Source organism: Bufo gargarizans, chromosome 10, assembly GCF_014858855.1.
Source record: "Bufo gargarizans isolate SCDJY-AF-19 chromosome 10, ASM1485885v1, whole genome shotgun sequence".
Lineage (NCBI taxonomy): Eukaryota > Metazoa > Chordata > Amphibia > Anura > Bufonidae > Bufo > Bufo gargarizans.
In genome coordinates this window covers 9,848,378-9,992,556 of record NC_058089.1, presented here as the reverse complement: position 1 = coordinate 9,992,556, position 144,179 = coordinate 9,848,378, and the positions used below count along the sequence as shown (strand labels likewise).

At 45.6% G+C, this 144,179-nt stretch overlaps 4 protein-coding genes across 6 annotated transcripts in view; 2 read left to right on the top strand and 2 right to left on the bottom strand.

Moving 5' to 3' along the window:
- Nucleotides 1–3,089, bottom strand: part of LOC122920868 (small VCP interacting protein) — a 7,618-nt gene extending 4,529 nt beyond the window's left edge. Inside the window, exons 1-2 of the mRNA XM_044270650.1 lie at nucleotides 2,934–3,089; nucleotides 1,519–1,569 (exon numbers count right to left, since the gene is read on the bottom strand). Coding sequence (XP_044126585.1) covers nucleotides 1,519–1,569; nucleotides 2,934–2,996 — 114 coding nt within the window. The 5' untranslated portion in view covers nucleotides 2,997–3,089. The remainder of the gene's footprint in view (nucleotides 1–1,518; nucleotides 1,570–2,933) is intronic.
- Nucleotides 3,090–8,725: 5,636 nt separating this feature from the next.
- On the bottom strand, nucleotides 8,726–12,529 carry NDUFB7 (NADH:ubiquinone oxidoreductase subunit B7). The gene is made up of 3 exons (XM_044270646.1): nucleotides 12,371–12,529; nucleotides 10,681–10,849; nucleotides 8,726–8,883 (listed from the first exon to the last, which is right to left on the bottom strand). The coding sequence occupies exons 1-3, from the start codon at nucleotides 12,459–12,461 to the stop codon at nucleotides 8,799–8,801; spliced, it is 345 nt and encodes a 114-aa protein (XP_044126581.1). The 5' UTR covers nucleotides 12,462–12,529; the 3' UTR covers nucleotides 8,726–8,798.
- A 4,612-nt stretch (nucleotides 12,530–17,141) lies between these two features.
- On the top strand, nucleotides 17,142–40,471 carry LOC122920377 (natural cytotoxicity triggering receptor 3 ligand 1-like). The gene is made up of 7 exons (XM_044269825.1): nucleotides 17,142–17,235; nucleotides 21,124–21,459; nucleotides 25,849–26,187; nucleotides 30,264–30,365; nucleotides 34,360–34,737; nucleotides 36,944–37,242; nucleotides 39,242–40,471. The coding sequence occupies exons 1-7, from the start codon at nucleotides 17,151–17,153 to the stop codon at nucleotides 39,254–39,256; spliced, it is 1,554 nt and encodes a 517-aa protein (XP_044125760.1). The 5' UTR covers nucleotides 17,142–17,150; the 3' UTR covers nucleotides 39,257–40,471.
- A 12,005-nt stretch (nucleotides 40,472–52,476) lies between these two features.
- Nucleotides 52,477–138,038, top strand: PTPN5 (protein tyrosine phosphatase non-receptor type 5). 3 transcript variants are annotated; one of them, XM_044270995.1, is made up of 13 exons: nucleotides 93,460–93,581; nucleotides 98,569–98,611; nucleotides 116,870–117,058; nucleotides 123,097–123,201; nucleotides 127,217–127,443; nucleotides 128,676–128,862; nucleotides 130,989–131,073; nucleotides 131,347–131,429; nucleotides 132,040–132,177; nucleotides 133,604–133,714; nucleotides 134,221–134,378; nucleotides 134,687–134,800; nucleotides 137,549–138,038. In XM_044270995.1, exons 3-13 carry the CDS (start codon nucleotides 116,900–116,902, stop codon nucleotides 137,640–137,642), a joined length of 1,461 nt encoding a protein of 486 aa, XP_044126930.1. In that variant the 5' UTR covers nucleotides 93,460–93,581; nucleotides 98,569–98,611; nucleotides 116,870–116,899; the 3' UTR covers nucleotides 137,643–138,038. The 3 variants fall into 3 exon arrangements, with proteins under 3 accessions (XP_044126931.1, XP_044126930.1, XP_044126929.1); XM_044270996.1 differs by lacking the exons at nucleotides 93,460–93,581; nucleotides 98,569–98,611 and adding an exon at nucleotides 52,477–52,872; XM_044270994.1 differs by lacking the exon at nucleotides 98,569–98,611 and having other exon boundaries at nucleotides 93,483–93,581.
- The last annotated feature ends 6,141 nt before the right edge of the window (nucleotides 138,039–144,179 follow it).

Sequence of the window (144,179 nt, the reverse complement as noted above, 5' to 3'; positions counted from 1 at the left end):
GGGATGACGGAAGTAGCCGAGCCAGCGCTTGCTTATTTTCGGCACCCCCATAGAAATTAATAGAGGGCAGCCACGCATACGTGGTCCACTCTCCTTCACTTTGTGGGCTCCATTCTACAGATAGGTGCAGGTCCCACCTAGGATATGCATTGGGGGCATATCTTAGCAATGTATGAGATGGGCCAATCCCTTTAATTCTAGTAAACGTCCCTTTAATAAAGACTTTACAGTAGGGGTGCACCGAAATTTCGGCGGCCGAAAATATCGGCCGAGAATGCACCTAATCTGTTTCTGCCGATATTTTTACATATCGGCCGGAAATAGCGGGGAGGGACTGGGAGGAGGAGCCGGGGGCCGGTGCGTTCACTGTGCTCCGGCCCCAGCTCCAGTAGTTATAAAATGTTGTACAATTAATAAGCATTCTATTCATTTGGCCCCCCTCTGCAGTATTACATTCAATACAGCCACATCCTACTCACAGGGCTGTGCTGGCCGGCCGGGCAGACGAGCGGCAGCGTCACGACTGACGTCACATGCCTGCGCCGCCTCCTTCATTCAGAAAGTAGGCCGGGCACATGACGTCAGTTGTGACGCTGCCGCTCCTCTGCCCGGCCGGCCAGCATTAAGATGACAGCCCTGTGAGTATGATGTGGCTGTATTGAATGTAATACTGCAGAATAGAATGCTTATTAATTGTACAACATTTTATAACTACTGGAGCTGGGGGCGGAGCACAGTGAACGCACCGGCCCCCGGCTCCTCCTCCCAGTCCCTCCCCGCTATTTTGAAATATTTTCTATTAATCTATTAATTGTACAATGGGGGCTGTGGATGGCACTGTTATGGGGTGGGGGTCTGTGGATGGCACTGTTATGGGGTGGGTGGGGGTCTGTGGATGGCACTGTTATGGGGTGGGTGGGGGTCTGTGGATGGCACTGTTATGAGGTGGGGGGGGGTCTGTGGATGGCACTGTTATGAGGTGGGGGGGTCTGTGGATGGCACTGTTATGGGCTGGGGGGTCTTTTAAAAGTATTTGGGCAAAAAGCCATTTTCGGTTTCGGTTTCGGTCAAGGGGTATCCTGAATTTTCGGTTTCGGACCAGAATTTTCATTTCGGTGCACCCCTACTTTACAGCATTGCCGGGGTCCGGGGTCCTGCTGGGATTTCTCACACAAGATTTATCAGAACTGCTGCCTAGAGCCAATCAGAATGGTGCTTTCATTTTCAGAGCTCCTCTGGAAAATGTAAGGATCGCTCTGATTGGTTGCTATGGGCGACAGCCTATTTTCCTTTACACCAGTTTTGATAAATCCCCCCCCCCCCCAGAATATACATTGTGAGGACCTCTGAGTGATGGCAGCCGCTGTACGACGCCACAGAATATGTTGGCGCTACGTTAATGAATAAAATAAAGCTGCAGTCTGATCTCCCCCGGCCATTTTGTATATGGGGACCCAGACGGCGCGATCAGTCCCCCTCTTGAAAAGCGAGCGGATAGATACGTCAGGGTGGCCATACTTCCATCTGTCTCTTCTCTGCGGCCTCCGCCAGTTGTCGTCTCTTCAGATCCTGTAGAAACAAGAAAAAATAAATAAGATCATCCCGTGGACGATTATACGGAGAACACACAGCGGGTACCGCAGGACGCGGCTCGCCCCCGTGGACGGTTATACGGAGAACACACAGCGGGTACCGCAGGACGTGGCTCGCCCCCGTGGACGGTTATACGGAGAACACACAGCGGGTACCGCAGGACGCGGCTCGCCCCCGTGGACGGTTATACGGAGAACACACAGCGGGTACCGCAGGACGCGGCTCGCCCCCGTGGACGGTTATACGGAGAACACACAGCGGGTACCGCAGGACGTGGCTCGCCCCCGTGGACGGTTATACGGAGAACACACAGCGGGTACCGCAGGACGCGGCTCGCCCCCGTGGACGGTTATACGGAGAACACACAGCGGGTAATGCAGGACGCGGCTCGCCCCCGTGGACGGTTATACGGAGAACACACAGCGGGTACCGCAGGACGTGGCTCGCCCCCGTGGACGGTTATACGGAGAACACACAGCGGGTACCGCAGGACGCAGCTTGCGCATTGGGAGGCGCTCTGTACACCTCGTTACGGGTGACAGCTCTACATTTATAAGCTTCTGCCCCAGCGACATCCGTAGAGATGAACGGCAGTATCGGAAACAGGCGCCCTCCCAGTCACCTCTATGGAGGAGTTACGCCGGGGGGCATCTCCGTCAAGAGAGGAGTTACACCGGGGGGCATCTCCATGAAGAGAGGAGTCACACCGGGGGGCAATGCTGGTCCCCGTGTAACATACGTGTAACACACAACAATCCTCATACATAATGGATCAGCTACAGGACGGAGCTCTGGCAGCCATACTCTGCATGTAACTAGGCAACAAGAACTGAACCCCTGCCCTGTCCGCTGACACACAGGCGAGGGCCACAGCCCCCATATCCGCTGTGCCCGGACCTTTACACCTTTACAGAGGGCGGTGCACAGACACGAGCGGGGGGTCACATGACCGGCACCTATACGCCATTTCCACTGACAGTAATCTCCGGGAAAAGCCTTGTTCTGGCGTAATATAGAGGCGGTAAGTGACCCCGTCATCCTGGACAGTGCGCCTCATGGCGACACGATAAAGTCTTCGAGACAGTTTACCGGATCTACAGTGAAAAAATAACCATTGACGTTAACATCTTCACAGCAGTAATAACTGATAATTTACCCCATGAGACCAACAAAAATAATTTTTTTGCGGAAAAAAAATGTAATTCCTACATTTTGTGAGAAAACTATTTAAAAAAATGTAAAATTTGCAGGATTTCCTATAGTTTCCCTTCAGCAGATAAATCTGCCATTTGCTGTCACCTGTGCCCCGCCCCCACACCCAGGGAGGGTCCCCTACTCACAGGATCAGGGGTCTCCACCACATCGTCAGCAGCTCCCCCCAGACACGGCAGACACAGCCCCATCCCTGGCAGCTCCCAGTCCTCAGCTCTCCTGCAGGGACAAGGGGTGGGGAACAGGGAAAATCCACAACAACAACGAGCGGCAGCTGCTGTGGTGGTGACTAGAGGACAGGGCGCAGCCCCGGAAGCGCGCTCCGTGTGTCCGCGGCTCAGCAGCTGGCGGCCGCCATTTTGCCGGAGTCCTCGGCTGACTAAGATCTGCTGGGCGCACACATCATGGCGCTGTGTGAGCGCTGCGACGTTTCTAGTACATAGTAGAGACCAGCGCAGCAGTCTGTCCGGATGCTGTGGAACAACTACTCCCTGCATATCCAGCATGAGTTATAATAGCTATGGCTATGCTGGGTGACATGCTAATATTTTGAATTTTTCTGGATGGATTGAGAGTAGTTTATGGCTGCTGGGAGTTGTAGTCTTCCTCCTCCTTAGACCTGTTCGGTACAATGGCGCTGCCGATATCAGCTATTCATGTGCTGCAGAGTGGCCCCACAAACATTTCCTGAGTACTCCCATAAATACTGTCAGTCACCCCAGCAATATTTCCAGAGTACTCCCATAAATACGGGCAGTCACCCCAGCAATATTTCCAGAGTACCCCAATAAATCCTGTTAGAGTGGCCCCACAAACATTTCTAGAGTCCACATAGTGGCCTCCTAAATAGTGGCTCCTTAACCATTTCCAGAGTGCCTCCATAAAGTGCTAGTGTCCCATCCACACGGCCGTTGTCGTTCTTTGTGGATCCGCAAAACACGGATACCAGCGGTGCGCATTCAGCATGTTGCAGATCGTGCGTCCTGCCATCTATAGGATAGTCCTGTCCTTGTCCATACAACAGACAAGAATAGGACATGTTCTATTTTTGTGCGGGGCCACAGAACAGACATACGGATGCGGACAGCACGCGTGTTACAGCATCTTTTGTGACCCCATTTAAGCAAATGGGACCGCATCCGAACTGCAAAAAAATGCAGACTGGATGCGGAAAAAAAAACCAACACGGGCGTGTGCATGAGCCCTGAGGTTGGCAGATTATGTGGCAGAAAATTCTGCAACTGAAAATCAGTTCCATTCATTTGAATGGTGTGAAGCCGCCCTCAGCGTGTGCCCTTTAAGGCCTCTTGCACACGAACGTAAGGGCTCCGTGCCCATGCTATGGACCGAAGATTGCGGTCCGCAATGCACGGGCACCGACCGTGGGGCAGCCAGCCGCATGCGGATCGCAGGCCCATTCACTTGAATGGGTTCCGCAAAAAGATAGAACAAGTTCCATCTTCTTGCAGAACAGTAGCACAGAACCCCACGAAAGCACTCAGTTTTGTGCTTCCGTTCCGTACCACATCTCCGGATTGCGGACCCATTCAAGTGCTGGTGACCCGTGTATTGCGGAACCGTCATATGCGGTCCACAGCACGGGCACGGAGCCCTTACGTTCATGTGCAGGAGGCCTAACAGACCGATCATGTCCATATCAGCAGCGCCTATTAGCAGTCAGAGGCCCCAAAAAATTGTGCCCCCTTAATAACCGGCTGTCTTCAGTTTCTGCCCCTCCAGGTTTAGGGTCCATTCAGACGTCCGGAATTATGCGGAACGGGTGCGGACGCATTAATTTTCAATGGGGACAGCACACAGTGTGCTGTCCGCATCCGCATTTCTGGTCCGCGGCTCGGAAAAAAAAATAGAGCACGTCCTATTCTTGTCCGCAGCTGCGGACAAGAATAGGAATCCTCTATATAGTGCCGGCGATGAGCGGTGTCACTTTTTTTATTTTCTAACTGACACTGGTATACAAGGACTGGTTTTATAAGAGAAATGGCATTTTTTGGTGCTGTTTGAGGGTACGTATACCTTACATAATCACTTCTATATATTTTTTCTGCGTTGCAGATATAGAAAAGCATTTTTTTTAGCTTTTTTACTTTGTTTATTGTACAAATTTTACACTGTTAAATGAGTTTTTCAGGTTCTTTCAGTCAGGTGGACACCTAATAGGTCTCTATTTTCTGCTTTCACGGAAAGTATGCGCAATAAAAGGTATTTATGAAAAGTACCGTATTTTTCACTCTATAAAAACGCACCTAAGTTTAGAGGAAAATAAGAAATAAATATTTGTTAGGGCTCATGCACACGACCGCATGTATTTTGCAGTCCACAAAAAATACGGATGACATCCGTCTGCATTCCACATTTTGCAGAACGGAACAGCTGGCCACTAATAGTCTTATCCTTGTCTGTTATGTAGACAATAATAGGACGCATTCTATATTTTTTTTTTGCAGAACGGACATACCGACACAGAATGCACATGGAGTAGTTTCTGTTTTTTTCAGGCCACCAAAAAAATAAACTAAATACGTTTGGGTGCATGAGCCCTTAATTAGACCTCAGCTCAGAGCCCCAATCAACCCCCAATGTTAATAAGACCCACATTCAGTGTTCGCCCAATAAAACTAACTGACATTTTTCCTCCACTTTAGAGGAGGAAAAATATGGTAACCACTTTTTTTTTATGTAACATTTTTTAGAATCCCACTAAGAAATTTACGGTCTTACAAAGTAATTTTCTAATGTGTCCTCACATGCTCCTGTACACTACACATCGTGCTCTGTGTCTCAGGCTGCGGTTAGGACACTAGTGCGCTCTAATAGCAGGATTAGGCCTTGTTCACTTTTCTGTTTTTCACTGACGTCTGCTGTTCGCATTTGCTGCGGACAGCACACCTACCCATTGATTTTAATGTATCAGTAGTTTTTTACTGGCCATGGGTCAGTGGAAAAAAATCACGGAGAAAGGCACTACTCTGGCCCGTAATGTGGACCAAACATTCCCATTATAGTCCTTAAAAAAAAAAAAACACGGACACAACACAGATGGCATCTGTGTGCGATTTGTTTTTCACTGAAAACTGACAGGAGATGCTCTGGAAATTAATTTTTAGCTGAGCACTGTCTGTGGAATACAGATGGGACCCACTGCTCCATTCATTTCTGGGGGAGTGGTAGGAGTACCCCTACCGATCAAGTAGTTACTCCCTAACCTGTGGAATACCCTATAGGGTACATTCACACGACCGTGTAATTTTAATGCAGTGCCATTCATTTCTATGGGTGAATAAAATGTGCGGACAACGTTCAGTATGTTGTCCGCATCCGTGTTTTCACATTTCTAGTCCGCAAAAATATGAAGCTTGTCCTACTATTGTCCACACAGATCGTTCCGCAGCCCCATTCAAGTCAATAGATCCACAAATTGCGGATGACACACTGAATGGTTTCCGTTTGTCATCCATTTTTTGCGGATCCATTTCCGAATTTTTGAAGTCATAAATAATAACAAAAATTCTCTCTTTCTTTTTCCTTCTATTTTTTGCAGACCGTAAAAAAACAGAAGACATACGGAACACAAACAGAAGTCACTTGTCCGCAAAATGCAGACACACGGTTACGTTATTTGCGGACCGCAAAACGGAAAGGATTACACACGGTCAGTGTAAATGTACCTTTAACCTTACAGATATAATGAAGTCATAGCAGAGAGGAGGATAAACAGCAATGGACATGGTTCTACTGGGAGGTGTAGTTCGTCAAGGTAACAATTTTGAGATATTTCTTGGATGGTCAAGCAGTTGATCCTATTAGAGCATATGGATGTCATGTCGACAGGCCTGCCCTCATTAGACAAACCTCTTTAGCCCCATTCAGTCTTATTTTTTAACATTTAACCCCTTGGCGACATGTGCAGTACATTTATGACACTGGTGCTGTGCAGTTGTCATCATCTAACTGGTCAGACTCTCTCTGTCATCCCATCCTCACCCCCCCCTAGGCGACGATGTTCCATGTCAGCCGGGACATGTCAACTAAGCGTTGCCACAGGAAGACATAATATCCTGCAATACAGAAGTGATCATATGGTTAAAAGAAGGAATAAAGTTGATAAAATATTTAAAAAATTTTACAAAATGCTTTTCTGCAAAAAAATAAAAATAGAAATTAACAGTACACATATTTGGTATCACGGGAACCGCAATGAACTGCACTATAAAAGTAATGCATTACATACTATAATAGAAAAATAATGCTAGAAGTAATGTTTTTGTTCATCCCGCCTCACAAAAAAAATGGAATTAAAATTGATCAAAATAGCCAACGTACTCCAAAAGGTCACCAATGAAAATACACAAAAATAGAGCCTTCGCCGAGCTCCATCAAAAAAAACAAAAAAAACACTATCGCGAGAAAAGTCACCGAAGAATACGGCAACACTAAAACAATTTTCTGATTTTTTTTTATTGTGAAAAAGCAGCAAAACCGAATAAAAAAAATAAAAATTCTATGAATATGGTATTGCCATAATCACACTGACCATGAGAATAACATGATCATGTCAATTGTACCGCACGGTGGACACCCGAAAAACAAAACTCGCTAAAATCTGCTGAATGAAAAAAAAACATGAACATAACCAACATTACATGTAATCCAAAGGTGGCATTAAAAATACAACTCGTGCTGAAAAAAAACAAGCCCTACTATAACGGAAACAGCCATGGCTCTCGAAACGCAGGACTGAAAAATGTCCTTGTCCGATTACGACTAGTGATGAGCGAATTTCATATTTTGAAATTCGTTCACGCTTCATTTGGTGGCAAAAGCAGAATTGCGTTATGGATTCCGTTACCACGGACCATAACACAATTCTATGACGGAATGCCTTTAGAGCCATTCCGTTATTTATTCCGTCATAATAGAAGTCTATGGCCTGCAAACGAACGGGACGGACTACTATTATGACGGAATGAATAACAGAATGCCTCTAAAGGCATTCAGTCATAGAATTGTGTTATGGTCCGTGGTAACGGCACCCTGAGGGTTAACTGCCGCGGATCACAGCGCCCTGTCAGAGGCTGGAAGCCAGCAATGTGTTTCTGCCGCCGCCTGTAGTGGTATATTAAACGTTAATTATCCCCCCCCCCCTCCACAGTATTAAAAACATGGGTATAGCAGTGCACCCTCCCCCCGTTCTCAGTATTAAAATTATTGGTGGCAGTGGCCACAGAGTCCCCTCACCTCCTCTCATTGGTGGCAGTGGCACCTTCTGATCGGAGCCCCGGCAGTGTAATGCTGGGGCTCTGATCGGTTACCATGGCAGCCAGGACGCTACTGAAGCCCTGGCTGCCATGGTAACATCCCTGCTGCCCTGTGCACAAAGCACAGGGCAGCAGGGAGAGTGTAAAGCTTATTCCCCCTGATCGAGATCTATTAGGGTGAATAGGACAAGGGATGAAAAGATCCAGGTTCTGGCCCATAAGGGGGAAAATCGTTAATAAATAAATTTAAAATTTAAAAAACACATCCAAGTATAAATCACCCCCTTTCCCAATTTTACATATAAAATATATAAACAATAAATAATAAATAAATAATATCTCCTATGCGGTGAATGCCGCAAAAGAAAAAAAAAAAAAAAAGACTGCGCGATTCGCCATTTTTTTTGTCACCTTGTCCCCCTAAAAAAATAGGATAGGACTGTTCTAATATGGGCCGGACGTTCCATAAAATGTGGAATGCACACAGATTTTTTGGGGCATTTTCTTTTATTCGCGTGGTATGGAGTATCGCAATACTTTTTTATGGTATCGAAACCGAATCCAAATTTTGGTATTGAAACAACCCTACTCCTGACGCGCAGCGCGCGCGCGCTCTGCAGGATTCACACGCAGGATTTCCGTCATCGAGTTTTCACAGATATCTTTATTTTAAAGAATTTACAATGAATAATCTTCCCCCCGAAGATAAGATGGACGTCACGCCGCCTCCGACTCCTGCCGACGCTTCTGTCTTTCAAATAGTCGACGTTCTCGTTCATACTGCTTCATCCGCTGGACGTAACTAGGAGAAAAGAGAAGAAATGCGTCAGCGCTGGGGTCACACATGGGGGGTTTTCTGGCATTTTTGAGGGCCTTTGCTGTGTTTTGGTGCCTTGTTTTAGGCAAAACACATCAGTTCCAACTGTAGCAAGGAAGTCTACGGGAAATATTAAATGCCGGACAAACAGATATTTTGTTTTTTTGTGTGTTTTTTTAGGTCAATGGTGTGTTTTTTTCCTGTAGACCTCCACAGTTTTTTTTCTGTCTTGATTTATACATATCTTCTCCCTGCCAATCAGTCCTCGCTCTGTGGCCTTTAGGCTGCCATCATTCCACGTCCAGTCCCCGCTTGTAAACTTCCTGCACAGACAGGTTTACGTACGCTGCTGCAGCCAATGACTGGCCTCAGCAGCGAGTTGTCTCCAAGCAGGACGTCTACGCTGGACCTCATTGGCTGCAGCGAGATGTGTTCATGCAAGTTAACATGTGGGGACTGGAGGTGCAATGAAGAACAGCCACAGAGCAGGCATCGATCTCTTCACAGGAACCACTTGGGAGGGGATTTGAAAAAATATATATATATATATTAAAATCATGCATAACCTCTTTAAAATAACGAATGCACATGTGTGTCCGACACGCGGTTCTTCTGGTCCATTATGGAGTCGTACGCTGGACACCAACAGACCCCACTGACTATAGCTGGGTCAGTCAGGCTCCATTATGGTGGTGCGTCTGATCCTGCAGCAGGATGTGGCAGTCTGTCCACCAGATGTGAACGAAGGCCACCAACACTACCATCTACAAAGGATTTATGGCCATGGACATCATGTCACAGGTGGACGCAGCTCAATCACTGCACAATAAATCCCACCGCAATTTTAGGATAGATTTTGTGTTTTAATTATTCTCCAGTTTCAAGAGCTCTGCTTGCTCTTAGTGGGTAAACCATTTGTGAGAACCTCTAGAGCAGGGATGCCCAACCTGCGGCCCTCCAGCTGTTGAAAAACTACAACTCCCAGCATTCCAAGACAGCCTACAGCAGGGCATGATGGGATTGGAGTTTTACAACTAGCTGGAGGGCCGCAGGTTGGGCATCCCTGCTCTAGAGGCTGAAAACCTGTACAGGCCTAACACTTCTCACAGCTGAGGGTCCGTTTCAGTTGTATCTATGTGCACAGTCCTCTGTGAGCTAAACACATCCGCAGCACAAACCTCCGTCTTGTCCTGTTACAATGTGTCAGTGCAGGTAAAACGTATCCGATTTTTTTCAGTTACGGAAGTTCCTCTAGACTGAATACAATTGTAGCAAACCCTCAGCTGTGAGAAGTATTAGATCTGTACAGGTTTTCCGCTTCTGTATATTTCCCTTCTCTGACAACAAGCAAAGGTCTTGAAAACAGTAAAAAAAAATATATAAAACACAAAAAGCCCACTTTCACTAATGTGAGAGTTAGATTTTGGTGTAAATTAATCCAAAATGTGGTGCAATTTGGCACGTCTAGGTTTAGAAAAGTGATATGTGCCTAGCCTGACGTGAGGGCATGGCTTAACTCGAGGGGCGTGGCTTTGTTGGGAAGGGGCGTGGTCTAAGATGCAGTATTTTGTGCCAACACTGAGCCAGTGCTCAGCTTGCAGCGGAGGGGCAGCCGCACATGCTCAGTCTGCTCTCTGTTCACTTCAGGGCCCCCGAGATAGGACCTGCAGCTATTGCACATTTAAGACGTATCCTTTTAATATTTGTCATAAACATCCCTGATGGGAATAACCCTTTAAGCATCAAACCCCAATTAATTTGATGGGGGGACTATATACTCACTCTTCGTGCTGGCAGTATTCCCAGTCGTGGCGCTCATGACTACAGCCAAACAGGTTTGGCCACATGTCTCTCTTACACTTTAGGAATTTGATGAGATGATGGGCGCAGTAGTCCCTCTGCTTCAAGGGCAGCTGTGCAAGGTTCATCTGTTCCTGGGTAGCCACCATCTCTAAATGACAGAAAAGAAGCAATGAAATCTCCTGAACACAGAAACCCTGCGGCTCCGAGGACAAACCCTGCGACACATGCACAGCGAGAAGGAGAGAGTATGCACTGGACAATCGCAGAACTAGCAACTCCCCAATATATCATCCTGCAAATGCTTGCACCGGGCTGATAGTAGCCTACAGGTGAATATGAGCTGCTGCACACACAGGAGTCTGGGAGGAGAGGAAGACGCGTCTCTCCTCTAATATCACAGGGTTGCCACACGCACAGGTAGTATACGGAAGACAGAGGTATACTTGTGACTACTACGTGAACTGCAATATAGACAGAGCATGATGAGAGTTGTCATTTTCCCAACTTGAGTGCCAGAGGCTGAGAACCACTTTGTATTATACGGCCACCCACGGTACGACCTTCGGGCCAGCTTTATTTCAGGCCCTTTAAAGGGGTATTCCAGGCAGCATGCATGACCTATCCACTGGATCGGTGGGTGGGGGTCTTAAAGGGGTTGTCTCACTTCAGCAAGTGGCATTTATCATGTAGAGAAAGTTAATACAAGACACTTACTAATGTATTGTGATTCTCCATATTGCTTTCTTTGCTGGCTGGAATCATTTTCCCATCACATTATACGTTGGTAGTTTCCATGGTTACGACCACCCTGCAATCTGTCAGTGGTGGTCGTGCTTGCACACTATAGGAAAAAGCGTCAGGCTCTCTGGTGGCCGGGACCATGGGAGCTCACATAGGCTGGTGCTTTTCCCCCATAGTGTGCGAGCACGACCACTGCTTCTGGATTGCAGGGTGGTCGTAACCATGGAAACAAGCCGTATATAATGTGATGAAAAAAATGATTCAAACCAGCAAAGGAGGCAATATGGAGAATCACAATACATTAGTAAGTGCCTGGTATTAATGTCTCTACATGATAAGCGCTATTTGCTGAAGTGAGAGGACCCCTTTAACACTGGGACCCCTCTGATCTCCTGAATAGACCGAAGTCTGCCGTTCACCTCAGCGCTGGACCGCGGTTGGGCCGCAGTTCTGCCGCTCCAGTCAAAACCTTTGGCGCAGGCAGATTCCTACTGGTCACAGTAGTGCGCTGGAGAAAAAGGGAGACTGAGGTGGAGAGGTGATCAAGATAAGTTTAGATATAGGGGAGCTCTACACGAGTCCGTCACAGCGATGCGGCTGACGTTCCGCGTTGGCACAGCTGCGCGTTTTTTTTATGGGTTATTATAGGCGTCGAGAAGCACAAATGTCATAATCACGTGATTACGGACAGCGGTTGGTCGCTGCCATCCTGAGACCCTCACAAGATACGACGCACAATAAAACACAAAGTAATCGCAAAAATGGTGCAAGACGCGACCGACGCAAAAAATAACGCAAAAGGCAACACTGTCACAACAACATGCATCAAATGCCCTGTCCAGTGCACAGTGAGGAGGTTATTGCTCTGCACAGGGGCTGTGTACACTGTGTGAGAGGACATCATTCCTGCCCTGTGCACTCCACCTACCCCTTTCCTGGAACTGTTCCCCTAAAGGGCTGGCCGGCATTGTCTTGGGGTCCGGGTCGCCCCGAAAGCTCCTAGTCAGATTACCACCCATCTTTGCAGCCACCAGAGGGTCACCTCCGCAGCTGCCAGATATGACACTAAGCGTCGTTTTTTTTTTTTTTTTTTCCCCCACGTCCTTTTGTACAAAGACATTTTGGGGACCGGTCGAGGAATCATTTTGGAGAAGACGGCGACATAGAAAGCAATGGTATTTTGTCTTCGGAAACATGGCCGCCGCTGTAAAAACCGATGCACTGTACTGCGGACACCTAAGTGAGAAGACGCCGAGACATTCGTCATCGCGTCGTTCTCGGCTATGGTTTGATCATAGAGTTCTCCATCATGGGTAGAGCGGTGCTGTACAGACGCTAGCTGTAGATAAAGACGCTACAGCGACACAGCTGCGTGGCGGTTGAACAATGTTTTTCATGGCGCCATTTTGTGTTTGCTGGCGTTCCATTCTTGTTTCCTCAGGGATTGTGGAGCGCCATTCTGTATTGTCGCACAGAGTTATTTTTTTTTATTCTTTTGATCTGTGACCTGTTTTTTTTTTTTTTTTAGTCTGCTGTGGGGTTCCCTTTTTAATTGTTTGGTAACATTCAGAAATCTCAGCATCTTCTTTAATTTAAAGGGACTCTGTCACCACTTTCTAACCCCCACTTTTTTAACTATCGTTTTATTCATGGTGCCCTTCTGATTACAGTTGTCATCTTATATGTTAGATCTGCGGTGCCGTTTAGGTAAAAAATCGATTTATATCACCTGTCAATCAGCTAGATAAGGTGCCCAGGGCGTTCCTCTCCTCTTGAATCTGCCGCCTGCCGCCGCCGCCGTTGGTGCCCAGCTCCTCCCCCGGTCTCGTCAGCGCTGCTTCAAACAACACAGATCCGCCTCCGGCTCTCCCTCAATGCCCCCTCCTTTTTTTCGGAAATCTCGCCCGTGCGTACGCATCCTTTCGGCATCATCGCTCTAAGTTCGCGTTATGCGCATGCGCGAGAAAAGGATGCGTACGCACGGGCGCAGGCCTGTGCGCACACGCGAGATTTCCGAAAAAAAGGAGGGGGCATTGAGGGAGAGCCGGAGGCGGATCTGTGTTGTTTGAAGCAGCGCTGACGAGACCGGGGGAGGAGCTGGGCACCAACGGCGGCGGCGGCAGGCGGCAGATTCAAGAGGAGAGGAACGCCCTGGGCACCTTATCTAGCTGATTGACAGGTGATATAAATCGATTTTTTACCTAAACGGCACCGCAGATCTAACATATAAGATGACAACTGTAATCAGAAGGGCACCATGAATAAAACGATAGTTAAAAAAGTGGGGGTTAGAAAGTGGTGACAGAGTCCCTTTAAGGTTATGACCTCATGATGTCGCTGTGGGTCTGTATTGTTAATGGCCGGGTGGTCGTGGGGCGTTTGGGACACGGCCAGTTAGACGGGTGCTGTCTTGTTAACCCGTTCCTGACTGCCTTACGAATATGTATGTCAGCAGAACTTTAACCACTTCCTGACCAGGCCTAATTCAGCGAATCTGACATGCGTCACTTTATGTGGTAATAACTTAGGAACGCTTTTACTTTTCCAAGCCATTCTGAGATTGCTTTTTTTGTGACACATTAAATTTGAGTCAAAAAAAGTTCAAAATTTACTGAAAATTCAGAAAAGGTACTATTTTCCAAATTCGATTCTGTGCTTTAAAGGCAGTGATACCTTATAAAATACTTATTAATTAACATTCACCATGTGTCTACCTTATGTTAACATCATTTTGGTAATGTCATTTTATATTTTTTTTAGGACGTTAGAAGGTTTAGAATTTTAGAAGCAATTTTTGAAATTTTCAAGAAAATTTCCAAAATTGTATTTTATTTTTTATGGACCAATTCAATCCTGAAGTCACTTTGAGGAGCTGACATAATAGGAACCACCTATAAATGGGGATTTTTCACCAAGTAGCTGAGTGGCGTTATACAGGATAAGTGGGTAGAAGGTGAGGCGCAGCTAGGGTGCTAATGTTGGCACAATGGCCCTGGGTGAACACGTAGAGCGCCACCATAAAGCGGCCTGGAAAACCGTGCCACTCGTGTAGTGTTGCAGCCTCTCCCACCGGCCCGCACCACTTGTTAAGCAGTCAGGGCTCCTCGCCCTCAGCAGAAAGAAGCTCCTCGCCATTTGTTTCGACAGCAAGCGATTACAAAAAGACAGCAGTATGCGTGCACTCATCTGACGGTGCAGAAGCTGAACGTGCTCCTGGCCGAGTTGACTATGGAAGTAGTATGTCGTGCAGTATGGAAATCATTCTTTTTTTTTTAGGCACCCCTTGGGGGGGCAGGTCTTAATGATGACTATCCTCATCTTTTGCGGCTTTACTTCTTCCAAATCATCCTTTGTGGTCTCCATGTCTGAGAAAAGTCAGCAAGATTCAGAGAGAGGAGGATGACACCATGTTCCTGATGACATATTCCCATCGATATTAGATGATGTGGAAAAGGAGGAAAAGCAGATGGCAGAAGAAGGGCTCCAGGTGTAGGGTAGGAGAAATGGGGGGCCTCATGACCGTTATTCTCTCCTCTTTTATCAGTTTGTTGGATCCAACTGTCGGTCACCTGCTGCCCCACGAGGTACTCTTCATATATAGTTTCAGGATGCAAGGGTTAACTTTAAGTGTGTATGTAATTATTAGATAGAAGGTATATAGTAGTCAACCATTGGCCCCATTATGTAATTCTCATACAAAGGTGCATTTTCAGGAGATAATTTGCGTATTGTGCCACGCACCTAACCAGCAGCAGCCCCTGTTTGGACACCATATTATATGGCAGCTACTCGTTTTCAGGCTCCTGACCCTTATGGCAATAATCCTGCGGCCGTGTTTGATCCGTCCACCATGCGGCCCATCATAGTATATATTTGTATAGTTTTCGGTCTGCAAAAAGAACAGAAGTTACTCCGTGTGCATTCCGTTTCCGTATGTCCGTATTTTCGTTCTGCAAAAAAATAGAACATGTTCTATTATTGTCCGCATTGCGGACAAGGATAGTACTGTTTTATTAGGGGCCAGCAAAATACGGAATGCACACGGACGTCATCCGTATTTTTTGCGGACCGCAAAATAAATACGGTTGTTTGCATGAGGCCTTAAAAGAAAAAAATTCTGTTCTTTCAGTAATTTTCCTTTTGACAGAACAGAAACATTTACAATGTGGACATTTTTATATTCTCAGGTCCAAGTTGTTTTCAGAGCATTGGTTTTGCATTTTATTTTATTTTTTCCTCCAAATGTTCCAATAGCCACAACTTTTTTTTTTTCCCCCCATTCATATAACTATACCAGGGCTATTTTATCAGGGCTATTTTGTGGGGAAAGCTTGTACAATTTAAGGGCGCCATTTAATTTACCCCTTTAAGTGAATACAGCTTAGCTGCAATACCGGATACAACCAATTTACAAGAGTGGCACTGTTTCTGGAAGAAATAATCAATGCTTCTTTTTTTCCTGATCTGAGATATTTGCGGGAATGTATTAACTTCGTGTGACAAAAGTTGAATTTTTTCGGACAAGTTCCACTGCCATGTTAAGTGGGAGGAGCACTGATGGGAGGAGGAGCAAAATGGGCGGGGCTTCCACAACTGGTGCACATTTACCAAAAATCTGCGCCAGCTCCCTTGCTGGTATAGATTTATTTTGCTGGACAACCCCTTTAAGTGAATATATATGATGTGGGTAGAGGGGTGCTGGCAGAAGTGTCTCCCTTGTGCTGGAGAGAAAACGCAAATGTTCTGACGCTGGGTTCAGACCTGAGCGTTCTGAAAGGAGCGCTCTGTATGCGATATTATACCGGCGTTTGCAATCGCGCATACAGAGACAAGCGAACGCCCATTGTCGCGCGTTCCCGAAAGTCTATATACGGGAACGCGCGACAAGATGCCCCAAAGAAGCTCATGTACTTCTTGGGGCGTCGGGCGTTTTACAGCGCGATCGTACGCGCTGTAAAACGTCCAGGTGAGAACCATGCCGATAGGGAAGCATTGGTTTCCCCTTGTTGAGCGTTTTACAGCGCGTAGGAACGCGCTGTAAAACGCTCAGGTGTGAACCCAGCCTGAGACTTCTAACTTTTTTACACCAAAATACTGGCAATGCCTTGATAGATTCCGCAGTGAGTCAAAAATGAGAAATCGTCCCCTATTATAGCATGCGCCAAATTTGTAATTAGAGAGATTAATGCCCACCTCAATGGTTTTGAAAAATGGGTGGAGCCACTTCATTGCCAACCGTATGCATTTTGGGGTACGCAAAACACGGATCTGCAAAAAACTCGGATGACGTCTGTGTGCATTCCGTATTTTGCGGAACAGAACAGCTGGCCCTTCATAGTACAGTACTATCCTGCGGACAATAATAGGACATGTCGGAACGGACATACGGAAACTGAATGCACATTAAGTAACTTTTTTTTTTTTAATTATATTTATTTATCATTTTCTTCTTCTCATTAAAACAAGACAAAGATAGGGGATAGACATTACAATTACATTAAGTAACTTTCATTTTTTTTTTTGCGGACCCGTTGAAATGAATGGTTCCGCATACGGTCTGCAAAAAAGAACGGAACAGACACGGAAAGAAAATACGTTCATGTGCTTGAGCCCTTATTATGGTGTTTAGGCCAGACCACAGGAATTTTAAATCTCTCTGTGATAAAGGAAAGTGAAAGTAAATAAGAGCAAACACAGGAGATGAGAACATGGAGCACGTACAGCCCGGCAGGGCCTGGGACCGCACGGTGACGATTGTGATTGTGATCTTCAGCGTCGTCCACGCAGGAGCTGGTACGTCTTGTCGCTATTCGTCCGTAGGCGGCAATGATATTGAACGTAGTGTGTGGCTCTCTGGGTTCAGCTCGTGTGCAGCCCGATGGCAGGGTGGGCGGTGGTCCTCTGTGTCTCCATGTAGAGGGGCTTTTGTCTACTTAACCCTTTACGTGCAGATATGCAGAGCTAGGACCCATACAACTTGTCCCTTGTATTTGTGCATGTATTAGATGCAAATGCTGCGGACTTCTCCACTGACAGTACAAGAAAAGTGGATGTGATCTTAGAAATGTCATCCGAATGCTGCCGAGGACTCCAGCAGCGTACGCTGAGTTACTGTGCTGGCTCTCAATCCGTTTCTGTGGTTTTATCTGCGTCGTAAAACGCCATTACAGCGCAAGGTTGAAAGCACAATCCCAAGGAGCAATGGCGCTGTAAAACTAGCCTGTTTCAGCAAGTGTTAGACCAGCACGCTACAAACTGCAGCAAAATCACTACCTACGAATGAATAAAGGTCCTTCTACACAAGCTGATGTTTCAGGCAAATATTGGGAATGAACCAAACGTTCCCAATAATTGCCTGATTGAGGGCTGCATTTACATTCAGCAATCATCTCCTCTGTATCGGGACAAGTGATCACTTGTCCCCATAGAAAATAACTGGGGCACATTTACTAAAGTGTCTCCGCCTGTCATGACTAAAGCCCGTTTATGACTGTCTTATCTTGTAAGTCTCACTTACCAACTGTTTTGGAGGCATTTTCGTCAATTGTGCCTATTTTATATTTTAAGACAAATTCTGATTTCCGTGCCACCCCCGGGCTTGGCTACTTTTCTGTCTTTGTTTTGAGTAGTGAGTTGCGCCACAATTTGGCTACTTCCATGGAGACGTGCTACACACTTTCATGCGCATACTATTTAGGCCAGTTTCACGCTGGCGGTAAGATTTTTCGGCAGGGATCCGTACTGCCGTTTGCACACGTGTGCTGCTGGAAGTCCGCCCGGCCCCATTCACTATAATGGGGAGTGGCAGAGATCTGGCCGCAGCACGGGAAATAAGCCGAGCTGCGGGAATTGGTTTTTGTCCGGCCGCCTCTCAGCATACTTGCCGTGCTCCAACCATTCAAAAGTTATTACCACATAAAGTGACGCATGTCAGATTTAGCAAAAATAGGCTCTGTCAGGAAGGGGTTAAAGTAATGCAGAGCTCACCGTTCGGTTGGTCTGTTTTGTCAATGGTTGCTGGATGTTGGAGGCGCAGTACAGACCCACTGAGCGGTCACGATTAGTGTAATCAGAGTCCACAACGGTCCTTTCAAACATGCGATACAACCATGACTTAACCAGCGCCGTGTGGATGTACCTTTAGGCGCTGTGTAACAGAGGGGGTCTTCTATTAACTTATATACGCCACTTTTGTGGCGTAAATCAGATGCAGATCCTTGTGGCACGACCATTTTGCGTCAAAATCTGCGACTTTTCCCCGTCCATGCCAATTTTCTGAAGTGGTGAGAAAAAGGGGCATGGCGAGGAGGGGGGGGGGGGGCGGTAGGCCCTTCTCATTTATACATTTTCCACAACAGTTTTTACCATGGAAAATGGCTTAAATGTACACCAGGGGCGTTGCTAGGGTCTGAAAACATCCAGGGGCACAAGCTCACTGTGTTGAAATTGGGGTTAGGCCCTTTAATATTGATGGGAGTGGACCCGGGGCAACCCCACAGATCATCTCCCCATCCCCTTTGTACTTGTTCCGCTGATCCGCTACATGAGTTCAGTCACTTCACTGCTCAATCCTGTCCTGCGGCACGTGATCCCGTGACCTCCCGTGGCGGGTCACGCACCGCAGGACGGGATTGCGCACTGAAGTGACTGAACTCATGTAGCGGATCAGCGGAACAAGTACAAGGGGGGTGGGGGGGATGATCTGGGGGGTTGCCCAGGTCCAATCAATATTAAAGGGCCCTGGAATAGCCAAATAAATAAAAATAATGCTACCAGGCAGCATAACATTCGGGGCACTGGACGAAACATCCGGGGCTAAAGCCCCGAATGTTTTGACGTAACGACGCCCCTGATGTACGCCAGCAAGGGAGCCGGTGCTGCACGGCCTGCTGAAGAAAGCACCATGTCGAGGCCTGCATCGCAACACAAACATAAGACGTGGAAAACCCTGACCTTCATAATTGACCCCCAGAGTTTCTCAGCTGTGAGCGGTGGGATTTGTAACTTGTTTTCTGGGGGTTTCCAGGTTTCCTGGCGGCAATGTTCAGAGGTTACTGCTACAGCTCACGGCAGATGAGAGGCATCTACTAAACAGAAAGTACTTGCTTTAACCCTGTTCTAACCGATTCCTGTGCGTTTGTAACACCGTAAAGGGTTTTCCCGTTTTTTTTTAATAGTTTTTTTACTAATGGTCTGTCCTCTGGAAAGCTTATCGGTATCCGATCGGTGGGGGTCCGACACCTGGGACCCCCACCATTCAGCTGTTTTGAGAACGCCTTGACACTACTGGGGGCTGAGATGATCCTAGGCCACATGGACGTGTCATCACTGGCCTAGGGAAAGCAGAGAGAAGGCCGCGGCACTTGCAGGAGAGCCACTGCCTGCCCAAACAGCTGATCGGCTGGGATTCCGGGCGTCGGACCCCCCACCGATCAGATACTGATGACCTGTCGTGAGGATAGGTCACGAGTAAGAAAACCCCTTTACCTACTTTGATATTAGGCTTAGGGCTCTTTCACACCTGCGTTCTTTTCTTCCAGCATAGAGTTCCGTCGTCGGGGCTCTATGCCGGAAGAATCCTGATCAGGATTATCCTAATGCATTCTGAATGGAGTGAAATCCATTCAGGATGCATCAGGATGTCTTCAGTTCCGGAACGGAACGTTTTTTGGCCGGAGAAAATACTGCAGCATGCTGCGCTTTTTGCTCCGGCCAAAAATCCTGAAGACTTGCCGCAAGGCCGGATCCGGAATTAATGCCCATTGAAAGGCATTGATCCGGATCCGGCCTTAAGCATACTTACCGTCCGTGCGGCTCCCGGGGGGCTCCAGAGTGACGTCAGGGCGCCCCACACACATGGATGACGTGCTCGCATGGCACGTCATCCATGCGCATGGGGCGCTCTGACGTCACTCTGGAGTGTCCCGGGAGCCGCACGGACGGTAAGTATACCGCTCCCCGCTCCTACTATGGCAACCAGGACTTTAATAGCGTCCTGGCTGCCATAGTAACACTGAAAGCATTTTGAAGACGGATCAGTCTTCAAATGCTTTCAGTACACTTGTGTTTTTCCGGATCCGGCGTGTAATTCCGGCAAATGGAGTACACGCCGGATCCGGACAACGCAAGTGTGAAAGAGGCCTTAAAGGGGCTATCCAGTTTCAGGAAGAAAAGTGAACACAAGGGATCCGCCTGCTGTAAAGTGGGGATCATTACTTACCCGGAGTATCCCATGCTGACACTCTGGTTTCAGGGATCGGTTTACCCAGGTGCAGCAGTGACATCGCTGCTGCAGCCAGTCACTGGCCTCTTCCTTACTAAAGTTAGTGATTACCTAGAGGAGTCGTGTGTTGCCGTCGTGACCTCACGGCAGGAGAAACAGGTACCAGCCAGGAGAATTTTTTGTCTTCATGATCCCATGGGCACTGTCAGGAGGAGCTGTGCTATCTATGTGTGCTGATCAGCCATGGTCGCCGCACTGTACAAGGGAGACCGTCCAGAGCCCGACAAGGGGAAAATACATCCTATATAGGGGATACTTATTTTATTGCATCCTCTTACTTCTGAGACAACCCCTCAAAATGTAACCTATGAAATATTCTGATGGCGCTTATAACCCAAATCTGAAGAAGATTCGGACAGGTTTAGGATGTCACTAAATGACCATTTTCTACCTTCCAGGTAAATTGGAAATCCGCAGGACTGATTCCCCTATAGAGGCACTGCTGGGGCATAACACAACCATCCCCTGCCACATCTCCGGCTATAAGGCTTCATCTTTGGATACTTCCATGGTTTATGTGCGCTGGACCAGAGCGGACGAGCTCGTCTATTTATTTATTGGTGGACGTCATACTCAATATAGATCTGGGTCATATATATCAGAACATGGAATTGCGGGAGGGGATGCCAGTCTGTATATGCCGGACATTCGGTTCAGTGATGAAGGAGAATACACCTGTTTTGTCACCGTCACTCCCGATGACGCGATTAGTACAGTCACTGTACGGCTGTCAGGTGAGTGCTGCGGTCAGAGACGGTCACAGAGTATATCTACCACAATATAATACATCCATATATGTATGGCGTGCCCCCTACGAGTAGGCCTTTCCCATACGGGCAGCTATGCTTAGTGGGGCCTCAACAGAGGAAAGAATGATCGCAGTAAAAAAGGAACAGGACGCCAGTTTATCAAGACTCCAGTCTTAATCTCCTGTGCGATGGCGTGGTCCATGCATCAGGATCTGAACGCTATGCCAGCTGGGGGCTGGAGTAGGCGTCAGGCCTTAATTTCTTAGGCCCCGATCACTTTTAGCAAAAAGTCACATATTTTTGCACAAACAGAGCTTGAGCAAAATCGGTGATTTTCCAATGCCACAATTCAGGCACAGGGGGTATGATAAATCTCCCCCGCCCTCCCCCCATGTTTTTACCATCATTTTCAGTCGCCATGTAGCCCTAGACATTATGAAGCAGATATACAAAGAGTGGTTCAGAGAGTTATTCTGATTGGGTGTCGTAGTACTGTCAGTGTCGGGAAAGCATTTTTTCATCTTACTATGTTATACATTAAAGGGGTTAGGGTGGGTTCACATCGCGTTTTATGCGTCCGTTTGACATTTACGTTAGGGAAAAAAAAAAAAAGATATGAAAAACGCAGCACACCACGTTTTCGTATCCTGCAGTGTCTGGTAAAAAAAAGTATTCTTTTTTTGCATTGGAAAACGGATGACTAGGATATGCCATCAATGTCAGGTGTGGGTCCCACCTCTGAGACCAGAACGGGACCCCCGAGGTGAGCAAGGAGCAGCCGTACATGCGCAGCAACCATCTATTCTCTGCTATGGCAGTTCCAAAAATAGCTGATCACTTGCTTAACGCATAAAGGTAAATGGATAGGTGGCTACGCAGTGCACTGTTTACGGACCGCTATGGGACTTCCAATGCTTGTCTATTTTTGGAACGCCCATAGCAATGAATGGAGAGCAGTGGCGACTCTAGGAACAATATATGGGGGGGGGGGGGGCACATAAGATACCAAAAATGGGGGGGCACTAATAATTTTCACCACTTAATCATATTACTGAAAAAAATAAAAAATAAAATAAGTATATATAAATAAGATTACAAAATATGAGAGTATTGCGGTCTGCAGGGATACCTTTTTATTGTGCTAACCTAAAACTTAAAAGACAAGCTTTCAAGAGTTTTCCTTTCTTCCTTGGTTTTGCTTCAGACCTGAGAAAGAGAGAAACACTCTAGAACACTTTTCTTTATAGTTTAAAGCAGTTTCAGCAAACACCAGGGCGGTGTAAATAATCCCATATGTTAAACATGTCACTAAAGACGACCAATGAGCAGACGCACACAGGCTTATTCACAGAAGGGGGAAGAGTTTGGAGAAGGGAACAATCTAGGACAACATAACTGATTAGGAAAGTGAGCTGAATTGGAGAATTTTTTTCAAATCAGCCATGTTGTCCTATATTGTTCACTTCTCCAAACTCTTCACCCTTTTGTAAAATATCCCTGTGGGTGTTGTTGGTGTGTGCAACTTAGGCTACTTTCACACTTGCGTTCAGAACAGATCCGTCTGCATTATATTGTTAAAAAAAATTCTAAGTGTGAAAGTAGCCGCAGACGGATCCGTCCAGACGTTACATTGAAAGTCAATGGGGGACGGATCCGTTTGAAGATTGAGCCATAGTGTGTCATCTTCAAACGGATCCGTCCCCATTGACTTACATTGTAAGTCTGGACGGATCCGCACGGCCAGGCGGACACCCGAACGCTGCAAGCAGCGTTCAGGTGTCCGCCTGCTGAGCGGAGCGGAGGCTGAACGCTGCCAGACTGATGCATTCTGAGCGGATCCGCGTCCACTCAGAATGCATTAGGGCTGGACGGATGCGTTCGGGGCCGCCTGTGAGAGCCTTCAAACGGAGCTCACAAGCGGACACCCGAACTCTAGTGTGAAAGTAGCCTAATACTACTTATTGTGTATGTAACGCAGGGGGGCGCTGGTCAGGGGTGGTTGTAACGCAGGGGGCGCTGGTCAGGGGTGGTTGTAACGCAGGGGGCGCTGGTCAGGGGTGGTTGTAACGCAGGGGGCGCTGGTCAGGGGTGTATCGCAGATAGAAACGGTTCTTACAGTTCTGATGTGCTCTGTCCTCGTGCTTTCTTCCTCTAGGCGTAGTGACAGGTAAAGGGGCACGCAACAATGTTTCCTGATGTTAAATCCCCAAGCCACATTCTTTTCTGCCTCTGCAGGCCCTGCTAGGCTGAAATGCACATGTAACACCCCAGAGTTGTGTTACGAAACTCTTTTACCCCTCTACAACCTATTAAGTGTATTTACCTGGTCATCTAATGTAATTTCATATAATGTTCTCACAAATGTGCATTCAAATCCTTGTTACATATATATATTGCTGTCATTCTTCATGTTCACCAGCAGGTGGCAGCAATGTGTTAGCAGGGACTTAAAGGGAACCTGTCAGCGGGATTTTGTGTATAGAGCTGAGGACATGGGTTGCTAGATCGTCGCTAGCACATCCGCAATACCCAGTCCCCATAGCTCTGTGTGCTTTTATTGTGTAAAAAAAACACGATTTGATACATATGCAAATTAACCTGAGATGAGTCCTGTATGTGAGATGAGTCAGGGACAGGACTCATCTCGGGGTAATTTGTATATGTATCAAATCAGTTTTTTTTTTTACACAATAAAAGCACACAGAGCTATGGGGACTGGGTACTGCGGATGTGCTAGTGGCCATCTAGCAACCCATGTCCTCATCTCTATACCCAAAATCCTGGTGACAGGTTCCCTTTAAGTTAGTTTAGTGTTGCTAGACTGGAATAGTACATTGCAGTTTAGCTCCCCCCTCTGTGAGGAGGTGTGGAATGTTCCTACATCCTGCCTCATGGGGAGAGAAGGAAGTTGAGTTAGTGTGCCAGCCACCCCAGCTAGGGGAAGACTGTGCGTGTAGGAGCTCCCAGCTATAGGGATCCAAAGCCAGGATCTTGTCTCGGCTGAGACAATTGATCATCATCCCCAGCCTGAGCCTTGCAGCCTCAGCTGGAAGAAGCAAGCAGACAAACTCCAGAACTCCAGGAAGAAGCATACCCTGTGAAGATTACTGTGAATACCGTCCAGAGACCCCAGGAGAAGCCATATTCCTCCTCAGCTAGTCAGTCCCCAAGACAGCAGAAGCCAAATTCCTGCCACATTACAGAGCTACAAAAGCTCCAGGCACATGATAGAGCAGAAGATAGATTCCTGCCACACATTGCCAATACCTGCTGGGACTTCAGACTAAGGCCGAATGCCCACGGCCGTGAGCGGACCATGGAACCGCGGCCTGGATTCCTGCTGAGAGCAGGAGCGCACGGCGGCATTGGTTGCTATGACGCCGTGCGCTCCCTGCTGCCGCCGCAATACAGTAATACACTGGTATAGGTCATACCAGTGTATTACTGTATTGCGGCGGCAGCAGGGAGCGCACGGCGTCATAGCAACCAATGACACAGTGCGCTCCTGCTCTCAGCAGGAATCCAGGCCGCGGTTCCACGGTCCGCTCACGGCCGTGGGCATTCGGCCTAATGCTGTATCTCGCTTGGATGAAAGCTGCAACTAGTAAAGACAAGTTTGAACTTTACTCAAAGTCTGGATCTCAATTACTGCTGCAAATTCCTCTATTACTCCTACTAGCACCACACTCATTTTATTGCAAGTGAGCCAGGATCCAGGAGTCTAGCTGTACCCAGGTAGGAGACACCGTTGACACTATGCCCACTACCACACAGACATTACACCACTCTGGCATTCCTAACCTGGTATGTGAGTTACAACATCCTTAAAAGGCCCTGCGACAGTACCCTGCGCACGCTGCAATTGGCGTCACGAACAAAACTATAGACTATTAAACCCATATCCTGACCCACTGCATAATTTGGTGTCCGTGCAACTGTACCACGGTCCTGCTCGTTGCACACAGACAGCCAACGGCAGTGCTGCCTTCTCCCTCGCAGCCAATAGCAGCTGAGGTGGGCGGGGGAAGATTCACTTGGCTGCTGACTGCAGAGGAGCCCGTAGTGAAGCGGGTGGGCAGCATGGGCAGTACTTTCAGTTTGGCAAAACTGACAGATCGCCGCTGTGCTAGCGGTGGCGGCGGCCAGCGTTTTAAAGGGGAATCAGGGGGGGGGGGGGGTCACGGAATAACCTAGGGGGGGGGGGGGCAAGGAGCATGCTGCACATGCGCTGTATGCTTTCATTTCACTCACTTTTCTTTTCCACCTCTGGGGCCCGCCGCTATCAATGTCCTGGATGGGCCAACCCCTTTAAGAAAAATGATATTTTTGCTCCTATTATGACTTCTGCTAATATTTTCACCCTTTTCTCTTCAGCTATGCCATCTTGTAGGCTGAGTGACTCCACACTAGTAATGAATCCTGACACGGAGAGATCTGTCACATGTTATGTGAGCGGCTTCTATCCGGAAAGTGTGAAAATACAATGGCTGAAGTACAGTAAAGCTTCCTCCAACCAATCTGAACTGAATAGCCAGACCTGCACCAGTGTGCCCGTCCAGAACCACGATGGGACCCACAATGTGACCAGTGTCCTGTCTACGAGGCCTGTGAGCACAGATATGGACGGAGACGTGTATTCCTGTGTAGTCTCCCACAGGTCGCTGACAGATGGTCTTAATTGTAATGTATCCTTATCAGTGCATCCTGTACCAGGTACAGTATATACGTTCTGTCCAATCGTCCATATTATAGATGAATGGTACATACTGCCGCTCAGCCTGTAAATTAGTATTAGTCTGGTCATGAGACTGGGGCATAATAGGCAACCAGGAGGTCCCACTCCAACATGACCACCATCGGGAGCAATTCAGATCAGTACAGAGATACACGCAGCGATGCCACAGTGCGGGGAGAATACACGCGGCGATGCCACAGTGCGGGGAGAATACACGCGGCGATGCCACAGTGCGGGGAGAATACACGCGGCGATGCCACAGTGCGGGGAGAATACACGCGGCGATGCCACAGTGCGGGGAGAATACACGCGGCGATGCCACAGTGCGGGGAGAATACACGCGGCGATGCCACAGTGCGGGGAGAATACACGCGGCGATGCCACAGTGCGGGGAGAATACACGCGGCGATGCCACAGTGCGGGGAGAATACACGCGGCGATGCCACAGTGCGGGGAGAATACACGCGGCGATGCCACAGTGCGGGGAGAATACACGCGGCGATGCCACAGTGCGGGGAGAATACACGCGGCGATGCCACAGTGCGGGGAGAATACACGCGGCGATGCCACAGTGCGGGGAGAATACACGCGGCGATGCCACAGTGCGGGGAGAATACACGCGGCGATGCCACAGTGCGGGGAGAATACACGCGGCGATGCCACAGTGCGGGGAGAATACACGCGGCGATGCCACAGTGCGGGGAGAATACACGCGGCGATGCCACAGTGCGGGGAGAATACACGCGGCGATGCCACAGTGCGGGGAGAATACACGCGGCGATGCCACAGTGCGGGGAGAATACACGCTGATATCAGTGATAAATGCAGTGATGTCACAGTACAGGGTGTAAGGGGTTACACTCTCAGGCAGGGCGGCGGTGATTTTCTTGCAGACCACAGGGTTAAAGTCCAAACATTGCTTTATTCTTTTATAACACTCCGGCAATACAGGCAAACCCAGTTATGACTCACTGGGTAAGGTGAAGGTCCAGCACCACAAAATAAACCCCTGTCTGTCTGGGCTCTGGCTAATACAGTGAAGTTCCTAGCTCACCTATTGCACACAGGTCACACAGAGAATTTGGTTTCTCTAGCCAGCAGGGCAGCCATCTTCCCAGACTTTCTCCAGGCCTCACTCTCCCCAGACTGCCAGCCTGGACTATGCTTTATTTCCCCTTGACGATCCCAGCTGCCTTCAGCTGGGGATCCCTCAGGCTAGGGGAAAACCTGCACTGGAATGGGGTGGACTGGGGAGGTCCCTCTACCAAGCCTACCTTCTCTCCAGTCCATAAACTTAACAAAACTGTCTCAGCAACCTACACATTGCTGAGAACATTTTAACCTTCTGGATTTTATTTAGCTCACCCAGTTGAGGAAGCTGGGTGGGATACACACCCCTTCCAGGACTTTACCATACACTTTTCTGTTCACCTTACCACAAGGGATAATACACACAGTGATGTCACAGTACAGGGATAATAAACACAGTGATGTCACAGTACAGGGATAATAAACACAGTGATGTCACAGTACAGGCAGGGCCGTCTTTACCAAGGGGCAAAAGGGGCAGCTGCCCCGGGCCCAGTTGCTCCTGGGGGGCCCAGGGCAGCTGCCTCTTGAGCCCTGCTAGCCACTGCCCCGGGTGTCAGGCTGTCAGCTACACAGGGGGTGCTGCCATGCCATGCCTGCCGGCACTGAGTCCAGGCATCGTAGTACTGTGTTAGAGCTGTGAATGTGATCTAGGACCTTAGATGACATCATCACCATGTGACCAGTAACCTAGCAATATTACTGGTCACATGGCTATGAGGTCATCACAGGTCCTACCAGGAGTGTTGCAGAAGTTAACTGTGGAGCTTTTTTGTGTGAAGATTACATCAGAAAAAGGTGACAGGGGCTGTTATGTTAATATACTGTAAACTACTGTATAGTGGGGGGGCTGTATACTGTGGGGGCCGTATACTGTGTGGTGGGCCTGTATACTGTGTGGGGGGGGGCCTGTATACTGTGGGGGGGGGCTGTATACTGTGGGGGGGCCTGTATAGTGTGGGGGGCTGTATATTGTGGAGTGCTATACTGCTGTACTGTATACTGTGGGGGTCTGTATACTGTATACTGTGGGTGCTATATAGTGTGAGGTGCTATACTGCTGTACTGTATAGTGTGGGGGGCTGTATCGTGTATAGTTTGGGGTGCTGTATACGGTGAGGTGCTATACTGTGGGGTGCTGTATACTGTGGGCTGCTATACTGCTCTACAATATACTGTGGGGTACTGTATAGTGTGGAGTGCTATACTGCATACTGTGTGGTGCTGTATACTATAGGGTGCTATACTGCATACTGTGGTGTGCTGGGGTGCACTGTAACACTAGGGTGAGCCGAGCCCTGGTCTCCTTCCTGCAGAGCGGTGCCCACTTCCAGCCTGAGCCCAGCTGCCCAGAACACTGATCCTGAGCCGCTGGAGTCTTCAGAACTGGAAGTATTTACAGTCATTCACTGGACTCTACCAGATGTGTGGATTTTTTGTGTGTGTGTTGTGGTGGAGGCCGTGATTGCCTGCTAAGGTGTGGGAAGGCGGGATCCAGGGGGCCCATGTAAATTTTTGCCCAGGGTCCAATCAATATTAAAGACGGCCCTGAGTACAGGGATAATACACACAGTGATGTCACAGTACAGGGATAATACACACAGTGATGTCACAGTACAGGGATAATACACACAGTGATGTCACAGTACAGGGAAAATACACACAGTGATGTCACAGTACAGAGATAATACACACAGTGATGTCACAGTACAGGGATAATACACACAGTGATGTCACAGTACAGGGATAATACACACAGTGATGTCACAGTACAGGGATAATACACACAGTGATGTCACAGTACAGGGATAATAGACACAGTGATGTCACAGTACAGGGATAATAGACACAGTGATGTCACAGTACAGGGATAATAGACACAGTGATGTCACAGTACAGGGATAATACACACAGAGTGATGTCACAGTACAGGGATAATACACACAGTGATGTCACAGTACAGGGATAATAGACACAGTGATGTCACAGTACAGGGATAATAGACACAGTGATGTCACAGTACAGGGATAATAGACACAGTGATGTCACAGTACAGGGATAATACACACAGTGATGTCACAGTACAGAGATAATACACACAGTGATGTCACAGTACAGAGATAATACACACAGTGATGTCACAGTACAGGATAATACACACAGTGATGTCACAGTACAGGGATAATACACACAGTGATGTCACAGTACAGAGATAACAAACATAGTGATGTCACAGTACAGGGATAATACACATAGTGATGTCACAGTACAGGGATAATAAACACAAGATGGGTCCCCACGTACAGTGGGAAATCACTGTAGAGGAAAAACCAACCTATAATGATGTCACATCACAAGAGTAATGCAGAGAGGGGACGCCACGATGAGTGGATAACGTAAGAATAACAAGGGGCTGTGCAGTATAACTTATAATGGGGCTGCATTGAATTTTCTCCACCGTCTGCATCATCCACAGCCGTCACTAACTACCTCTTATATGTGAGTGGAGGTGGCCCCTCTTATTTGTTAAGCCCAATATCACTTGCTGTGCCTGATTTCAGCATGCCCAATCATTTTCTTCTCATACAGGCTCAGACGAGCGGCACGTGCACATATATGTTGTGTGTGGGAAGGAGAGGGGTCATGTGAATAGCTGTGAGACTAAGGAGTGTTTGACTGACAGCTATCTACAGTGCATTGCCGGCTGTACTTTGGCCACCAGCAGCGAGTATTAGCTGTAATACAAAACTGACAACCTGCTGCAGCTGGTGACAATTCCCGGCCATTTAACCCCTTAGATGCTTTACCAATAACATCCATGGCATCCTTGGCTCGCAATGGCAGCCTGGGGCCTATATGTGTGCAATCACTGGGGGACTGGGGGGGGGGGGGGGGCAGATGAATGAGGAGCTATCCTGCCATCTATCGGTGTAATGCGCTGATTTATTTTCTTGTATTCTTCTAGAGAACAACACGGCTGTGATATGGTTGGTCGTGTTAGCGATAGTCGCTCTGCTGTCAATGCTTCTGACCCTGGGCCTAATTTACAGATATCGTTTTAAGAAAGGTAAGCACAGTAAGTGAAAGCTATATCCTAGGTAGAGGAACGCAGAGAGGTTTTTCTGGGTTTATCTGCAGAACCACACGTCCGTTAACAGTCAGTGTGAATACTGCGGTAGTATGTGGTAAAGCTGCATGTCGGTGTGATTTACATCCGCATTGCAGCCACACTCTGGCCAGTGTCATGGCCTCACTGTGTATCTCTACTATCCTTATACCCCATTTCTGCCTACTTGTTCTAAGGGTCCATTCAGACGTCCACACAAATGGGTCCACATCTGTTCCGCAGTTTAGCAGAACGGGTGCGGACCCATTAGTTTCAACCGTGTGCTGTCTCCATCCGCACTTCTGTTTCACAGCCCCGCAAAAAAATAGAGCATGTCCTATTCTTGTCTGCAGCCACCAACATGGTTGCTGTCCAAAACAATCTGCAAAACAGTTGCGGACGTGTGAATGGACCCTAAGGCCTCTTGCACAGGAACTTGCCGTGTTTTGCGGTCCACAAATTGCGGATCTGTAAAACACGGATGCCACCCGTGTGCCTTTCGCAATTTGCATTATAGAAATGCCTATTCTTGTCTGCAAAACGGATAAGAATAGGACATGATCTAAATTTTTTGCGGGGCCATGGAACGTAGCACTCCGTGTGCTGTCTGCATCTTTTGCGGCCCCATTGAAGTGAATTGGTCCACACCAGAGCCACAAAAAATCCGGCTCCGATGCGGAGCCAAACCACGTTCTTGTTCAAGAGGCCTAACGCTGGGTTCACACCTGAGCGTTTTAAGGCGCGTTCAAACGCGCTGTAAAACGCTCAACACATGAAAACCAATGCTTCCCTATGGCCGTGGTTCACACTTGAGCGTTTTACAGCGCGTTTGAACGCGCTGAAAAACGCCCTACGCTCAAAAAAGTTCTTGAGCTTCTTTGGGGCGTTTTGTCGCGCGTTCCCGTACATAGACTTTCGGGAACGCGCGACAATGGGCGTTCGCTTGTCTCTGTATGCGCGATTGTAAACGCCAGTACAATCGCGCATACAGAGCGCTCCATCGCGAACGCTCAGGTGTGAACCCAGGGTTAGGCCCCTTGCAGATGAGCATGTCCGGATTAGGTCCAGATGCATTGCGAATGTGTTCAGTGAAAAATGCGTGATTTTGAAAGCAAAGTCATTCAGTTTTGCCTGCGATCGCGTTCAGTTGTTCAGTTTTTATTGCGTGGGTGCAATGCGCATTGATGCGTTTTTCACGCCTTTGATAAAAAACTGAAGGTTTACAAACAATATCTCTTAGCAACTATCTGTGAAAAATACATCACATCCGCACTTGCTTGCGGATGCGATGCGATTTTCACGCAGCTCCATTCTCTTCTATGGGGCCAGAATATAGAACATGCTGCGATTTTCACGCAACGCACAAGTGATGCGTGAAAACCAACGCTCATGTGCACAGCCCCATTGAAATGAATGGGTCCGGATTCCGTGCGGGCGCAATGGGTTCACATCATGCATTGCACCCGCGCGGAAAACTTGCTCGTGTGAAAGGGGCTTAAGTCTGTTAGCTGAGAACACATGGAGAGGGGAGCTTTTTTTTCCTGTGGGGCCAAGTTACCCAGAGCAAAAGGTGCATAACTTGGCAGCAGGGGGCTGTCGATCCCGCTCCCCCTTCTGGTGCTGTGCTGCAGTTGCATTTATTATCCTGCAGTACTGCACCAATCATTAGAGTAGGGACCCACTTAAAGGGGTTGGCCACTTTTTATATGAAAAATTCCTAAAAGCCCATAAACTGTAATGTTTGCCACATACACCTACGACTGGGTCAGTTTTTTACCACAGCACTGTTCTCCACATGCGATATTGTACTTGTCGGAGGTGTTAGGCTAGTTTCACACTAGCGGCATGGACCTACGGCAGGCTGTTCCGTCGGGTGAACAGCCTGTCGGATCCGTCCTGCCGCTAGTGAACGTGTGCCCTCGCTAGTGAACGTGTGCCCCTGGACTGCCGCTCCGTTCCCATTGACTATAATGGGGGCAGGGCGGAGGCACGGCAGCGCACGGCGCGAGAGGCTGCCGGAATTAATGTCAGACATGTTGTAGTTTTATTCCGGCAGCCTCTTGCCGTTCGCTGCCGTGCCTCCGCCGGACTTCCGCCCCCAATATAGTCAATGGGAACAGAGAGGCAGTCCAGGGGCACACGTTCACTAGCGGCAGGACGGATCCGACAGGCTGTTCACCCGACGTAACAGCCTCCCGGAGGTCCGTGCCGCTAGTGTGAAAGTAGCCTTATATTCCCTTTAATGATCAGGCGCACTCTGTGTATGAGTTAGCACACATGGTGGCTGAACAGTCCTAATTTTTTTGTTTGTTGGACTTCCAAAGTAATTTTTGTGATGTTTTTTACTTGATACCTAGGGCTTTTTATTAACATTTTTTAAAGATTTTATTTAGTTTTATTTGGGGAAAACTGCAGACATGTCATTTTTCTCAAACCATAGCTCCTTATTTTTTAAATATGCAAAGTGACACCAAAATAAATGCTTTAGATACCGTAGGTTACCTATGTTGTGTGTGTAATTTTGATTAATGATATGTATAGTTTCTGTTGGCATAGGCATTTTTGCCTTTTTGTATTTTTATTTGTATTTTACTTATTTTTTAAATATATTTTTGCCACCTAATATTTAATAATATCCAGAGGAGCCCCAGATACAGGGTAAAACAGCACCTCTTGTGGGGGCATCTTATACAGGTCCTCTCTGCCAAAGACATCCAGCGATTACGTGATCGCCATTCTCAACAGAGGAAGTGGCTTATACTCACTGCATAGTCTCATTCAGCGCTATGCTCTGAGCACAGAAGAAGACAGAAGCGGGGGACCCGACCTGATCCTGCTGGACTGCACCGTACATGTACTGCTCTCCCAGCACCAGGTCACAATCCATTTCAGAGTTTTCGTTTTTTTACTGCCTGTCTTCCCAGAGCCATATATGTTTTTTGTTTTTTCCGTTCACATAGCTGTATGAGAGCTTTTTTTTTTTTTTTTGTGGGGCAAGCTCTACTTTGTAATGGCATCATTTAATTTTGCATATGATATAGAGGGAAGCTGGAAAAAAAATTCCAAATGGAGTGGAATTCCAGAAAAAAATGCAATTCCACCACAGTTTTATGGGTTTTGTTTATACAGCGTTCCCTATGTGGTAAAACGGATCTGTTCCCTTCATTCTTCAGCGCAGTACAACTACATCGCTTCTGCCATAGACTACAATGATTTACCATTGCCTGTAACAGGCAGAGCTCCATAGGAGCATTCAGAAGGCCTGTGACTTGTATGCCCTATTTTTTAGGGGGTTACCCTATAATATGTCATGCTAAATGCCTAAACAACCCATAGGCTGTTAAGGCTACTTTCACACTAGCGTTTTTCTTTTCCGGTGCTGAGTTCCGTCCTAGGGGCTCAAATCCGGAAAAGAACTGATCAGTTTTATCCTAATGCATTCTGAATGGAGAGTCCGTCCCTCAGGATGCATCAGGATGTCTTCAGTTCAGTCTTTTTGACTGATCAGGCTTTTCAGAAAAACGTAGCATGCTGTATTTTTACCTCCGGCCAAAAATCCTGAACACTTTGACTGAACGCCTGATCAGGCTTTTTTCCCATTGACTTGCATTAACGCCGGATCCGGCGCCGTGAGTGCAGTCAAAACGGATCCGGCTTTTGCATGTTAAACCCGAAAAATAGGAAAAAAAAGTTAAAGTCCATAAATGGCGGATCCATTTTTTCCAATGCATTTTTCCATTGTGATCGAAAGCCTGATCAGGATTCAAATGTAATCAGTTTTCACACATTTTTCCGGATCCGGCGGGCAGTTCCGGTGTCAGAATTGAACGCCGGATTCAAACAACGCTAGTGTGAAAGTAGCCTTATGGGATAAAAATTGAAGTGTCTTTAATATTTATAAGCGTCTGTTTATCTACCATGTGGTAATAGATTGCATATCTTCTGAATTCGGCAGCACCAATTGAGGTTATGGACATCATTGGACCTGAACTGATCCATATGCAGAAGGCAAACCTGGCATGTCCCATAGTAAATTTCAGACCCAAAGGAATTGATCTCTCATTATATATCATTAAAGACAACGAGAAGAGTCTAGTCTCCGAATGGAGTTCCAAAAAGACAAAGAACGAACAAGATGTTCCATTATTAAATCCTTCTCTCCTGACGCTGATGCCTTCCATAATACAGGCTGGCAATGGCTTTTTCAGCTGTATCTGCTCTATAGCTATAACACCTCAGTTTCATGAACATGACGGAGCCACAATTATTTTGCAAGTTGAACATGAAGCTGTGAAAGATCCCATCTGTAAAGAGCTGACGCTGAGGGTGAAAGGTAGGAACGGGTTGTCTTACTGCTGAGCGCTGTCCATATTGGTTTCCTTCTTCTCTTGCGTTTCTTACATGAGTTTGCTTTAAAGCCGATCTCTAAATGCTGTTAACAGCGGCTGATGAAAAATGACTGACCCACATAATCGTGTACAGAAAATAAAATAAAAAAATGTAGGAAAAAAAAATTAAGACCGGTAATCCAATCTACATAACTTCGGCCTATCCAGCGCCAGTCTAAATATAAGCCAGCTTCCTTGCTGTCCTACATTTAGGCCATTTTCTACTCCTAAACTAGGCATAGAATAGGATGAATAAGTCGGGGCCACTGGCCTGTCCCCTTCTTCGCCCCCTTTTTAGACCTGGCGCCAGCGGAGAAGAAGTAGCAGATTCTGCCGCAACATGGTGTGCAACAGAATCTGCGCCAGATATATGCCACAAAAGTGGCATATATATGTTTGTAAATGACCCCCAATATGTAAAAAATAATAATAATCATTTCCTTTAACTAGGGCTGTAATGATCGTAGTCGCAGGGAGTGTGAGAGACCTGGAGGGGTAGGGGGCCCAGGCTGTCGCTATTACGGATGAAGCGCTCCCGCTTGCTGCCCTGGACAGGCCTATTTCTTTCACAGGTTGGGCAGTGTGCCATTGGAAGGGGATTGGCGCAGCAGACTGTGCTTCATATACTGAGCCTCTGCTCTGAGGATGCCACGCTCCTGATACATAAAACCAAATAAACAGAAAAAGGCGCAACATAGGGTGAATAAGTATGAAATAAATAACTAACAAGCTCCCCTTAGAGGGTTGCGCTGGATATGGGCACAACTGTATCGTAGACTTGTCAGCAAGAATCCAATTTCCCAAATGATTGGTATGCAGCCACGGATGTGAATCTTCTCACCGGGGATGATGCCTGGACTCCCAAAGAAGGTTAAATATGACCTGGTAAAATCAGCCTTCGTCGCGAAGAAGCAAACGTAATTTGTACTCCATCGATAAATTGCGTGGGTCTTATTTTGAAGTACTCTTCTGGATTTATTGGCAAGAAAACGACGCGTTTTCAGGGATTTACTTCCCCGAAACGTGTCATTTTTTTGCCAATAAATCCAGAAGAGTACTTCAAATTACGACCCACGCAATTTATTAATGGAATACGAATTACGTTTGGTTCTTTGCGCCAGGGGATGATTTTACCAGGTCACACTCCTAATACAGTTCAATCAAAATTAGATAGCTCACCACGGGAAAGGGTCGTTCCCAATTCCAAAATCAGATAAATCCCAGCAGGCGTGCTTGTTTCTATATTCAAAGTATGCTTTATTTCATCATATAATCCATGTAACAGGACGCGTTTCGGCCTGTCCAGTGCAGTTGAGGAAGGCTGGACGGGCCGAAACACGTCCTGTTATATGGATTATATGATTAAATAAAGCATACTTCGAATATAGAAAAAGCACTCCTGCTGGGATTTATCTGACACTCCTGATAAAGGAGGAGGGAAGCCATGGTGGTCACATACTGGGCATACAAGGACCAGTCCTACTCCTGCCACTGACCTTGCAGAAGATCTGACAGCACCCATGTGATCATCGTGACACTTTTCATGTGGGAACTGATAGCCGCCCATGACGTACATTTTCATCATGGGTCAGTAAGGTGTTAAGTAGACAGTGTTGGGATCACTAGGAATGTGGACAGAAGCCCTTCAAATCTGCTTATTTGGGGTTTCTTGTCTCTCGGTCCTAGCGCCCTCCAGTTGTTGTGTTGTGATATTTATGGCCATTAAGGGCCAGTGTTGAGGGAAAGATTTAGAGAAAGTTAGATAGTGTGAGCTGCGATCTGCTCGTTCTTCTTCGTTTATCTTCATCCATCTGCTTCATTACCTGACTGACATCTCCTTTATCCGTTTTTTGTATCATCATTTGGGTCCTGTCATCTATCGGTGAGTTCACTTCTGAATATTTGTTATCTGCTAGTGTTGATATGTGCTTTATATATTATTTTTGTGATGTATCGGCTGTTATACAATAAGTCCTTGAACTGGGAGACATCGTTAAAACCGGGGAAGGTGACTGCTGTAGGTGACGTCCATTCTTGTTTACAACCGCCATTATTACCTTGGCATTTGTCGCTAACTTTATCATGCATGCCCTTTCACACTGGTTGGCCCACGGTCCCCCAGTCTGACAAGGTTGTTCTCCATATCTGTAGCTCCACCTGTTTTGGATCCAATAAAGACAAACCAAGAATCCTACAACATCGGGGACCATTTGGAGCTAACGTGCAAAATCCACTCCTTTCATCCACAAAAAATAAATGTCACCTGGTGCAAAGGCAAAGAAACTTTACTATCAGAAAATAATGAAGCTGAAAGAGATAGAATCGGGTTATTCTACGTTACCAGCTGTGTACAGGCTACTGTCCAAGAGGAAGACTTCGGGAAAGTATTCAGGTGTAAGGTTGAGCACCAGGGAGTGAGAAATGAAGTCACATGGAAATTACAGAAGCAAGTAAGTAAAGCTGGCTATGTACATGAAAATTGTTCCAAGGGTGCCTAGGAGGCCAATCCATGCCCTTTTTTATGGAGGAAATCACTAGTAGCCCTATGTACCCCGGCAGTTACACACTGTTTACTTATACTCTTAACTATGACCTCCACAGCGCCCTGCCCCCTTAACTGTGACCTTCACAGCGCCCTGCCCCCTTAACTATGACCTCCACAGCGCCCTGCCCCCTTAACTGTGACCTCCACAGCGCCCTGCCCCCTTAACTATGACCTCCACAGCGCCCTGCCCCCTTAACTGTGACCTCCACAGCGCCCTGCCCCCTTAACTGTGACCTCCACAGCGCCCTGCCCCCTTAACTGTGAACTCCACAGCGCCCTGCCCCCTTAACTGTGACCTCCACAGCGCCCTGCCCCCTTAACTGTGACCTCCACAGCGCCCTGCCCCCTTAACTGTGACCTCCACAGCGCCCTGCCCCCTTAACTGTGACCTCCACAGCGCCCTGCCCCCTTAACTGTGACCTTCACAGCGCCCTGCCCCCTTAACTGTGACCTCCACAGCGCCCTGCCCCCTTAACTGTGACCTTCACAGCGCCCTGCCCCTACTGACCTCCACAGCGCCCTGCCCCCTTAACTGTGACCTCCACAGCGCCCTGCCCCCTTAACTGTGACCTCCACAGCGCCCTGCCCCCTTAACTGTGACCTCCACAGCGCCCTGCCCCCTTAACTGTGACCTCCACAGCGCCCTGCCCCCTTAACTGTGACCTCCACAGCGCCCTGCCCCCTTAACTGTGACCTTCACAGCGCCCTACCCCCTTAACTATGACCTCCACAGCGCCCTGCCCCCTTAACTGTGAACTCCACAGCGCCCTGCCCCCTTAACTGTGAACTCCACAGCGCCCTGCCCCCTTAACTGTGAACTCCACAGCGCCCTGCCCCCTTAACTGTGAACTCCACAGCGCCCTGCCCCCTTAACTGTGAACTCCACAGCGCCCTGCCCCCTTAACTGTGATCTCCACAGCGCCCTGCCCCCTTAACTGTGACCTCCACAGCGCCCTGCCCCCTTAACTGTGACCTTCACAGCGCCCTGCCCCCTTAACTGTGACCTTCACAGCGCCCTGCCCCCTTAACTGTGACCTCCACAGCGCCCTGCCCCCTTAACTGTGACCTCCACAGCGCCCTGCCCCAGCGCTATTGGCTAATGTGACCGTGTGTATGTGGGTTAGGATATGAGTGAAGGACCTGTGAGCTTCTATGGTGCCATAGTTTTTGGGGAATATCTCAAGAATGGTACAGCCTTGAGAGTTGAGACCTTTATGGAAACTTCCCAGACACCTGATGTAGCTATGTGCCAATATCTGTCCTCTATAGAGGACAGACAGGCATACATTGATTTTTATAATATACATTAGGACCTTTTACTTAGCACTTTGCTCAGGCAGCGTTTGCAGCTATTACAATCAAAAAGTTGTCTTGGGTATGTTGCCACAATCTTGACATATATGTGTTTGGAGAATTTCTCCCATTCTTTTCTGCAGATCCTCTCAAGCTAAATCAGGTTAGATGGGATGGCATCAACACCCAGCTATTTTCAAGTCTCTCTAAACATATTTGGATTTGTTCCCAGAGGTCTCCTCACACCGCTTTTGCTTTGCTGGGAGTCCTATCTTAGAGCGGTGAGGGATGGTCTAATCTGATAGTTCACAGGAGGTCCTCCACGCAGGAGAGACTGACATCCTGTCTGCCCATGAGAGCAAGCTCTGGACTGGCGGTCAGATTGGTGATCACATGACCCAGCAGCCCACATTGAAAGGGCCCAAAATGAGACCTTTACCCTTGACCCTCTCCACTCAGTCGTATGCTTCCAGATTTGTATAACTCCACATTACATTTCAGTCTGGGTTGGAAACAAGTTCAGATTAGCAGACGGTCTAGATGCCATATCAAAGGAAGTTTTGTTAGTGCCTTAGTTCCTGGTGTTCAAATGTTCATATTCCTTTTTCCAGGTACATGCATCATAATCAGAAGATGGGATTGACTCCTAGCAAGGAGAGCTATAAGATGACATCTTGCCTCCGATCAAATTATGAAAAGGAAAGGTCTTTGAATTTATAAAATGGCTTTGGTCACATCATGCAGCCTCCAAACCTAAACTTAATTTAATCTCTAGGTCCATAATGACGTTGCTGAATATGTTTATAATATGTATTTGTAGAGGCTGCTCCCCTTCATCTATCATATTGAATCAAATGATAACTGTCTCCCTGTCTGCTGTCACCACCAGGGGGAGCTCACAGCCTTATTGTTTTATACAGCTCCCATTGGAGTCAATAATAAATGTGTATGCAGTGTGCTCCCCTAGGTGTCACTGCAGACGGACAGAATCGCATCTCTGTGGCTCTATGAAATAAAACTCATCCCATGCTAATGTTGCACATCTCTTCCTAATTCTACACCCCTTTAATCCTCAATTTATTTTAAGTATTTGATTACCAAATTAATGGCTGTGTAGATATCACAGTGAATATTCTGAGGTGCTGTTCACATACTTATGTGATTGTAAGAGTATGAAATTCTGCGCCTGAATAATACTTACGGCTGCTGGGACAAGTCTGGAACTATTCCCTAAACTGGGAGAGGTGCCATGATGGGGGCCTGGGACTTATAGTCGCTCCTGTCCGCATCTTTACTTGGGGTTTATATAGAAGAAGACACAGATCTGCTGCGCATCCTCCAGGGCTCTTGGGGTATCCCCAGTTTACATCCAGATACATAATGTGAGTTTTATCCAACACTAACACTAAGTTCACTTTAAGGGATATTCCCATCTTGGACGTGTATGGAATATTCACAGGATATGCCATAATCCGATTGATGTGGGTCTCTAGAACGGGGCTCATGGCCGATGTGACTGGAGGGGGGGCTGTGCATGCGCAGCTCTATCTATTCACTTCTATGGAAGTTCTGAAAATAGGCAAGCAAGAGTCCCTGAGGTGGCACCCACATTTATTGGATGGTTATGGAAAACCCTGGGATACCCCTTTAATCTAAGATTTATATATGGTTGCATGCTTTGAATATAAGTAAATGTATGTAAATTAATGTGCATTAATTGTTTATAATGGTGGAATATGTAAAAAAAAATAAGCCATTTTAAATAGCATTGTTAAAGGGGTCTTTCCAGGTAAAAATGCTTTTTGTCGCTTTAAATAAAAACACTGCACTACTTGGTCAGATGTGCTGTTCTGCCATTTTCACATCCATGCAAAGTTCATTGGTAGTCAGTGGTAGTGACCATCTGTCCCCTGACCCAGTGTGCTAGAAAAGTCATTAGTGGTCAGAATGTGACCAAAATCCACCCCCGTCCTGATGTTCTCCTCTGTGCCATCTCCCTGTGTCAGGCGCTTGCGCTGTGCATTCGAGATGCATGAGGGATTCGGCCTGCATTGAGTTGGTGAACAGGAGGAGAAGAAGTTCGAACTGCATGGGCGAGGGGGGTTTAGGAGAAGGAAAAAGAAGCAGTGAAAATGCACCCATCTGTAAGTGCATAGTCCAGAGTTGCTATTTAAAGCCACAGAAACCAATTTGCCCGGAACCCCCCTTTAACGAATACAATTATCAGGACACCTTACTGCATTCTTTTTATGTTATTACAATTGCAGTTTTGCAATTCCCCCTTCTGTGACATCCATATACTGTACCTTATCCCCTTAAGGACCCATGACGTACATGTACGTCACATCTGGCCGTGACTTAAGGACCAGTGACCCCTTGCACCTGCCCGATCAGCGGCAGGGCTCCGGCAGTCACTGATAGCCAAACCCCTGTTGTATGCGCCGGCATCGGTGAAAACACTGATGCCGGCGCATTAACCCTCACACTGCCGCGGTCAGCACTGACCGCGGCACGTGAGGGATCCTGCCGGTTGCAGGGAGGGCCATTGGGCCTCCCCTGCTGTGATAGTGCCAATCAAACCGTCATCTCATCCCGCAAAAATGAGCTCCTACCTAAGACAATCGCCCCAAAAATTAAAAAACTATGGCTCTCAGACTATGGAGACACTAAAACATGTTTTTTTATTTCAAAAATGATATTATTGTGTAAAACTTATATTGCCACATCCGTAAGGACCTGCTCTATAAAAATATCACATTACCTTACCACTCTAAAAATAAAAACGGTGTAAAAAAAGCAATTTTTTGTCACCTTTATATCACATCAATTGTAATCGCAAACGATCAAAAAGTCATATGCACCCCAAAATAGTGCCAATCAAACCGTCATCTTATACCGCAAAAATTATACCCTACCTAAGACAATCACCCAAATAATAAAAAAAACTATGGCTCTCAGAATATGGAGACACTAAAACATGTTTTTTTTTGTTTCAAAAATGCAGTTATTGTGTAAAATGTAAATAAATAAAAAAAAGTACACATATTAGGTATCGCCGCATCCGTAAGAACCTGCTGTAAAAAAAATATCACATGACCTAACCCCTCAGGTGAACACCGTAAAAAAGTGTCTCAAAAAAGGCATTTTTTATCACCTTACATCACAAAAAGTGTATGCACCCTAAAATAGTACCAATCGTCATCTCATACCCCAAAAAATTAGCCCCTACATAAGACAATCGCCCAAAAAAAAAAATATGGCTTTCAGAATGTCACAAAAAAATCTTTTTGTTTCAAAAATGCTTTATTATGTAAAACTGAAACAAACAACAACAAAAATATTTGGTATTGTCGCGTCTGTAACAACCTGCTCTATAAAAATACCACATGATCTAACCTGTCAGATAAACATTGCAAATAACAAAAATTAAAACGGTTGCCAAAACAGCTATTTCTTGTTACCTTGCCTCACAAAAAGTGTAATATAGAGCAACCAAAAATCATATGTACCCTAAAATAGTACCACCAAAACTGCCACCTTATCTCGTAGTTTCCAAAATGGGGTCTTTTTTTTGGAGTTTCTACTCTAGGGGTGCATCAGGGGACCTTCAATGACATGGCAACTTAAAATTATCCCAGTGAAATCTGCCCTCCAAAATCCATATGGCGTTCCTTTCCTTCTGCGCCCTGCCGTTTGCCCGTACAGCAGTTTACGACCACATATGGGGTGTTTCTGTAAACTACAGAATCAGGGCAATAAATATTGAGTTTTGTTTGGCTGTTAACCCTTGCTTTGTTACTGGAAAATATTGATTAAAATGGAAAATCTGCCAAAAAGTTAAATTCTGAAATTTCATCTCCATTTTCCTTAAATTTTTGTGGAGCACTTAAAGGGTTAAAAAGGTTTGTAAAATTAGTTTTGAATACCTTGAGGGGTGTAGTGTCTAAAATGGGACCATTTATGAGTGGTTTCTATTATGTCCACAAAGTGACTTCAGACCTGAACTGGTCCTTAAAAATTGGGTTTTGGAAATTTTATGAAAAATTTCAAGATTTGCTTCTAAACTTCTAAGCCTTGTAACATCCCCAAAAAAGAAAATGTAATTTACAAAATGATCCAAACATGAAGTAGACATATGGGGAATGTAAAGTAATAACTATTTTAGGAGGTATCACTATCTGTTTTAAAAGCCGAGAAATTGAAATTTTGAAAATAATGATTCCCCCCCCCCCCCAATTTTTGGTAAATTTGGTATTTTTTTATAAATAAAAATTTCATATTTTGACTCAAATTTGCCATTGTCAAGAAGTACAATATGTGACGAGAAAACAGTCTCAGAATGGCTTGGATAAGTAAAAGCGTTTTAAAGTTATCACCACATAAAGTGACACTGGTCAGATTTGCAAAAAATGGCCTGGTCCTTAAGGTGAAAAATGGCAGGGTCCTGATGGGGTTATTAGGGCATGCAGGGGTTGTTTTTGTGAGACAGTCTCTTTGAAGAGGTTGGCCCATGACAAAGCCATATACTGCAATGCATGTTCGGTTCTTTTTAGAGCCTGTGACATGAACTCCGCCATTCTCAATGGTCTCTTTGGGCTTGTTGTTTCCGGCAGTGTTATATATTTTGACCACTTGCAGCTGCTGCACGTTCAAAATAAGTCTGGCGGTCTGCAAGGGGTTAAAACTAACTCTACAAAGACGTAGAGTCTGAACCCTTGCTGGGTTTGCAGCTGCGTGAGTGGAGAACTGGTTGTCCGTAACAGCCTGACTTCCGATGGCAGAAACACAATGACGCTTGACGCCACCAGCTCCCGTCGTGGGGATCACCGGGTGGCAGGTAACTGCAGGAGCTGCTGGGTCTCAGCAGTGAGTCTCTGAAGGCTGTTCCCCTGTAACTCAGGGTACACAGCGATCTTGGGTGCGACAATTTTTTTCCTGATCAGGGATCGCTGTGCAGCCACTGATCTGAGTAGGGTCGCAGTGTTGCGACAACTTTCAGCACACGCTTTGACTCCATTCAGTTCAGTGGCTGCAGTGCTACAAAACTCTCCTTGCAGGGACTGTGTGGTGAGGTGTCCAGATATCAAAATTATCGTTAAGAGTAGGCAACCCCTTCCTTTGCATTCCAGGATTGGGTCATACCCTTGTCCATGTTCCCTTCCCCAAAACCAGGTCGGGGCATTCGGAATAAATACCCGAAAAGTTATTTCAATACAAAGAGTTTGAGGCAGACTTGGTTTACAGCAAGTCATCGTAGATGGTCATTACCATACTCCCTGGCCTCCTCTGACATCACAGGCCGGCGGGGGGGGGGGGGTTATGGGGGAATCGACCGACCCTTTTTAACACATGTATGGAGAAAAGCAAACTGTCATTTCTATGGGGATCACTAGCTTGATGGACTGACCAATATTTCTGCTCCCCCACACAACGTCGCGTAACGTATTAAGTTCTGTTTTTATCCCTTTTATTTTCCAAACTGTTATTTTGCACTGTGTTTATATGTCTGTATATTTTATGTTGTATTGTCTATGATAACCCCATTGTTTACACGCACTGACCTTTTTTTATATTAAAACTGCACTTTAATAAGAGCCTTCTTGTGTTCTAACGATTCCATGGCCTTAGAAGAAGCGTCGCCCACAGTGTGGTATTACCCTGTGAATGCTAGCAGTTGCGGAAGGTACTTGGGCGTTATTTAATGCAAGGTGTCTCGTCAGCCTGATATTACCAGTGGTGGCAGCCAAGAGAGTGAGGTCCGGCGTGACCCTGCCGGCTCCCATCCTGAATCCAAGTCTGTAATCTTGACAGGCGGATTGACAATGTATTCCCACCAGGAAAATTCCCGGTGGGCCGACTGTGTTTTCATATGCAGAGGGACGGGGGAACCCAGCCTCGCTGTTTACTTGCAGCACCAATACACTTTCTTGCTGCGCTGCCTCATACCGCCGGTCCTGCTGTGCTAGCCTAGAGACTGACTATGAAGCTCGCGCGTGCAAGATGTCACATTGCAAGCCGCTGGCCTTACCGCCCCTAGACTGACACTTCCATACACTGTGCAGTATGATAATGAAAGTAAGGGGCTGCGGCGTGCTCAACGTCCGCTAAACTGCACATAATAGACATTGCAAGCCGCCGGCCCCACGGTGCTCTCTCATTATCATACACTGTATGGAAGTGTCAGGCTAGCGATGCCAGGGCAGACGGCTTGCGATGGGACCCTGCACACGCCACAAGTCCATACTTGTTATTATACAGTATAAGTGACAGTCAGGCTCGTTCAGGGCTCGCAGTGTGACGGAAGGGAAAAGGAGGGGGTAAAAAATACAGTGAAAAATAAAGTGAAATAAAATATGGCCCCATTCACACGACCATATTTCAGTCCACATCCGATCCACATTTTTCACGGATCAGATCCAGACCCATTCATTTCAATGGGGCCGCAAAAGATGCGGACATTACACTGTGTGCTGTCTGCATCTTTATGTCCATTCCGCGGCCCCCGCAAAGATAGAAAATGCCCCATTCTTGTCCGTTTTGAAGACAAGAATAGGCTTTCTCTAACATAGGGCGATATCTGCGGGACCGCAAAACGGATGTGGTCGTGGGAATGCGTCCAAACTCAATGTGAAAGGATCTATGATTGAAGCCAGTTGTGAAATAAAATGAATAAACAAAAATGACAACTATAATAAAAAGAAAAAAAAACACAAATAAAAAACTAAAATTGATAGGAAAGAAATGGCCAAGAAAAATGCTTCAATTTTAGCACATGTCTCTGCTGCAGCAGCATTATGCATAAGGCAATCTTTAGTTTCTTCACTTACCTCTGTTTTCCTTGAGTTTCCCCCTTAGTTACGGCTGTTTTGAATCCCACATAGAAGGCTTATCAATAAAGTGCAGTCTTTGGGCTCAGACTCCCATATTGTTGAATGGATTAGGCAGTGGCTGAGGGATAGACAACAGAGGGTTGTAGTCACTGGAGTATATTCAGACCAAGGTCTTGTTACCAGTGGGGACCTCAGGGATCTGTTCTGGGACCCATATTGTTTAATATCTTTATCAGCGAAATTGCAGAAGGCCTCAGTGGTAAGGTGTGTCTTTTTGCTGATGACACAAAGATTTGTAACAGGGTTGATGTTCCTGGGGGGATACACCAAATGGAAAAGGACTTAGGAAAACTAGAGGAATGGTCAAAAATCTGGCCACTAAAATGTAATGTTGATAAGTGCAAGATAATGCACCTGGGGCGTAAAAACCCAAGAGCAGAATATACAATCAGTGATACAGTCCTAACCTCAGTATCTGAGGAAAGGGATTTAGGGGTCATTATTTCAGAAGACTTAAAGGTAGGCAGACCATGTCATAGAGCAGCAGGAGATGCTAGCAGAATGCTGGGGTGTATAGGGAGAGGCATTACCAGTAGACAGAGGGAGGCGCTCATGCCGCTCTACAGAGCACTAGTGAGACCTCATCTGGAGTATTGTGCGCAGTACTGGAGACCATATCTCCAGAAGGATACTGATACTTTGGAGAGAGTTCAGAGAAGAGCTACTAAACTGGTCCATGGATTGCAGGATAGAACTTACCAGGAAAGATGAAAGGACCTTAACATGTAGAGCTTGGAAGAAAGACGAGACAGAGGGGATATGAGAGAAACTGCTAAATACATAAAGGGAATCAACAAGGTAAAAGAGGAGAGAAGATTTAAAAGAAGAAAAACTGCTACAAGAGGACAGAGTTTTAAATTAGAGGGGCAAAGGTTTACAAGTAATATCAGGAAGTATTACTTTACTGAGAGAGTAGTGGATGCAGGGAATAGCCTTCCTGCAGAAGTGGTAGCTGCAAATACAGTGGAGGAGTTTAGGCATGCATGGGATAGGCATAAGGCCATCCTCCATATAAGATAGGGCCAGGGGCTATGCATAGTATTCAGTATATTGGGCAGACTAGATGGGCCAAATGGTTCTTATCTGCCGACACTTTCTATGTTTCTACATTATGAGGATCTTCTCAAGATAGCTCCTCTGCCAGTTCTCTGAGGCCAAAACTGCTTTCCCTCAGGTCAGATACACACTTGCTGTATCCAGCAGCTTCCTAACTTCCAATCAGATTGGATTATTGAGAGACACGCCTCCTCACTCTGAAGCCTAATGCAGGCATGCAGTGTGAAGGACCGCCCCTCTCTCTTCTGTTTATACTAAAAGGAAGACAGATGAGCCCTAGCAACGGTCTTTTAAGGGAGCAGTGGAGAGGGACAGGGGACATTAATGAAAGCTGTTATTATAAGGTGGTTACAGATCTTTTGACAATCATTGACAGACTAACTCAGGAATACACGCCGAGCTCTAATAAACTAGCAAATAAAATAAAAATCGACAGTTATCCTTTAACCTCTTCCTGACATGGCGATTTCCCATTTTTGCATATTCTTAATTTATTCTCTGCCTTCCTGGAGCCATAACTTTTTCATTTTTCCGTTCACATAGACGTCATTTTTTTGGGGGGGGGGCAAGTCGTCCTTTCTAATGGCATCATTTAAAGAGGACCTTTCATGTTTTTTTTTTAGTTTAGATAAATACCTTTACTTGCGGGGTAACCCCAGTGCTGATGTTTTTTGGTTGTGACGCTCTCCACTGTATTTGGACAATGACAGGTCCTCTTTAATATTGCATACGATGTAGTAGGAAGCGGGATGGGGAAAATAACACAATTCTGTCAATTTTCTGGGTTTTGTTTTTACAGCGTTCACCATGTGGTAAAACTGACAAAGTGTTTTAATACTGAAAAAAATTAAAAACCTTTAAAAAATGTTTTTCTTTTCATCGCAATATTTTGACCTCCCATAATTTTTTATAGTTCTGTCTACAGAGCTGTTACAAGCAGCTCTGTAGACAGAATTCAAGTGAATGGGTCCACATCCGTGATGCGGTGCACAAACGGCCGATGTCCGTATATGGCAGACCTGCTGTTTGTGGGTCGCAATACAGGCACCAGCCAATAACTGTTGTATGCATGAGCTCTAAAAACGTGAAAAACAGACATTTTTTTCCCCCTTTTTTTACATTTTACCAGGTAGAAAAACAAAAAATTAAAATGAACAAACGTAACGTGTCACCAAAAAAAGTTGCAAAAATTATTTAGGTAAACGAACATAAAAAAGTTATCGTTTCAGAAAAAAAATGTGTCTGGTCTACAAAGGGAGAAAATGGAACGGTCTTGAACTGGTTGAGAAGAGCGATGTTGGCAGGATTAGACAGAAAGAAGATCCTAGTGATATCCCATCATCAGGAGAATAGGCATCAGGATGCAGACATTACTATAGAAACCGCGGTGTGATATGCCGTCACCCAGAGCCGAGGATTCAAATGCAAAGTACCAATTCTCCTGAAGCGCAGAGAATGACGCCGCTGGATAATGGATCCTCAGTAGGTCGTGACGCTTCGTTCCTGCCTCATGTGAGTCTAATGAGAGCTTCAGAAGCCGAGAAGGGACGGGACACACGGCAAACGAGTCACTTGTTTACAACGATGCATTAAAATTCATGGAAACGTTCATAGTGCAGGAGGAAAGTGATGCGGAGGACATGCGAAAACGGTTCAAAGACAGTAATGTACCGGTGTATAATGATGGAGGAAACGTGGCTTCGTGTGGTTGGGTTAAGTTCTGGAGTAAGGAAAATAAACTCTTCAGTTACATCTTGACATGTTACAAAAAATTAGAATTTCTTGCGGGTCCCTGTTCACTAGTTGCGATGCTGCAATCTGCACAACGTGTCAAAACCACGTAGGGACATGAGCCTTCATGGCTTGGTTTCGACATGGCCGGAACCTTCATGTGGGTCAGCCCCAGTGGCGTACATAGAGAAGTTAGAGCCTCATAGCAAGGATCTGACCAGGCCCCCCACACAGGACAGAAGGGTTTCCTCCTAAACCCCTTTCAATGACCCGTGGGCCATTTTTTTGTTGTTTCTTTAGAGGGTAGAGTCCTGACCAAGTTTTCAACCCAAGTAGAAGAGGAGATGATCCCAACTGGGCCCCCCTGCCTCTCTCTATGACAGTTTTCATAAATCTGCTCCATAGTGTCACCTCTAACACCTAGGTCTGGTCAGAGATGGGCAACTGGACCTCTACTCATCCCGGGCTAAAGCTAACCGTACAAATCAGATGAAGGCGGCCAAACCCACCAATTTTACCTGGACAGGGTCAACGCCTAACGTGTATGGTGGTGTCCATCTATCTTCCAATGTCAGGGAAAGGTAGGATTTGGAAATATTGAATTTCAACATGGCCAATCCTTTTGTTTTCAAGGGAGATGTGTGGCAGCAGATTATCCCCCCATTCCCTATTGATCATCAGTATAAAATCAGTGGGGGGTCCCACTCTCGGCACCCCAACTGAGCTGTTGGAAATGGGCTGCAGAGCTTAGGCGAGTACTTCTTTCTCTTCCCCAGCCTGTGATGTCACATCCATTGGTTTCATGATCTTTGTGAATCTGGGTCCAATTCAAGGGAGCAGCATTGAGCTGTAATACCAAGCAGAACCACTATACAATGTACGGCGCTGTGCTTGGTATCCCATGAAGAGGCTATCTTCTAACAGCTGATTGGTGGTGGTGCTGGGAGTCAAACCCCCACCGATCTGATGTTGATCACCAGTCCTGAGGAGGTCACATTGTGGGGGTCAGATCCGAGTCTGAGGTGTGCATCCCTTTGTTCTTGCTACCCTCAAGGAAGCAGTAGAGACTCTTAAAGGGGTTGTTCACCTTTAGTGACACTTTCTACAGACCCACGGTGGGAAGTTATACTGTATTTATCTTTCACCATCACTGCTTGCTGTTACAGATGGCCGCCCCCTTCACCTGGGGTTTTCCTTAGACAGAATTGCAATCTGTGCTTTCTTCCTTTTATTGCATTATCTTTGTGTTCTTCACCGTCGTTCACCTTTTCCCAAATAAACCTGTTGATCAGTTAACTCCTTCCTGGGGTGAGTGTGTACTGAGCTGGGCAGGGGTTTCCCAAGTCGGACCCTAGCAGAAGAGGAAGACTCTCCTGCTATCTTATAGAGCTCCAAGCAAGATTTGGGTGGAGGGAGGCACTGCGCCATAGTGAGGTGAGACCCGCCATACACCCTGCCTACCGAGGGCTGCCCAAAGGTGTGTTACATGTAGGCATTTTGTAGCATTGTTATGCTGGCAGCATAAATCCCTGTTGTATGACTATTGTTCGGTACTATTATGGTACTACTAATGGCACATGATTGGGGGGCATCTATGGTGGCACCTGTTACTGGCACATGATTGGGGGGCATCTATGGTGGCACCTGTTACTGGCACATGATTGGGGGGCATCTATGGGGCACCTCTTACTGGCACATGATTGGGGGCATCTATGGGGGTACGTGTTACTGGCACATGATTGGGGGGCATCTATGGGGGTACGTGTTACTGGCACATGATTGGGGGGCATCTATGGGGGCACTTGTTACTGGCACATGATTGGGGGCATCTATAGGGGCACTTGTTACTGGCACATGATTGGGGGCATCTATGGGGGTACTTGTTACTGGCACATGATTGGGGGGCATCTATGGGGTACTTGTTACTGGCACACTATTGGTGGCACTTTTTACTGGCACATTATTGGGTAGCACTATGGGGGCACTTTTTACTGGCACATTATTGGGGGCACTATGGGGGCATCTACTGAGACCACAAAGAAGAGGTATTTTATATGGGGGGCTCTGTATAGGGCATGACACTGCTATGGGGGCATCTGTGGATGACGCACTGTTATGGGGGTCTGTGGATGACACATATATAGCATCTTATGTGTCATCCACAGATTCCCCCCTTCCATAACAGTGTCCCTGTGTAGTGAATGACCCCCAATACAGGGGGTGCGGGTCGGCATCTGGTTTTGTAATGGCAGCGGGGCCCGGAGCAGTCACTGTATTCTATTACACCGGGCCCCGCTCATTGTAGTAATCATATCTAACTGTAGGCAATGCTAAACTATAGAAATCATGTGCAATCCAGCCTCTAGTACTTACTACAATCTTCCGTAGCAGGCAGGAGGCCGGGCGGGCGGCGGCAGCGTAACTCACTACGTCACGCGCCTGCTCCGCCTGCTTCATTCATAAAGTGGGAGGAGCAGGCGCGTGACGTAGTGAGTTACGCTGCCGCCGCCCGCCTGGCCTCCTGCCTGCTACGGAAGATTGTAGTAAGTACTAGAGGCTGGATTGCACATGATTTCTATAGTTTAACCTAGCCTACAGGTTAGATATGATTACTACAATGAGCGGGGCCCGGTGTAATAGAATACAGTGACTGCACCGGGCCCCGCTGCCATTACAAAACCAGATGCCGGCCCCCAGCCCCTCCTCCCTGGCCACGCTGTGCAGCATCGCCGCGGCGGTGTATCAGTGTCAATTGCAGCATTCGGGGGAAAAGTGCGTCTTAGAAGGCGAAAAATACGGTGCATTACTGCCAAGGAACACCTCTAGTGGCCGCTCATCATTATTAAAGTTTACTACTCTACGAGGTGTGTGGATTTTTTGTGTGTGTGTTGTGGTGGAGGGCGTGATTGCCTGCTAGGGCGTGGGAAGACGGGATCCAGGGGGCCCAAGTAAATTCTTGCCCAGGGTCCAATCAATATTAAAGACGGCCCTGACTGTATGGCAGCATTGTATGGACACTTGTGGGTGCTGGATAGTCATATGTTCAGCATATGGAACTTTTATTTGGTCATCTGGTACCGATACTTGGCAGTAAAGAGTAGCATTGCACAGCAGTATCATGTAGATGCTGTATAATACTAGTTTGTATTCACCACGTCATAAAGTAAAAGAAATGGAATAGCAGGTGGAGCATCCATGTAGTCTAACAGTTTTGTACAGCAGTAAGGGTTAATTAGAATCATTATATATTATATTACTTAGGTTCAAGATAACTGCTTGCTGTTAGTAAATGAAAACATTCTGGTTTGTTACAGTGGATCAGTGGAGGCCATCCTCTCTGGACTTTACTGATAACAATACAATTTACAACTTGGCATTAATCAGCAGTGGGTGCTGTGTACCCTAAGAGGTGTGGACCTCGTTGATTGGTATGGGGCATGATATACAACATTTCTTAAATCTCCCCCATTTTCTCCAGTCATTACCCATATAGACAGTCCTGAAATTTTCAAAAGAGATCCAGCAGAGGGCGCCATTGTCAGTAAAGTTTCATGCACTGAAAAGGAAAGAGAAAAACACTCAGATGAAAGCACCTGCCTAAGGGTCCATTCACACGTCCGTAATTTGGGTCCGCATTCGTTCCGCAATTTGCGGACCCATTCACTTTCAATGGGGCTGGAACGGATGCAAATCCACATTTCCGGGATCCGCATCCGTTTTTTCGGGATCCGCAATTTAGTTCCTGAAAAAAATAGAACATGTCCTATTTCTTGTCCGCAATTGCGGACCAGAAAAGGCATTTTCTATTATAATGTCTGTGATGTGCGTTCCGCAAATTGCGGATCACACATTGCAGGTGTCAGTGTTTTGCGGATCCGCAATTTGTGGATCCGCAAAACACTTACGGACGTGTGAATGGACCCTAATGCTGTGGGACTCCACCAGACCCCTGAGGTGTCCTGTGGAATCTGGCAGCAGATCCTGTAGGTTGATCGGCTCGGCCTCCATGGATCCGACTTGTTTCCAGCACATTCTATAGTTGAGATCGTCACCTTGATCTCTTTGTCATGGACAGTATCTGCAGTGTGGTCAGGGTATTATCCTGCTGAAAGAGGACACTGTCATTAGCAGGCACCGCTGCCATGAGGGGGGTACGTTTCTGTGCAATGGTCAGGTAGGTGGTACGTGTCACATCTACGTGATGCCAAGAACCAAGGTTTCCAACAGAACATCACCCATGGTGCACTTAGTGAGAATTTTCAGACCAGACCACCTTCTTTCATTGCTCTATGGTCCAGTTCTGATGCTCACATGCCACTGGAGACACTTTCAGGGGTAGACAGGGATCATTATTGGCGCTATTACTAATCGGCGGGTACACCGCCACATACACCGCAAGCTGCAATCTCCTGTCTGACACCTTTCTATCCTCTTCTGCAGGAACAGTGTCAGCAATCTGCCCTACAACAGCTCTTCTGTGTGATCAGACCAGACAGGGTGGCTTTCATTCCCCACACACATCAAGGAGCCCAGTTCACAGGTTGTCCTTCCTTGGACCACTTTGGGTAAGTACCAATCACTGCATTCCAGGTACAGTTTGGCCCTTGTTGTAGTTGCTCAGATGCTTTCACTTGCTCATCTGTCCTACTTCCAGCACATCACCTTCAAGCCAGATGGACAGATATGAAATAGATTTTAGAGAGCTATGAGAGCGATAGATATGGGATAGATAAATGTGAGAGCGATAGATATGGGATAGATAAATGTGAGAGCGATAGATATGGGATAGATAGGTGTGAGAGCGATAGATATGGGATAGATAGGTGTGAGAGCGATAGATATGGGATAGATAGGTGTGAGAGTGATAGATATGGGATAGATAGATAGATGTGAGAGCGACAGATATGGGATAGATAGATGTGAGAGCAATAGATATGGGATAGATAGGTGTAAGAGCGATAGATATGGGATAGATAGATAGATGTGAGAGCGACAGATTTGGGATAGATGTGAGAGCGATAGATATGGGATAGATAGATAGATAGATGTGAGAGCGATAGATATGGGATAGATAGATAGATGTGAGAGTGATAGATATGGGATAGGTAGATGTGAGAGCGATAGATATGAGAGATAGATGTGAGAGCGATAGATAGATGTGAGAGCGATAGATATGGGATAGAAAGATAGATGTGAGAGCGATAGATATGGGATAGATAGATGTGAGAGCGATAGATATGAGATAGATAGATGTGAGAGCGATAGATATGGGATAGATAGATGTGAGAGTGACAGATATGGGATAGATAGATGTGAGAGCGATAGATATGGGATAGATAGATGTGAGAGCGATAGATATGGGATAGATAGATGTGAGAGCGATAGATATGGGATAGATAGATGTGAGAGCGATAGATAGGGGATAGATAGATGTGAGAACGATAGATATGGGATAGAAAGATAGATGTGAGAGCGACAGATATGGGATAGATAGATGTGAGAGTGATAGATATGAGAGATAGATGTGAGAGCGATCGATAGATGTGAGAGCGACAGATATGGGATAGATAGATGTGAGAGCGACAGATATGGGATAGAAAGATGTGAGAGCGACAGATATGGGATAGATAGATGTGAGAGCGATAGATATGGGATAGAAAGATAGATGTGAGAGCGATAGATATGAGATAGATAGATGTGAGAGCGACAGATATGAGATAGATGTGAGAGCAATAGATATGGGATAGATAGGTGTGAGAACGATAGATATGGGATAGAAAGATAGATGTGAGAGCGATAGATATGGGCTAGATGTGAGAGCGACAGATATGGGATAGATAGATGTGAGAGCGACAGATATGGGATAGATAGATGTGAGAGCGATAGATATGGGATAGATAGATGTGAGAGCGATAGAGCACAATATATTACTGCCTGCCATGGACTGAGAGGAGCCTGATATACTATGGACTCCTATACCCCCACCCTGGACCTGTCCCCACCCCCAACCCTACCCAATTATTTCCCACTTGCTTTGGCAATGCTAAAATGTATTTAGTCCTGCCAATAAAGCTGATTTGATTTGATTTGATTTGATATGGGATAGATAGATAGATGTGAGAGCGATAGATATGGGATAGATAGATGTGAGAGTAATAGATATGGGATAGATAGGTGTGAGAGCGATAGATATGGGATAGATAGATGTGAGAGCGATAGATATGGGATAGATAGGTGTGAGAGCGATAGATAGGGGATAGATAGGTGTGAGAGCGATAGATATGGGATAGATAGATGTGAGAGCGATAGATATGGGATAGATAGATGTGAGAGCGATAGATATGGGATAGATAGATGTGAGAGCGATAGATATGGGATAGATAGGTGTGAGAGCGATAGATATGGGATAGATAGGTGTGAGAGCGATAGATATGGGATAGATAGGTGTGAGAGCGATAGATATGGGATAGATGTGAGAGCGATAGATATGGGATAGATAGATGTGAGCGCAATAGATATGGGATAGATAGATGTGAGAGCGATAGATATGGGATAGATAGGTGTGAGAGCGATAGATATGGGATAGATAGGTGTGAGAGCGATAGATATGGGATAGATAGGTGTGAGAGCGATAGATATGGGATAGATAGATGTGAGAGCGATAGATATGGGATAGATAGATGTGAGAGCGATAGATATGGGATAGATAGATGTGAGAGCGATAGATATGGGATAGATAGATGTGAGAGCGATAGATATGGGATAGATAGGTGTGAGAGCGATAGATATGGGATAGCTAGATGTGAGAGCGATAGATATGGGCTAGATGTGAGAGCGATAGATATGGGCTAGATGTGAGAGCGATAGATATGGGCTAGATAGGTGTGAGAGCGATAGATATGGGCTAGATGTGAGAGCGATAGATAGGGGATAGATAGGTGTGAGAGCGATAGATATGGGATAGATAGATGTGAGAGCGATAGATATGGGATAGATAGGTGTGAGAGCGATAGATATGGGCTAGATAGGTGTGAGAGCGATAGATATGGGATAGATAGATGTGAGAGCGATAGATATGGGATAGATAGATGTGAGAGCGATAGATATGGGATAGATAGGTGTGAGAGCGATAGATATGGGATAGATAGGTGTGAGAGCGATAGATATGGGATAGATGTGAGAGCGATAGATATGGGATAGATAGATGTGAGAGCGATAGATAGGGGATAGATAGGTGTGAGAGCGATAGATATGGGATAGATAGGTGAGAGAGCGATAGATATGGGATAGATAGGTGTGAGAGCGATAGATATGGGATAGATAGATGTGAGAGCGATAGATATGGGATAGATAGATGTGAGAGCGATAGATATGAGATAGATAGATAGATAGATAGATAGATGTGAGAGCGATAGATATGGGATAGATAGAAGCATTTTGGGGTGTTGAGGGTGGTGATGAATGGCCCCCGTGGCTAAGCCTACTCTTATAATCAGATTTTATGTGACTTTCCTGGCTTGGAGTGACGCTCCGGTTACTTAGGTTCATTACCAGGTGGAGTGACATAACGCGGTGTGACGTCAGCACATAATAGAAGGAGGTGGGTGGTTGTAACTCTGGAGATAGCTGCGCTCACACTGAACGCTATACAATCACGTATAGTGGAAATGCTATAAAAAAAAATGTCTTTTCAGCCCACACCATAACGCGGATCCCTTCCTGCTCCCCCGGTGCCCCGCATTGTGCGCTTCATTTTATACCCAACAATACCTAATTTTACCTAAAACAAAACCCCTTTCTTAATAAAAACCTAATCCTTTCCCCCAGCGTGCGGTGGAAGTGTGCAAGAACAGAGGCTGCCACATCTGGCCGGGGCTGGGACGCTGAATGTGAGAAGTGAATGCATCTACCTCTCCTGTCTTTATGTGTGGCAGGCAGTAATGTATTCTTTTGTCATCAGCCCCATCCGCGTCTCTTTTTTCCTGCCATTCGCCGTGCATCCTGCCTTGTGTTCGTGTCACGCAGCTGTCTTTGTGGGTGGTGATTTACCTTAATGGTTCCTCTTTACAACACAATGCCGGCTGCAAAATATGATTGATCAAATAGAGTCGGACTTCACAATGAATCTATTGTGATTCGCTCCAAACAAGCATCAGGTTAAATGGACCAACCAGGCCGCTCGATTGGAATGGATAGCTAGTCGACAAGATGATGGGAGTCCGGACACCAGAGTGGAGTTTAGACACCTTGGGTCCAACTGGTTCCAAATCACTTGGAGACCTCTTGCTATTGTATTTCTACTAAAAAAAATGCAGTCCCAACATCTGGAGCTGGAGCAAAGTCCATGGATCATGTGGGGTTCTGTACTATTTTTCTTGGAAGGAGCAAAATATAAACAGAATCAGTCTAATAATAGTACCATACTGTGCCCATGTAATACAGCCATACTGTAACCAAATAACAGTACCGTACTCACCATTAGGCATCATGTCGGAGTCCTCCTGACTAGTGATGGACGAACATCGGATGGGACGATTCGCAAATGCGATCAAATGGCCCCATTCACTTTAATGGCAGGGGAACCTAAAAAAACCTTCAGGTCATATTTGCAGCCACCAAATACTTACTAGAAGTGCACAAATTGTCCCACAACATGGACAGTGACATACTAGAGGGGGATCAGTGGCAAAAATTCCAAGAGAAAATATGTATTTTAATCAGGGGCCATTTTTATGTGTCTTAAAGAGAAACTCTCAAAAATGTGCCCTGCCGGAGCCTAGAAATTTTTGATTTTAGGCCACGGGAGTACGGGCCCCAAACATTAGGCATTCACTGGACAGAAAACATCAAGTGATTATGTAGCTGGAGGTATATTAGACGGTCATTGGATATCAATTTTACAGCAGGCCAGTGGAGTACAGGTCCCAAATATTGTGCATTCAGCGTACATAAAAGAACAAGTATGTGGCTGGAGGTAGATTACACGGTCATTGGATATCAATTTTACTGCAGGCCAGTACAAATACATGTCAAATACATATGTTTAAAAGAACTAAAAATATAAAATTGGATTAAAAACATGGCTAACGAAATCCCCCCTCTTGAATAAACCCTAAATGATAATAGTTGAAATTCGATAACACGTGGTTGTCACAGGTGTTGAGTTCCTCCAAGGCCCCAACAATTAGGCATTCGCCGGACAGAAAAGATCAAGTGATTATGTGGCTGGAGGTATATTAGATGGTCAATGGATATCAATATTTACTGCAGGCCAGTGGACTACAGGCCCCAAAAATTATTCATTCACCGTACAGAAAAGACCAAGTGATTATGTGGCTGGAGGTATATTAGGCAGTCGATGGATAGATGGATCTATATAGCTGCGATATCTCAGCAAAACCGCACACAACTGCTGCAGAATACAAATGCACTATATAGGAAGTATATTATAGGTATATCCCCTGCCTCAATCATTTTTTTTAGGGGGCAACTGGTATATCACACCAGTTGCAATGAGTTTTTCCAATAGCGTTTGTCCCTCTGTATCTCAGCAGAACCGCACACACCTGCTGCACAATACAAATGCACTATAATATACTGAATGTAAAATGGCGGCCAGATTGGGTTTATTTATAGGGTAGGGGGTATGTCCATGTTCTGAAACGTCTCAATTGGCTGTCCTGTCCCACCTGATGGATGTTTCATGGGTCAAAGATCGGCGCAATGCAAAAGAATATGGCGCCGGCGGACATCGCCATATGTTTGCATGTTCGGTGAATCGCGAACGAGCAAAGTTTGCCGCGAAATGACCGCCGGGCGAACCGCAAGGCCATCTCTAGTCCATGCCAAGCACTTAATCCATAACTTGTCCTGAGGGGTTCAGTCCTTAGCTCCCCTAAATCAGGATTTTATTAAAGAGGCCATCCATAGTGGGGACGGGTCAGTATAGACCACAGATTTCATACTAAAGGGTCCCATGCAGTAGGAAAGTAATGATGGACATCAAAAGCTGGATGGTAGAAAGATGGACGATCCGACACATGACATCTTTGCACTCCAGGGTCAGACTTTGGAAATACTTAGCAGTTCCAGAGAGGGTGAAGTGACGGCTCAATGCCCGCAGGTGGAGTGAATGAGAATGTGGTCGATTATGAAGGTCTGTGGATGCCGTGTTTGGGTTTGTAGGTACTAAAACCAGATGTTTAGGATAGGAAATAAGATTAGACACGAAGAGGGATTCAGAGCAAAGAACACCATGAAGCCCGAGTAATAACAGATGTGGTTCTGCCCCCTCTTCCCTCACTGCACCTGGAGGGGTAACGAGAAAGATTGTAGAGATAGAAAGAGAAAGAAGTGTTACTGTGGCCGTACACTGGAATACTCATCAGCCAACGGCTACATTTCCAGAACCGCCATACACATGCATACTCAGCAGGGTGTGCATGTATTGTTAGCAGATAGAGAAAGGTAAACCACTCACAGGCTCCTCTGTCCTTCTCCACATCCATGTGTCGTCCTCCATAGCCTGTGTCACTCTTCAGCCTCCTCTGTCCTCTCCGGACTCCACTGTTCTCAAGTCCTACTGTCCACTACAGATACTTCTGTCCTCTTCCAGAGCCTCCGTCCCCTTCAGACACTTCTGTCCCCCTCCAGCCTCCTCTGTCCTCTGCAGACACTGGTGGTGGCGTATATCCCTTCAGAACGAGGAGAAAAAAAAAAATATATTCTGTCTGCCTGCAGTCACCACTAGGGGGAGCACGAGAGCTTACTGCACTCTGTGTTATGAATGAGGTCAACGTAGTTACCAGTTTGCAGTAAGTTCCAGAGCTCCTTGATGCTTATGGAGGGGACTTGGAGGTCCAAAGATAGAATAAGAAATGAATTGCGACACATTTTAGTGCCTGAAAGCAACTAGATCGTAAAAAGAAGGAGATTCACTTTTACCACTAGAAGCACGCAACCACATAATCCAAAATAAGATAGTAATGGAACATGGAAGGTCTGAGAAGAACAGGTTGGTATGTGGGACTGTAAGTCAATAGACATTGACCCATGGATAAACCCAAGAACAGGACATGTTCTTTTTGCACAGAGGCTGTGAGCAGACGCATTTCAGGGGCACTACTGCTCACAATAGATGCTCTTGACAGCAAGTCTTCACGCACAGTAACTAATGGCATTTCAGTAATTTTCCATCTTTTTAATCCAACAATCAACATCTCGCTGGCCGGCTCTTCTTCAAGGTCACTTTACTTCTGTAAAAGCAATGCGGCAGGGTCAAACGTATTCATCATGTAACCATCAAAGAATAAAATATCTATATATAGATGACCGGGTGACCACTATTGCCCATGAGGGGGGGTTTCTCTGCAGAACCGTTGCAGGTTTCAGTTTTGCTAAAGGAGAAGTAGCACTTATGTAACACATGGATAAATCACTCTTTAACCATCAGCCCATAGAACGCAATGTGCAACCATTAATTTAAGGGGTTGTCCACTTTGCAAGGGTCCTCTAACAATAAGCTGATCGCAGAGTGTCCCATTGATCAGATGTAATCTGCTGAGGAACCTAGCAGTGAGTGTTTTATTTCCCTGCAGTGCCCCTGAAGGGGAAATTAGGTATTACACTGTTCACATTGCAATCAGCTGTCAGTGCAATGCATGGACAAGTTGGGTCCTCCAGAGAAAGATACTCATGTTCTTTTGTTTTTGACCCTTTGCTTTCATAGACATACTGGAGCACATTTAGTACTCCTGTCTGCGCCAGATGCACTAGATTTACCACAGTGGCTCATGCTGGATGATAGCGTGCATCTTTAGAAAATTGTGTCTAAATTGACACCACCTATTACTTGTTGGTATACTTTGGTCCCAAATTTTAGCACAATATTGGTCCACATTTTTTCATTTTAAGCCACTCCACTTCTTGCAATGTCACTCCCCTTTTTCCTGCCAGACCTCCTTGTCATTTGAGGCGCAAAAAGTGTCTAAGACACATAATAAATGTGGTGCAAATTGAGCAAATTGCTAATTCAATAGAATTCAGTTTACTAACCACTGTCCATGGTGCTGAAATCCATCATGTAATGGTTTCATCTTGATAAGCAGCCATTTATTACACTCTGCTCCTCAGTGTGATATATGCATTGTAGTTTGCACTGGCGCCCGTTCCCAGCACAGAGGTGGACAGTGTTGTCACTCTCCATTAGTCGGCTCCCTTGGCTTCATTTCTGTCTCCCATAAATCTCTCTGGCGACTAGTGCAGACTCTACATGATATACCAGCAAAGCGCTATACACACAATGTCTGTGTAATATTCATGACGTAATGTAATATACTGTATGTATAAAGGGATCCGGGCTCCTATGTCATAGCCAGGCAATAATTATTAAATTTTACTTGCTTACAGCAGCCACCAGGGGGAGCGCAATGCATATACATTTCTGATGGTCCAATTGAAGTCAAAGTTGACCTGGGCATCACAAAGACTTTCAGTGAAATGCAAGGATTTACTATAACAGCACAGTCAGGAAAGGTGTCGGCTCCTCTATAAATCAAATGGCTCACAGGTGGAGTCTTCCCTGATTGTAGCAATATAACGAAATAATAGCAAAGACAGGTGCACTCTGCGGTCTTACTAAACCCTCAAACTGATTTTTAAATTGAGAGATTAGCCAACATGTCCTACGGTGTAGGACATGTCTGAGCCCGAGCACCGCGCCAAGGTTTCTCAAGTAGCTCGGGGACCTAACACTCACCTACCTGTGCCATGTGGGCAATACCAGGAGCCAGTGGGCAAATTACAGGAGCATGAGGCCGACTCACAAACAACTCAATTTAAATGTGCCTGTTTTCCATCTACAGGCCACATTTAGGTGCACCTGTGAGGCCTGGGCCATATCAGCCAGTCTTGAGTGGGACTCGCAGACTCCTCCCTCCTCCCATTGCAAGCATGGCTACATGCTGGAGGTAACTGGTGAGCTGTTTGTGAGTCGGCCTCATGCTCCTGTAATTTGCCCACTGGCTCCTGGTATTGTCCACACATGGCACAGGTAGGAAAGCGCTAGGTCCCGGGCTACTTGAGTAACCTTGGCGCGGTGCTCGGGCTCAGACATGTCCTACACCGTAGGACATGTTGGCTAATCTCTCAATTTTAAAATCAGTTTGAGGGTTTAGTAAGACCGCAGAGTGCACCTGTCTTTGCTATTATATTGTTATATTGCTATATTGATTATCACATCCACATAATTGCTATCTTGTGTAGGATGTCTATTGTGGTACTTGTGGTTCGCTGCGGGCATCCTCCACTGTATGCATTTTTGCTGGGGATCGTCATTAGCAACGGGCCACAAGTGCAGGATTTGCTCCCCTATATATATATGCACAACTGCATGTGGGTTTGAGCACCTCCTGCTAATACCGCGCCATTCTTTCCAGTTTGTATTCCCTGATTGTAGACATTCTCTTTCCTTTTCTTCGCCATCCAGCCCAGACCATTATGATGACTTCTCAGTTTGCTAATGAGACATCTTTAGCTCCTTGCTACTGTACCGATTCCCAGCCTCTCTAGGGGCACAACTTAATTCAGACCCCTGACCAGACGCCAGAATAAAGTCAGACCCCCAGATGAGGCTCTATAAATAAATACAGACCCCAGACCAAAAGCCATGTGCAATATTCTCCACCTCCCTATACAAATTCATATACCTTAAATCGGGGATCAGCAACCTTTGGCATTCCAGCTGCAGTGAAACTATAACTCCCATCATGCACACTTGGCTGTTCTTGTAGCTCCCATAGAAGTGAAATGTGTATTCTGGGAGTTGTAGTTTCAGAACAGCTGGAGTGCCGGATGTTGCTGATCCCCACCCTAAATAAACAGACCCCTGATCAAAGCCCCTACACAAATACAGTCCCCAGATCTCTAAATACAGAGACCCCAGATCAGAACCCCTAAATGCAGATTCCCAAACATAGTATATACTGACTATATATAAATCCCAGACAAGACCCTTAAACTAATACAGATGCCCTAGATACAGACCCCAGGTTCCATACACTCACACTCTTCTCCTCTTTGGAGCCTCCTTTCTGTTGTCCCCTCTGGCTTTAGGACCTACACGGATTTAATCATGGCTCCGTATATGTGCAGGTCCTTCTACAGTCACAGGACCTGCACACATATGGTCATCTAAACTCATACTGAACCTATTGATATCAGGGATCACTGCAGAACAGTTTTATTGTGGTTTTGTCACCAAATCTTTGGGCAGCTGAGGGCCTCCTGGGAGCCTTGGGTCCTGGGCAGCCCCCCAAACCACCCATCTGTACACAAAGAGAGTGTTCATTCCATATGACTGATGTCATACCTCCCTACCATCCAGTAGAACAGTTCTGTATTTTGGTGACTGTCCCTTGCAATAGTTCAGTTACGGGGGTAATATATCTGTGTAAACGATAGGGTGCACATCCCCCACCCCCGCTATTACTTTGGGCTGAATAATGATATTATCACAGGGACAGACTGGCCGCTGCCTCACTGCAGTCCATATGAACATACCTCTGCTGCACTATACGGTCCAGCCACAATTGCCAGCGCTCATATCTGATGTCTCCCCGTCATGTGAACTTACTGGATAGACCCATGAGCCACTCTGCTGCCCTGAACTCTTGAGTAGCAGCCCCTCAGCTTCCGCAAGTAATATCCCATCAGTATCTGTTTTATGTTATATCCACAGCGGAACCATTAAGGAGTCTTGATCGCCCAGGTCCAGCATCAGGTTACTCACCTCCACTTTCTGGTGGTTACTCAGCATACCATGCATTCACTGTGCAAAAAGTCACCAGGCGTTGCATACTCCCCAAGCACTCCATGTGGTCTCAGCCACACACTCGCCTCCTGCCCTTCAGCTCTTTCTAGAGTCTGTGCTACTACAGTGGCATCTAGTGGCAGCAATTAACATTACAAGCACACATATTGCATACAGATAGTGTATATCAGACTATAGCACAGTGTAATTCAGCATACACATCATACATACCTTGTTTTACTCCTTACATCTGCATGAAGCTTTGGGCTGCTAAGGCAACAGCACCCAAACATGTCATTGGACATGGCTGCCTTTAAGGAGAGGCTGCTATGGACTCCTTGCTTGTTGATTGTGGTCCACCCTCTTTCCTGCCTCTTTCTTTGGACTACTGATCCTGACTCCTTGTTGAACTTGATCTTGACTTCATCCTCCTCCTTGTTTTTTTTTTTATGTTCTTCTGGTTCTGATCTTTGGCTCCATTTCTGACTAATCTCTCCTGGTTATGACCCTTGGCTCTGCTTCTGACTACACTACTACTGCTTCACTAATGCTGCTACCAATCTGGGTCTGTAATGAGGACTGTGACCTGGTAATCTGCCCGCAAAGTCCATATTTAATGTGGGGGTTAATGTGGAGATTTCACTGGTTCTTGTTTCCATCATAGACTGGTAAATGAATGTTACAACTGGAAGCAGAAAACTGGCCAAAGATCAGCGATTCCTTCTAAGATGAGACATGTCTGCCCCTTGACACCCCAGTACTCCATAGCCAAGCCCACTTGCTCTGACAGCTCACCTATAGGGCCAGCTCTGCACCCAGTCATTTTTGGGGGACACATAACGGATGTGATGATACATAAGTATTGGCACGTGTCGGTGACATCCTACATGAGCCGTACTACTGTGGTGGGACAGCATCCAATGCAGATCATGCAAGGCTGCACAACACTATATACACAGATGCAGCAGAGCCAAATGTGTTTGCACTGTGATACCTTGCTGTGAAAAACCTCAGATAATATTGGGCTTTCACAGCACATCACGCCAAACGACATCCTCAGCTCTGCTGCACCTGATGATCTTAGGAGCCCTGCATTAGGATCTCAAATCCCAATCTGACCATTAACTTCGATTTTGATGCCCTGGTGCCAGTGGAGGCCTCCGTCACACTCTCCATTGATAAGCTCCCCCTCCCCCCAGATAACCTCCCCACGGCCTGCGCTGTGTCCTTGTAGGTGGCTGTGATTGACATCTACCTGGAAATAACTCAGTGCATCCAACATTCGCTCCCCTCCCGGCTGCAAAAGAGCATTTCATCAGCAGATTCCCAGCCCTGGCACTGCAGTGGGCACGTATTTACTGCAAGCGTCTCCTATAGTGGGATGCAGGGAAGACCATGGAGCCGGTGGCGGATGGCAGCCCTGTCTGCAGTACGGTTTTCATTCATGCTTCTCTATCTCACCCCCCCATCCTCGCTCTATTCAGTAAAAAAAACATGTGTGGGTGGGCTCTGCAAGCCTTTCCTATCAATCAAGTCAGTGATCTGAGAAGAAGCAGGGGGATAGAAGGGAAGAAACCGAGGGGGAAGATAGCAGAGAGGTGGGTGTGTGATGCTGCTGGTGGTGGGGGGGATGATGATGATGATGGTGGGGAGGGCAGGCAGCAGGAACTCGGAGGGTGTCGTATAGGACTGAGCATCCTTTTTCCTCGCAGAGACTGCAGTCCCCTTTCCTAAAGGATGGAACCTGTTCCTGGCATATGAGGATAGCACGGCAGAAACTTCTCACAAGGTAACGCTGCCATCACACATGCATAAGGCATTCGCCAGGAGGGGGGGGTAACACCTGTCACCTAATATCCCTCCCAGGTGATGCCAGCTGCCCTGCATGGTGACTGATATGTGCACTATTACCTGTGGCACATGCAGCCTAGATGCCGCCTCTGTCATCCCTGGTGGTTATGAGACTGAAGGGGATCATTGATCTGCAGGGATCTTTCCTGGCGGCTCATTGGTCATCATGCAGTCTATAGGTGCAGCTTGTTTATCTGCTCCCCCCGTATAGATCTACAGGCAGCTCATTGAGTATTCCTTCCACAGAGGCACCTCCGCAGTCTTGTCTTCTGCTGGTACACGGAGGTGAGAATATGGTGCAGTTGCTGCTGGCTGGAGGCGATTCGCTCTTTATACTCGTTCTATCCTGATGTCTGTGGAGGTGACCGCTTTGTATATGATACATATCACCTATAGGTTTTAAGGGGCACCTGCTGAGCTGCTTACAGACCCTGATTAGCATACAAGTCTGCATTATGTAGAGTCCCTGTGCTCCCGGTTTCTTCTACTGCTGTCTGTCTGTCAGTCTTTACTGTTAGTCTGGCATTCTATTTGTGAAACAGGAGGCTCGGGATGAAAGGTGTTGTTGCAGAGTGGCCGAGGTAAATGTGGACAGATATGGTGGGATTGATAATCTGTGGTTCATGAGCGCAGCTGCAGGGGGCCTGGAATGTATTTTCAATGCAAGGCTTTGCATGGTGCATAGGATGTAAGGTTGGGGGGTGGATTACTTATGCAATACAGGTAAAGTTTATTACATGTGTCCGGCGTCCTCCAGGACAGTGACGAGGCTATCCTACAGCACAGCGAGCAGCATCTTCTGCAAAAGGGCAGCATCTCCCCTGTCATCATAATGACACATTGCTTTCCTGCGGGGTAATGTGTCCTCCAGATCAGGGGTGCACAACGGCTTCTGCTTGGGGGCCACATTGTCAGACTGAACCAATTTAAAGGGGTAGGAAAAACTAAAATACTGTATTTATGGCATATTGAACACACAGTATATACCATTAATGTCTAGTTCCAGGACCCCCATCTAATGGCAGAAATACATGAAAAATACATGACACAGACTTACATGGCTGTTACCAGATGGTTGGGGGCCGCACAGAATGGTATCAAGGGCAGCTCCAGATGTTGTGCCCACAAGCACTTGGTACAGTGCTGCGTCCAGCCTCGGTACAGTGCTGAGTCCAGCCTCGGTACAGTGCTGAGTCCAGCCTCGGTACAGTGCTAAGTCCAGCCTCGGTACAGTGCTGAGTCCAGCCTCGGTACAGTGCTGAGTCCAGCCTCGGTACAGTGCTGAGTCCAGCCTCGGTACAGTGCTGAGTCCAGCCTCGGTACAGTGCTGAGTCCAGCCTCGGTACAGTGCTCAGTCCAGCCTCGGTACAGTGCTAAGTCCAGCCTCGGTACAGTGCTGAGTCCAGCCTCGGTACAGTGCTGAGTCCAGCCTCGGTACAGTGCTGAGTCCAGCCTCGGTACAGTGCTGAGTCCAGCCTCGGTACAGTGCTGAGTCCAGCCTCGGTACAGTGCTGAGTCCAGCCTCGGTACAGTGCTGAGTCCAGCCTCGGTACAGTGCTGAGTCCAGCCTCGGTACAGTGCTGCGTCCAGCCTCGGTACAGTGCTGAGTACAACCTCGGTACAGTGCTGAGTCCAGCCTCGGTACAGTGCTGCGTCCAGCCTCGGTACAGTGCTGCGTCCAGCCTCGGTACAGTGCTGAGTCCAGCCTCGGTACAGTGCTGAGTCCAGCTCGGTACAGTGCTGAGTCCAGCCTCGGTACAGTGCTGCGTCCAGCCTCGGTACAGTGCTGAGTACAACCTCGGTACAGTGCTGAGTCCAGCCTCGGTACAGTGCTGCGTCCAGCCTCGGTACAGTGCTGAGTCCAGCCTCGGTACAGTGCTGAGTCCAGCCTCGGTACAGTGCTGAGTCCAGCCTCGGTACAGTGCTGAGTCCAGCCTCGGTACAGTGCTGAGTCCAGCCTCGGTACAGTGCTGAGTCCAGCCTCGGTACAGTGCTGAGTCCAGCCTCGGTACAGTGCTGAGTCCAGCCTCGGTACAGTGCTGAGTCCAGCCTCGGTACAGTGCTGAGTCCAGCCTCGGTACAGTGCTGAGTCCAGCCTCGGTACAGTGCTGAGTCCAGCCTCGGTACAGTGCTGAGTCCAGCCTCGGTACAGTGCTGAGTCCAGCCTCGGTACAGTGCTGAGTCCAGCCTCGGTACAGTGCTGAGTCCAGCCTCGGTACAGTGCTGAGTCCAGCCTCGGTACAGTGCTGAGTCCAGCCTCGGTACAGTGCTGAGTCCAGCCTCGGTACAGTGCTGAGTCCAGCCTCGGTACAGTGCTGAGTCCAGCCTCGGTACAGTGCTGAGTCCAGCCTCGGTACAGTGCTGAGTCCAGCCTCGGTACAGTGCTGAGTCCAGCCTCGGTACAGTGCTGAGTCCAGCCTCGGTACAGTGCTGAGTCCAGCCTCGGTACAGTGCTGAGTCCAGCCTCGGTACAGTGCTGAGTCCAGCCTCGGTACAGTGCTGAGTCCAGCCTCGGTACAGTGCTGAGTCCAGCCTCGGTACAGTGCTGAGTCCAGCCTCGGTACAGTGCTGAGTCCAGCCTCGGTACAGTGCTGAGTCCAGCCTCGGTACAGTGCTGAGTCCAGCCTCGGTACAGTGCTGAGTCCAGCCTCGGTACAGTGCTGAGTCCAGCCTCGGTACAGTGCTGAGTCCAGCCTCGGTACAGTGCTGAGTCCAGCCTCGGTACAGTGCTGAGTCCAGCCTCGGTACAGTGCTGAGTCCAGCCTCGGTACAGTGCTGAGTCCAGCCTCGGTACAGTGCTGAGTCCAGCCTCGGTACAGTGCTGAGTCCAGCCTCGGTACAGTGCTGAGTCCAGCCTCGGTACAGTGCTGAGTCCAGCCTCGGTACAGTGCTGAGTCCAGCCTCGGTACAGTGCTGAGTCCAGCCTCGGTACAGTGCTGAGTCCAGCCTCGGTACAGTGCTGAGTCCAGCCTCGGTACAGTGCTGAGTCCAGCCTCGGTACAGTGCTGAGTCCAGCCTCGGTACAGTGCTGAGTCCAGCCTCGGTACAGTGTGCGGTACAGCCTCGGTACAGTGCTGAGTCCAGCCTCGGTACAGTGTGCGGTACAGCCTCGGTACAGTGTGCGGTACAGCCTCGGTACAGTGTGCGGTACAGCCTCGGTACAGTGTGCGGTACAGCCTCGGTACAGTGTGCGGTACAGCCTCGGTACAGTGTGCGGTACAGCCTCGGTACAGTGTGCGGTACAGCCTCGGTACAGTGTGCGGTACAGCCTCGGTACAGTGTGCGGTACAGCCTCGGTACAGTGTGCGGTACAGCCTCGGTACAGTGTGCGGTACAGCCTCGGTACAGTGTGCGGTACAGCCTCGGTACAGTGTGCGGTACAGCCTCATTTCAGTGCAGAGTACGATTTCAGTGCTGAGTCCAGCCTCGGTACAGTGCTGAGTCCAGCCTCGGTACAGTGCTGAGTCCAGCCTCGGTACAGTGCTGAGTCCAGCCTCGGTACAGTGTGCGGTACAGCCTCGGTACAGTGTGCGGTACAGCCTCGGTACAGTGTGCGGTACAGCCTCGGTACAGTGTGCGGTACAGCCTCGGTACAGTGTGCGGTACAGCCTCGGTACAGTGTGCGGTACAGCCTCGGTACAGTGTGCGGTACAGCCTCGGTACAGTGTGCGGTACAGCCTCGGTACAGTGTGCGGTACAGCCTCGGTACAGTGTGCGGTACAGCCTCGGTACAGTGTGCGGTACAGCCTCATTTCAGTGCAGAGTACGATTTCAGTACACTGCTGAGTACAACCTCGGTACAGTGCTGAGTACAACCTTGGTACAGCGCTGAGTACAACCTCAGTTCAGTGCTTACAAACCTCCACAGTCTGTATCACGTATTGTATATAGGTGACCGCTCAGTATCACCTCCACAGACTATATCATGTATTGTATATAGGTGACCGCACAGTATCACCTCCACAGTCTATATCATGTATTGTATATAGGTGACCGCTCAGTATCACCTCCACAGTCTATATCATGTATTGTATATAGGTGACCGCTCAGTTTCACCTCCACAGTCTATATCATGTATTGTATATAGGTGACCGCTCAGTATCACCTCCACAGTCTATATCATGTATTGTATATAGGTGACCGCTCAGTATCACCTCCACGGTCTATATCATGTATTGTATATAGGTGACCGCTCAGTATCACCTCCACAGTCTATAGCATGTATTGTATATAGGTGACCGCTCAGTATCACCTCCACAGTCTATATCATGTATTGTATATAGGTGACCGCTCAGTATCACCTCCACAGTCTATATCACGTATTGTATATAGGAGACCGCTCAGTAACACCTCCACAGTCTGTATCACGTATTGTATATAGGTGACCGCACAGTATCACCTCCACAGTCTATATCATGTATTGTATATAGGAGACCGCTCAGTATCACCTCCACAGTCTGTATCATGTATTGTATATAGGAGACCGCTCAGTATCACCTCCACAGTCTATATCATGTATAGTATATAGGTGACCGCTCAGTATCACCTCCACAGTCTGTATCATGTATTGTATATAGGTGACCGCTCAGTATCACCTCCACAGTCTATATCATGTATTGTATATAGGTGACCGCTCAGTAACACCTCCACAGTCTGTATCATGTATTGTATATAGGTGACCGCTCAGTATCACCTCCACAGACTATATCATGTATTGTATATAGGTGACCGTTCAGTATCACCTCCACAGTCTATATCATGTATTGTATATAGGTGACCGCACAGTATCACCTCCACAGTCTATATCACGTATTGTATATAGGAGACCGCTCAGTATCACCTCCACAGTCTATATCATGTATTGTATATAGGTGACCGCTAAGTATCACCTCCACAGTCTATATCACGTATTGTATATAGGAGACCGCTCAGTATCACCTCCACAGTCTATATCACGTATTGTATATAGGAGACCGCTCAGTATCACCTCCACAGTCTATATCATGTATTGTATATAGGTGACCGCTCAGTATCACCTCCACAGTCTATATCATGTATTGAATATAGGTGACCGCTCAGTATCACCTCCACAGTCTATAGCATGTATTGTATATAGGTGACCGCACAGTATCACCTCCACAGTCTATATCATGTATTGTATATAGGTGACCGCTCAGTATCACCTCCACAGTCTATATCATGTATTGTATATAGGTGACCGCTCAGTATCACCTCCACAGTCTATATCATGTATTGTATATAGGTGACCGCTCAGTATCACCTCCACAGTCTATAGCATGTATTGTATATAGGTGACCGCTCAGTATCACCTCCACAGTCTATATCATGTATTGTATATAGGTGACCGCTCAGTATCACCTCCACAGTCTATATCACGTATTGTATATAGGAGACCGCTCAGTAACACCTCCACAGTCTGTATCATGTATTGTATATAGGTGACCGCACAGTATCACCTCCACAGTCTATATCATGTATTGTATATAGGAGACCGCTCAGTATCACCTCCACAGTCTGTATCATGTATTGTATATAGGAGACCGCTCAGTATCACCTCCACAGTCTATATCATGTATAGTATATAGGTGACCGCTCAGTATCACCTCCACAGTCTGTATCATGTATTGTATATAGGTGACCGCTCAGTATCACCTCCACAGTCTATATCATGTATTGTATATAGGTGACCGCTCAGTAACACCTCCACAGTCTGTATCATGTATTGTATATAGGTGACCGCTCAGTATCACCTCCACAGACTATATCATGTATTGTATATAGGTGACCGCACAGTATCACCTCCACAGTCTATATCATGTATTGTATATAGGTGACCGCTCAGTAACACCTCCACAGTCTGTATCATGTATTGTATATAGGTGACCGCTCAGTATCACCTCCACAGACTATATCATGTATTGTATATAGGTGACCGCTCAGTATCACCTCCACAGTCTGTATCATGTATTGTATATAGGTGACCGCTCAGTATCACCTCCACAGACTATATCATGTATTGTATATAGGTGACCGCTCAGTATCACCTCCACAGTCTATATCATGTATTGTATATAGGAGACCGCTCAGTAACACCTCCACAGTCTGTATCATGTATTGTATATAGGTGACCGTTCAGTATCACCTCCACAGTCTGTATCATGTATTGTATATAGGTGACCGCTCAGTATCACCTCCACAGTCTGTATCATGTATTGTATATAGGAGACCGCACAGTATCACCTCCACAGTCTATATCATGTATTGTATATAGGAGACCGCTCAGTATCACCTCCACAGTCTATATCATGTATTGTATATAGGTGACCGCACAGTATCACCTCCACAGTCTATATCACGTATTGTATATAGGAGACCGCTCAGTATCACCTCCACAGTCTATATCATGTATTGTATATAGGTGACCGCTAAGTATCACCTCCACAGTCTATATCACGTATTGTATATAGGAGACCGCTCAGTATCACCTCCACAGTCTATATCACGTATTGTATATAGGAGACCGCTCAGTAACACCTCCACAGTCTGTATCATGTATTGTATATAGGTGACCGCTCAGTATCACCTCCACAGACTATATCATGTATTGTATATAGGTGACCGCTCAGTATCACCTCCACAGTCTGTATCATGTATTGTATATAGGTGACCGCTCAGTATCACCTCCACAGTCTATATCATGTATTGTATATAGGTGACCGCTCAGTATCACCTCCACAGTCTATATCATGTATTGTATATAGGTGACCGCTCAGTATCACCTCCACAGTCTATATCATGTATTGAATATAGGTGACCGCTCAGTATCACCTCCACAGTCTATAGCATGTATTGTATATAGGTGACCGCACAGTATCACCTCCACAGTCTATATCATGTATTGTATATAGGTGACCGCACAGTATCACCTCCACAGTCTATATCATGTATTGTATAATGGTGACCGCTCAGTATCACCTCCACAGTCTATATAATGTATTGTATATAGGTGACCGCTCAGTATCACCTCCACAGTCTGTATCATGTATTGTATATTGGTGACCGCTCAGTATAACTTCCACAGTCTGTATCATGTATTGTATATAGGTGACCGCTAAGTATCACCTCCACAGTCTGTATCATGTATTGTCTATAGGTGACCGCTCAGTATCACCTCCACAGTCTATATCATGTATTGTATATAGGTGACCGCACAGTATCACCTCCACAGACTATATCATGTATTGTATATAGGTGACCGCTCAGTATCACCTCCACAGTCTATATCATGTATTGTATATAGGTGACCGCTCAGTATCACCTCCACAGTCTATATCATGTATTGTATATAGGTGACCGCACAGTATCACTTCCATAGTCTATATCATGTATTGTATATAGGTGACCGCTCAGTATCACCTCCACAGTCTATATCATGTATTGTATATAGGTGACCGCTCAGTATCACCTCCACAGTCTGTATCATGTATTGTATATAGGTGAGCGCTCAGTATCACCTCCACAGTCTATATCATGTATTGTATATAGGTGACCGCTCAGTATCACTTCCACAGTCTATATCATGTATTGTATATAGGTGACCGCTCAGTATCACCTCCACAGTCTATATCATGTATTGTATATAGGTGACCGCTCAGTATCACCTCCACAGTCTATATCATGTATTGTATATAGGTGACCCCTCAGTATCACTTCCATGGTCTATATCATGTATTGTATATAGGTGACCGCTCAGTATCACCTCCACAGTCTCTATCATGTATTGTATATAGGTGACCGCTCAGTATCACCTCCACAGTCTATATAATGTATTGTATATAGGTGACCGCTCAGTATCACCTCCACAGTCTCTATCATGTATTGTATATAGGTGACCGCTCAGTTACACCTCCACAGTCTATATAATATATTGTATATAGGTGACCGCACAGTATCACTTCCACAGTCTATATTATTGTATATAGGTGACCCCTCAGTATCACCTCCACAGTCTATATCATGTATTGTATATAGGTGACCGCTCAGTATCACCTCCACAGTCTGTATCATGTATTGTATATAGGTGACCGCTCAGTATCACCTCCACAGTCTATATCATGTATTGTATATAGGTGACCGCTCAGTATCACCTCCACAGTCTCTATCATGTATTGTATATAGGTGACCGCTCAGTATCACCTCCACAGTCTATATAATGTATTGTATATAGGTGACCGCTCAGTATCACCTCCACAGTCTCTATCATGTATTGTATACAGGTGACCGCTCAGTATCACCTCCACAGTCTATATCATGTATTGTATATAGGTGACCGCTCAGTATCACCTCCACAGTCTATATCATGTATTGTATAATGGTGACCGCTCAGTATCACTTCCACAGTCTATATCATGTATTGTATATAGGTGACCGCTCAGTATCACCTCCACAGTCTATATCATGTATTGTATATAGGTGACCGCTCAGTATCACCTCCACAGTCTATATCATGTATTGTATATAGGTGACCGCACAGTATCACTTCCACAGTCTATATTATTGTATATAGGTGACCCCTCAGTATCACTTCCATGGTCTATATCATGTATTGTATATAGGTGACCGCACAGTATCACTTCCATGGTCTAAATCATGTATTGTATATAGGTGACCGCTCAGTATCACCTCCACAGTCTATATCATGTATTGTATATAGGTGACCGCTCAGTATCACCTCCACAGTCTATATCATGTATTGTATATAGGTGACCGCACAGTATCACCTCCACAGTCTACATCATGTATTGTATATAGGTGACCGCTCAGTATCACCTCCACAGTCTATATCATGTATTGTATATAGGTGACCGCTCAGTATCACCTCCACAGTCTATATCATGTATTGTATATAGGTGACCGCTCAGTATCACCTCCACAGTCTATATCATGTATTGTATATAGGTGACCGCTCAGTATCACCTCCACAGTCTATATCATGTATTGTATATAGGTGACCGCACAGTATCACTTCCACAGTCTATATTATTGTATATAGGTGACCCCTCAGTATCACTTCCATGGTCTATATCATGTATTGTATATAGGTGACCGCACAGTATCACTTCCATGGTCTAAATCATGTATTGTATATAGGTGACCGCTCAGTATCACCTCCACAGTCTATATCATGTATTGTATATAGGTGACCGCTCAGTATCACCTCCACAGTCTATATCATGTATTGTATATAGGTGACCGCTCAGTATCACCTCCACAGTCTCTATCATGTATTGTATATAGGTGACCGCTCAGTATCACCTCCACAGTCTGTATCATGTATTGTATATAGGTGACCGCTCAGTATCACCTCCACAGTCTATATCATGTATTGTATATAGGTGACCGCTCAGTATCACCTCCACAGTCTATATAATGTATTGTATATAGGTGACCGCTCAGTATCACCTCCACAGTCTATATCATGTATTGTATATAGGTGGCCGCTCAGTATCACCTCCACAGTCTATATCATGTATTGTATATAGGTGACCGCTCAGTATCACCTCCACAGTCTATATCACGTATTGTATATAGGAGACCGCTCAGTATCACCTCCACAGTCTATATCATGTATTGTATATAGGGGACCGCACAGTATCACCTCCACAGTCTGTATCATGTATTGTATATAGGTGACCGCACAGTATCACCTCCACAGTCTATATCATGTATTGTACATAGGTGACCGCACAGTATCACCTCCACAGTCTGTATCATGTATTGTATATAGGTGACCGCTCAGTATCACCTCCACAGTCTCTATCATGTATTGTATATAGGTGACCGCTCAGTATCACCTCCACAGTCTCTATCATGTATTGTATATAGGTGACCGCTCAGTATCACCTCCACAGTCTGTATCATGTATTGTATATAGGTGACCGCTCAGTATCACCTCCACAGTCTATATTATTGTATATAGGTGACCGCTCAGTTTCACCTCCACAGTCTCTATCATGTATTGTATATAGGTGACCGCTCAGTATCACCTCCACAGTCTATATCATGTATTGTATAATGGTGACCGCTCAGTATCACCTCCACAGTCTATATCATGTATTGTATATAGGTGACCGCACAGTATCACTTCCACAGTCTCTATCATGTATTGTATATAGGTGACCGCTCAGTATCACCTCCACAGTCTATATCATGTATTGTATATAGGTGACCGCTCAGTATCACCTCCACAGTCTCTATCATGTATTGTATATAGGTGACCGCTCAGTATCACCTCCACAGTCTGTATCATGTATTGTATATAGGTGACCGCTCAGTATCACCTCCACAGTCTATATCATGTATTGTATATAGGTGACCGCTCAGTATCACCTCCACAGTCTATATCATGTATTGTATATAGGTGACCGCTCAGTATCACCTCCACAGTCTATAGCATGTATTGTATATAGGTGACCGCTCAGTATCACCTCCACAGTCTATATCACGTATTGTATATAGGAGACCGCTCAGTATCACCTCCACAGTCTGTATCATGTATTGTATATAGGTGACCGCTCAGTATCACCTCCACAGTCTATATTATTGTATATAGGTGACCGCTCAGTTTCACCTCCACAGTCTCTATCATGTATTGTATATAGGTGACCGCTCAGTATCACTTCCACTGTCTATATCATGTATTGTATATAGGTGACCGCTCAGTATCACCTCCACAGTCTATATAATGTATTGTATATAGGTGACCGCTCAGTATCACCTCCACAGTCTCTATCATGTATTGTATATAGGTGACCGCTCAGTTACACCTCCACAGTCTATATAATATATTGTATATAGGTGACCGCACAGTATCACTTCCACAGTCTATATTATTGTATATAGGTGACCCCTCAGTATCACCTCCACAGTCTATATCATGTATTGTATATAGGTGACCGCTCAGTATCACCTCCACAGTCTGTATCATGTATTGTATATAGGTGACCGCTCAGTATCACCTCCACAGTCTATATCATGTATTGTATATAGGTGACCGCTCAGTATCACCTCCACAGTCTCTATCATGTATTGTATATAGGTGACCGCTCAGTATCACCTCCACAGTCTATATAATGTATTGTATATAGGTGACCGCTCAGTATCACCTCCACAGTCTCTATCATGTATTGTATACAGGTGACCGCTCAGTATCACCTCCACAGTCTATATCATGTATTGTATATAGGTGACCGCTCAGTATCACCTCCACAGTCTATATCATGTATTGTATAATGGTGACCGCTCAGTATCACTTCCACAGTCTATATCATGTATTGTATATAGGTGACCGCTCAGTATCACCTCCACAGTCTATATCATGTATTGTATATAGGTGACCGCTCAGTATCACCTCCACAGTCTATATCATGTATTGTATATAGGTGACCGCACAGTATCACTTCCACAGTCTATATTATTGTATATAGGTGACCCCTCAGTATCACTTCCATGGTCTATATCATGTATTGTATATAGGTGACCGCACAGTATCACTTCCATGGTCTAAATCATGTATTGTATATAGGTGACCGCTCAGTATCACCTCCACAGTCTATATCATGTATTGTATATAGGTGACCGCTCAGTATCACCTCCACAGTCTATATCATGTATTGTATATAGGTGACCGCACAGTATCACCTCCACAGTCTACATCATGTATTGTATATAGGTGACCGCTCAGTATCACCTCCACAGTCTATATCATGTATTGTATATAGGTGACCGCTCAGTATCACCTCCACAGTCTATATCATGTATTGTATATAGGTGACCGCTCAGTATCACCTCCACAGTCTATATCATGTATTGTATATAGGTGACCGCTCAGTATCACCTCCACAGTCTATATCATGTATTGTATATAGGTGACCGCACAGTATCACTTCCACAGTCTATATTATTGTATATAGGTGACCCCTCAGTATCACTTCCATGGTCTATATCATGTATTGTATATAGGTGACCGCACAGTATCACTTCCATGGTCTAAATCATGTATTGTATATAGGTGACCGCTCAGTATCACCTCCACAGTCTATATCATGTATTGTATATAGGTGACCGCTCAGTATCACCTCCACAGTCTATATCATGTATTGTATATAGGTGACCGCTCAGTATCACCTCCACAGTCTCTATCATGTATTGTATATAGGTGACCGCTCAGTATCACCTCCACAGTCTGTATCATGTATTGTATATAGGTGACCGCTCAGTATCACCTCCACAGTCTATATCATGTATTGTATATAGGTGACCGCTCAGTATCACCTCCACAGTCTATATAATGTATTGTATATAGGTGACCGCTCAGTATCACCTCCACAGTCTATATCATGTATTGTATATAGGTGGCCGCTCAGTATCACCTCCACAGTCTATATCATGTATTGTATATAGGTGACCGCTCAGTATCACCTCCACAGTCTATATCACGTATTGTATATAGGAGACCGCTCAGTATCACCTCCACAGTCTATATCATGTATTGTATATAGGGGACCGCACAGTATCACCTCCACAGTCTGTATCATGTATTGTATATAGGTGACCGCACAGTATCACCTCCACAGTCTATATCATGTATTGTACATAGGTGACCGCACAGTATCACCTCCACAGTCTGTATCATGTATTGTATATAGGTGACCGCTCAGTATCACCTCCACAGTCTCTATCATGTATTGTATATAGGTGACCGCTCAGTATCACCTCCACAGTCTCTATCATGTATGTGTATATAGGTGACCGCTCAGTATCACCTCCACAGTCTGTATCATGTATTGTATATAGGTGACCGCTCAGTATCACCTCCACAGTCTATATTATTGTATATAGGTGACCGCTCAGTTCACCTCCACAGTCTCTATAGTATTGTATATAGGTGACCGCTCAGTATCACCTCCACAGTCTATATCATGTATTGTATATAGGTGACCGCTCAGTATCACCTCCACAGTCTATATCATGTATTGTATATAGGTGACCGCTCAGTATCACCTCCACAGTCTATATCATGTATTGTATATAGGTGACCGCACAGTATCACTCCACAGTCTATATCATGTATTGTATATAGGTGACCGCTCAGTATCACCTCCACAGTCTATATCATGTATTGTATATAGGTGACCGCTCAGTATCACCTCCACAGTCTCTATCATGTATTGTATATAGGTGACCGCTCAGTATCACCTCCACAGTCTGTATCATGTATTGTATATAGGTGACCGCTCAGTATCACCTCCACAGTCTATATCATGTATTGTATATAGGTGACCGCTCAGTATCACCTCCACAGTCTATATCATGTATTGTATATAGGTGACCGCTCAGTATCACCTCCACAGTCTATAGCATGTATTGTATATAGGTGACCGCTCAGTATCACCTCCACAGTCTATATCACGTATTGTATATAGGAGACCGCTCAGTATCACCTCCACAGTCTGTATCATGTATTGTATATAGGTGACCGCTCAGTATCACCTCCACAGTCTATATTATTGTATATAGGTGACCGCTCAGTTTCACCTCCACAGTCTCTATCATGTATTGTATATAGGTGACCGCTCAGTATCACCTCCACAGTCTGTATTATGTATTGTATATAGGAGACCGCACAGTATCACTTTCATAGTCTATATCATGTATTGTATATAGGTGACCGCACAGTATCACCTCCACAGTTTGTATCATGTATTGTATATAGGAGACCGCACAGTATCACCTCAACAGTCTATATCATGTATTGTATATAGGAGACCGCTCAGTATCACCTCAACAGTCTATATCATGTATTGTATATAGGAGACCGCTCAGTATCACCTCCACAGTCTATATCATGTACTGTATATAGGTGACCGCTCAGTATCACTTCCACAGTCTATATCATGTATTGTATATAGGTGACCGCACAGTATCATCTCCACAGTCTATATCATGTATTGTATATAGGAGACCGCTCAGTATCACCTTCACAGTCTGTATCATGTATTGTATATAGGTGACCGCTCAGTATCACCTCCACAGTCTATATCATGTATTGTATACAGGTGACCGCTCAGTATCACCTCCACATTCTGTATCATGTATTGTATATAGGAGACAGCTCAGTATCACCTCCACAGTCTGTATCATGTATTGTATATAGGAGACCGCTCAGTATCACCTCCACAGTCTATATCATGTATTGTATATAGGTGACCGCACAGTATCACCTCCACAGTCTATATCATGTACTGTATATAGGTGACCGCTCAGTATCACCTCCACAGTCTGTATTATGTATTGTATATAGGAGACCGCTCAGTATCACCTCCACAGTCTATATCATGTATTGTATATAGGTGACCGCACAGTATCACTTCCACAGTCTGTATCATGTATTGTATATAGGTGACCGCACAGTATCACTTCCACAGTCTGTATCATGTATTGTATATAGGTGACCGCACAGTATCACCTCCACAGTCTATATCATGTATTGTATATAGGTGACCGCACAGTATCACTTCCACAGTCTGTATCATGTATTGTATATAGGTGACCGCACAGTATCACCTCCACAGTCTATATCATGTATTGTATATAGGTGACCGCACAGTATCACCTCCACAGTCTGTATCATGTATTGTATATAGGTGACCGCTCAGTATCACCTCCACAGTCTATATCATGTATTGTATATAGGTGACCGCTCAGTATCACCTCCACAGTCTATATCATGTATTGTATATAGGTGACCGCTCAGTATCACCTCCACAGTCTATATCATGTATTGTATGTAGGTGACCGCTCAGTTACACCTCCACAGTCTATATAATATATTGTATATAGGTGACCGCTCAGTATCACCTCCACAGTCTATATCATGTATTGTATATAGACGACCGCTCAGTATCACCTCCACGATCTATATCATGTATTGTATATAGGTGACCGCACAGTATCACCTCCACGGTCTATATCATGTATTGTATATAGGTGACGCTCAGTATCACCTCCACAGTCTGTATCATGTATTGTATATAGGTGACCGCTCAGTATCACCTCCACAGTCTGTATCATGTATTGTATATAGGTGACCGCTCAGTTACACCTCCACAGTCTATATAATATATTGTATATAGGTGACCGCTCAGTATCACCTCCACAGTCTATATCATGTATTGTATATAGACGACCGCTCAGTATCACCTCCACGGTCTATATCATGTATTGTATATAGGTGACCGCACAGTATCACCTCCACGGTCTATATCATGTATTGTATATAGGTGACGCTCAGTATCACCTCCACAGTCTGTATCATGTATTGTATATAGGTGACCGCTCAGTATCACCTCCACAGTCTGTATAGTCCACTGCTCATTATCCTGACCAGATATGATGGGGTGGGTCCGACACCCTGCAGCGCTGAGGCCGCCCCCCCCCCCGCCATATGTGCTATCTTATATAATGCTAATATATTCTGATTTATGACCAGCGCTTTATAACTCTACCACGCTGCGATGCGCCTGTGCAGTACAACGTCTCCAGTGTTCACTGTCTGTAAGATGAAGCTCCAGTCTGGTCAGCCATGGCAGCTCCATCTGGACTCGGTCAGGATTCCCCCTGGATTTCTTCGCTTCTCCTGTCTGGATTTGTTGTCTCGCTCTTATATCCAGAATGAGCCACGGAAATAATCATAGACTGGACAAATATATAAGTATGTAATTCTGCTCACACAGCTGAGGATTTGTTACAGTGTGTCAGTCCAAGTAACGATCTGTCAGATAAAACCCAACAGCGGCACAATTCTCACTTCGATTTTCAAGAACTGGTCCGGACCTGGTCTGACCTGCCCCACCGATGTTACAATGTATCAGTGAAGACAATCTGGTGGGAGCTTTGCACTACTGATACATTGAAATCTTTTTTTAAGAACACAGAGCACTATTAAAGCCAGGCATATTGCCTGATGGGGTTGATCCTGCTGATTGAAATGAAACCAGTCTTGTGAAAATCAGTTGCGGTGTTCCTGAGAAAAAATACTTTTATTCTTAATCTTTTCAGCATTTTCCCATACCCTTCTCTATAGGGAAATAAAAACACCAACAAACGTCAACAAAAGCCATGAAAGAAAAAAAACTTTTCTTTAGCCGCAAATAATGCCAAATCAGAGGGTGAATTTACAAAGAGATTTTTAGTGGAGCTTTTAGAATTTTTAGGAGATTTTTTTGCCGCTGTGGTTTTTGCCAGCTGTCTTTTAGTCTTTTAAATGCCGAACATGCAATTTTTTAATGCTGTTTTTTGTTTTTCAATTTGGCTCTTTTTTCAGGTTCTCTCTTTCTTAACATGGAAAAATGCCTGAAAAAAAACCTGACATCCATGCATGTTTTTATTTTAACAGCTATAAAAACGCATAAGGGGGATGATATATATATATTTTTTAGCAGTAAAAAATGAATGCCAGAGAAATGTGTGTGTGAATGGGGTCTAATAGGGACAACCACTGCCTGTGTGGCCTTGTAGACACCATTAGGACCGCTGTATTGCATGATCTCCATTAAGCCTCATTTACACGTCTGAGCTCAAATTCTTGGGAAGGTGGTCAGTGATGCATCTGTGAAGATGTCCGTGAAAGGATCCGTTTTTTTGCTGTCCGTGTGCCATCCATGTTTGACTGACAAATCGTTTTGAAAGCATCTCTTCCCAATGATACGGACCCACAGACTATAATGTGCATGATGGGCAAAATAGAGCATGCACGGACCGTGCAAAAACACTGATGTGTGAATACACACATTAAAATGAATGGGGACGTGTGCTGTCCGTGGAACACTGACGTGGGAATGATGATTTGTGTTATGTCCAGGCAGAGGGAGGGCTGATCCCATTTTGGGCAATCATTAAGATCTACTAGCCCCATACATAGTATATTGTCATCCTATAGGATCTGCTGACATGCCAGTCTAAGGCAGCCTCCCTGACATTACGAGGCCCAGGCCCTGACCTACAAGGTTTCACCCAGGGTTCCCCGATCACCCGTCTCCCGGGGCAGATTCGCCCTTGTCTAAACTGTTCCGTTTAGCTTCTGTCTCAAGCAGTTTGATTTTCTTCATGACGAACCAATCTCCAGACGTCCCCAGGGCCGAGCTTCAGGAGACTTCTTATAAGTGGTGACATTTTATCCCTGATGAGGACACAAACAATTTTGGATGTGTTTATGCCGAGTGAGCTGGAGCAGCCTTTTTTTTCTTTTAAATGGCCCCTTTTATTGCCTGCCCCCCCCCCCCCCCTTGATCTTTGCAGCGTCGTATCGGCTAATAGTGATATATTTCATGCAATGTTATCATCCAGGGTAATGCTCTTTAACACATGAATATGCAGAATTGTCACATACTCCTGACCCCCCATATTTTGTAGGTTTGGGTCATGTACTAATGTTTTATGCCAGCCGGACAAAAGTTTAATTTTTTTTTGTGATTTGCAACTTTGTCGCTTTTTCCAACACCCTCCCCACTTTTTCAAAATATGTGTGCAGGCTGTGGGTGGAAATAGCGGCTGGGAACTCTGCGGCCCGATTTATTTAACAGGTTTATCCCATGATTGATGTTAAAAAATGAAAATACATAGTACATGCCAATCTTTTTCTAACAATCCTCATGTGGATCCAGAGATCTCCTCATTCATTGCTCTGATAGATTTAAACTGGCAGCTCTGGGAGTGGGGACGTGCACTCTGGCAGCTCTGGGAGTGAGGACGTGCACTCTGGCAGCTCTGGGAGTGGGGATGTGCATTCTGGCAGCTCTGGGAGTGGGGACGTGCACTCTGGCAGCTCTGGGAGTGGGGACGTGCACTCTGGCAGCTCTGGGAGTGGGGACGTGCACTCTGGCAGCTCTGGGAGTGGGGACGTGCACTCTGGCAGCTCTGGGAGTGGGGACATGCACTCTGGCAGCTCTAGGAGTGAGGACCTGCACTCTGGCAGCTCTGGGAGTGGGGACGTGCACTCTGGCAGCTCTGGGAGTAGGGATGTGCACTCTGGCAGCTCTGGGAGTGGGGACGTGCATTCTGGCAGCTCTGGGAGTGGGGACGTGCACTCTGGCAGCTCTGGGAGTGGGGACGTGCACTCTGGCAGCTCTAGGAGTGAGGACCTGCACTCTGGCAGCTCTGGGAGTGGGGACGTGCACTCTGGCAGCTCTGGGGGTGGGGACGTGCACTCTGGCAGCTCTGGGAGTGGGGACCTGCACTCTGGCAGCTCTGGGAGTGGGGACGTGCACTCTGGCAGCTCTGGGAGTGGGGACGTGCACTCTGGCAGCTCTGGGAGTGAGGACCTGCACTCTGGCAGCTCTGGGAGTGGGGACGTGCACTCTGGCAGCTCTGGGAGTGGGGACGTGCACTCTGGCAGCTCTGGGAGTGGGGACATGCACTCTGGCAGCTCTGGGAGTGGGGACGTGCACTCTGGCAGCTCTAGGAGTGAGGACCTGCACTCTGGCAGCTCTGGGAGTGGGGACGTGCACTCTGGCAGCTCTGGGAGTAGGGATGTGCACTCTGGCAGCTCTGGGAGTGGGGACGTGCATTCTGGCAGCTCTGGGAGTGGGGACGTGCACTCTGGCAGCTCTGGGAGTGGGGACGTGCACTCTGGCAGCTCTAGGAGTGAGGACCTGCACTCTGGCAGCTCTGGGAGTGGGGACGTGCACTCTGGCAGCTCTGGGGGTGGGGACGTGCACTCTGGCAGCTCTGGGAGTGGGGACCTGCACTCTGGCAGCTCTGGGAGTGGGGACGTGCACTCTGGCAGCTCTGGGAGTGGGGACGTGCACTCTGGCAGCTCTGGGAGTGAGGACCTGCACTCTGGCAGCTCTGGGAGTGGGGACGTGCACTCTGGCAGCTCTGGGAGTGGGGACGTGCACTCTGGCAGCTCTGGGAGTGGGGACGTGCACTCTGGCAGCTCTGGGAGTGGGGACGTGCACTCTGGCAGCTCTGGGAGTGGGGACGTGCACTCTGGCAGCTCTGGGAGTGGGGACGTGCACTCTGGCAGCTCTGGGAGTGAGGACTTGCACTCTGGCAGCTCTGGGAGTGGGGACGTGCACTCTGGCAGCTATGGGAGTGGGGACGTGCACTCTGGCAGCTCTAGGAGTGGGGACGTGCACTTTCTGCTGCAGCTGCTGCCAGTTGAAGGATGGACCCGAGCATGTGCTTCCATCTCGGTGAGCAGGACAGAGAACTTAGAAAAAGAGCCAACAGCAGGTGGCGCTCTACAGATAGATTCCAGTGAAAAACTCAGTGGCGATACTACATGAAATAACAAAAGCATTCAAATCGAGGGGCTGATTTGAAAAATGCAGAATATTTTTCACGGGAAAAACCCCTTTAACAACATTACACCAGGAATCTAGTTATGCGATGAAATTTATTTTTAAGAAGAGCGCGCCCCACGTAGGATCTTCCGCCTGCAGGATGTTTACTAAGGCTGGGTGTGAAATGAAACGCCAGTCTTTAGTAAATGACCCCCACTATTTTTCAAATGTGCCTGGGAGTGGGCATTATGGAGCCTTTGTGGGTATTTCTATGTGACTTTTGGGTGGGGTTTCGGATGCAGTGGAAGATATGCGTCCAAACAGGAACTCCTGAGCTGTTGGCCAATCACTGACATGTAGGTGAGCGGTAAGGGAATATGGAGGAGGTGAGTATGGATGAACTTAACTGTGCCCTAACCCACGGACTGTGTGTAACAATGTTATGGGCACTGACTGTGTGTAACAATGTTATGGGGCACGGCCTGTGTGTAACAATGTTATGGGGCACTGACTGTGTGTAACAATGTTATGGGCACTGACTGTGTGTAACAATGTTATGGGGCACGGCCTGTGTGTAACAATGTTATAGGGCACGGCCTGTGTGTAACAGTGTTATGGGGCACGGCCTGTGTGTAACAATGTTATGGGGCACGGCCTGTGTGTAACAGTGTTATGGGGTAAGTGACTGTGTAACAATGTTATGGGGGACTGACTGTGTGTAACAATGTTATGGGGGAACTGACTGTGTGTAACAATGTTATGGGGGAACTGACTGTGTGTAACAATGTTATGGGGCACGGCCTGTGTGTAACAGTGTTATGGGGCACTGACTGTGTGTAACAATGTTATGGGGCACTGACTGTGTGTAACAATGTTATGGGGGAACTGACTGTGTGTAACAATGTTATGGGGCAACTGACTGTGTGTAACAATGTTATGGGGGAACTGACTGTGTGTAACAATGTTATGGGGCACGGACTGTGTGTAACAATGTTATGGGGCACGGACTGTGTGTAACAATGTTATGGGGGAACTGACTGTGTAACAATGTTATGGGGCACGGCCTGTGTGTAACAGTGTTATGGGGCACTGACTGTGTGTAACAATGTTATGGGGCACTGACTGTGTGTAACAATGTTATGGGGGAACTGACTGTGTGTAACAATGTTATGGGGGAACTGACTGTGTGTAACAATGTTATGGGGCACTGATTGTGTACAACAATGTTATGGGGCACGGACTGTGTGTAACAATGTTATGGGGCACGGCCTGTGTGTAACAATGTTATGGGGCAAGGCCTGTGTGTAACAATGTTATGGGGGAACTGACTGTGTGTAACAATGTTATGGGGCACTGATTGTGTACAACAATGTTATGGGGCACGGACTGTGTGTAACAATGTTATGGAGCACTGACTGTGTGTAACAATGTTATGGGGCACGGACTGTGTATAACAATGTTATGGGGTAACTGACTGTGTAACAATGTTATGGGGCACGGCCTGTGTGTAATAATGTTATGGGGCAAGGCCTGTGTGTAACAATGTTATGGGGGAACTGACTGTGTGTAACAATGTTATGGGGCACTGATTGTGTACAACAATGTTATGGAGCACGGCCTGTGTGTAATAATGTTATGGGGCAAGGCCTGTGTGTAACAATGTTATGGGGGAACTGACTGTGTGTAACAATGTTATGGGGGAACTGACTGTGTGTAACAATGTTATGGGGGAACTGACTGTGTGTAACAATGTTATGGGGCACGGACTGTGTTACAATGTTATGGGGCACGGCCTGTGTGTAACAATGTTATGGGGCACGGACTGTGTGTAACAATGTTATGGGGCACGGACTGTGTGTAACAATGTTATGGGGGAACTGACTGTGTGTAACAATGTTATGGGGCACGGACTGTGTGTAACAATGTTATGGGGCACGGACTGTGTGTAACAATGTTATGGGGCACGGCCTGTGTGTAACAATGTTATGGGGCACGGACTGTGTGTAACAATGTTATGGGGCACTGACTGTGTGTAACAATGTTATGGGGCACTGACTGTGTGTAACAATGTTATGGGGCACGGACTGTGTGTAACAATGTTATGGGGCACGGACTGTGTGTAACAATGTTATGGGGCACGGCCTGTGTGTAACAATGTTATGGGGCACGGACTGTGTGTAACAATGTTATGGGGCACGGACTGTGTGTAACAATGTTATGTGCTGGGACTTTATTGCCATGCTGACAGTTTTTGGCAGTGTTATGAGGGCATTCACTGGTACTGACAGTGTTATGGGGCATATAACAGCATCTGACAATACTATGGAGCTACTGACAACTTCTTGAGACTCTGTGGCTTGCTGTATTATAAAGGCGCTTTTGGGGCACAGAGTACATTTAGATCCTCTGTTGTAGCGCCACCTGTTTTCCTGAGCAGTTACTGCAGCAGTAATGCACTAATAATGATTACTATCCTCTGAATAAGGCTGCATGCACACGAACGTTGTTTGTTTCCATGTCCGATCCGTTTTTGTTTTTTTGCGGATAGGATGCAGACCCATTCATTTCAATGTCCCCATGTCTGTTCCGTAGCCCCGCAAAAAAAAATAGAACATGTCCTATTCTTGTCTGTTTTAGGCATTGTTACAATGGATCCGCAAAAAAAACGGATGGTATACGAATGTAATTTTTTATTTATTTTTTGCGAATTGCGGACTGCAAAACACATACGGTCGTGTGCATGTAGCCTAAGTGTTACTGGTTTTATTAGAGTGTTCCCCTTTAAATTTGTCACTCTCCATTGAATTAACATGAAATTTAAAAAATAGTCCGATATGAATGACGCAGGGACCTAATTTTTCCCATGGTGATTTTCTTCTCTGTGGGGTCACTTTAAATTTACACTGTTGACTCATGACTCTAATGGGACCCTGCGCAGGGGCTGAGTCAGAATCCCCTCTGTATCACAAACACTGCACATGCATCGCCATCTACAGACCCCGGACCCTGAGCCACACTGTAGCATCGTGGTCCGGAAAAATAGGCAATTTAATGTTTCCCATTTTATTTGTTTGCTGGACGGAAAATGCAGTAAATAAAGTCCTTATCCTATTCTGAATCATTCTCTTTATAGTAAAGTCCAGTGACAACCACGATGGCTGCTGCTGCTGCGGCTCCTGCACAAGTTGTCACCCAGCTTTCTGAGATACATGTATGCAGTGGTGCACTCCTCAACATCAGTAATGGCGTATTTAGAACTTGGAAAGCTGAGATACATCCTCTTTAAGAGCTGTAATGGCTAAAATCCCCTGCAATCTCATCAGATTCTTAGGCTGCTGCTCTGTCCATCCTCCATGCTTGACATTACAGCTCTGCTCCATGAGGTTACGGCTATGATACATGACTCCAGCTTAGCTGCATTGTCTGTTGGAGTCTAGAGTAGTCTGAATTCCACCTCCTGTCTCATCAGATTCTTAGTCTGTTGCTCTGTCCATCCTCACTGCTTTACATTACAGCTCTGCTCTATGAGGACACAGCTCAGCTGAGTCAGGAGGTAGTCTCTACCACCAATAAGCAGATTTACATTGTCAGGTAACTTCAGCATAGACTGTGGAGATTGACTCTTCTTCGACTTCCCCACCCTAGTATCGGTACCTCCGGCTTGTACAGGTAGTGCCACTAACAATTGGGGATTGCTATTTATGCAATTGCCTCATATAGGAGTGAGTTGATCCTATAACCAATATTGCTGTGAAATCCATGATGCAGATTTCCAGAAATCAAACCCACAATGTTTTCTTCCTCCTTTTAAAAATTGAAGTTGGAAATGTTTCTTAGGTTGTGGTCAGAGTTTGATGAGTACGAACTGAAGATAATGCGCAGTAATGGGCGGCGGGGGGGCAACTACTAGGCCTGAGGCCACATAAGGAGACACCAATATTTTAAATGGTCCCTGGGGCCCTGTTACAGATTTGGCATTGGGGGCCCGGAGAGTTCCAGTACACCTCTGTATTGATGGATTAAGATGTGATGGATATTGGCAGCAACAGGTTGTAATAATGCCATCATAGTACCCAAATACCAGTGTGCCTCCAGCTGTTGCAAAACTACAACTCCCAGCATGCCCACACAGCCAAAGGCTGTCCAGGCATGCTGGGAGTTGTAGTTTTGCAACAGCTGGAGGCACACTGGTTGGGAAACACTGCCATAAAGTACCATCTAGTAACAGCGCCATACAGTGTCTACATAATATTGTCAAGTGTCCAAATGATACTGCTACAGTGCCAGACAATGTTCAAATACTATTAAGTATAATACTGCCACAGTGCAAAATAACAGTGCTACATAAAGGCCAAATATTATCACCACTGTCTAAATAATACCTTTAAAGTGCCCAAGTAACAGTGCCATAAAAGTAAAAAAATATAACAACAGTCTAAATAATACCGTTATAATTTCCATGTAGCAGTGTCATAGAGAGCCTGAATAATACCACTACAGTACCCACGTCATTGTCATAAAAGTTGAAAAATATAACAAGCGTCAAAATAATACAAAAGCTGAAAGTAACAGTGCCACAGAGAGCCTTAATAATAGCATAATATCATAATGTTCTAATAATACCACCCTAAGGGTGTATTCACACGACCATAAGTGTTTTTCGGTCTTCAAATTGCGGACACGGAAACCGGCCGCGTGCGTTCCGCATCTTTTGCAGCCCCATTGAAATGAGTGGGTCCGCACCCGTTCCGCAAATTTGCGGAATGGATGCGGATCCATTTATACAGTCGTGTGAATGCACCCTTATACTCAAATAACAGCATGATAAATGTCCAAAAACAGTGTCCAAGTAATACTATCATAGAACCCAAGTAACAGTGCCATACAATGTTGAAATGTTATTTCTTTATATACTGCCACTGCAAGATAATAGTACCCTAAAATGTTCAAATAATAGTAAGTGATTGGGATATTATTTGGACATAATATCACCAGTGCCTAAATACAATGCCCAAGTAACAGTGTAATAAAAGTCCATAAAATATCACCAGTGTCCATATTATACTGCCCAAGTAACAGTGTCATACAGTGTTCACTTAATATTAACATGCAGCGCCCAAATAATACTCTCATACTGTCAAGTCACAGTGCCATAATATCACCGGTATCTAAATAATACCACCATAGTGCCCATGCGACAGTGCCTTATAATGCCTAAGTAATGCCACGATAGTGGCAAAGTAACAGTGCCTTATGAAGTCTAAATAATACCGTCATAGTGCCATACAGTGTCAAATATCACCGCTACAGCGCCCTTTTACAATAGTATCATAACAAAGTCCCCAAAAAAGTGTTACCCTATAGTTCATAAATAATTCCACCATAGAGTGCCCAGATAAACACTCCATACACTGGTGAAATAATACCGCCATGCCGTGTTGAATTTATACCATAGAAAATGATGGTCTCCTGCCCTAACTATAATTCAGTTCTGATGAGAGTTGTAGTTCTCTTATCTTGTAGCACAACCATCTCCAGCTTTCATGCGGCAATAGTGGAGCTACGCCTTGCAGATTCCAGAGCACGTGACCGTCCTTGAGGGACCAGACGTATTCTCAAATTACGATAATGGTTCCCTCATGTTTAATTCAGTCATTTGGCTTATTGCTTCCTCGTGCACTGAACCAATACGGTGACTCCTGTGAGCTGCGGAGATCACCCCGAGGATTATGAAGGGAATCACTCTTACTGTAAAGCAACAACACTGATCATAAGTGTTAATTACAAGAGGCGGGAAGACGGGCGCGTGCGTCACCCGGTGCCGCGTGAGCTGAGATAACATGCAAACATGGCCTCGCATTCTGGAGACCACCGGGGTGCACTGAGCTTTCCCTTTATTCAACCAATGACCACGTCAGTAGAGGGATGTGTGGAGCACATCAATCCTTTATTCAAATCGCGTTCAATTACGCGTTTCGGCATGAGAACCTCTTCTTCAGACATATGGCGGTATACAGGATGCAAAGGTCTAGGACACATCCAAAATGAACATACAAAGCTCCTGTATAATCACATATCATCTAGCTGTAACTGTCACAGCTTCTAACAGTAGACTGATGGCAGTTGGAGGACTGAACTGAGCGCGTGCGACCACCTCAACAAGATGGACAGAGAAATAGGGAATAGAAGAAACAGCAGGTGGTGCTATACAGATACATTTTAATCAATTGCTCAGTGGCTATGCTAAATTTATTTTATTGATTTATTAATTTTATTGAAATTATGAATGTGTATATTGTTTTATTTTTTTATTATTATATAAAATAATTTACATTTATTAATTTACATTTTTATATGTAATCATAAAAGTATTTAGATCTAGGTGCTGGTTTGAAAAATTCTTAATATTTTTCATGGGACAACACCTCCTTAGTGTTTTTATGGTGGCTGTTGAAATCCCGGGACCTAAGCTGTTGCCAACAGCCTTGGGTATCAGGGCACCAAGCAGGGCAATAAAATGGTCTCTGACCGTTTAACCTCGTGGTCAGAGTTTCTAAACTTATTTGACACACAATTCAAAGGGGCGGTTCATGATTAGGAGGCCCCCTCCAAGTACTATCATAGGGCATCATGGCTCCGTGTGTCGTGTACATGGATAAAATAAAATCCGGCATATACTATAGACTAACGTGATGACCATTTAGAGCTCACAGCTCCTTTAAGATGAGCACTAATTGCATAATCTAATATCACTGTGTGAACAGACACAGAGATGCTCACTGCTGTTAATTACGTTCAAGTGGAAAACTATAAAAAAATAAAATAAAATCAGCGGTGAATAAAATAATTTTGCTGCAAGGTTCCTATACCAATAGCACGATGCAAGACATCACCATCATTGTGGTTTTCCTATACCCAACTGTTTGATCCATAGGCTACAAGTAGAGTCTTTCACCCTGGAGGACCCGACATGTTCAAGCATTTCAAAAGACAATAATGCTACGTGTTGCCTTGGAGGTGCTATTGGAAAATCCAACACTTACTGCTAAGTTCCTACAAATACTATGATCACTGGATATGTGTGTCCTCTCATAGAGACAGTAACCAATAGACTGTGCCCTCCTAATAGAGACAGTAACCAATATGCTGTATGTCTCTAATAGGGACTGTAGCAATATCATGTGTGCATTCTCATATGGACTGTAACCAACGCGCCTTGTGCCCTCTAATAGGGACTATAACCAATCCTCCGTGTGCCTCTAATAGAGACTGTAACCAATACACTGTGTGCCTCCAATAGAGACTGTAACCAATACACTGTGTGCCTCCAATAGAGACTGTAACCAATACACTGTGTGCCTCCAATAGAGACTGTAACCAATACACTGTGTGCCTCCAATAAAGACTGTAACCAACACAGTGTGTGCCTCTAATAGAGACTGTAACCAACACAGTGTGTGCCTCTAATAGAGACTGTAACCAACACAGTGTGTGCCTCTAACAGAGACTGTAACTAATACAATGTGTGCCTCTAATAGAGACTGTAACCAATACACTATGTGCCTCTAATAGAGACTGTAACCAATACACCATGTGCCTCTAATAGAGACTGTAACCAATAAACTGTGTGCCTCTAATAGAGACTGTAACCAATACACCATGTGCCTCTAATAGAGACTGTAACCAATACACTGTGTGCCTCTAATAGAGACTGTAACCAATACATGTGTGCCTCTAATAGAGACTGTAACCAATACACTGTGTGCCTCTAACAGAGACTGTAACCAATACACTATGTGCCTCCAATAGAGACTGTAACCAACACAGTGTGTGCCTCTAAGAGACTGTAACCAATATACTGTGTGCCTCTAATAGAGACTGTAACCAACACAGTGTGTGCCTCTAATAGAGACTGTAACCAACACAGTGTGTGCCTCTAATAGAGACTGTAACCAACACAGTGTGTGCCTCTAATAGAGACTGTAACCAACACAGTGTGTGCCTCTAATAGAGACTGTAACCAACACAGTTTGTGCCTCTAATAGAGACTGTAACCAACACAGTGTGTGCCTCTAATAGAGACTGTAACCAATAAACTGTGTGCCTCTAATAGGGACTATAACCAATACACTGTGTGCCTCTGATAGAGACTGTAACCAATACACGTGTGCCTCTAATAGAGACTATAACCAATACACTGTGTGCTTCTAATAGAGACTGTAACCACTAAACTATGTGCCTCTAATAGAGATTGTAACCACTACACTATGTGCCTCTAATAGAGACTGTAACCAATACACTATGTGCCTCTAATAGAGTCTGTAACTAATACATTGTGTGCCTCCAATAGAGACTGTAACCAATACACTGTGTGCCTCTAATAGAGACTGTAAGCAACACAGTGTGTGCCTCTAATAGAGACTGTAACCAATATACTATGTGCCTCTAATAGAGACGGTAACCAATATGCTGTTTTTCTAGTAACTGTCAAGCTCTGTGCCTTTAAAAGACTTTGTAACCACCAAGCTCTGTGCCTTGCACTGTAACCATTAAGCATTCTACCCCCTGTTGGAGTAAACTTTATGTCAAGTTTACTGCCGCATCTGCATCTTCCTCTGCCATCTTTTAGTGGTGCCACATAATAGGTCAAGACCCACCCCCAGAAGTGTCCTCCTTCCATGCACCTGGGACCCTGTGCCTGAGGGGCTCGCCCTCCGGAGAAGAGGTGTCGGTGCTACAAGTGACACGTATGAGCTGGGGCCTGGGTTCCAGCTGGAGAGAGAATGTACTGCTGCCCCCTTTAAGAGCATGAATCATGGCGCTATAAAGATCCTTTCACGCTAAAGGGTCATGCTGAGCGCCAGTTGTGGAGCCATTATCTGTCCTGCCGCCAAGAGCGTGCACAGATCTGCCAAGAGAGTCCTAACAGAAGGCAGCAAAAGACAGCTCGAACCAAGAAAACCAGGCAGCACCGGCTGCTGATTATACGCTGTGTATGTAAAACACACTAAATCGGGGACTGTCTTCTTTGCTGACATGAAAAACTAAATGCACTCTGTCAATCACACATGCCTATTAGATGACTAACCCGGCGCCCACACATGACGTGTAGGCTGAGAATATGCTGCCATGGCTGTGCGCTGGTTGTGCACAAAACAGATCCCATCTTTTATTTACCTCATCGCGGATAAAAATACCCGCTCATGTCATGAACAGCTTTGCGGATGTATCAGAAGGTGTCACCGCGCAGGTGGGTTTGGAGATAGGGCACAGGAAGAGGGAGGCTGCAGGGTGGAGGAGGGCCGAGCATGGGTTACGTGGGCTGAAGGCAGCCATAGTGCCCGTCTGTCCATATCACAGTTATGGTGGGCAGTGTAGGCGGCAGTACACAGCACAGGCGCAGGTATTGGGTTTGCCCATATTAGGGGCAGAACATTCCATTGAACACGTGAAACTGGGATGCAGCCGGTGCATAGATTTCTGCAGCCCCATTAGGCATGCCTGCCAGTTTTGGACAGGTATGAGGGCGCGGCGGGCAAAGCAAATTTTTTTCAGACGTTAACATGCGCCTTTTCTCAGACCACGGCCCTTAGCCACGGGCCACGCCCTGTTTCATGTCACATTCCCTCAATGCACATTTGGGCGCATGGGCTGATGGCACAGCATCTTAGTAGTGTCCAAATTGACAATAGGCAGGTGACACAAGAAGGCAGTGACAACAGAAGTAGGCAGGGCGGCAACACTGCAGAACCAGATACCACAGTGCAGCACAATATACCGCCCCAGCAGAACCAAATGCCACAGTGCAGCACAATATACTGCCCCAGCAGAACCAGATACCACAGTGCAGCACAATATACCGCCCCAACAGAACCAGATACCACAGTGCAGCACAATATACCGCCCCAACAGAACCAGATACCACAGTGCAGCACAATATACTGCCCCAACAGAACCAGATACCACAGTGCAGCACAATATACCGCCCCAGCAGAACCAAATGCCACAGTGCAGCACAATATACTGCCCCAGCAGAACCAAATACCACAGTGCGACACAATATACCGCCCCTGCAGAACCAAATACCACAGTGCAGCACAATATACTGCCCCAGCAGAACCAGATACCACAGTGCAGCACAATATACCACCCCAGCAGAACCAAATGCCACAGTGCAGCACAATATACCGCCCTAGCAGAACCAAATACCACAGTGCAGCACAATATACTGCCCCAGCAGAACCAGATACCACAGTACAGCACAATATACGGCCCCCGCCGAACCAAATACCACAGTGCAGCACAATATACTGCCCCAGCAGAACCAGATACCACAGTGCAGCACAATATACTGCCCCAGCAGAACCAGATACCACAGTGCAGCACAATATACTGCCCCAGCAGAACCAAATACCACAGTGCAGCACAATATACTGCCCCAGCAGAACCAGATACCACAGTGCAGCACAATATACTGCACCAGCAGAACCAGATACCACAGTGCAGCACAATATACTGCCCCAGCAGAACCAGATACCACAGTGCAGCACAATATACTGCCCCAGCAGAACCAAATACCACAGTGCAGCAAATATACGCCCCAGCAGAACAAATACCACAGTGCAGCACAATATACTGCCCCAGCAGAACCAGATACCACAGTGCAGCACAATATACTGCCCAGCAGAACCATATACCACAGTGCAGCACAATTACCTGCACCAGCAGAACCAGATACCACATTGCAAAGCACAATATACTGCCCCCCGCAGAACCTAAATACACAGTGCAGCACAATATACCGCCCCAGCAGAACCAGATACCACAGTGCAGCACAATATACCTGCCCCGCAGAACCAAATACCCAGTGCAGCACAATATACCGCCCCAACAGAACCAATACCACAGTGCAGCACAATATACCGCCCCAGCAGAACCAAATACCACAGTGCAGCACAATATACTCGCCCCAGCAGAACCAGATACCACAGTGCAGCACAATATACTGCCCAGCAGAAACCAAATACCACAGTGCAGCACAATATACTGCCCCAGCAGAACCAGATACCACAGTGCAGCACAATATACTGCCCCAGCAGAACCAAATACCACAGTGCAGCACAATATACTGCCCCAGCAGAACCAGATAGCCACAGTGCAGCACAATATACTGCCCCAGCAGAACCAATACCACAGTGGCAGCACAATATACTGCCCCAGCAGAACCAATACCACAGTGCAGCACAATATACCGCCCCAGCAGAACCAGATACCACAGTGGCAGCACAATATACTGCCCCATCAGAACCAGATACCACAGTGCAAGCACAATATACTGCCCCAGCAGAACCAAAATACAGTGCAGCACAATATACCGCCCCAACAGAACCAAGATACCACAGTGCAGCACAATATACAGCACCACAGAACCAAATACCACAGTGCAGCACAATATGACTGCCCCAAGCAGAACCAGATACCACAGAGTGCAGCACAATATACTGCCCCAGCAGAACAAATACATCAGTGCAGCACAATATACTGCCCCAGCAGAACCAGATACCCAGTGCAGCACCAATTACTGCCCCAGCAGAACCAATACCACAGTGCAGCACAATATACTGCCCCAGCAGAACCAAATACAGTGCAGCACAATATACTGCCCCAGCAGAACCAAATACAATAGTGCAGCACAATATACTGCCCCAGCAGAACCAAATACCGCAGTGCAGCACAAAATACTGCCCCAGCAGAACCAGATACCACAGTGCAGCACAATATACTGCCCCAGCAGAACCAAATACCACAGTGCAGCACAATATACTGCCCCAGCAGAACCAGATACCACAGTGCAGCACAATATACTGCCCCAGCAGAACCAGATACCACAGGGCAGCACAATATACTGCCCCTGCAGAACCAAATACCACAGTGCAGCACAATATTCTGCCCCAGCAGAACCAAATACCACAGTGCAGCACAATATACTGCCCCAGCAGAACCATATGCCACAGTGCAGCACAATATTCTGCCCCAGCAGAACAAATACCACAGTGCAGCACAATATACTGCCCCAGCAGAACCATATGCCACAGTGCAGCACAATATACTGCCCCAGCAGAACCTTATGCCACAGTGCAGCACAATATACTGCCCCAGCAGAACCATATACCACAGTGCAGCACAATATACTGACCCAGCAGAACCAAATACCACAGTGCAGCACAATATTCTGCCCCAGCAGAACAAAATACTGCCCATAGCATTAACTGTGGCTGTGAGGAGGGCTCAGGTGGCCCCTATAGGCATTGGCCCCACCGGCATGTTTCTCTGTGGGTTCGATCGCCAATCCGCCCCTGCATGGTGGGTTGCTTTATGAAAGCACTCTTAGAGATTTGCCAGGTCTACTGGGAGTCCCGGAGGTTTCCTGTTTTCCTGTCCTAATGATAAGCCTTCAGTCGTGATCAATGAGGGTCCAACCCACAGGTCCTGCAGCCCCTTCTATGGATTGCTGTGCCTGGCACTTCAGCTCTGCCCCCTTAAGTGATCAGTTGGGGCCCCAGGTGGTCGGACCCCTGCAGATGACAGATTGATGGCCTATTTTAAGTCCATCAATTATCATATGCAATTTAACTGTATTTGGTAAAAATTTTCATTACTTGCAGTTCCTCTTTTCACCACAGTCAGATGTAAATAATTTTCATACACCTCAATGCAATAGCGCCCCCCCCCCCCCCCCCCCCCCCAGTGATCCTGTAATAAAGATCTAACTCCTAGGGAAAGCATTTTTGATTTGCAATAACGTTAGGTAGTTCTTATATTCTACCAGCTGCGGTGAAATATATAAGTATATTGGGTTAGCCCAGGAGGATCCATATCACTAAGGGCTCGTTCACACAAATGTTTTTTGTGTTCCGTATACGGGCCGTTTATTGCGTTTCCGTATATGGTCCGTATACGGAACAATTCATTTCAATGGGTCCGCAAAAAAACGGAATGTACTCCGTGAGCATTCCGTTTCCGTATGTCCGCATTTCCGTTCCGCTACATTTTGAGTCTTGTCCTATTATTGTCCGCAAATCACGTTCCGTGGCTCCATTCAAGTCAATGGGTCCGTAAAAAAAAAACGGAACACATACGGAAATGCATCCGTATGTCTTCCGTATCCGTTCCGTTTTTGAGGAACCATCTATTGAAAATTTTGTGCCCAGTCCAATGTTTTTCAAGGTAATTAATGTATACTGTATATTGCAAGAAAATTCACAGGTGCATATCCATGAAGCAAACATAATTACAAAAAAACAAAATGGCTGCACACCGTTATATATACAAACAATAGAGCTAAGAAATGGGGGTCATTCTAGTTAAAAGTGGTACAATACCGACTATATATCAGTAATGGAAGCTCTTAGCGCACATACGAGTACAACTTTGCTTTGTAACAATAAGGCCTCATGCACACGACCATTGTGTTCCGTTTCGCAAAATGGGGTTCCGTTGTTCCGTGATCCGTTTCCGTTTTTGTTTCCGTGTGTCTTCCTTTATTTTTGGAGGACCACCAGACATAAAAGAAGGTAAAAAAAAGTCTAAGACAGGTTTGCCATGCAAATGATAGAAATAAAACGGACGTGGACGACGATATTGTGTGCCTCCGTGTTTTTTTAGCGGTCCCATTGACTTTAATGGGTCCGCAAACCTTTTTCCACGGACAAGAATAGGACAGGTTATATTTTTTTGATGGACAGGAACCACGGATCACGGACACGGATGGCAAACGGTGCACTATCTGCATTTTACACGGCTCCATAGAAATGAATGGGTCTGCATCCGCAACACTAAAATCGGCGGAACGGACGCGGAGACAAACAACGGTTGTGTGCAAACAACGGATGTGTTTTGCGGTCCGCAAATTGCGGATCTGCAAAAAAACGGATGACGTTCCATATGGCATCAGTTTTTTTTTTGCAGATCCGTTTTTTTTTTGCGGATCCATTGTAATAATGCCTATCCTTGTCCACAAACTAGAAAAAAATAGGACATGCACTATTTTTTGCGGAGCAACGGAACGGACATACTGATGCGGACAGCACACGGTGTGCTGTCCATGTTGTTTGAGGACCCATTGAAATGAATGGGTCCGCATCCTATTAGCAAAAAAAGCGGAACGGACACGGAAACAAAATACTGTTGTGTGCATGTAGACTAAAACAGTTAATTTTTTTCATGTTTGTTGGAAGATTCCGGATCAGAGGACTCCTATTCACAAACATAAAGAGCATGGTGAGTGATCCAAATGTTGACACTCCCAGAGCTGCATTTAAAATTCTGCAACCTAATAACTCAGCTCTCCTGTTGCTTCATATATCTTTCGATGCATGTCCGTTTACCAGCACTGGTCAGATAGAAGAGCGGGGCCTGATTCATAGAAAATGGAGCCACACACAAAGTACGACATGCACCACATAATAGCACCATATAGTGCTGTCCGCATCCGTTGTTCCGTTCCGTGGCCCAGCAAAACAAAAAAAAATTGCATGTCCTATTCTTGTCCGTTTTGCAGACAAGAATAGGCATTTCTACAATGAAGAAATTGCGGAAGGCACACGGGCGGCTTCCGTTTTTTTGCGGATCCGTGGTTTGTGGACCGCAAAAAACGGAACGGTTGTGTGCATGAGGCCTAAGGCTACTTTCACACCTGCAGCACTATGATCCGGCAGGGAATGCTAGGAATTGGCCATACATAAACCACAGCATGCAGAGATTTGTGTCCTGGCGATTCTCTGCATTTTTGCCAGATTGTGGCCGGATCTCTACTGGACCCCATTATAGTTAATGGGGCCGGCGGGCATTCTGTCTGCATCCAGCAGTGCCGGATCTGGAGGATCTAACCCAGATGTGAAAGAAGCCTAATACAGCGCCATACACCTCTTTCATCCAGTGACGTCTCCTCTGATGTTCTATTTCCTCATCTTCTCCTTTCAGACCAGACCCCCATGATGATTTCTTTCAGCCGTCTCTTCTCTCTGCAGAGTTTGACAGACAGACATCGTAGTTTCCTACTTTTCCATCATCCTCTCACCTTCTGAACACCCCATCCTGCCCCCCAATACTGTGCCCACTGTGCTGCCTAATACTATACTGCCGAAACAGTCCCCCTGAAAATGCTAGTTACATACAGAGAGTGCCCCCTCCAATAATTATTGGCACACAGCGCCCTAAAATAATCGCGCCCAGCAAATAGTGCCCCTGACACTAATAGTGAGGGTGCCCCCAACAGTAATAGGGCTCCCCAAAGTCCCACAATAGAAATAATTATCTGCCAGAGTGCACTTAGTAGTAATAGTGCCGGACAGTAATAATGTCCCTAATGTGCCCCAGAAGTAATAATGCTCCCATAGGGCCCATACTAGTATTAATGTTCCCCATAGTCCCCAGTAGTAATAAAGCCCACCATAATGCCGCTGGTAGTAATAATTCTCTTTATGTGTGACAATAGAAAAATGCCCCCTTATAATGTGCGCCAGTACAAAAAAATGCCCTGTTGTGTGGCAGTAAAAAAAAAACCTACTCTTAGTGCCCCCAGTAGAGCTAATGTGCCCATAGTGCCCTCATAATGTGTGCCAATGCCCCCTACTGTGTGCCCAAAAAAACCTTCTCTTAGTGCCCCCAGTTGAGCCAAGATCCCCATAGTTCCCCATAATTTGCGCCAGTATAAAATTCTCCTATATAATACCCCCAGTAGATGCCCCCATAGTGCTCCCCCCGTCCCCATGGTGCCTGACATAATGTGCCAGTATAAAATTGCCCCTATAGAGTGCCCCAAGTAGATGCCCAGATAATGCTCCTCTCCCCACTTCCCTCTAGTGCCCCCATAATGTGTGCCGGTATAAACTGCCCCTATAGTGCTCATCCCGACCCCCATAGTGCACATATAGTTTGTGCCAGTATAAAATGCCCCTATATAATTACCCCCAGTAGATGCCCCCTTAGTGCTCCTCTCCTCTACTTCTCAATAGTGGCCCCATGTGTGACAGTATATAATGCCCCCAGTAGATGCCCCATAGTGCTCCGTTCCCCCATGTGTGCCAGTATATAATTCTAATATATAGGGCCCCAGTAGATGCCCCCATAGTGCTCCTCTCCTCTACTTCTCAATAGTGGCCCCATGTGTGACAGTATATAATGCCCCCAGTAGATGCCCCATAGTGCTCTGTCCCCCATGTGTGCCAGTATATAATTCTAATATATAGGGCCCCAGTAGATGCCCCCATAGTGCTCCCTCACTTCTCCATAGTCCCCCCATGTGTGCCAGTATATAATTCTAATATATAGGGCCCCACTAGATGCCCATATAGTGCTCCCTCACTTCTCCATAGTGCCCCATGTGTGACTGTATATAATGCCCCCCAGTAGATGTCCCCATAGTGCTCCCCCCATAGTGTTACCCTTGTGTGCCAGTATATAATTCTAATATATAGAGCCGCCAGTAGATGTCCCCATAGTGCTCCCCACCATGTGTGCCAATATATAATGCCCCCTAGTAGATGTCCCCATAGTGCTCCTCTCCCCCAATGTGTGCCAGTATAAAATGCACCCTTGTAGATGACCCCATAGTGCTCCTCTACCCCCATGTATGCCAGTATATAATGCCCCCTAGTAGATCTCCCCCTAGTGCTCCTCCCCCATAGTGACCCCCATGTGTGCCAGTATATAATGCCCCCTAGTAGATGTCCCGCTAGTGCTCCTCCCCCATAGTGACCCCCATGTGTGCCAGTGTACAATGCCCCCTAGTAGATGCCCCCATAGTGCTCCCCCATGTGTGCCAGTATATAATGCCCCCTAGTAGATGCCCCCATAGTGCTCCTCTCCCCCAATGTGTGCCATTAAATAATGCACCCTAGTAGATGCCCCTATAGTGCTTCTCTCCCCCAATGTGTGCCAGTATATAATGCCCCCTAGTAGATGCCCCTATAGTGCTCCTCTCCCCCAATGTGTGCCATTAAATAATGCACCCTAGTAGATGCCCCTATAGTGCTTCTCTCCCCCAATGTGTGCCAGTATATAATGCCCCCTAGTAGATGCCCCTATAGTGCTCCTCTCCCCCAATGTCTGCCAGTAAATAATGCACCCTAGTAGATGCCACTATAGTGCTTCTCTCCCCCAATGTGTGCCAGTATATAATGCCCCCTAGTAGATGCCCCTATAGTGCTCCTCTTCTCCAATGTATGCCAGTAGATAATGCCCCCTAGTAGATGCCCCCATAGTGCTCCTTTCCCCCCTCCTGCATACTGGGCAACAACATAGTGTTAATAAACAAAAAATAAACTCACATACTACCATTGGAGTCCAGGAGAAATGGGACTACTTGAAAGTGGCACTATTGAAGGCAACACAAAATTGCATTAGGCTTGTCAGTAAAAGTAAAAAAAGGAAGAGACCACTGTGGTACTCAGCAGAAGTGGCCAAAATCATTAAAAACAAAAAGATAGCATTTAGGAATTATAAAGATTAAAAAAAAAGAGGATGACAGGCAAATTTATAAGATTAGGCAGAGAGAAGCCAAACGAGTTATAAGAGCTTCTAAAGCACAGGCAGAAGAGAAATTAGCTCAGTCAGGGAAAAAAGGCGATAAGGCGATTCTGCAGATACATAAATGAAAAAAGGAAACTAAAACAAGGAATTACCAAATTAAAAACAAAAGAAGGAAGGTATATGGAAGAGGATAAAGAACTAGCTGACTGCCTCAATGAATACTTCTGTTCAGTTTTTACAAAGGAAAATGAAGGAGAAGGACCTCAGTTAGGAAAGAAGACTAATGAATCTTTTGACGCATGTGTCTTTACAGAGGAAGAGGTTCTAAGTCAGCTGTCTAAAATTAATACAAATAAGTCACAGGGGCCTGATGGGATACACCCAAAGCTATTAAAATAGCTCAGCGGTGAACTAGCAAAACCATTAACAGATTTATTTAACCAATCACTGGCAACAGGAGTCGTCCCAGAAGATTGGAAATTAGCAAATGTTGTCCCCATTCACAAGAAAGGTAGTAGGGAGGAATCGGGCAACTATAGGCCAGTAAGCCTGACATCAATAGTGGGGAAGTTAATGGAAACCATACTTAAGGAGAGGATTGTGGAACATCTAAATCCCATGGGTTGAAAGATGAAAAACAGCATGGGTTTACTTCAGGGAGATCATGTCAAACTAATCTTATAGATTTTTTTTGATTGGGTGACTAAAACAATAGATGGCGGAGGTGCAGTAGACATCGCTTATCTAGACTTTAGTAAGGCTTCTGATACTGTCCCACATAGAAGGCTTATCAATAAAGTGCAGTCTTTGGGCTTGGACTCCCATATTGTTGAATGGATTAGGCAGTGGCTGAGGGACAGACAACAGAGGGTTGTAGTCAATAGAGTATATTCAGACCAAGGTCTTGTCACCAGTGGGGACCTCAGGGGTCTGTTCTGGGACCCATATTGTTTAATATCTTTATCAGCGAAATTGCAGAAGGTCTCGATGGTAAGGTGGGTCTTTTTGCTGATGACACAAAGATGTGTAACAGGGTTGATGTTCCTGGAGGGATACACCAAATGGAAAAGGATTCAGGAAAACTAGAGGAATGGTCAAAAATCTGGCAACTAAAATGTAATGTTGATAAGTGCAAGATAATGCACCTGGGGCGTAAAAACCCAAGAGCAGAATATACAGTCAGTGATACAGTCCTAACCTCAGTATCTGAGGAAAGGGATTTAGGGGTCATTATTTCAGAAGACTTAAAGGTAGGCAGACCATGTCATAGAGCAGCAGGAGATGCTAGCAGAATGCTGGGTGTATAGAGAGAGGCATTACCAGTAGACAGAGGGGGGGGGGGGGGCGCTCATGCCGTTCTACAGAGCACTAGTGAGACCTCATCTGGAGTATTGTGCTCAGTACTGGAGACCATATCTCCAGAAGGATACTGATACTTTGGAGAGAGTTCAGAGAAGAGCTACTAAACTGGTACATGGATTGCAGGATAAAACTTACCAGGAAAGATGAAAGGACCTTAACATGTAGAGCTTGGAAGAAAGACGAGACAGAGGGGAGATGAGAGAGACTGCTAAATACATAAAGGGAATCCACAAGGTAAAAGAGGAAAGAATATTTAAAAGAAGAAAAACTGCTACAAGAGGACATAGTTCTAAATTAGAGGGGCAAAGGTTTAACAGTAACATCAGGAAGTATTACTTTACTGAGAGAGTAGTGGATGCAGGGAATAGCCTTCCTGCAGAAGTGGCAGCTGCAAATACAGTGGAGGAGTTTAAGCATGCATGGGATAGGCATAAGGCCATCCTTCATATAAGATAGGGCCAGGGGCTATCCATAGTATTCAGTATATTGGGCAGACTAGATGGGCCAAATGGTTCTTATCTGCCGACACATTCTAGGTTTCTATGTTTCTACCTCCATGCCACTTTCAGTCCCTCTTCCGGCCTGTGTCCCGTGCTGTACGGCGCAGGTGGCGCAATGACGTTATCGCACCACCTGCACCGGCCTCTAATAGCCTGCAGGCCTTGTGCCTATAGCCTATCAGGGGAACGGAGACGCCTCTCCCCTGCCCCGCTGCACCATTCATCTGTATCGCTGTCCTGAGGAAGGCGATACAGATGAATATAGAGATGAGCGCTTCCACAATGGAAGATCTCCTCTCCTGCTGACGGACCTCTCATGAGCCCCCCTCCGGAACCGGCTGCACAGGTGGTATGTCCACCCCTAAGTGGCAAAACACTACTACCATATACAGCCCATGTAATAGCAAAATAATATACAGTATCCAAATGTACAAAAAGTGACCAGTTCCCCTATAGGAGCCGTGTGAGGACAAATCCCGCGTGTTAGAAGCGCTGCCACACCTGGTTACTGGGTTAGTATCGTCATTTTCCATCATTTTACAACTTCAGTAAATCTTGTGTTTCTCAGCTCCAGGAAAGTGACGCAAGTAAATGATTAAAAAAACAAGCAATTGTGCAGGTAACGGCGGCGGAGGTGGCGGTTATCACCAGCACTTCCTTAACAAGTAGTCTCTTAGCAAAGTTGCAGAGTATGTGATAATGAAGCGCAGGTTATGGAGAAGACGTGGCGGTGTCATCGTAATTACTCCTTATTCAGTACAATTAATGGATGTCACCAAACAACACATTAAACTGCAAATGTTTCCCAAGCTATCCCCATCTGAGGCTTCCCCAGACCTGAGCAAGAAAAATTAAAGGGACCTGTTCCTTAAAGGGGTTGTCCTATTTCGCAGTTTCCACAGCGAGATGAGACTATGCACCGGCCCTAAGCGCTAGGTGGACAGGAGGACGGAAACAGCAGAGCAGGCTGGCACGCCACCGTTTCTGTAACTCCAGTTATAGTGAATGGGAGATATGGAAACAGTGCAGCAGAACAGTCCACTTAGGGCCGGTGGTAAGTCCCTTTCTCACCGTGGAATATCTGAATAGTGAGTGCAGCTCTGGAGTATAATACAGGATGTAACTCAGGATCAGTACAGGATAAGTAATGTATGTACACAGTGACTGCACCAGCAGAATAGTGAGTGCAGCTCTGGAGTATAATACAGGATGTGACTCAGGATCAGTACAGGATAAGTAATGTATGTACACAGTGACTGCACCAGCAGAATAGTGAGTGCAGCTCTGGAGTATAATACAGGATGCAACTCAGGATCAGTACAGGATAAGTAATGTATGTACACAGTGACTGCACCAGCAGAATAGTGAGTGCAGCTCTGGAGTATAACACAGGATGTAACTCAGGATCAGTACAGGATAAGTAATGTAATGTATGTACACAGTGACTGCACCAGCAGAATAGTGAGTGCAGCTCTGGAGTATAATACAGGATGTAACTCAGGATCAGTGCAGGATAAGTAATGTATGTACACAGTGACTGCACCAGCAGAATAGTGAGTGCAGCTCTGGAGTATAATACAGGATGTAACTCAGGATCAGTACAAGATAAGTAATGTAATGTACACAGTGACTCCAGCAGTAGAATAGTGAGTGCAGCTCTGGAGTATAATACAGGATGTAACTTAGGATCAGTACAGGATAAGTAATGTATGTACACAGTGACTGCAGCAGCAGAATAGTGAGTGCAGCTCTGGAGTATAATACAGGATGTAACTCAGGATCAGTACAGGATAAGTAATGTATGTACACAGTGACTGCACCAGCAGAATAGTGAGTGCAGCTCTGGAGTATAATACAGGATGTAACTCAGGATCAGTACGGGATAAGTAATGTATGTACACAGTGACTGCAGCAGCAGAATAGTGAGTGCAGCTCTGGAGTATGATACAGGATGTAACTCAGGATCAGTACAAGATAAGTAATGTAATGTACACAGTGACTCCAGCAGTAGAATAGTGAGTGCAGCTCTGGAGTATAGTACAGGATGTAACTCAGGATCAGTACAGGATAAGTAATGTATGTACACAGTGACTCCACCAGCAGAATAGTGAGTGCAGCTCTGGAGTATAATACAGGATGTAACTCAGGATCAGTACAGGATAAGTAATGTATGTACACAGTGACTGCACCAGCAGAATAGTGAGTGCAGCTCTGGAGTATAATACAGGATGTAACTCAGGATCAGTACAGGATAAGTAATGTATGTACACAGTGACTGCACCAGCAGAATAGTGAGTGCAGCTCTGGAGTATAGTACAGGATGTAACTCAGGATCAGTACAGGATAAGTAATGTATGTACACAGTGACTGCACCAGCAGAATAGTGAGTGCAGCTCTGGAGTATAATACAGGATGTAACTCAGGATCAGTACAGGATAAGTAATGTATGTACACAGTGACTCCACCAGCAGAATAGTGAGTGCAGCTCTGGAGTATAGTACAGGATGTAACTCAGGATCAGTACAGGATAAGTAATGTAACAACTTTATATATTAAGAAATTGACAATTTACAAATATTCCCTGAATGTTGAAGCTAGGTTTTGTAACTTTATAACATCTGCATGAGAGCAGGATCTGCCTGTTCCTCGTCCTCCCACCTGGTCTAATCATCCGCACCTCGTTCTGAAGAGTCCTCATCTGTGGATAATGGAAAAGAAAACTCAGCATCCAATGTCAACACAAGACACAAAGCCTGTGCAGTGACGGCTCAGGGACGAGTTGTGCCCAGATAAATACAGGAAAGTAATTTTGGAGTCCATGGAACAATAGGCACAGAATACAGTGAGCAGAGACACAATACATTAACTCTTTTCTGAAATTTGTTTAAAGGATACCTAAATCAGCAACGTGTGGCATCTTCCTCACCTTCCAGAAAGCTGTAGTCGCCCCTTCCATGCATCCTCGCCAGTAACCAAAAAAATCGATCTGCAGTGTTATAGAAAATGAAAGTCAGCGAGGCGGGGAGAGGAGGGGGATGCAGCTATGGTCCTTCTGTGAGTCTGCATGCTGTGAGAGGGGAGGCAGTGCAGCAAGCCAAGGCATAATTATGTTTAGATCCTTGAGGAAGTCAGGTTGCACCGTTTGTCTTAGTACTGTATGATTATGAAGGAGTGTACCTCGAGGCTACTAGGGCATGTGCCCCAGGTGTTGGTGCCAGAGGGCTGTGGCAACAAGCCCCTTTGCCCTGACAAGGATATTTAGATACAGAGATGGGGGTCAGTGAACTGAACCTTTTCCCTTGGTTAAGAACTGGCTAGCTACTGCACTGGACTCAGCAAAGTGTGGCACAATGTGGCAGTATGTGGGCACCTTGGCACTGTGTAAGCATTCTGTGGTCCTATCTGGGTAGGGGTTGGCTCTATTTGGGCACTTGTTGGCTGTATATTGGCATAGTGTGGTAATATATGGCTACTTAATGACACTCTGGGCAATGTTTGACACTATGTAGATGCTGTATGGCTCTATAGGGGTAGCATTTGCCAGTATGTTGTCACCATTTTGAACGATGTAGCTGCTAATTATTGTATCTCTATGCTGTCACTCCATGGCATGAGCAGACTCGCTATGTGGGTGCCGTTTAGCTTCATGTGGGCGATGTATGAGTATGGCATTCTGGTAAACGGGCTGGACATGGACCATGATATCTAGGGATGCCGGCTAATTCTCCACCTCTGAGCATGACCACAGTTCTCACGACTGACCTTAGTCAGCTGCTAACTCCCAGGAACCCAGCAGCACGTTCCGCCATTGTTTGGCTGCACCGTTCAGATTTGTTACCTCCTCTGTCAATTTACACTTTATGTGTTACTAAACTGTACAACGTCTGCATTGCAAATAACTGTGTGTGGATCAGGAGGAGACGAGAACAGGGATGGGATGATTCATATATTCGCCCTCAGAATGACTAATTGTGCCTAATTAAATAGTATTCGTATGACTGTGGCATTACACATCGGATACATGCGGGGAGCAGGAAGATTCACCTTAATCCCACACAATTTACATAATAACGTTACACTCTCTCCAGATGTGTGGAGCATATCACTGTATACAAGAGGGACGGGCTGTACAGGTATAATTATATACAGGAGAGGCCCAGGTTATAGCAGCATGGTCCATATCACTATATACAAGAGGGACGGGCGGTACAGGTATAATTATATACAGGAGAGGCCCAGGTTATAGCAGCATTGTCCAGATCACTGTATACAAGAGGGACGGGCTGTACAGGTATAATTATATACAGGAGAGGCCCAGGTTATAGCAGCATTGTCCAGATCACTGTATACAAGAGGGACGGGCTGTACAGGTATAATGATATACAGGAGAGGCCCAGGTTATAGCAGCATTGTCCAGATCACTATATACAAGAGGGACGGGCGGTACAGGTATAATTATATAGGAGAGGCCCAGGTTATACCAGCATGGTCCAGATCACTATATACAAGAGGGACGGGCGGTACAGGTATAATTATATACAGGAGAGGCCCAGGTTATACCAGCACGGTCCATATCACTATATACAAGAAGATGTATAACTTATACCAGCTGTACATATATAATTATACAGGAGAGGCCCAGGTTATACCAGCTCGGTCCAGATCACTATATACAAGAAGATGTATAACTTATACCAGCTGTACATATATAATTATATACAGGAGATGCCCAGGTTATACCAGCATGCTCCATATCACTATATACAAGAAGGTGTATAACTTATACCAGCTGTACATATATAATTATATACAGGAGATGCCCGGGTTATACCAGCTCGGTCCAGATCACTATATACAAGAAGATGTATAACTTATACCAGCTGTACATATATAATTATATACAGGAGAGGCCCAGGTTATAGCAGCATTGTCCAGATCACTGTATACAAGAGGGACGGGCTGTACAGGTATAATTATATACAGGAGAGGCCCAGGTTATACCAGCTCGGTCCATATCACTGTATACAAGAGGGACGGGCGGTACAGGTATAATTATATACAGGAGAGGCCCAGGTTATACCAGCTGTACATATATAATTATATACAGGAGATGCCCAGGTTATACCAGCACGGTCCAGATCACTATATACAAGAAGGTGTATAACTTATACCAGCTGTACATATATAATTATATACAGGAGATGCCCAGGTTATACCAGCATGCTCCATATCACTATATACAAGAAGGTGTATAACTTATACCAGCTGTACATATATAATTATATACAGGAGATGCCCAGGTTATACCAGCATGGTCCATATCACTATACAGGGAGTGCAGAATTATTAGGCAAGTTGTATTTTTGAGGATTAATTTTATTATTGAACAACAACCATGTTCTCAATGAACCCAAAAAACTCATTAATATCAAAGCTGAATATTTTTGGAAGTAGTTTTTAGTTTGTTTTTAGTTTTAGCTATTTTAGGGGGATATCTGTGTGTGCAGGTGACTATTACTGTACATAATTATTAGGCAACTTAACAAAAAACAAATATATACCCATTTCAATTATTTATTTTTACCAGTAAACCAGTGAAACCAATATAACATCTCAACATTCACAAATATAAATTTCTGACATTCAAAAACAAAACAAAAACAAATCAGTGACCAATATAGCCACCTTTCTTTGCAAGGACACTCAAAAGCCTGCCATCCATGGATTCTGTCAGTGTATCACGATCGGCGTGACTATCACATACGTGACACAGAGGGAGGGAAAGAGGAAGGCCCTGCCCAAGTGAGAGGGAAGGTGGTGACCCCTGACTCACCTTGCGGCTGGCACCTGGCTGCCCTGACGTCCCTAGACGGGTTCCTCACCCGTACGCCGATCACGTGCCTAAAACCCTGGCTTTCCCTAAGATGAGCCCTAGATAGTGAACAGGGCGGTGGGAACACTAGTCCGCACCACTAGCTCTAAAGGAAAACACCAAGGGGAGGACAGACAATACAGACTAAACATATAATCCCAGGTGGGCGACAACAGGAGACAACAAAAAGCCCAACAGGGATCCGGAGGGTAGCACTCTGGAACAACAACCAGGATTCACAGCTCCAGTGGGTCAGTATAGATGTCCAAGCAGGAAGCTCTATAACTGGCAACTAGAGAAGTGTGAGAGGAGAATATAAGGAGGTTGGGAGTGGCAGACAAGAAACAGCTGAGGAGGAGAAGCTACGGATCCCTGAGTGAGACAAAAAGGATTGCAAGGCAAACACAGAAAACAATCACTAAGAAACAACGTGATCTTTAGACATAGAGCGCGCAGCCACCCGCTGCGACTTCCTGACCCCGGGTATAACGGAGTCAGACGTGGCTCTTGACACCCTCGTGACACAGTGTTTTGATCTGTTCACCATCAACATTGCGTGCAGCAGCAACCACAGCCTCCCAGACACTGTTCAGAGAGGTGGACTGTTTTCCCTCCTTGTAAATCTCACATTTGATGATGGACCACAGGTTCTCAATGGGGTTCAGATCAGGTGAACAAGGAGGCCATGTCATTAGATTTTCTTCTTTTATACCCTTTCTTGCCAGCCACGCTGTGGAGTACTTGGACGCGTGTGATGGAGCATTGTCCTGCATGAAAATCATGTTTTTCTTACCTTGCAGACTTCTTCCTGTACCACTGCTTGAAGAAGGTGTCTTCCAGAAACTGGCAGTAGGACTGGGAGTTGAGCTTGACTCCATTCTCAACCCAAAAAGGCCCCACAAGCTCATCTTTGATGATACCAGCCCAAACCAGTACTCCACCTCCACCTTGCTGGCGTCTGAGTCGGACTGGAGCTCTCTGCCCTTTACCAATCCAGCCACGGGCCCATCAAGACTTACTCTCATTTCATCAGTCCATAAAACCTTAGAAAAATCAGTCTTGAGATATTTCTTGGCCCAGTCTTGACGTTTCAGCTTGTGTGTCTTGTTCAGTGGTGGTCGTCTTTCAGCCTTTCTTACCTTGGCCATGTCTCCAGTGATGTTGCAGCTCTGAAATATGGCCAAACTGGTGGCAAGTGGCATCTTGGCAGCTGCACGCTTGACTTTTCTCAGTTCATGGGCAGTTATTTTGCGCCTTGGTTTTTCCACACGCTTCTTGCGACCCTGTTGACTATTTTGAATGAAACGCTTGATTGTTCGATGATCACGCTTCAGAAGCTTTGCAATTTTAAGAGTGCTGCATCCCTCTGCAAGATATCTCACTATTTTTGACTTTTCTGAGCCTGTCAAGTCCTTCTTTTGACCCATTTTGCCAAAGGGAAGGAAGTTGCCTAATAATTATGCACACCTGATATAGGGTGTTGATGTCATTAGACCACACCCCTTCTCATTACAGAGATGCACATCACCTAATATGCTTAATTGGCAGTAGGCTTTCGAGCCTATACAGCTTGGAGTAAGACAACATGCATAAAGAGGATGATGTGGTCAAAATACTCATTTGCCTAATAATTCTGCACGTAGTGTATACAAGAGGTACGGGCTGTACAGGTATATTATATACAGGAGATGCCCAGGTTATACCAGCATGGTCCATATCACTATATACAAGAAGATGTCTAACTCAGTGTTTCCCAACCAGTGTGCCTCCAGCTGTTGCGAAACTATAACTCCCAGCATGCCTGCACAGCCAAAGGCTGTCTGGGCATGCTGGGAGTTGTAGTTTTGCAACAGCTGGAGGCACGCTGGTTGGGAAACACTGGTCTAACTTATACCAGCTGTACATATCTCTAGCAGTAGGACCCGGCTTCGCACGGGTATATTTCATCTATTTCATTTAATGTTTGTGTGTGTCATTAAAAGATATCAACAGTATCCCCCATAACAGTGACCTCTACAGCACCCCGCCCCTTTAACAGTGAAATCCACAGTTCCCCAATCCCCACTCCTTAACACTGACCCCCCCCCCACAGTGCCCCGCCACTTTAGAATGGGACCTCCACAGCAGCCCATCCCCTTAACTTTAACCTTCACAGCAGCCTGCTGCCTTAACAGTGACCTCTACAGTGTCCGCCCCTTTAACAGTGACCTCCACAGCGCCCGCCCCTTTAACAGTGACCTCCACAGCACCCGCCTCTTTAACAGTGACCTCCACAACACCCTGTCCTTTAACAGTGACCTCCACAGCACCCGCCTCTTTAACAGTGACCTCCACAGTGCCCGCCCATTTAACAGTGACCTCCACAGCACCCGCCCCTTTAACAGTGACCTCCACAGCACCCGCCCCTTTAACAGTGACCTCCACAGCACCCGCCTCTTTAACAGTGACCTCCACAGCACCCGCCTCTTTAACAGTGACCTCCACAGCACCCGCCTCTTTAACAGTGACCTCCACAGTGCCCGCCCATTTAACAGTGACCTCCACAGTGCCTGCCCATTTAACAGTGACCTCCACAGTGCCCGCCCATTTAACAGTGACCTCCACAGTGCCTGCCCATTTAACAGTGACCTCCACAGTGCCTGCCCATTTAACAGTGACCTCCACAGTGCCCTGCTCCTTTAATGCTAGGGCTACACGACGACATGTATCTCAACAATTTTTATAATGATAGTCTATTGTGTTGCACTGCGCCATGCGCCATGCTGCGACTGAGAAATGACAGTCGCAAAAAAATCCATCCAAGATGGATGCATGTAGCAGCGTAGTTGTGCCCTATGTGTCGTGCGACTTATTGTCACGTGACACATGTCATCGTGTAGCCCTAGCCTAAAGCTGACCTACAGCAGTAAAGAAAAATGAGTTGTTATGGAAATCTGGAGTAAAACTGTGTGTATGTGGAGACTAAGGGCCTGCGAGCTTCTATTGGCTGATAAGGGACATGTGACCGTGTAAATGGCAGTTGGGATATGAAGAGAAAGACTTGCAGGCTTGTATTGGCTAATGCAGGTAACTTTTTGGGAATATCTCAGGAACGTTACATCCTAGAGAGCTGAGACCTGGTCTAAAACCCTCCCGGACACCTGATGTACCTGTGTGCCAAATTTGGTGAAGGTCGGTTCAGTCGTTTGGTCGCGCATAAAGAACAGACAGACAGACGTCGGGACAGACAGAAACTCATATATATATATAAAAGAGATGAGTTTCTGTCTGTCTGTTCTTTAGGCTACTTTCACACTGGCGTTTTGGCTTTCTGTTTGTGAGATGCGTTCAGGGCTCGGCGGTCCAAAACGGATCAGTTTTGCCCTATTCCCTTCTGAATGGAAAAGGATCCGCTCAGAATGCATCAGTTCGTCTCCATTCCGTTCTGGAGGTGGACACCAAAACGCTGCCTGTGGAGGTCACTGTTAAAGAGGCGGGCGCTGTGGAGGTCACTATTAAAGTAGCGGCACTTTGGATTTTTTACGACTATCGTGTCGCAGCATGTCACATGTCGAAGTGCGACTCCATAGCCTATCATTATAAAAATTGTTGCGCAACATTGGTGCGACATGTCGCGATGTGGAGGTCACTGTTAAAGGGGCGGGCACTGTGGAGGTCACTGTTAAAGGGGCGGGCACTGAGGAGGTCACTGTCAAGGGAGTAGGGTGCTGTGAAACTCACTGTTAAAGAGGCGGGCTGCTGTGAAGGTCAAAGTTAAGGGGATGGGCTGCTGTGGAGGTCAAAGTTAAGGGGATGGGCTGCTGTGGAGGTCCCATTTTAAGGAGGCGGGGCACTGTGGGGGGGTCAGTGTTAAGGTTTGGGGGGCTGTGGAGTTAACTGTTAAGGGGCGGGGTGCTAGTATAATTATATACAGGAGATGCCCAGGTAAGGTTACATTCACACCAGCGTTTTTGCTGGATCCGTCCTGCATCCCGGGACAGAAAGCAAACCGCGGCACGCTGCTCTCCGGTATGAGAACGTAACGGAATGCATTTTGGAGCGCTCCGTTCTGTTCCGTTACGTTTTGTCCTCATTGACAATAAATGGGGACAAAACGGAATAGTTTTTGTTCCGGTATTGAGACCCTATGACGGATCTCAATACCGGAAATTATTAACGCTAGTGTGAAAGTAGCCTTCTACCAGCATGGTCTATAACAGGATATAGCAGACAATGCTTATGTTATAGCTGTTGCTTTGCTGGTAGTCAGTGATTGCCGCTGTTCGGCGTTGTCAGGATGGGCTCCTGTGATCCTCTTCAGCCCACACTACGTGTTCCCGGTGCAGACTACACACATGTCCAGAATTCAGATCTATACGTATGAGTCACCGCGCAGAGGAGAACGGATCCAGTTTACACAAGGAGGAGCCGCGTCTTCAGCCTCGTTCTGTGTGCAATTAGGCAGATATGTGAGCAGCGTTCTGGATGGGGAGAAGAACATCTATTTTGGTCCATCTATTCCTGCCTGTAGCAAGACTGTCACCCCCAGACTTACCGTATCTCCTCACACATCAGCCATTCCTGCCGTAACCCTTAATAAGGCGAAAAAGACAAAAATAGCTTTATAAATTCATATCCAGGAACAGCGTTCTCCTGAGCTGCTGTATCTAACTGCCTGCACCGCTCCTGAAGCCGCTCACGTGTAATAGTGTCCGCAGTATCTAAGCCGCTCACGTGTAATAGTGTCTGCTGAGCTGCAGTATCTAAGCCGGTCTGTGTAATAGTGTCTGCTGAGCTGCAGTATCTAAGCCGGTTATGTGTAATAGTGTCTGCTGAGCTGCAGTATCTAAGCCGGTTATGTGTAATAGTGTCTGCTGAGCTGCAGTATCTAAGCCGGTCTGTGTAATAGTGTCTGCTGAGCTGCAGTATCTAAGCCGGTTATGTGTAATAGTGTCTGCTGAGCTGCAGTATCTAAGCCGGTTATGTGTAATCGTGTCTGCTGAGCTGCAGTATCTAAGCCGGTTATGTGTAATAGTGTCGGCTGAGCTGCAGTATCTAAGCCGGTCACGTGTAATAGTGTCTGCTGAGCTGCAGTATCTAAGCCGGTTATGTGTAATAGTGTCTGCTGAGCTGCAGTATCTAAGCCGGTTATGTGTAATAGTGTCTGCTGAGCTGCAGTATCTAAGCCGGTTATGTGTAATCGTGTCTGCTGAGCTGCAGTATCTAAGCCGGTTATGTGTAATCGTGTCTACTGAGCTGCAGTATCTAAGCCGGTTATGTGTAATAGTGTCTGCAGTATCTAAGCCGGTTATGTGTAATAGTGTCTACTGAGCTGCAGTATCTAAGCCGGTTATGTGTAATAGTGTCTACTGAGCTGCAGTATCTAAGCCGGTTATGTGTAATAGTGTCTGCAGTATCTAAGCCGGTTATGTGTAATAGTGTCTGCAGTATCTAAGCCGGTTATGTGTAATAGTGTCTGCTGAGCTGCAGTATCTAAGCCGGTTATGTGTAATAGTGTCTGCTGAGCTGCAGTATCTAAGCCGGTTATGTGTAATCGTGTCTGCTGAGCTGCAGTATCTAAGCCGGTCTGTGTAATAGTGTCTGCTGAGCTGCAGTATCTAAGCCAGTCTGTGTAATAGTGTCTGCTGAGCTGCAGTATCTAAGCCGGTTATGTGTAATAGTGTCTGCTGGGCTGCAGTATCTAAGCCAGTCTGTGTAATAGTGTCTACTGAGCTGCAGTATCTAAGCCGGTTATGTGTAATAGTGTCTGCAGTATCTAAGCCGGTTATGTGTAATAGTGTCTACTGAGCTGCAGTATCTAAGCCGGTTATGTGTAATAGTGTCTACTGAGCTGCAGTATCTAAGCCGGTTATGTGTAATAGTGTCTGCAGTATCTAAGCCGGTTATGTGTAATAGTGTCTGCAGTATCTAAGCCGGTTATGTGTAATAGTGTCTGCTGAGCTGCAGTATCTAAGCCGGTTATGTGTAATAGTGTCTGCTGAGCTGCAGTATCTAAGCCGGTTATGTGTAATCGTGTCTGCTGAGCTGCAGTATCTAAGCCGGTCTGTGTAATAGTGTCTGCTGAGCTGCAGTATCTAAGCCAGTCTGTGTAATAGTGTCTGCTGAGCTGCAGTATCTAAGCCGGTTATGTGTAATAGTGTCTGCTGGGCTGCAGTATCTAAGCCGGTTATGTGTAATAGTGTCTGCAGTATCTAAGCCGGTTATGTGTAATAGTGTCTGCTGAGCTGCAGTATCTAAGCCGGTCTGTGTAATAGTGTCTGCTGAGCTGCAGTATCTAAGCCGGTTATGTGTAATAGTGTCTGCAGTATCTAAGCCGGTTATGTGTAATAGTGTCTGCTGAGCTGCAGTATCTAAGCCGGTCACGTGTAATAGTGTCGGCTGAGCTGCAGTATCTAAGCCGGTTATGTTTAATGGTCCATTCACACATCCATGGTGTATTGCGGATCCGCAATACACCCGGCAGGCAACCCCATAGAACTGCTTATTCTTGTCCGCAATTGCGGACAAGAATAGGACATGTTCTATTTTTCCGCAGAGTTTGGGTCCGAAGCCCGGAAGTTCGGGGCCGCTCTCCGGAAATGCGGATGCAGAGAGCACATAGTGTGCTCTCCGCATCCCGTTCTTCCCCATTGAGAATGAATGGGTCCGCACCCGCTCACGATATTGCAGAACGGATGCGGACCCATTTGCGGACGTGTGAATGGACCCTAATTCTGTCTGCTCACCTTCTGTATCTAAGCCTATCATTAGCGGCTGTATCTAATCCTATCATGTGTGACCAGTGTCACTGAGCTGCTGTATCTAAGCCTATCATGTGTGATACTGTCTGCTCAGCTTCTGTATCTAAGCCTGTTATATATGATACTGTACTGCTGTATCTAAGCCTATCATGTGTGATACCTTGTCCTCAGCTTCTGTATCTAAGTCTGTTATAGATGATACTGTGCTGCTGTATCTAAGCTTATCGTGTGATACTGTATACTAAGCTTCTGTATCTAAGCCTATTATATATGATACTGTACTGCTGTACCTAAGCCTATCATGTGATACTTTGTCCTCAGCTTCTGTATCTAAGCCTATTATATATGATACTGTACTGCTGTATCTAAGCCTATCATGTGTGATACCTTGTCCTCAGATTCTGTATCTAAGCCTATTATATGTGATACGGTGCTGCTGTATCTAAACCTGTGATGATGCAGCTAGGACACACAAGTCACACATCTGGAGGGACTCTGCTGATTTCTGTCTTTCCCTCTTTTACATGACCAGGTCCATCCATGACAGTCGCCCTCCGCAGACATGGGCTCCCTGGATGATGCGGATGAGCAGCACAACCTGCAGCTTGGGATGGATCAGTCGCAGGATGTAGAGAGGGACACTCAGTACAGCTGGGCCGCCCTGTGGAACATAATGACCATCGGGGGCAGTATCTGTCTCCTGGTCCTCTCCCAGATATTGGTAAGTCAGACACAGGAGCCATGGGGCGGTGTGCACCTCTACTGGGGCAACATGACATTTACTACTGGTCACCAATTTACTGCAAAAAGTGCCTGAAAATCTCATACAGCACCAGTTTACTGCACACAGTGGCCAGATAGGACATATAGGACCAATTTACTGCACACAGTGCCCAGATAGGACGTACAGCACCAATTTACTATACACAGTGCCCAGATAGGACGTACAGCACCAATTTACTATACACAGTGCCCAGATAGGACGTACATCACAAGCTTACTATACACAGTGCCCAGATAGGACGTACAGCACCAATTTACTATACACAGTGCCCAGATAGGACGTACAGCACCAATTTACTATACATAGAGCCCAGATAGGACGTACAGCACCAATTTACTATACACAGTACCCAGATAGGACGTACAGCACCAATTTACTATACACAGTGCCCAGATAGGACGTACAGCACCAATTTACTATACACAGTGCCCAGATAGGACGTACAGCACCAATTTACTATACACAGTACCCAGATAGGACGTACAGCACCAATTTACTATACACAGTGCCCAGATAGGACGTACAGCACCAATTTACTATACACAGTACCCAGATAGGACGTACAGCACCAATTTACTATACACAGTGCCCAGATAGGACATACATCACAAGCTTACTATACACAGTGCCCAGATAGGACGTACAGCACCAATTTACTATACACAGTACCCAGATAGGACGTACAGCACCAGTTTACTATACACAGTGCCCAGATAGGACGTACAGCACAAGCTTACTATACACAGTGCCCAGATAGGACGTACAGCACCAATTTACTATACACAGTGCCCAGATAGGACGTACAGCACCAATTTACTATACACAGTGCCCAGATAGGACGTACATCACAAGCTTACTATACACAGTGCCCAGATAGGACGTACAGCACCAATTTACTATACACAGTGCCCAGATAGGACGTACAGCACCAGTTTACTATACACAGTACCCAGATAGGACGTACAGCACCAATTTACTATACACAGTGTCCAGATAGGACGTACAGCACCAATTTACTATACACAGTACCCAGATAGGACGTACAGCACCAATTTACTATACACAGTGCCCAGATAGGACGTACAGCACCAATTTACTATACACAGTGCCCAGATAGGACATACATCACAAGCTTACTATACACAGTGCCCAGATAGGACGTATAGGACCAGTTTACTATACACAGTACCCAGATAGGACGTACAGCACCAATTTACTATACACAGTGCCCAGATAGGACGTACAGCACCAATTTACTATACACAGTGCCCAGATAGGACGTATAGGACCAGTTTACTATACACAGTACCCAGATAGGACGTACAGCACCAATTTACTATACACAGTACCCAGATAGGACGTACAGCACCAATTTACTATACACAGTACCCAGATAGGACGTACAGCACCAATTTACTATACACAGTGCCCAGATAGGACGTACAGCACCAATTTACAATACACAGTACCCAGATAGGACGTACAGCACCAATTTACTATACACAGTACCCAGATAGGACGTACAGCACCAATTTACTATACACAGTGCCCAGATAGGACGTACAGCACCAATTTACTATACACAGTGCCCAGATAGGACGTACAGCACCAATTTACTATACACAGTACCCAGATAGGACATACAGCACCAATTTACTACTATACACAGTGCCCAGATAGGACGTACAGCACCAATTTACTATACACAGTGCCCAGATAAGTTATACAGCATCAGTTTACTATACATAGTGCCCAGGTAGGACATACAGCACCAATTTACTATACACAGTGCCCAGATAGGTCATACAGCACCAATTTACTATACACAGTGCCCAGATAGGTCATACAGCATCAGTTTATTACACACAGTGCCCAGATAAGTTATACAGCATCAGTTTACTGTACATAGTGCCCAGATAGGACGTACAGCACCAATTTACTATACACAGTGCCCAGATAAGTTATACAGCATCAATTTACTATACACAGTGCCCAGATAGGTCATACAGCACCAATTTACTATACACAGTGCCCAGGTAGGACATACAGCACCAATTTACTGTACACAGTGCCCAGATAGGTCATACAGCACCAATTTACTATACACAGTGCCCAGGTAGGACATACAGCACCAATTTACTGTACACAGTGCCCAGGTAGGACGTACAGCACCAATTTACTATACATAGTGCCCAGATAGGTCATACAGCATCAGTTTATTACACACAGTGCCCAGATAAGTTATACAGCATCAGTTTACTGTACATAGTGCCCAGATAGGTTATACAGCATCAGTTTACTGTACATAGTGCCCAGATAGGTCATACAGCATCAGTTTACTGTACATAGTGCCCAGATAGGTCATACAGCATCAGTTTACTATACACAGTGCCCAGATAGGTCATACAGCATCAGTTTATTACACACAGTGCCCAGATAAGTTATACAGCATCAGTTTACTGTACATAGTGCCCAGATAGGTTATACAGCATCAGTTTACTATACATAGAGCCCAGATAAGTCATACAGCATCAGTTTACTGTACATAGTGCCCAGATAGGTCATACAGCATCAGTTTACTGTACATAGTGCCCAGATAGGTCATACACCACCCTTTCATTGCATTCAGTGCATTATTTGCTGCATACATTGTTCCGATAATGCTTATAATGCCTTCTTCCTCAATAAAGTGCCCAGATAATACATACAGCGCCTATTTACTGCAAAAAGTACCCAAGTAATTCATACAACATCTATTTATTGTATATACTGCATATATAATACATACAGCACTCCTTTACTGCCCACATAATACCGTCATCATCTTACTCGTAAAGCGCTCAGATACAGCGCCCTTTTTACTGCATACAGTGTCCGGATAGTACATACAAAATCCATTTTATCTTGTAGCGCCCCGATAGAATATACAGCATTATACACTGAATACATTGCCAGGTAAAGCATGCAGCACACATTTATTGCATACAGTACAGTACACAGATAATGCGCTCATTTTCTACACGAAGTGCCCGCCACACATGCAGTGCACAGAAAATCCATGCAAAACCCATTTTCTCCATTCAGTGCCTAGATAAATATACAGCACCCACTTCCAGCGTGCAGGGCATAAACTGCCCAGATAATACATACAGTACCCAGATAGAAGGCATATTAATATATAGTGTACAAATTGTCCACTTTTCAACGAAGTGCTCCTATAATGCATACGACATGCAGTTACTTCACGCAGTTGCCCAGATAATCCTTCTGCATGCAGCGCCCTGCTATAATATATACCGCATAAGGTGCCCAGATAATACATTCAGTGCCTAGATAGACTATACCGCATTATGTCCTGCATAAAGCGCCCAGATAGTGTATACACCGCCTGCTTTCTGACTGAAGTGTGCAGATACGGCATACATTGCCCAGATTCTACATACTGTACAGCACCCATTTACGGCACACAGTGCCCAGATGGACAACGCACACAGGGGAAGGGGGCAGACACATTTTGGCTCCTTCTGCTGTAGCTGATCAGTGCCAATCTGTAACATCAGAGAACTCTGTACCCAGCCCTCCACCGCTACGGCATCAGTGCAGCGCTGCAGTTCTGCGCAGCCTTCGGGGGAATGACGGCGATGGATGCAGAAGCTTATTAACCAAGCTGCACTGGTGTAACTCAGTTTGTGGTGTGGAAGAATACACTATCAGCACCGACACCAACGGCAAACCTTATCATCCTCCAGATGGATCCTAAATGAGATTTTCATACAGACCATCTGGAGCCTGCAAGCCATCCCCAGGATCCAAATATGATCAGTTCCTGAGTCATAGACTCTGAATAATGTGATTGATGTGCAAGCGCCCACCTCGTGGTCGGGGGTTAGACGTTGTGTTGGTCAGACTCATTTTCCCAAAAGGTTTCATTGTAACTGAAGAAAACCCAATGTATTCAGAAAATACTATGAATCAGAGAGACGTCGCTGTAAACTCAATCTGGGATGATTTATAAAAATGCATTTAAAGGGGAACTCCACCATCAGGGATGTGTCCGTTCTTTAGGGCAATGTATTTCCATTGGCCCTACAGGAAAGTCGATGGAAGGTGCAGATGCAGCTGCATTTAGTGCACAGATAGGAGCTCATCATATGCTACATGGTCCAACAAGATAATCCTACACTAGACAGCTCAAGTGCAGTACCACTTACCAACACAAGAGGGACCCTTTCCCTCACATAGTCTGCAATTGCCCCTGCCAAAGATAACAATTGAATTTCAAGGGAATTTTCAAATTGCTGTGTTCATGTGTAATGCTCTTTTTTTTTGGGGGGGGGGGGGGGGGTGAAAGTTTTTGGCACTCAGTGCAGAAAATGTGGGGCAAGTAAATGTCATGTGATTGGCTAAAAAACTGCAAATGTCAAATAGGACTTTACCTGGGACTTCCTACATGCCTAATTTATTAGGGGACAGAAAAAAAATTCTAGGCATCAACCATCCCCTCCAGCCAACCTGTCATTGATGTGCCATTTATGACTTGTCTGCCATGTCACAGGCTGAGAGTTACATAGTAAAAAGAGCAGGGTCCCAGGAGCACAGAGGATTTCAGGAGAGGAGTGTGCTGATCTTGTGGAGGTCACAGACTGAGAGCTACATAGTGGAAGGAGCAGGGTCCTCCCAGCAGCACAGAGGATTTCAGGAGAGGAGTGCGCTGATCTTGTGGAGGTAACAGGATGAGAGTTACATAGTGGAAGGAGCAGGGTCCCCAGCAGCACAGAGGATTTCAGGAGAGGAGTGTGCTGATCTTGTGGAGGTCACGGGGTGAGAGTTACATAGTGGAAGGAGCAGGGTTCCCCAGCAGCACAGAGGGTTTCAGGAGGAGAGTGTGTTGATCTTGTGGAGGTCAAGGGCTGAGAGTTACATAGTGGAAGAAGTAGGGTCCCAAGCAGCACAGAGGGTTTCAGGAGAGGAGTGTGCTGATCTTGTGGGAGGTCACAGGGTGAGAGTTACATAGTGGAAGGAGCAGGGTCCTCCCAGCAGCACAGAGGGTTTCAGGAGGAGAGTGTGCTGATCTTGTGGAGGTCACGGGCTGAGAGTTACATAGTGGAAGAAGTAGGGTCCCCAGCAGCACAGAGGGTTTCAGGAGAGGAGTGTGCTGATCTTGTGGGAGGTCACAGGGTGAGAGTTACATAGTGGAAGGAGCAGGGTCCTGAGCAGCACAGAGGGTTTCAGGAGAGGAGTGTGCTGGTCTTGTGGGAGGTCACAGGGTGAGAGTTACATAGTGGAAGGAGCAGGGTTCCCCAGCAGCACAGAGGGTTTCAGGAGAGGAGTGTGCTGGTCTTGTGGGAGGTCACAGGGTGAGAGTTACATAGTGGAAGGAGCAGGGTCCTGAGCAGCACACAGGGTTTCAGGAGGAGAGTGTGCTGGTCTTGGGGGAGGTCACAGGGTGAGAGTTACATAGTGGAAGGAGCAGGGTCCTGAGCAGCACAGAGGATTTCAGGAGAGGAGTGTGCTGGTCTTGTGGGAGGTCACAGGGTGAGAGTTACATAGTGGAAGGAGCAGGGTCCTGAGCAGCACAGAGGGTTTCAGGAGAGGAGTGTGCTGGTCTTGGGGGAGGTCACAGGGTGAGAGTTACATAGTGGAAGGAGCAGGGTTCCCCAGCAGCACAGAGGGTTTCAGGAGAGGAGTGTGCTGGTCTTGTGGGAGGTCACAGGGTGAGAGTTACATAGTGGAAGGAGCAGGGTTCCCCAGCAGCACAGAGGGTTTCAGGGGAGGACTGTGCTGATCTTGTGGAGGTCAGAGGCTGAGTTACATAGTGGAAGGAGAAGGGTTCCCCAGCAGCACCGAGTATTTCAGGAGATGAGTGTACTGATCTTTGGGGAGGTCATGGAGAGATACACAGTAAAAAGAGCAGGTTCTTTCAAATTCTGATGTAAAGTCTTCCCTCTGACATTACTCACCTTCTTCTCTCCTAGGATTTAACCACCCTGCAGAGCGGACTCTGGACGGGGGAGATGCCCGGCTCTGTGCTGGTGATAATTTTCTTTGTCGTGGCTGTCATGGCATTGATTGGCACCATGGTACGTAGACATCTGGGTTCATCAGGTGGATTCAGAGGAAGATGACTTTGTGATTCTTCACGTTTTTCACTGCTTGGGTGAATGTGTTCCAAAATGGGCATTTTCTGGGTGGTTTTGTGGGTGTTCCTGAGCCCGGCCCCTGAATTGAAGTTTCAGATGCTGGAAAGTTGTGGGGGTGGGGGGGGGGGGGGGGTTCCAATCCGGTTTTAGGGGCATCTGGGCAGAGAGGCAGGGGTTAAATGTTCAGTTGTAGATTAAAATATTGAAAGTTACACTTACTGTTTCCGAGATCTTTGATTACTGTCAGTGAATAGAAACATTTTAATCCACAGGCTGAAAACCTACATAGACCTAACACTTCTGTACAGGCAGGTCCGCAGGCAATCCTCTGTAGGTGAGAAGCACAAACACAGGTGCAGATTTCGTTACAGTGTATCAGACACCTCTCTTGTCACAAGCAGTGTAGCTGTATCAGTTGGACATGATCGAGACTGGTTTATAGTCTCTGGAGGTAAACAAGAATATCCCATTCACTGACAGCAAGCAGAAATCTTGAAAATAGGTGAAGAATTTTAAACGCAAACGACATTAAGAAAACTGCAGAACTTTCCATTGTAAAATAACTAAGCTTTACACTGTACAAATGGACCTTTGCACTTTGTACGTTGTACGTCAGTTCCTCACCATTTCCAATATATCTGTTTGCTGTCAGTGAATGAGAACATGCTGGCGCTACATTCAGAGGCAGTAAACCTGTACACAGCTTGTCTGCTCTCAGCTGGGAAGTGGATACCCGCTGTACTGTGTTACAGGCATGTAATATCTACATATATCACATACGTGTGTCACACTCACCGCCCCTGAGTTTCATCTCAGCCTAGCCGTGCTCGGGAATGACGCCAAGAGCTCCCCATAGTGGTGAGAGAGCGGTACCTACTACTTATCTGTGGCATTCACACGTCAGCGCTCCACGTACGTGTGCTGTACATGTTCTCCACATACGCTCCACACGTCACCTTTCATTTTAATGTTCACACTCGTTTTATTATTACCCCATTCTGTGGGTCCGTGTTTTTAGCGCAGATGCACGCTTTACTTTGTCTATGTTCACGGATCCATCACGCCCATTATTGTCTATGGGTCCGTGAAAACCACAGATGCAACACAGATGCCATTGGGTTTCATCCGTGTTTCACGGATCATTAAAAAATAGATGTTTTAAAAATTATTTTTCAGCTGTGCAGGGTCAGTGAAACAGACGGACAGAAAAAAACGGACACACTGACCCCACACAGATCCATCACGGAGGCATCACTGACCACCTTTTCACGGATGTGTGAATGAGGCTTAGGCCTCATGCACACGACCGTTGTTGTGTTCCGTTTTTTTTGCGGATAGGATGTGGACCCATTCATTTCAATGGGTCCGCAAAAAACGCAGACAGCACACCGTGTGCTGTCCGCATCAGTTAGTCCGTTCCGTTACCCCGCAAAAAAAAAATTCTGCATGTCCTATTTTTTTCTAGTTTGCGGACAAGGATGGGCATTATTACAATGGATCCGCAAAAAAAAAACGGATCTGCAGAAAAAACGGATGCAATTTGCGGACTGCAAAACACATACGGTCGTGTGCATGTAGCCTTAATCAGTTTTCAAATGTAAATTTCACATCGTTGGACAGTCCCTTCTTAAGGCTACATGCACATGACCGTATGTGTTTTGCGGTCCGCAAATTGTGGATCCGCAAAAAAAACGGATGATGTTCCGTATGGAATCCGTTTTTTTTGCAGATCCGTTTTTTGGGTGGATCTATTGTAATAATGACTATCCTTGTCCGCAAACTAGAAAAAAATAGGACATGCACAATTTTTTTTGCGGGGCTACGGAAAGGACATGCTGATGCGGACAGCACACGGAAAGGACATACTGATGTGGACAGCACACGGAAAGGACATACTGATGCAGACAGCACACGGAAAAGACATACTGATGCGGACAGCACACGGAAAGGACATACTGATGCAGACAGCACACGGAAAGGACATACTGATGCGGACAGCACACGGAAAGGACATACTGATGCGGACAGCACACGGAAAGGACATACTGATGCGGACAGCACACGGAAAGGACATACTGATGTGGACAGCACACGGAAAGGACATACTGATGCGGACAGCACACGGAAAGGACATACTGATGCGGACAGCACACGGAAAGGACATACTGATGTGGACAGCACACGGAAAGGACATACTGATGCAGACAGCACACGGAAAGGACATACTGATGCAGACAGCACACGGAAAGGACATACTGATGCAGACAGCACACGGAAAGGACATACTGATGCGGACAGCACACGGAAAGGACATACTGATGCAGACAGCACACGGAAAGGACATACTGATGCAGACAGCACACGGAAAGGACATACTGATGCGGACAGCACACGGAAAGGACATACTGATGCAGACAGCACACGGAAAGGACATACTGATGCAGACAGCACACGGAAAGGACATACTGATGCGGACAGCACACGGAAAGGACATACTGATGCGGACAGCACACGGAAAGGACATACTGATGTGGACAGCACACGGAAAGGACATACTGATGCAGACAGCACACGGAAAGGACATACTGATGTGGACAGCACACGGAAAGGACATACTGATGCGGACAGCACACGGACAGCACACGGAAAGGACATACTGATGTGGACAGCACAATGGGTCCGCAAAAAAAAAATATGGAACGGACACGGAAACAAAATGCGTTCGTGTGCATGAGGCCTAATGCAGACCCCACATGAGACCCCAAAATTAATACAGACTCCCAAACCAAACACTAGAATTAATACAGACCCCCAAATTCATACAAACCTCCAGACAGACTCCAAAATGAATACAGACCTCCAGACCAGACCCCAAAATTATGCCCCCCCCCCCCAATTCATAGAGTCCCAAGATCAGTCCACAAATTCATACAGACTCCAGATTAGATCCCAAATTTCTACAGATCCCAGATAAGACCCCACAGTTACAAAGACCCCACATTTATACAGACCCTAAATTAAACCCCAAATTGACACAGATCTCAGATCAAATTTATGCAGACTCCAAATCAGACCGCTGCCGCCCCCTATAACCTCCACCCCCGAAATGCAGACCTCCCCCTCCTCCCCTGGGCGACACCACCACCGGGTCAGGACCTAGCGCAGCGCTGGGTGAAGAGGACCAGGGAGCAGTGAGTAACGCAGCACCAGCAATGCCATACTCACCGCTCCCTGCGCCTGCTGTCCTGTACTGATCAGTGCTTCCACAATGAACACGGGGCATAGATAACTGCGGCAGGGGCCACCCGCTTCCCCGTGGGCCGCTTGTTTGAGCCCCCTGCTCTCATACATCATTAGCAGCTGGTAGTTTGCTACAATGTATCAGTCTGGAGTCACAGAACAATGTTCCAGACTTGATACAATTGTATACCCTTCTGAGCTGAGCACAGGACCAGCTGTGTACAAGTTTACTGCCTCTGATTGAACACAAGTGTTCTCACTCACTGACAGCAAGCAGAGATTTTGAAAATGGCAAGGAATTGAAACATAAAATATATTAGAAAAATCTAGAAGTTTTATACATTATTAATAAGTTTTTTTTAACCTAAAACTCCATTTATTCTGCATTAGAATGGCAGCCCTGGCTGAGGACACGTCAGGTTCCACAGAGCCGCTCGCATGCTTTTCCTGCTGTTTGTGATGCGCACACTTAGATTCTCTGCCTCAACAATAGGGCTTCACGACGCCGCGTTCTGTTTCCACACTGTTCCACTGCAATGCTTTCAAATGAAATAAAAGTCAGAGCGTACAAGGCTATATACATGAGCACAATAGGACGGTGTGCGCACAGGGGAGCGTTCGCACATCAGGCCCATTGTCTCTCTAAACAGGGCTGGAATGGCAGAGGGTACAATGAGTCTTCAGCTTGTCCTCTCTCCCACCCTCTAATTTCCAGATATGGTACCTCAAGTCTCATGCTGAACCAGTCCTGTCGGAGGACAGACGCCAATCCGTGAGCCGCCAGCCCTCCTTCACCTACTCGGAATGGACAGATGACAAAGTGGAGGAATTCCTGGACCTAGACCCCGTACCAGACACCCCCGTCTTTGACTGTTTGATGGACATTAGAGGGGACATAGACATAGAAACTCTGTCCGTGAAACCTGTGGGGCTGCAGGAAAGGTGATGATTTCTAAATTCAGCTGCAGCTCAAAACTGAAGGAGACAAAGCCCGAGAATTAAAGCTGCTAGCAGTAAGGGATCAGCAACCGTCGGCACTCTAGTTGTTGTAAGACTACAATTCCCAGCATGCTCCATTCACTTCTATGGGAGTTCTGAGAAGAGCAGAGCAAGTATGCATGCTGGGAGTTGAAGTTTCACAACAGGTGGAGTGCCGGAGGTTGCCTACCCCTGCTCTAGACGGTTACATGACAGTGAAAGAGTCAAGTCAGAAGTCAATAGTGAGTGCAGCTCTGGAGTATAATACAGGATGTAACTCAGGATCAGTACAGGATAAGGAATGTATGTACACAGTGACTGCACCAGCAGAATAGTGAGTGCAGCTCTGGAGTATAATACAGGATGTAACTCAGGATCAGTACAGGATAAGTAATGTATGTACACAGTGACTGCACCAGCAGAATAGTGAGTGCAGCTCTGGAGTATAATACAGGATGTAACTCAGGATCAGTACAGGATAAGTAATGTATGTACACAGTGACTCCACCAGCAGAATAGTGAGTGCAGCTCTGGAGTATAATACAGGATGTAACTCAGGATCAGTACAGGATATGTGATAGTGATTCAACCAGCAGAAGTGTGAGTGAAGCTTTGAAGTAAAATACAGGATGTAACTCAGGATCAGTAGAGGATAAGTAATGTATGTACACAGTGACTGCACCAGCAGAATAGTGAGTGCAGCTCTGGAGTATAATACAGGGTGTAGCTCAGGATCAGTACAGGAGATGTAATGTATGTACACAGTGACTGCACCAGCAGAATAGTGAGTGCAGCTCTGGAGTATAATACAGGGTGTAACTCAGGATCAGTACAGGATAAGTAATGTATGTACCCAGTGACTGCACCAGCAGAATAGTGAGTGCAGCTCTGGAGTATAATACAGGATGTAACTCAGGATCAGTACAGGATAAGTAATGTATGTACACAGTGACTGCACCAGCAGAGTAGTGAGTGCAGCTCTGGAGTATAATACAGGATGTAACTCAGGATCAGTACAGGAGAGGTAATGTTTGTACACAGTGACTGCACCAGCAGAACAGTGAGTGCAGCTCTGAAGTATAATACAAGCTGTAATTTGGAGCCTTTGGTCTTGTATATTTACAGAATCACATTGCTCTTTGGTAGCTCCTGATCTCCTTTACAGCAGGAGTATGAAGGTCTATCTGTTTCTACAGGAGGGGCTCCAATGTATCTCTGACTCTGGACATGTGCACCCCAGGGTCCACTGAGCCATATGGCCACATCATGTCCCCACGGGAACAGTCCACTCGGGAATGTCTTGAAACCGCCAGCAACGTCCTGACTCCAGAGGAGCTGCATGACAAAGCCCTGGATTCTTTTGAGCTTCAGAAAGAGTTCTTTGTAAGTCATTGGGTGTTTTATGAGAAGCAGAACCAAAATGAATAATTAGCCATTGGCATGAAATAAATGTACCCTGGCCAAGGCTAGCTGGTGCCCCGCAGACCCCTGGTACCAGGTGCAGATACTCGCCCAAACTGCTTTGCCCCTGTCTGCTGCCGCTGCAGGTCTGGGGTCCTCATGGCAGCCATTCACGATCAGGATAATCCGGATAGCAGTCATCACACTCTCAATGGATCTTATAACATGGACATTTAGCACAGACAGATTTACATGTTATTTCTTCGGAAGGAGATATTTTATAGAAATTTGACTTTTGTAACTGTTAAAGGAAATATAAATTATTAATATTATGTGTTAATATCAATAATTAATATTCATAAACAGGCGTGAGTCGTCTATTGATAACTCCGCCTGTTTATACTTTAAATACGAACAACCAACTTCCTTGTTGCATTTACTTTGAACTGAACTACGTGCGAATTACTACTACAATAAACGACTATACGCTGAACTATGAATAATAACGTATTTATTATACAATAACAAGTCTACAGTCTGATTATTGCTATAACTACTTATATTTATATACATGGACATATAAACATATATACTTATAGTCGCACACAGTAATATATTAACAACACTACAATACACCTAACTACACGAAACACAATATCTTACACAATTCCACCCCAAACTCTACCTCAAAAAATACACTTACACACACACACGTTATTTAGCAGCCCACCCTCCTGGCTCTATATACTGTCCCTACTGGGTATAGAAGGGGTTAATTACAATACCAGCAATGCAAGGGCTAAATAGGATGGCAGGGGTTAGGGGTTGATGCGGTGGAAATGGCACTGCAAGGGAGCAGTGAAGGGGTTAACTGTAATGCAGGGTTATATAGGGTAATGGGCAGGGATACAGGTGTTATATTGGTAGTTCAGGGGTTAATGAACTGTGGGCTATTGCAGGGGTACAGGGATAAATGATATATACGTTGGTGGTAAAGGGAATAGTCAGGGAAACAATGGGTTATAGGCAGGGAAATACGTTGGTGGTATAGGGGTTAATGATACTTAGCCACTAATGCTCGACTTCCAGGGGTTGCTCGTCTTAGCGGATGATCCTCGCAGGGGCTGCACGGCTCAACTTGTCTGCCTGAGCGCAGCGCCGCCGGGTTATTTAAGCCCCGCGGCGCTCGCTCCCGCAGGCAAGTCCGCGTGGGCTGGCGCGGTGATATGATATCACCACACCAGCTCGCACTTCCAGGCGGGGGATGCTTTGATCCTCCCGCCTGTGAAGAGATTGCATACCTCTGGCGCTGTAATGGTACGCGGCATATAGGGGCATCCCGCCTGTGAAGATTTTGGATACCTCTGGCGCTGTAATGGTACGCGACATATAGGGGCAGGGGAGCTCTTTGTTCTCCTGTCCCTGTTATACAAAACATCTCCGGCCCTGCCTCTATTGATCCTCTGTCTTTTGAAGTGACCGCAACTGGACATAATTGTCCAGTCATCTAGGTGGCATCAGCTGGGGGGGGGGGGGCACCCATGCTTGGGGGACATTATTTTGGCCACATTTAGATATAAGTATATATTGTGGGGACTCGCTCTGGTAGACAGGATGAGCGGACGCAGTACAGAGGCAACAACAAGTTCTTTGGATCAAACAGTTCAGTGTTTTATTCACACTTTAGGCAAGTGACAAAACAAGCAGTCATTGTCAAACAAAAAGTCACCTTGCGGTGTTGGTGGTAATTCACACCATGCGGCAATTCTGCCTCAAAGAGTCCTTGACCATAGCAGCACCAACCTGTTTTCACGCCAAACAGGTAGCAAGCCTTCATCCAGACACAAGACTCCCAGATCCCAACACAGAGATCTGACTTCTGAGCCCAGCTGCCTATTTAAGGACAGCCAGGTGCTGCCAAAACTCGGACCAGCACCTACTAATACAGGGGGTACATATAAAATAAGTGTGTGTGTATATATATATATATATATATATATACGTATATGTATTTATTAGACATATATATACATATATGCATGATTATTCCACTTCCCTATCACTTCTCTACAGTAACATTTTGTTCTGTGTTGTTGCTTTTTTTTCAGGAAATCCCAATGAACTTTGTTGATCCAAAAGAATATGAAATCCTCGGCTTAGTGCGGAAAAACAGATACAAAACCATCCTCCCAAGTAAGTCCTGGGTCCAGTAGCATTGATTTTAAGGATATATATTTTCCATACCTTTGCAGATTGAACCGGCTGGACTGATAATTGAGTATTAGATATCAGGCAGGTCTGTGATGAAGAAATTCCAGCAGTACAATATTAAAGGAAACAGGACTGCTCATTACTGCCATCTGTCAGCAATGAGAGGAACTACAATGAAGCAGTAAATCATTACAATACATGTAGGGCTGGGCTCAGTCAGCTCTATCACCTCTCACATCTTTTTGTATTTTGCAGACCCTCATAGCAGAGTGTGCCTTACATCACCAGACCAGGAGGATGACCCTCTGAGTTCTTATATAAATGCTAATTATATAAGGGTGAGCGGAGCGGGATTGTGTTGTTCTGTGAATTTCACACCACTTGAATAGAAGTGAATAGGGGTCCTTATAGCCACAGTACCCACATAACAGGTCCAGCCTCAGTATCCCCATAACTGTTATAGTTACAGCGCCCACTAACAGAACCAGCCTCAGTGCCCCCATAACGGTTATAGTTACAGCCACAGTGCCCCCATAGTAGTTATTGTTACCGGCACAGAACCCCATAACAGAGCCAGCCTCAGTGCCCCCATAACAGGGCCAGCCTCAGTGCCCCCATAGTAGTTATTGTTACAGGCACAGTGCCCCCATAGTAGTTATTGTTACAGGCACAGTGCCCCCATAACAGAGCCAGCCTTAGTGGCCCATAACAGCTCCAGTTGTCAGCAATCATATCACCCCCTTCCCAGCAGGAATCATAAACTGGTGCTACCCTGCCTGTTCCAAATGGACTTTTAGGGTTTCCTTTAAGGAGATATTATCGATTTATATTATTTCGGACAGTCCCTTTTAAGGCTAGCTTTTAATGTGCAGTTCGACTGTTATATGCACCGATGTAGACCCCTGGTTCCTGCACAGTCCCCCTCATATGTCCTCTCCTCTTTCCCAGGGTTACGGAGAAAAGGAAAAAGTTTACATTGCAACTCAGGGACCCACTGTGAACACGGTGGGGGATTTCTGGAAGATGGTCTGGCAGCAGCAGTCGCCTATCATCGTCATGATCACCAACATTGAGGAAGTCAATGAGGTGAGAGGCTTCTACCTCATCCTGATAACCAGTGTGCATGTGGACAGAGGCAGACCTTGAAGCTCTTGGGCCTCAGTACAAAACCAGTACCAACTATAACAAGACCGGCCGACCATCGAATCTGTTTGGGGCCTTGTGACTCTCCATCGACAACAGATGTCGAGCAACAGGGCGGACAAGGATGCATGCTCAGCTGAGATCTATGAAGGGGTATTTGGGGGTCTGGTCTGGGGTCTGTAAACAGGCAGGGTTTTGTCTGGGAAATGTAAACAAGATGGGGTATGCCCACAGGGGGATTCTGGTCTAGGGTCTGTATACAGGAGGAGGTCTGTACTCTGGGGGAGTCTGGTCTGGAGTCTGTATACAGGAGGGGGTATAGACACTGGGGAATTCTGGTTTAGGGTCTGTATACAGGAGGTGGTCTGTACTCTGGGGGAGTCTGGTCTGGAGTCTGTATACAGGAGAGCGTATAGACACTGGGGGATTCTGGTCTAGGGTCTGTATACAGGAGGTGGTCTGTACTCTGGGGGAGTCTGGTCTGGAGTCTGTATACAGGAGGGAGTATAGACACTGGGGGATTCTGGTCTAGGGTCTGTATACAGAAGGAGGCCTGTCTCTGGGGGAGTCTGGTCTGGAGTCTGTATACAGAAGGAGGTCTGTAGTCTGTGGAAGTCTGGTCTGGAGTCTGTATACAGGATGGGGGTATAGACACTGGGGGATTCTGGTCTAGGGTCTGTATACAGGAGGTGGTCTGTACTCTGGGGGAGTCTGGTCTGGAGTCTGTATACAAGAGGGGGTATAGACACTGGGGGATTCTGGTCTAGGGTCTGTATACAGGAGGGGGTCTGTACTCTGGGGGAGTCTGGTCTGGAGTCTGTATACAGGAGGGGGTATAGACACTGGGGGATTCTGGTCTAGGGTCTGTATACAGGAGGTGGTCTGTACTCTGGGGGAGTCTGGTCTGGAGTCTGTATACAAGAGGGGGTATAGACACTGGGGGATTCTGGTCTAGGGTCTGTATACAGGAGGGGGTCTGTACTCTGGGGGAGTCTGGTCTGGAGTCTGTATACAGAAGGGGGTATAGACACTGGGGGATTCTGGTCTAGGGTCTGTATACAGGAGGGGGTCTGTACTCTGGGGGATTCTGGTCTAGGGTCTGTATACAGGAGGGGGTCTTAGGTCTGTTTACAAGAAGGTTCTAGCCTTGGGTTTGTAAACATGGACGGTTTGGTCAGGGGAATATTTACAGGAGGGGGTCTTCACACTGGATTCTGGTCTGGGGTCTGTATGCAGAGGGGTCTGCCCTGGATTCTGTATACAAGTTGGGCCCGGCCTGGGGTCTATATACAGGACTCTTCTGCATCTTTATTTTGGGGGGCAGCTGCACCGTCTGATTTGTGTTGCTGACTTGCTCGTCTCTACACAGAAATGTACAGAATACTGGCCGGAAAAACATGGCATCTATGAAGGAATAGAGGTGACCGTGAATAACATCATCCAGGAGGACGACTACGTATTAAGACTCATGACTTTAAAGGTAGGAAAAGTAAAATCAGACCCCGGGCGGTTCACTAATGGAGAATGTCCACTTCTGTCCTCTCCCAATAGATAACATTTGACTTTAAGGAGAACATATATGGACACTTTTCTTATATAAGTCTCATCCTTAAAATGTATACCACACCCTCCATTCTTGACCATGTCCATGAGGTTAATCTTTGTCTCAACCCATGAGGAGACATGTTCCATCAATCCTTGCACTGAACCCCTGGCACTCTCATCACAGACTGTCCACATTATAGGGTCACCTACTGCAGTTACCTACACCCAATAATGACTGCCCCCTCCTCAGAGAAACTGCTGTGTAGTCGGCCGGATATATAACCAGTAACCTGTGACCCTCCATGTTCTAAGCACTTTATATCTCCATCTGACGTTAGGGTAGAGCCTCTTACAAGATGCCGTATTCCCAACCCCCTTATATAGGTTGATCCTTGAACAGAAATAGTTTCCATCTTTTTGAATGTTTGGTTGATGTTCTAGAATGGTGAGGAAGAAAGGAGTCTGAAACATTTCTGGTACACGTCATGGCCGGACCAGAAGACCCCGGATCAGGCCCCAGCACTTTTAAAGCTAGTGGAAGATGTGGAGGAAGCCATGAAGGCCAAGCATAATATCAGACCCATAATTGTCCACTGCAGGTGAGTCACAGGACAGGCCTGGTAACTAGGCCTGGGATTCCAAATATGACATTCCCAGTATATATATATACACTATATATATCCCAGTATGTCCCAGTTCCTAACTAAGACACCCATTAAATACTAGTCATTCAGCCATTTTTATGATACATGTGTTAAAGGGAAAGCTGAATGACAGCCAATATGGCTTCAGAGATTACCAGCTCTCAAAGACTCCTTATTGGCCAGTCTGCCTAGCTATTAAAGGGGTATTCTGATGATAGACATTTATGATGACTTTGCTTTAGCAGATGTCTTTTGTCTTGCAGCGCAGGGATTGGGAGAACCGGCTGCTTCATTGCCACCACAATTCTGTGTAAACAGCTGAAGAACGAGGGGATGGTGGACATTCTGAGGACCACCTGCCAACTGAGGTTAGACAGGTAAGACAACACCCATTTTGATCAGTTGCCAAAACCTCCTGCGTTAGGACAGGGCTAAAATTTGGTTGAGGACCTGGTTTTAGACTTGACATTGGGAACGGTGCATCAAACCTGAAATCTGGAGAATGGGCACAAGATGCCAGTACTGTCATGGGCATGAAGGCCGCTTCAGATTGTTTTCAGCCACAAACCACCATATAGACAGGATATCTTTAGGAGGTCACATTTTATGTTTGAGTCTTCAAGCTTCTCAGTTCTATGGCTTTTCTCCATCTGTCCTAACTGCCCATCTTCTTCACCTCTTTCGAACCTAATTGTTCCTTCCATTGAGTCGAATCTTGTGATCACATACCTAGGATGAGATAAGGTGGAGATTAGGTTTGCAAATGATGAAGATGATGGGTGGTTTGGTTTTATGAAGAAGTGTATTGGCCAAGGACTGATATAACATGTGAGGATTTGGCTGATCCCCCCCAATTATGGGCAGTAGGTACAGTATACCATGCTGGTACTTCGCATTGGTAACTGTTGCCAATGTACAATCATTGGATTCGGAGATAGGAATGAATCATTTGTTGAGAAGCAGACTGCGCTATTTATGGCCACCAAAGATCCAGCCAAGAAAATAGCAATTAATACATCTCGACTCAAATATCTCTGGATATTCCTGCTATACAACCCCACAATAGCAGCCAAAAACCAAGTTATAGGACAGGGTGCGACATTCCCAAGGGAAGAACTTCTCCTTGAAAGTAGAGGACAGCATTCTGGCAGATCCCTGTACTGTCTCAAAAGTAGCTGCCATGAATGGGAGTTAATGGACAGGAAAGTGTTCATAGACTAATACAGTCTCAAAGAAGTCATGGAGTGCAACTCCCATCCAGCCAAGGAGTGGCAGCAGTGCTCCCTACAGAGCCTTATCTGTGCGTGTAGTGTAGCTATCCTGCCTTATCTAGGCCTCCAATAGTACATTAGTGGCAACGTTTGTCATTAAGTTCCCTCCCTTCGTAATGAAAATTAGATTATTCTCCTGACCCTGCCCTTTAATGATAATGAAATGACTCTGATGACTCTGCCCTCTAATGATAATGAAATGACTCTGCTGACCCAGCTCTCTAATAATAATGAGATAACTCTACTGACCCTTCTCTCTAATGATAGTGAGATGACTCTGCTGAGCCAGCCCTCTAATGATAATGAGATGACTCTGTTGACCCTTCCCTCTAATGATACTGAGATGACTCTGCTGACCCTTCCCTCTAATGATAGTGAGATGACTCTGCTGACACAGCCCTCTAATGATACTGAGATGACTCTGCTGACCCAGCCCTCTAATGATAATGAGATGACTCTGCTGACCCTTCCCTCTAATGATACTGAGATGACTCTGCTGACCCTTCCCTCTAATGATAGTGAGATGACTCTGCTGACACAGCCCTCTAATGATAGTGAGATGACTCTGCTGACCCTTCCCTCTAATGATACTGAGATGACTCTGCTGAGCCTTCCCTCTAATTATACTGAGATGACTCTGCTGACACAGCCCTCTAATAATAATGAGATGACTCTGCTGACCCTTCCCTCCAATGATACTGAGATGACTCTGCTGGACCAGCCCTGCTATGATAATGAGATGGCTTTGTTGACCTTGCCATCTAATCATAAATGAGATTATTCTGCTGACCATGCCCTCTAATGATAATGAGATGACTGCTGACCCTTCCTTCTAAAGATAATGATGTAGGGAAGGATGGGGCCCACATCGAGATCCACACTCTTTGTGGAGACACTTTGTCGGCGCAACTAAACAACCAGGCAGATAAGGATTTTAACTTCTATTTATTCAAGGATGACAACGCGTTTCGGAGCATACAAAGGTTAAGGATGCAGGAACGCTTCCTATGATGCTCGGTCAATGGAACAATGGAAATCAAACATTTTTTTTGATGGTCTTGGATGTCCTTTGTCACTTGATAACAATGTAACATATATCACTTCCTTTTTCTTCTAGTATGTCTGTATACTGACTGTTGTGTAAAAGAAAAACACATTTGTTTTGATATCTTTTATTAACATAAGTTAATTTTAATATTTTATGATAATGAGATGACTCTGCTGACCCTGCCCTCTAATGATAATGAGATGACTGATGACCCTGCCCTCTAAGGATAATGAGATGACTGTTGACCCTGCCCTCTAATGATAATGAGACAACTGCTAAACCTTCCCTCTAATGATAAAAAAAGGGCTGTAATGACCGCGCTCTCTCATAATAAAGAGATGACTCTGCAGACCCTGCCCTGTAATTATGATGAGATTCCTGCTTTCTAATGATAATGAGATGACTCTGCTGGACCTGACCTCTAATGTTAATGAGATAATTCTACTGAACTTGTCCTCTGATGATAATGAGATGACTCTGCTGACCCCATACTGTACTAGCCTGCTCTCTAATCATAAAGAGAGGGCTCTGTAGAACCTGCCCTGTAATAATAATGAGATGACTGCTGACCAGTCTCTCTAATCGTAAAAAGATGATTCTGATGACTCTGCCCTCTATTGAGGATGAGATGACTCTCTATCCCAGTCTACACAGCAAAGCTGAACAGGAAATGTCATTCTGCTCTGTGTCCATCAGTGGCCAGTGAAAAAAACTGGAATATTTCAGGAATCATGTACAAGGACTGTTACATAAAATGAAATTATATATATGTATTTATTACATCTCATGTTTATGTATTTTTGTAGGGGTGGAATGATCCAGACCAGTGAGCAGTACCAGTTCGTCCACCATGTACTGAGCTTGTTCGTCAAACAGAATCCCTGCACGGTAGAGGAATAACCACCTGCGGGAATTTAGGCGGGGGCTCTCCAAACACGCTAATAGGAATAAGATCAGCGGCGCCCGCCATTATCTGGCTTCGGGGGAGACATTTCCTTTCTGAAAGGCAGATCAAAGGAATTTTGCAGCAAATGAAGTAACATACGGGACCTGACGTACAACAAAATGGGACAATCCTCACAAAAAAAAAAAAAAAATAAAGTTCAAAAATTTCGAGAGCTTCTATTGTACATAGAAGCGGTCGCATCGGTTTGTATATGAAGATAATTACATTTGTGTTTTTAAGTTTTACTATTTTTCTGGGGGTAAGAATAATAAATTGCTTCTGACTGCAGTGTTGAGCGGCGTCGCGCAGAATTCTGTAACGTATTGATGCTGACGAGTAATTTTTTTGCCTTTTTTTCCTGAACTGTTTTTACATTTTTATCTACCGGATACTGTGTCACATGACTCACGAATGCGCCAAACCTCTGTATGGGAAAATTCCAGTAGTTTCATACAGCATTACGCTTAATACCTCATCTTGTAGACAAACATAGTGGGGGAAGGGAAGGGAAGGGTGGGGGGTGGCGGGTTTAACACGACTCCGCTTTGGAGTTGCGCCTTTAACCCCTCAAGTGCCAGAGGGGTGATGTGTTTAAAGCAAAATCTATTATACTTTAGGTTGTTTACAGAATATTTTTATGAGCTTTTAAATTTGTGTGGGGGGCGGGGAAGAGGGGCAGAAAACATCCGAGAAGAAAATACGCTGTCGCAACTTAAAAAGGTTCTCCACACTTGGGTAAGTAAAGCGGGATCCGTTGTGCAACTTTTTACAGGACGTATCTGTTTTTCAATATCTCTGCTTGCTGTCAGTGTATGGAAATATTCATAGTTACATTCTGAGGTCAAAAACCTCTCCTGACCATGTCCAACTCCTACAGCTTCGTTACAGTGTCTCAGTGCAGGCAGTCCTTTGGTGGGATCAGCCAACCATCTGATGGGTATGGGGACCTATCGAATCTTCTGATGGCAGATGTTGGGCAGCTAGAATTCAGCATGCACACTGAGCCAAACCGAGTGTGCATGTGTCCAAGTAAGACCTGCTCTGGAAAGATAGCTGTCAGCAGAATGGCAGTTTGCAAGCAGAGGTCTTGAAAATGGTGACGGTTTGAAACACAATTTAAGAGGAAGTCGCAGAACATTTTCTAAAAAGGAATTGTCTGGTCGGTATATCTGTGAATTCGGAATGAGTGGGTGGGGTTCCTACATTGAGGGAGATCAGCTATAAAGAGCGTCTCTCTGGAGGACCCGGCATATACACTCATTACACAGACAGCCCATTGATTTCAATGGGCGCCATGTAATACTTTGTTTCTCCTGTGGTGGCGCTGCAGGGAAACCGAACACTTGCCGCTGGCCTACTTCACAGATTACAGGTGATCGCTGGAGGTCAGCAGGATCATAACAAGTAGGGATTGTCCAGTGTGTGAGAACCCCTTTAATGTTGACCTAAATAGATGGAGATGACTTGTAGTAAGTATTTCAGATGGAGTCACGTGCCACGATGTTACTTTAGCATCCGTGGGGGACTGTCCTGTTATGGGCAGCCCCAATGTCTATGTGTCATTACGCTTTAAAGGGCAACAGATCTGCCCCTGTATCTATTTACTATAAATTCTCCCATATCTATATTGATGGCATATGGAAGCAGGATGGTGGGGGGAGGGGGTACTGGGGTACTTTGGGGGGGGGGGCTTCTTGACCCTTTTCCAAGAATAGCTGGTTGGTACCAACAGCATGGAGACAATGCCACGTGCCACATGCTGTGTCATCTTCATCCATCATAAGGAAATCCCGGTCACTCCATGGTAACAGAGGCTGAGGGCGCGGCGGGTGGGTGACATCACTGGATATAGAAAAAGGGCACTGGCTCGTATTCATATCCTCCTCCAGTATACCCAGTCCCAGCAGGAAAGCACCATCAAATACTAATATAGCATCAGCCAACATCTTTGCTTTTGAAAAAAGGGGGTTGCAAAAGTTAGCACGCCCCCAGATGGAAGTATAATATTTACCATAGAATGTGCTGCGGTCCTTCCCTTGCTCTAATACTTACGGGATCTCGTTTCCTGGGCCAACGAGGATTCTCTCCCATGCAGGTATAGCCATAAACTCCAGCATCATCTCCCAGTTCCAAGGGGTATGTAGACTTCTGCAACACATTTGTTATTTCTCCAAGGTATATACAATAATAAATAAAAAAAGAAACAATTAGCAAATAGTCTTTTATATAGATCTGTCTCCATGGTTACAGTCTGATTCTGTGGTCATGGGTTATACTGATCTCTCTGTCTCCTGTTTATAATATGTAGAGAGTAAAAAGGGAGAGAAGAGGGATGTGATGACACGGTCAGACTACACAGGGTGTGTAGTCTGTAACCATGGAGACACATACTACAGTGCTGCATAGTAGCTGTACATTCAGAACAGTAGGAGATTTATAATCAAGACTATTTGCACAATTGCTTTATTTTGTATTTTTGATAGGTTGGCGCAATAAGTAGGTTGCAAAAGCACACACCCGTCACATTCCTATTACTTTTGTTGGACAGCATTCATGAAAATGCATCAGTAATTGACACATTGGGTGTGCCGCAATGTAGAGCACATAACTGAATATTATAGTCTAAATGCCCCCCTATAATATCGTATAATAAGTGAAAAAGAGAGGGAACACTATGAAAAATCAAAATATAGTCCCTGATATTAACACTTATCACATCACACAATCCCAGTATAGAGAGACCCAGCACTTATTGTCCTTGTCAACCCATGCAGTTATATTCTTGTACATAGGAGCAGTATTATAGCAGTTATATTCTTGCACATAGCAGGCAGTATTATAGTAGTTATATTCTTGTACATAGGAGCAGTATTATAGTAGTTATATTCTGTACATAGGAGCAGTATTATAGTAGTTATATTCTTGTACATAGGAGCAGTATTATAGTAGTTATATTCTTGTACATAGGAGCAGTATTATAGTAGTTATATTCTTGTACATAGGAGGCAGTATTATAGTAGTTATATTCTTGTACATAGGAGCAGTATTATAGTAGTTATATTCTAGTACATAGGAGGCAGTATTATAGCAGTTATATTCTGTACATAGGAGGCAGTATTATAGTAGTTAGATTCTTGTACATAGGAGCAGTATTATAGTAGTTATTTCTTGTACATAGGAGCAGTATTATAGTAGTTATATTCTTGTACATAGGAGGCAGTATTATAGTAGTTATATTCTTGTACATAGGAGGCAGTATTATAGTAGTTATATTCTTGTACATAGGAGCAGTATTATAGTAGTTATATTCTTGTACATAGGAGCAGTATTATAGTAGTTATATTCTTGTACATAGGAGGCAGTATTATAGTAGTTATATTCTTGTACATAGGAGCAGTATTATAGTAGTTATATTATTGTACATAGGAGGCAGTATTATAGTAGTTATATTCTTGTACATAGGAGCAGTATTATAGTAGTTATATTCTTGTACATAGGAGCAGTATTATAGTAGTTATATTCTTGTACATAGGAGCAGTATTATAGTAGTTATATTCTTGTACATAGGAGCAGTATTATAGTAGTTATATTCTTGTACATAGGAGCAGTATTATAGTAGTTATATTCTTGTACATAGGAGCAGTATTATAGTAGTTATATTCTTGTACATAGGAGCAGTATTATAGTAGTTATATTCTTGTACATAGGAGCAGTATATAGTAGTTATATTCTTGTACATAGGAGCAAGTATTATAGTAGTTATATTCTTGTACATAGGAGCAGTATTATAGTAGTTATATTCTTGTACATGGAGCAGTATTATAGTAGTTATATTCCTGTACATAGGAGGCAGTATTATAGTAGTTATATTCTTGTACATAGGAGCAGTATTATAGTAGTTATATTCTTGTACATAGGAGCAGTATTATAGTAGTTATATTCTTGTACATAGGAGCAGTAGTATAGTAGTTATATTCTTGTACATAGGAGGCAGTATTATAGTAGTTATATTCTTGTACATAGGAGCAGTATTATAGTAGTTATATTCTTGTACATAGGAGCAGTATTATAGTAGTTATATTCTTGGTACATAGGAGCAGTATTATAGTAGTTATATTCTTGTACATAGGAGGCAGTATTATAGTAGTTATATTCTTGTACATAGGAGCAGTATTATAGTAGTTATATTCTTGTACATAGGAGGCAGTATTATAGTAGTTATATTCTTGTACATAGGAGGCAGTATTATAGTAGTTATATGCTTGTACATAGGAGCAGTATTATAGTAGTTATATTCTTGTACATAGGAGCAGTATTATAGTAGTTATATTCTTGTACATAGGAGCAGTATTATAGTAGTTATATTCTTGTACATAGGAGGCAGTATTATAGGTATTATATTCTTATACATAGGAGCAGTATTATAGTAGTTATATTCTTGTACATAGGAGCAGTATTATAGTAGTTATATTCTTGTACATAGGAGCAGTATTATAGTAGTTATATCTTGTACATAGGAGCAGTATTATAGTAGTTATATTCTTGTACATAGGAGCAGTATTATAGTAGTATATTCTTGTACATAGGAGCAGTATTATAGTAGTTATATCTTGTACATAGGAGCAGTATTATAGTAGTTATATTCTGTACATAGGAGCAGTATAGTATAAGGTAGTTATATTCTTGTACATAGGAGCAGTATTATAGTAGTTATATTCTTGTACATAGGAGCAGTATTATAGTAGTTATATTCTTGTACATAGGAGCGTCAGTATTATAGTAGTTATATTCTTGTACATAGGAGCAGTATTATAGTAGTTATATTCTGGTACATAGGAGCAGTATTATAGTAGTTATATTCTTGTACATAGGAGCAGTATTTATAGTAGTTATATTCTTGTACATAGGAGCAGTATTATAGTAGTTATATTCTTGTACATAGGAGCAGTATTATAGTAGTTATATTCTTGTACATAGGAGGCAGTATTATAGTAGTTATATTCTTGTACATAGGAGCAGTATTATAGTAGTTATATTCTTGTACATAGGAGCAGTATTATAGTAGTTATATTCTTGTACATAGGAGCAGTATTATAGTAGTTATATTCTTGTACATAGGAGCAGTATTATAGTAGTTATATTCTTGTACATAGGAGCAGTATTATAGTAGTTATATCTGTACATAGGAGCAGTATATAGTAGTAATTCTTGTACATATTATAGTATATATCTTGTACATAGGAGCAGTATTATAGTAGTTATATTCTTGTACATAGGAGCAGTATTATAGTAGTTATATTCTTGTACATAGGAGCAGTATTATAGTAGTTATATTCTTGTACATAGGAGCAGTATTATAGTAGTTATATTCTTGTACATAGGAGGCAGTATTATAGTAGTTATATTCTTGTACATAGGAGCAGTATTATAGTAGTTATATCTTGTACATAGGAGCAGTATTATAGTAGTTATATTCTTGTACATAGGAGCAGTATTATAGTAGTTATATTCTTGTACATAGGAGCAGTATTATAGTAGTTATATTCTTGTACATAGGAGCAGTATATAAGTAGTATATTCTTGTACATAGGAGCAGTATTATAGTAGTTATATTCTTGTACATGAGAGCAGTATATAGTAGTTATATTCTTGTACATAGGAGCAGTATTATAGTAGTTATATTCTTTTACATCGGAGCAGTATTAATAGTAGTTATATTCTTGTACATAGGAGCAGTATTATAGTAGTTATATTCTTGTACATAGGAGGCAGTATTATAGTAGTTATATCTTGTACATAGGAGCAGTATTATAGTAGTTATATTCTTGTACATAGGAGCAGTATTATAGTAGTTATATTCTTGTACATAGGAGGCAGTATTATAGTAGTTATATTCTTGTACATAGGAGCAGTATTATAGTAGTTATATTCTTGTACATAGGAGCAGTATTATAGTAGTTATATTCTTGTACATAGGAGGCAGTATTATAGTAGTTATATTCTTGTACATAGGAGCAGTATTATAGTAGTTATATTCTTGTACATAGGAGCAGTATTATAGTAGTTATATTCTTGTACATAGGAGCAGTATTATAGTAGTTATATTCTGTACATAGGAGCAGTATTATAGTAGTTATATTCTTGTACATAGGAGCAGTATTATAGTAGTTATATTCTTGTACATAGGAGCAGTATTATAGTAGTTATATTCTTGTACATAGGAGCAGTATTATAGTAGTATATTCTTGTACATAGGAGCAGTATTATAGTAGTTATATTCTTGTACATAGGAGCATATTAGGGTTATATTCTTGTACATAGGAGGCAGTATTATAGTAGTTATATTCTTGTACATAGGAGCAGTATTATAGTAGTTATAGTCTTGTACATAGGAGGCAGTATTATAGTAGTTATATTCTTATACATAGGAGGCAGTATTATAGTAGTTATATTCTTGTACACAGAGGGCAGTATTATAGTAGTTATATTCT

What these genes read in the sequence shown, in the direction of transcription:
- NDUFB7 (XM_044270646.1), bottom strand. Translation starts at nt 12,461, where the DNA reads ATGGGTGGTAATCTGACTAGGAGCTTTCGGGGCGACCCGGACCCCAAG. An exon ending in GGAACAGTTCCAGGAAAGGG is followed by an intron (nt 10,850 to 12,370) that starts GTAGGTGGAGTG and finishes TCTGTCATTTAG; the next exon opens with AGATGGTGGCTACCCAGGAA. An exon ending in GAATACTGCCAGCACGAAGA is followed by an intron (nt 8,884 to 10,680) that starts GTGAGTATATAG and finishes CTTTTCTCCTAG; the next exon opens with TTACGTCCAGCGGATGAAGC.
- LOC122920377 (XM_044269825.1), top strand. Translation starts at nt 17,151, where the DNA reads ATGGAGCACGTACAGCCCGGCAGGGCCTGGGACCGCACGGTGACGATT. An exon ending in ATCAGTGCATCCTGTACCAG is followed by an intron (nt 26,188 to 30,263) that starts GTACAGTATATA and finishes GTATTCTTCTAG; the next exon opens with AGAACAACACGGCTGTGATA. An exon ending in GCTGACGCTGAGGGTGAAAG is followed by an intron (nt 34,738 to 36,943) that starts GTAGGAACGGGT and finishes CCATATCTGTAG; the next exon opens with CTCCACCTGTTTTGGATCCA.
- PTPN5 (XM_044270996.1), top strand. Translation starts at nt 116,900, where the DNA reads ATGGGCTCCCTGGATGATGCGGATGAGCAGCACAACCTGCAGCTTGGG. An exon ending in CCTGTGGGGCTGCAGGAAAG is followed by an intron (nt 127,444 to 128,675) that starts GTGATGATTTCT and finishes CTGTTTCTACAG; the next exon opens with GAGGGGCTCCAATGTATCTC. An exon ending in TAAGACTCATGACTTTAAAG is followed by an intron (nt 133,715 to 134,220) that starts GTAGGAAAAGTA and finishes TTGATGTTCTAG; the next exon opens with AATGGTGAGGAAGAAAGGAG.